At 40.9% G+C, this 140,698-nt stretch overlaps 1 protein-coding gene across 2 annotated transcripts; it reads left to right on the top strand.

The window, feature by feature from the left end:
* Positions 1–19,401: 19,401 nt before the first annotated feature.
* On the top strand, positions 19,402–117,913 carry LOC149213476 (uncharacterized). 2 transcript variants are annotated; one of them, XR_016250826.1, is made up of 9 exons: positions 19,402–20,428; positions 51,157–51,263; positions 51,382–51,526; positions 51,614–54,043; positions 54,194–54,275; positions 54,733–54,791; positions 116,901–116,952; positions 117,050–117,247; positions 117,354–117,913. XR_016250826.1 is itself a non-coding variant. In XM_089392024.1 (8 exons), exons 1-8 carry the CDS (start codon positions 20,141–20,143, stop codon positions 117,169–117,171), a joined length of 3,285 nt encoding a protein of 1,094 aa, XP_089248150.1. In that variant the 5' UTR covers positions 19,402–20,140; the 3' UTR covers positions 117,172–117,913. The 2 variants fall into 2 exon arrangements, 1 of the variants encoding a protein (XP_089248150.1); XM_089392024.1 differs by having other exon boundaries at positions 117,050–117,913.
* Positions 117,914–140,698: the final 22,785 nt, after the last annotated feature.

Raw genomic sequence — 140,698 nt, 5'->3', positions numbered from 1 at the left:
GCATGCCCAAGTGCCGATAATCCTCGATAGAGGCCAGCGCATTATAGGCTCAAGAGGGAGTCGTGCAGGGAAAATGAATAGTGATAATGGGGTACACACACACACACACACACAACACACACACAGATATATACTATATATTATATATATGTATGCAATGCGTAAGGGTTGGAGTGGAAATTTGATAAAGGACCCTTCCTTTTGACATCAATGAGAGAGAGGGGCTCCCTCATTTTAATTTTAACCATTGGATTGGCGTGGGTGTAGACAACCATTAGATGAGGCTCACAGAACAAGGACGCAAAATCGTGATAGAGGACCCCTCCCTAGGTTAACATCAACAAGGGGGGGGTCCTCATTTTTAATCTAGGTCGTTGGTGCCCTAACCATCATAGCCATCGAATGAAGGCCTTGGGATGGGGAGAATGCCAAACATATTTTGAAAGGAAAATTTTAATTTTGATAAGTGCTGGAAGGTCAGTGAAACCCAAGCCTAAGAGGACACATGGATGGATGATTGATGAGCCCCAATTTTGGTACAATTTGGGCTCATTTTGGCCTATTCTACTTGCTCAAACCATTCATTTTTTATTGCTTATGCATGCATTTCTTAGTTTATTCATGTTGTTTGTAGGAAGAAGGGTAGGCACTCTATCTACGTGACTAATGCATTATGATTCCAGGTTTTGGCATTAAAAGGGAGCAAAAGACAACGAAAAAGGAGACAAGGAGACAATGAGGTGGCACTGCTGGTTTTTAGGAGAGGATGTCCACGGTCTTAGGGACATTCCTCGTGATTCCCACCAAGAACTCCGAGCTCCAATCCATCTCCCCTCCGAGCTTAGAAGCAGCCAGTTGTTCTACAGGAACAACAGTTATAAACTGCTCTACAGGAACAACAGTTATGACTGTCCTACAGGATCAGCAGTTAAACTCTAGTTGGACAGCCGAGCTCCTAAAATCAAGGACACTTGTTGGATCATCGTTTTTGTATAAGTATAGAGGCCTTAGCCTTGGATAGGTTGTTGAAACTCTCGTATTGCTATTGTAATTTTGGAGCACAGCTCAGTTTTTGTTCCTTTTTGTAAGCCAATTTGGCATGATATCAGATTATGAATAAAGAAGGCAGATTCTGATCTAGTTCTGAGTTTTCTTAAGGAGACTATAGCTCTCAGGTTAGGGCCCAACCTGAGAGCCATAGATCCCCTCTGCTGTAGTGTTGTTTCCATTTCATTTCAGCACTTTGAGCTTTTCATTTGCACATGCAATTCGAATTACAGGTTGTTAAGTTGGTCTTTTTCATGAGCTAGATAGGAGTTGCTTATGGTGAATTCGTTTCCACTTACTTAGTGTAGCAGAGGATAGATATAATCGATTGGAGCTCCAACAAAAAGGTTGTTAAGGCTCACTGCCATCTCATCTGGGATTGGGGTGCAGTCCATGACTAACCACCAAAAATACGCATTTCTTTATTCCATGATTGCTGCAACCACAGTCACGTTATGTTAGATGCTTCCACATGATTCACACCTGCACCACACTCCTTTACCACAGCTTCATGCACATTCTCCTTCGCGTTTAGATTGCTGTTCATTGAATTTATAAGCACAGGTAGTCTAAGTTAATGCATTTTCGGTTTGGTGATAGTCACAAGCATTTGTTCCATTTACACTGCTTTCTCTCGTTCCATTACTTCGTCCTCCATCTTGATCACGCATGCAAACACATCTTTGACCTCTGCTCCGCTCTGTTATCTCCCAAAGTCTTTCACTCCTCACGTAGCTTCATCCTCTAGCCTTTTCGTTGACATAGCCCTCTATCTTCCAACCCACTCCCCATCCTATTCTTTCACTTCTACAGCCATCACCAGCCTCATTCCTACCTTACACATCTCCCCCTACCATTTCACCACCCCTCCATCACGCCAAACACTCACGGTAGGTCATCCTATAGCTGTTGGTAGACATCCTGTAGAAACCAGAGTATCCTGTAGGATCCCCTGCAGACTTCCTGTAGGAGACCACTCACTCGGTTGCCGAGCTTCTGAATGTGAGGAACCTCTGTGGATGGATGCTAAGGATCCCTAGGGACCTCTCCTAGCCTTCCCAACCTGTCCCACGCTTTCCTTCCTTCTCCATCCCATCTGCACAACCAAACCCTAGTTAGCACAAGATCACAATCATTCCACACACTTAAAGGAAAAATACAAAAACATATCTTTCATGATGCAAGTAGTTTAGATCCATGCATTTGCACTTATTAGAGGTAACAACAGCGTTGGTAGAAGTTTCATTCACATTTTTTTGCATTGTAGAGGTTAGACTAGTTAAATTAGGGTTTCCTAGGTTTACATGCTTTGATTTGCTTTCAGTCCATTTTGTCAAGTAGAGTAGCTTTCCTTTGAGAATAGCTTTCATCCATCAATTAGGAAGCTTCTTCTGAGAGCCTATAGAAGTTGGTTTGAGCCCTAGAGGACTTGTGCCAGTTGACCAAGTGACAGCTGCGACAAGAGCTAGTACTTGTGCATATAGCACCGTCGCTTCCAAGTTTGTACAAACTACCGGGTTGATAAAATGAGAGACAGGAAGCCCCAGGAGTTGTAGCATTATTGCTACAATACTGGAGCTCACCATCTTTTTGGCGCCGTTGCCGGGGAAGCGTCAGAGTATTAGTAATTGTTGCTTTTCTTCTACTTTCGTACTCTTACTTCTGCTCAGTAGTTTATTTCATTTCCATTCTGCAAAAGTAGCTTAGCATTTCCTGCTTTCCTAGATTAGCATTTCCTGCTTTCATAGATTAGCATTTCCTGCTTTCCTAGATTAATATTTCTTGCTTTCCTAGATTAATATTTCTTGCTTTCCTAGAGTAATTTTTCTTGCTTTCCTAGATTAGCTTTCCAATTCTGCAATTTCATTTGAGCAATATAGTTAGTTGTAGATCACTTTGTTTCAGTTTTGCAGGTACCAAAGAAAAAGCAAAAGCACTCAAAAAAGAAAAGTCCTTTCCATTTCATGCCTCGTAGGAACCGAGATAGATCAGGCAAATTCCTACCAAACACCCCCACCACATCACTGAGTCACCCTTCTCTCTTCTTTGGTGACAGTGACCCAGAGGAACCTATAGGTGAACATCCTGAGATATACCAAGACCCTATAGAAGAAGAAGAGTTAGAGACCACTCCATCTGAAGCCATGGCTGATAATAGGAGAGAAGATGAGAGAATAGAAGGAGCTTTCCCCATCCGAGAGACCAATGGAGATATGAAAATGAAAAACATTAGCCCCTCCGCCTTGCCTCACTTCCATGGACTGACCACTGAGGATCCTGATACCTTCTTGTTTGAGTTTGCTGTCCTTTGTAGAACCTATGACTATACTGAAGATGAGCAAAAGCTGAAGCTTTTCCCTTCCACTCTTAAGGATGCAGCACTACGCTGGTTCATGGGATTACCTGGGAATAGCATCGCTACTTGGGCTCAGATGCAGCAAGCCTTCAATACCAAGTATAGGGATTATTGTAGGTCCAAGGAAACCAAGGGAGAGATCTTTCGAATGACCATGGGGAATGATGAGTCTTTAGAGGATTATGAGGAGAGGTTCCAACTTAGCTATAAACGGGCCAGGTGCACACTTGACCCTGAATCCCTCAAGTTGGTTCTACTCCGAGGAGTCCCTGAAGATCTCTTAGACACCCTTCACATGTTAGCTGGGGGGACATTTACCAACTGCCTTATGAGGACATCAAGACTGTGTTTCGAAATCATTCCAGGGCAGCTAGAAAACGAGGTAGAGGAAATCTCCTCTCCACTGGTGTCCCTTTCTCCAAACATGAGTTTACAAACCAATTAGAAGATCTTAAGAGTGAGGTGAGACAGACCATTGCCATGCAGCTGGACACATTCAGGATCCAGCAGAAGAAAGAAGAAGCTGAGAGAGCCTTGGCTGTCTTCTGTCCTAGGTGCACCAGAAGACACCCTAAGAACGAATGTCCATTGCATTCGGTTGAAGTGTGTTTCGTTTGTGAGGAGGACCACCCAACAAATCAGTGTCCAACCTTACCTGGGTTTAAAGCCATGTACCAAGGAACCGAAGCCCCCACTGAACCTCTCTACTTCATCAACCAAAGGAGGCCTCAAGGATCTAGACCTTATCAGCAGGGGATGCAAGGGGCATCTCAAGCTTATTACAACCCCAACCACTCGACTCCCATGCCTTCCTGGGGTCCCCCTGCTCATCATTCTTGGTCCATGCCTCCTCCATGGTCTTATCCACCTCAGTACCCTACTCAACCTACTTCTCATCCATATCACTCACATACCCAGTCGCAGCCTCAATGGAGTGCTCCTCAGTCGGGGTGGAGGCCCCAATACAACACTCCTCCTGCCATTTTGCCTCCACCACCAGTTCAACCTCAGCCTTTACCTCCTGCTCCTCCAAGGCAACCTCAGATGCCTGCTCAACCGAACCTGAACCCCAACAATAGACAGGCTCAGCAGGTATATACTGGGGAAACCTCATGCCCTACCTATGCTGTGGAGATCCAGGAGATCAATCTTAGATCTGGAAAGACTCTTCCAGATCGCTAACCTCCTCCCCTAGAGGATGAGGAAAACCATCAGGAGAGTGAACCAAAGCCTATTCCACCCTTTCCTGAGAGACTAACAGCCACCACACAACCTAACCCAGAAGAAGATGAGCTTTTGGGTGAGCTCAAGCAGTTGTGTGTAAAAATCCCACTTCTCCAAGCCATCAAGGATGTGCCAATATATAACAAGCTGGTTAAGGAGAAGTGTTTCAAACACCCAGGCAGACGGAAGAAAGATGCCTCAACTATCAATGTCATAGGACAGCTGTCTGACCTTATGCTAGGACAAGTCATCTGCCCAAAGTACCTAGATCCTGGAAGTCCTGTAGTAGATGTCCACATCAATGGCACCATTATCCCCCACACCTTGATTGATCTGGGGGCGGCCATCAATGTGATGACCAGGGATACCATGCTTAAACTCAATCTTCAGGGTTCCTTGAGGAAGACCTCGACAGTACTGCAATTAGCAGATCGCTCCACCGTGACTCCCGAAGGGATTGTGGAGGATGTCTTGGTCTCTATTGATTCTTGGGAATACCCTGCAGACTTCCTGGTTCTGAAACCAAAGGCCAAGCTTACTGGATATCCTCTCATCTTGGGAAGGCCTTGGTTAGCTACTGCAGATGCTTACATAAGTTGTCGGGCACGAAACATGACCATCAAAAATGGTCCCATGTCCAAGCAGCTAGTCCTATACCCTCCTGCCCAACCTTCTTTAGAGCATGATTTACCACTCTGGTTGGAGGAAGGAGAGGAAGACGAGGTGTACTCTGCACCTCTGTGCACCCTAGATACCACTAGAAGAGACCCTCCTACCGAGGATGATTTGATTGAGACCCTGATCCAGAATCCACCTTCCAGTGCACTATCTTTAGAGAAGTTGGTGGAGGATGCCCAAGCTAGCACCTTAGTGGACCTTTGTACAACCAGCCCTGTCACTCCCAGAGTCAAAAGTGTGGAGTTCGGCCCTGAGAGAGCATTAAAGATCAGCTCCTCCCTATCTCCTTCCCAGGAGAAGGAGTTGTGTAGCCTATTGGCCAGCCACTTAGATGCTTTTGCTTGGAGCTATAAGGAGATGAAAGGAGTCCATCCCTCGGTCTGTACCCATCCTATATACATCAAAGAGGATTGTAAACCAGTTAGGCAACCCCAGAGGAGAATGAATCCAGCCCTTAAGGACATTGTCAAGGAAGAGTTGCAAAAACTGTTGGATGCCGGATTCATCTACCCCATCTCAGATAGTGAATGGGTGTCCCCTCTAGTGTTGGTTGCCAAGAAGAATGGGAAATGGAGGATCTGTGTAGATTACCATGAGCTGAACAAAGCTACCAAGAAAGACCATTTCCCTCTACCTTTCATAGATCAAGTTTTGGATGGACTGGCGGGAAAGAAGTTCTTCTCTTTCCTGGATGGGTTTAGCGGGTACAATCAAATCCAAATCAGCCTGGCAGACCAAGATAAGACCACCTTCACTTGTCCTTGGGGTACCTTTTCCTACCGAGTCCTTCCCTTTGGGCTATGCAATGCTCCTGCTACTTTTCAGAGAGCTGTCTTGAGCATCTTCTCGGAGTTGGTCCATGATGCAGTGGAAATATACATGGATGACTTTACTCCTTATGGGGCCAACTTCCAGGAAGCATTGTCCAACTTGGGAAAGGTCCTAACCAAGTGCATCGAGATGAACTTGTCCCTTAGCCCTGAGAAATGTGAATTCCTAATGACTGAAGGGACCGTGCTAGGCCATACCATTTCTTCCCAAGGATTGCAGGTGGATCCTAACAAAATTGCTCTCATCAAGAGGGTTCCACCTCCTCAAAAAGTAAGGGATGTCCGGAGTTTCTTGGGATTAGCAGGATACTACCGGAGATTCATTAAAGATTTCAGCAAGTTAGCCGCACCATTGTTTGGTCTGTTGGCAAAAGATGTGGAGTTTAATTGGACTGACGATTGTCGGAAGAGTTTGAATGAATTAAAAGACAAGTTAGTGTCAGCTCCAATCCTGAGAGGTCCAAACTGGGCCCTACCTTTCCACATCCACACTGATGCCTCGAACAAAGCCATAGGTGCAGCCTTAGGACAAGTTTAGCAAAAACTTCCATATGCCATTTACTTCGTTAGCAAAAACTTGTCCAAAGCAGAGCTGAATTACACTGTAACCGAGAAGGAATGCTTAGCTGTGGTCCATGCACTGAACAAGTTCCGACATTATATTACTGGTTACCATACTTTTGTACATACTGACCATGCTGCTATTAGATATTTGATGAATAAACCAGATGTGAATGCTCGTATTATTAGATGGTTACTTTTATTGCAGCAGTTTGATCTAACCATTGTTGATAAACCAGGGAGAGAAAATGTTGTTGCTGACTTCTTGTCTAGATTGGATTTGTCTGCAGATGAAGATGGGACGGTGGATGACCAGATGCCTGATGAGCATCTGTTTGCTATCTCAGTACTCTCTCCATGGTTTGCTGATATAGCAAACTACCTTGTTTCAGCTCAGTTCCCTCCGCACCTCTCTTCAAAAGAGAAGAGCAAAATCATCAGAAAGAGTGCCTCATTTACATGGATTGGGGGCAATCTGTTCAAGCTTGGCCCCGATCAGATCTTAAGGCATTGTGTAAGGGAAGAGGAAGTCTTTGACATCCTCCTCACCTGTCATGATGGGCCTTGTGGAGGACATTTTGCAGCAAAGAGAACTGCCTTCAAGATCCTGCAGGCAGGCTACTATTGGCCCACACTTCATCAAGATGTCAGAAGATATGTCAGCCAGTGTGACCAATGCCAAAGAATGGGGAAATCGACCCAAAGGGATGAGATGCATCTCCAACCTCAAGTGACTCTTGAGCCATTTGAGAAGTGGGGCATGGACTTTGTGGGTCCAATCAATCCCTCTTCGAGGCAAAGATCCTACATCATTGTGTGCACTGACTACCTGACGAAGTGGGCAGAGACCAAAGCAATCAAAGCAGCAACAGAAGAAAAAGTGGCTGAGTTCCTAAGAGAGAACATCTTCTATAAGTTTGGCTATCCAAGAGAGCTGGTCACCGATCAAGGGAGCCAGTTCACCTCCCACCTGGTTGAAGATCTCCTAGCTCATCACAAGATCAAGCATAGAACCTCCACTCCCTATCATCCTCAAGCAAATGGGCAGGTGGAAGTCACCAATAGAGCATTAGAAGGGATCTTGACTAAAGTGGTGAGCAGCAGCAGAAAGGACTGGGCAGATCGCCTGGTTGAAGCCACATGGGCTTACAACACCACTTGGAAGACCACCATCGGCTTCACACCTTATGAGCTGGTCTATGGGAAGAAAGCTTTGCTGTCCATTGAGTTTGAGTATAACACTTTGAGGATGGCAGCTCAGCTGGACCTAGATCTCAGCCATGCACAGCAAGAAAGGTTATTGCAGCTGAATGGACTGGATGAGCACCGCATGCAGGCCCTCCTTCACTCAGAAGTGGTTCAACTTCAGAGGAAGGTGTGGCATGACCAACATCTCCATGACAAGCAATTTCAGCCGGGAGATTGGGCTTTGTTGTATGATTCCAGATACAAAGATTTCAAGGGGAAGTTGAGAACCAGATGGCTGGGACCATATTCAGTGGAAAAGTGTCATGACAATGGATCCGTCCTCATTCGAACCATTGATGAGGAAGCCATTCCCATGCTTGTCAATGGGCATCGATTGAAGATCTACAGGAAGCCTCCCTCAAGACAGGAGTTCATCAAAACAATGGAGAAGGCAGTATTGGTCATAGAGAAGGGTCCTGCCCCTGCTTTGGGCACACCCTGAAGCATCTAAAAAAAAAAAAAAATAATAAAGATCCTTGGGTGAAAACCTCTCCGAGGCGCCCAAGGCAGGTGGTAGGGGTGAAAACCTCATTGAGGCGCCCTTGCTATCTTTCAAAAAAAAAGAAAAAAGAGATAAAGATCCTTGAGTGAAAACCTCTCTGAGGCGCTTAAGGCAGGTGGTAGGGGTGAAAACCTCATTGAGGCGCCCCTGCTATCTTTCAAAAAAAAAAAGAAAAAAAAAACAAAAAGAAAAAAAAACAAGATCAATAAGTCATTATGTGAAATTTGCATGCAGATTGCAGGTGTTCTATGGAGGAGAGGAAGCCTCTCAACTCAAAGCCAGAAGTCCTTATCATGCAGCCAGGACACCTCACCAGCACCTCCTCCAAGAATGCCTATGTTCTTCAAGGTATGTGCACTTTTATTATAAACTGAGTCTCCTACAGGAAGACACAGATTTTCTACAGGAAGGTGCGATTTTCTACAGGAAGGTGCAAATTTCTACAGGAAGAGCTGCCTGTCTACAGGAAGCTCTGTACTTCTACAGGAAACTTCCTGTAGAAGCTCAGAACGAGCCAGAATGCGTTTCATGAGCAGATCTGATGACTACGGGTTGGTGTGGACGCATGCAAGCCTCTTTTGGGCCCATGCACGACGCTGATACCTTGCTCCACCATCCTCGTCACCATGCAACTAAGATCCCTGCACCAGCAAACCAGATCAATGAGTTCTCGTGGAACAATCAGTTGTCAGAGAAAAATGAACACCGAGAGCTCATACCATGTCCATGTCGAGCATCAGAAGCTTCGGGAGTGCGATTAGCAGGTCATCTCCATTGTCAAGTAGCATGCACCCAAGGAGGTGAGACTGTTACAAGGCACCCCGCGGGAATCCTGTAGCAGCCAAACCTGCAGGAGCGGATACCATTCATCGCCCAGCCATCTGCAAGCAACACGCGGCCGCATGCAACCAGAGCGTTCACTACAGCGCCAACATCCTGTAACCACGAGCCTCCGGGACTGTGTAAGCCACATGCAGCAGGTAGATCCGTTGTCCAAAAAACTGAAAATCATGTGCAGGCGCGCGTAGGTAAGTGTTCTAATCCTTCCTTCCATCAAATTACATGAGTATTACTTTGATTTGTTTGCATGGCATAGAAATGAATGGTTGAGCGGCCGTAAGGCCAGTTGACTGGCCACGTTGGCTAGTGAAGGGATAGTCAGATGATGGGGTGGCAGCCACGACAAAGGGAACACGCAGCATGCACGTGAAGATCAGTCCCGTCAACCAAGAAACGAGTTTAACCGAAAAGGGCGGCGACAGATCTATGGGAATGAATGCGGCAGCAAGTGAATGTGCAGGCGGATGATGGGTGACGTCACCCAACGGTCCGGCGTGGACAGCTCACCCTCCGTGCCACGAGCTGCGCCGATTCAAAATCTAATCGGCTAGATTGTGCGCGTATATCCATCCACCTCCACTTCAAAACTTGAGTAACTCTTCTGAATACCTCTGCATGTTGATACGCCAAGCTTTCGGCCGACTGAACACCAGTGAAGCGCACCTCAACCGCAGTCCAATTGCAGTCCTCCCCGAAGTTTGCACACTGCTCCTACAGGAACAGTTTCTACAGGAACGCAGTCTTCTACAGGAACGCGGGTGTTCACGAAAAAAGGTGGTCGAGTAACGAGGTAACCCTGGAATTCTCATGCAATTGCTCATTTAAGGTGGTAGGATTGTCAGTTACTATCAGGGTAAATGAGAAAGTAGACAAATTGCTGTCTGTGTGCCCATACTACAATTCTACAGGATTGTTGCGTGGTTAGACTGTGTTGTAAAATTTTTGTGGGTTATACGCATTGTTCTACACTCTGTCACCGAAACTAAACTCTCTTCCACCATCACCACCTCCGGTTAAGAAAATTGTGCATCATGCCGGGTGGATTTATCAGGCGAGAACCCACAGATTCCACCAAATTAAGGAGAAATCCAGCAGTGGTAGATCTCTTTACCAGGGCACAATGGATGCCTTTTTGTGATAAGCTACAGGGCTACGATGATGAAGTAGCCGAGGAATTCTTGCAGGCATTGAAGCCTAAATCCCAGACACTGGCCACAGTAAGCTTCAGAGGTCTCAGCCTCCAACTCACCCCAGAGCATATAAGTCGAATCACAGAACTGCCCATGGGTCTGCCGTGGGATAAAGAAGAGCGGAAGCAGAGCCAACAAGCAAAGAAGGAGTTCTTCCCACCTGAAGAATCATTCACAGAGGACAAAAATGGGGTGAAAAGGACAAGCCTGTTGCCACCATGGAACGAAGTCAGTTTGCAAATTATGAAATATATCACCTGTGAGGGTCGTTACAGCATCGTATATGCGTATCACTTCAGGCTGCTCAATGAACTAAGACACCAGATTGACCTCCCTGTAGCACAGAGGCTGAGCATTCCTTACTTTTTACTGCAGTCCTTGATGGAGTGCTCTACAAAGCTCAAGGACGGAATTCCGGATCAGGTAGCCCACCATGGGTTAGTCAAGCTTCTTGTGGAGGATGCTGTCCACTCATATAAAGTCCCCCTCGCATGGGAATCATTTAGGAATTTAACAAGAGAAGGGGACATAAAAATGTTGCTTGAAGAAACGGAATCCTCTAGCGGTGAAGAAGAAGAGCCAGTAGCCGAGAGTAAGAAATGGAAAAGCCAAAAGGTCCCGACTCTAACACAGAAGAAAGAACGAAAGGAGAAGGAGGAACGAAAGGATGACAGAGCAAAAGAGGACACCCCCATCCTGTCAGCAAGGGAAAAGAGGTTGAAAAGTAGGACAGTCAAAACTGAGGTGATCCCTGTCAGCCCGAGCACCTCGTCAACTCCTGCAGTCAAAGCCAAAAGCAAAATCCATGCAGCCAAGCAAGAAAAGGTGGTGAGAGTTGCATCTGCAGGAACGCAAAAACAGGCTTCTACAGGAAGCCCGAAAACATAAACACAGGCTTCTACAGGAAGCCCGAAAACACAAACACAGGCTTCTACAGGAAGCCCGAAAACAAAGACAAAGGCTTCTACAGGAAGCCCGAAGATCAGTAAGGAGCAGGCTTCTACAGGAAGCCCAAGAGCAACGACCAAGGCTTCTACAGGAAGCCCGAAAATCGTTGGAGAACAGGCTTCTACAGGAGGCCCAAAAACGGAGACAAAGGCTTCTACAGGAAGCCCGAAAGTGCAACCACAGGCTTCTACAGGAAGCCCAAAGACAGAGACAGGGGCTTCTACAAGAAGCCCGAGATTGGAAAGAGGGGCTTCTACAAGAGGCCCGAAGGTCATTGAGAAAAAGCCTCCTATAGAAAGTCCGAAGACAAAGAAAGAATCTTCTACAGGAGGCCCGGAAGCGGGCAAAGCAGGGTCTTCCACAGGAAGCCCGAAATCTAAAAAGGAGGGGCCCTCTACAAGGAGCTCCGAGAGAGAAAAACGCAAGAAAGAGAAGGCTGGCATTCTCGAAAAGGAGGCAGCAGCGGCACTGGCTGCCCTCAGCACACCTCCAAAACCGAAAGAGAAAAGGGAGAGGGAGACCCCTCTACCACCTGAAGCCAGGAGAAGCAAGAGGATGACCACGGGCAAGCCACAGCCTCCACCCAGCAGCCAAACCACTTCAGGGGATGTCCCTACTTCACCCAGTGCAAGGACCCCCTCTAAAACATCAGCCACCCCCGAAAAGGGGAGCCCAAAAATAACTTCGTGGACACAAAAGATAGGCCAATTGCCTTCCGAAGCCCGACTCAAGGAAATAGGAAAGGGGAAGGAAGCATCACACTCGTCACCACCAGGGGCAGAGAAGGCAGGGCCATCAAAAGCAGAAAAGAAAGAGCCTGTTCCGGTCCCGAGTCCTCGGCCAAGGACAAGGAGCAGGAGCAAGGTTGCTCAAGGATGAGCAAATGGTTCAGCTGGGGGGTGATGATGAGCCCCAATTTTGGTACAATTTGGGCTCATTTTGGCCTATTCTACTTGTTCAAACCATTCATTTTTTATTTCTTATGCATGCATTTCTTAGTTTATTCATGTTGTTTGTAGGAAGAAGTGTAGGCACTCTATCTACGTGACTAATGCATTATGATTCCAGGTTTTGGCATTAAAAGGGAGCAAAAGACAACGAAAAAGGAGACAAGGAGACAATGAGGTGGCATTGCTGGTTTTTAGGAGAGGATGTCCACGGTCTTAGGGACATTCCTCGTGATTCCCACCAAGAACTCCGAGCTCCAATCCATCTCCCCTCCGAGCTTAGAAGCAGCCAGCTGTTCTACAGGAACAACAGTTATAAACTGCTCTACAGGAACAGTAGTTATGACCGTCCTACAGGATCAGCAATTAAACTCTAGTTGGACAGCCGAGCTCCTAAAATCAAGGACACTTGTTGGATCATCGTTTTTGTATAAGTATAGAGGTCTTAGCCTTGGATAGGTTGTTGAAACTCTCGTATTGCTATTGTAATTTTGGAGCACAACTCTGTTTTTGTTCCTTTTTGTAAGCCAATTTGGCATGATATCAGATTATGAATAAAGAAGGCAGATTCTGATCTAGTTCTGAGTTTTCTTAAGGAGACTATAGCTCTCAGGTTAGGGCCCAACCTGAGAGCCATAGATCCCCTCTGCTGTAGTGTTGTTTCCATTTCATTTCAGCACTTTGAGCTTTTCATTTGCACATGCAATTCGAATTACAGGTTGTTAAGTTGGTCTTTTTCATGAGTTAGATAGGAGTTGCTTATGGTGAATTTGTTTCCACTTGCTTAGTGTAGCAGAGGATAGATATAATCGATTGGAGCTCCAACAAAAAGGTTGTTAAGGCTCACTGCCATCTCATCTGGGATTGGGGTGCAGTCCATGACTAACCACCAAAAATACGCATTTCTTTATTCCATGATTGCTGCAAACACAGTCACGTTATGTTAGATGCTTCCACATGATTCACACCTGCACCACACTCCTTTACCACAGCTTCATGCACATTCTCCTTCGCGTTTAGATTGTTGTTCATTGAATTTATAAGCACAGGTAGTCTAAGTTAATGCATTTTCGGTTTGGTGATAGTCACAAGCATTTGTTCCATTTACACTGCTTTCTCTCGTTCCATTACTTCGTCCTCCATCTTGATCACACATGCAAACACATCTTTGACCTCTGCTCTGCTCTGTTATCTCCCAAAGTCTTTCACTCCTCACGTAGCTTCATCCTCTAGCCTTTTCGTTGACATAGCCCTCTATCTTCCAACCCACTCCCCATCCTATTCCTTCACTTCTACAGCCATCACCAGCCTCATTCCTACCTTAAACATCTCCCCCTACCATTTCACCACCCCTCCATCACGCCAAACACTCACGGTAGGTCATCCTGTAGCTGTTGGTAGACATCCTGTAGAAACCAGAGTATCCTGTAGGATCCCCTGCAGACTTCCTGTAGGAGACCACTCACTCGGTTGTCGAGCTTCTGAATGTGAGGAACCTCTGTGGATGGATGCTAAGGATCCCTAGGGACCTCTCCTAGCCTTCCCAACCTGTCCCACGCTTTCCTTCCTTCTCCATCCCATCTGCACAACCAAACCCTAGTTAGCACAAGATCACAATCATTCCACACACTTAAAGGAAAAATACAAAAACATATCTTTCATGATGCAAGTAGTTTAGGTCCATGCATTTGCACTTATTAACAGCAGCGTTGGTAGAAGTTTCATTCACATCTTTTTGCATTGTAGAGGTTAGACTAGTTAAATTAGGGTTTCCTAGGTTTACATGCTTTGATTTGCTTTCAATCCATTTTGTCAAGTAGAGTAGCTTTCCTTTGAGAATAGCTTTCGTCCATCAATTAGCAAGCTTCTTCTGAGAGCCTATAGAAGTTGGCTTGAGCCCTAGAGGACTTGTGCCAGCTGACCAAGTGACAGCTGCGACAAGAGCTAGTACTTGTGCATATAGCACCGTCGCTTCCAAGTTTGTACGAACTACCGGGTTGATAAAATGAGAGACAGGAAGCCCCAGGAGTTGTAGCATTATGCTACAATACTGGAGCTCACCAATGATGTCATCTCAAGCTGATGTCATTTCAAGCTGATACCATCTCAGGGTCTTAGACCTAGAGGTGGCATGAAATGTGCACAAGGAGAACAATTAAGGTTAACGACCAAGGAAGATGGAAATGTCCCTAGTAATGAAGCCTTCAGTACCCGGTCAAACAAGCCTATCTCTTTTGAACTTTTACTTGCACTCAGCACGACTTATATATATATATATATATATATATATATATATATATATATATATAATGAGCTAAGGATTGGAGTGGAATTGTGATGATGTGGAACTTTGATAGAGGAACCTCGCAATCTGTAACATCAACGAAGGGGAGGGGGCTCCCTTATTTTAATTTTAACCTTTGGATTGACGGGGGCATAGATAGCCGTTAGATGAGGCTCATGTAACCAGGAGGTAGAATCGTGATAGAGGACCCCTCCCTCGTGGTGATGTCAACAAGGAGCAGGGTCCTCATTTTAATTTGGGCCGTTGGTTTCCTTAACCATCACAACGGTTGGATAGAGACCTTGGGGCTGGGGAGAATTCCAAACTTATTTCTAAAGGAAAATTTAATTTTGCACAAGTGTCGGGAGGTCGGTGAGACCCAGGCCTAAGAGGACATGTGGATGGGATGATGTCATCTCCAGCTTATGTCAGCATGATGTCATCTCGAGCTAATGTCATCTTAGGGTCTTAGAACTCGAGGTGGCATGAAGTGTGCATAGGGAGGAAGGTTGAGGTTAACATCTATGGGGGATGGAAATGTCCCTAACAAACGATGGTAAAATTCCTATCTCAGGCTTATGTCATCTTGGGGTCTCAGACCTTGGTTGGTCACAATGCACATAGTTGGAGCAGGGTGAGACTGATGACCGAGGTTGACAGAAATTCATCCAGTAAATGACGACAAAATTAGCGCCTTGAGGTCATAAGAGTTATGTGTTAAATGGAAAGGGCTTGAAAGGTCAAGAGTGTTAGGGCCAAGAGATGGGAGGTATCCTCGATAATTAACAAAGATGTTACTGTCTCAGCCCTCTGGGCTATTTGATAGGTGATAGCAAGGTGTGCCATGGAATTTAGGCTAAGACTGAGATTTTGTATAATGTGAAAACAACAATTCGCAAGGCATGGGGTGGTTCGGCGGGGACCACGTTGCAGTGAGGTGGCGTATTCCATATAGGAATGCCATTGTGGATAAATGTGAATGACATGGACCTACCAGGTGTGACAAGGTTTTCACGTGGGTACCATGTGGGGTCCACATGGCAGTGCTTGCTGACATGGTAGGGTCAAGGAGGCTAAATTTTAAATGGCCATATCTTTTGATCCGGGAGTCAGATTTCAAAATATTTTATATTGTTGGAAATATCTCAACAAATCGAATGCGATGGTGATGTTTACTTTAAATTTCAAGGAGTTTGAATAATGGAAAAATTTTGAGACCCCATTTCCATGATAGGAACATCCCATCCAACAGTACCACCACCACATCGTAAGTAATGTGTTTTGCACCAAATAAACATGAATCGAATAAGATCCCACAATACTCGATGAACCGACCAACAAAACATATAATAATGTAAGTTTCTATAGCAGGAATTTATTGCTCGACCGTAAGGGAGAGGAAGGTAACTCATTCTTTAGCATGCCACTTTCCACCACCTTACCAGGTTGGCCCACAAGAATGTCCTAACCAAGTCACTCATTAATCCATGCTTCTATGCTTCCTTATCCTTATCCTTTTAGTCTACAAATAATAATTTTACAACTAAAAATAAGGTGTCGTAAGGCTTAAGGACCATAACGGAGAGGAATTTATTTCTTTAGTTACTTGGGGCCACAAAATAAGTAAATTAAGGGATTTATCGCTCATCCATCATATGGGTGAGGGAAGCACTTAAAATATTAGTGATTACTAATGAGATGGTGGTGGTAGATTGTTAAGGATAAAATATGATGCTAGGTAAGACAAAGAGAGCTAGATGTGACACGTAAACATGGATGATAGGGTATTGTTCTGCACGTGTATAGATCTTAATAATGTAATAACTAATGTTGGACCCAACAACTAAAGGTGAAAAAACACCCACCCTTTTTTCACAACTTATCATAAAATAACATCATCAACAATCTTATACTTTTTCTTCTATAGGCATTAGCGAAATTTCCATCTAGCCAACTAGTCCCTTGCATACTCAGTGAGCAATTCATTTTTCCAATAAAACATGAAAGTATAAATTTAGGTCTACTCTGTTATCCTTGATAGAGCATTGACAACCTGATTTTTTTGACCTTTAACATATTGAATATCAAAGTTGTATGCATGTATTTTACTCACCCATTTTTTCTGCTTGCCACATAAATCTTTCTTATATAGGAAGAACACAAGGCTATTATGATATATTTTTTACCACAAAATGTGGTATTGTTCAAACTTTTATAAATTAGGCATCACTGCCAACATTTCTTTGTCATATATGGATAATAATATCTCTACAACATTAAGCACACATGATGCTCCAACAATCATTATCGCTCAACTAATTATTCTAGCAACGCTCCCTATAATATTTGAATATGTTTCTAAGGATATTAACGTTGGTATGAGATCAAATTTATTAAGTGGTGTTCGATTAACATCTCCACAGAATGTATCACTTATCGAAGCTAAATTCAGTCTTCCATTGCTAATTAAACTACTACCTTTATTTGGTATTATATTTGGTGCAGGGCTAGCGCTGTTGAAGGATCATATTCAATTATTTACCTTGTTACTTCCTTACAACACTACCCCCTCTAGTCTCAAACACTCACACTTCTCTAAAACACTCACCCTTTTTACCCCCTTCTCATTACTTGTTGCGTTTGTCTCGTTGGGGATCAACTAGCCCCCGTTTAATCACTTCCATGTGGCCAACGATGTCTACTAGATTTTGTCCTTTATATGGCTAAATGTATTTTTATGCCTCCACCCCATGCCTCCCATAGGGAGGCAAGTGCTAACCTGCTAGTGGTGGTACTTTTGTATTTGCTTATCTCTCTGTTCCTTGTGTATCTTCGGTCACTATTATTTATGGTTGGTTTCATGTTGCTTACTTTCATGTGTGGGGGCTAGAGGGATTGCTTATGCTTTTATGTCCTTATGGAGGTTGGGTTGATGATAGTAATACCTTCTTGCACCTTTAATATGGGCTATGAGGTGGATGGAGGGTGTTACAAACTACCCTCAAGTATCTGGTTTTCTTGGAGCTAGGGCAACTAATATTAAGTACCCAAGACCCGACTTGATCCATTATGTCAGCAGTAGAAATGGAACAATGTCTAATTTATGCCTCTTCCTCAATCAAAGCAATGCAGTTTTTCATATTGGGAGGAGTGCACTCGTTGAGCCTCTGAGTGACTTCCTCTACTACCCTTTGAGCTCTTGAAATATCGGGTGGAGGCTCTGTGAGGTGTTGGCTATGATAAGCCTTTCCTTTGCTACTACTTACACCCATACTTCTACTTCGTCTACCATAAGGCATACTAGTAGACACAAGTGAGAACGTGGACATTGAGAAGTGCAGGCATATGTAAGATAGATCAAAAGTGGATGATAAATGAGATAAAATAGAAATTGACTCAAGGAGCACTATGATAGTGATTATGAGATGAGGAGAAAGGTAATGCCCTCAAAGCGAAGCAAAGTTGGAAGGGAAACATAGGACGAGAGACTTGGGCATCCTAGGAAGATAACTAAAGATGTGAAGGGGTAGAAAAACCAACCAACCAACGAGGAACCAATGGAGAATTTGTTTGATTAAGAGACTAGAGATCTTAGCTTTTAACCACTGATATAAAATGCCACAAACTAGTAACCTAAGGATGCTAGGCTTACTAGAGTGAGTTGAATCTAGACTAATCGACTCCCTGGAGAGAAAGTAAACAAATCTGATAGTAGAGGGTTTGAATTGTGAGTTGGTACAAAATGTTGGTCTTTTTTTCTTTCAACAAATTTGATAATAGAGTGTTTGAATCGTGTAATGGTAAAAAATGTTGGTTTATTTTTCTTTCAACGAATTTGATAGTAGAATGTTTGAGTTGTGTGATGGTAAAAAATGTGGTTTTTTTAAAAATGAAAATGGATTCAATACCATACAAGTGTAATATGTACCTTCCTTTTATGCAAAAAGTAGTGTATAGTTAAATTAAAGTAAAAACAATAAAGAGCTAAAATTACATATAGAGAAATGCTTTCAACCATAGAAAAATATAAATATTAAAAATGAAGTTGTCTGATTTATTTACATAGTTATTTGTTATTTGAATTGTTAATTATTATTATTATTTTTTCTTATTGATATTAAGTAAAATTATATAATTAATTATGCACATTTACATTTTTACTTTTACTTATTAAAATGTTGAAGAAAACATAAATAATGGGCAACTTCTCTAAATGTATTTGCATTCTTTATACAAATACTTGCTTAAATTACACTGGGTAACTATCCACATGACAAAATGTTGTTGCAATAACAATCATTATTATAACACTTAGTAGATAAAAACTTTTAAATATTTTTAATATAATTTTTATATCTCACAATTTTTAAAACCAAATAAAAAAACCAATTTACCTTTTTTTTAAATTCAAAATATTTATTTTTTCCAAAATAAATATTAAACTAAATCCAGACTTACCTTTACTTCAAAAAAGATTCTACCAAATTTTATAAAAATCATACCAATATTTTCTAAGCAAAAACTACACATACTTAAACTAAGGCCATCTCAAATATGTTACCTCTCTTTATCTAATGACTGCCAAAACTAACCGTCCATAATATAATGAAAGCATAGCACTAGCAATAATATAATGATAGCATAGCATTAGTAATGATTATATGTTCCCAGATGGTCTAAAATCAAGTCTCCATAATATAATGAGTAGCTAAGTTGGTTGAAACCCCGCCTATCCACCAAGGTTAATTGGGCCCTAAATTCAGTTATTCTTTACCATGCCGGTTTCGAACATTTCATCTTTTGAACGCTTTATTCACCGTGCAATGCCAAAAATGATAAGCCCGCTCGTTTCAAATTTTTTTTACGGGAAAGCTCAAAATCGTCTGTTTCCGCGCATGCAGCAGAAACCAGCGGTGAAGATTGTGCTTTCATACTGGACAAAATCACAAGATTTCAAGAAATTTGCTCGCAAAATAGGTCAAACTCATAAGATCTAAGCAAAATTGATCGAAAAACAGCTCCCTGCAGCGGACTTTGCTCAGGCAGGAACGATGGTTGTGCGCTTTGACGAATTTTACTTGAAACAGCGGTGAAATCGTCTGATCGTCAGGTTATTTATGATGATATTTTGATACGGAAAGTAATCGGCCAAAATTACTTAAAAAGAGGAACTCTAGCTGTCAATGCCAATGAGTGAGTTTCCAAGAATCCTGCTCTTTTGCTGTTCATGAATTCGGACGAAATGTAGTGAAGGGAAGAAATGCTCAAATGTTTATAACATAATTTAGGCCTTAATAAATAAGAAGATTCGACCAGAAATAGTAGAGCAGGTATAAGTGGAAGCTTAGCTGAACTGAGCTTTGTCCTGGTTCTGCTGGCTCTGAAAGAGCAAAAGAAAGAACAAGAATATCTTTTCAGGGCAGGTAGCCTGTGACTTCTTTTAACTCTGAAATTCAGCAGATTTGCCCATTCACCCTGGTGGAGAATGAATATCTCATCCCAGCGGAGTGAACAGGATTCGGATACAGAAAATCCATCTGAAATGGGAAATCCCTTCAGAGTATTTCAATCCTCCAATCCAGTGAACTCTGCAGGTGCCTACGGATGCTTGCGTCAAACAGAATGTTGTACACCAAAAGGCAGACAATTTCATAGCAATAGGTTTAATAGTCCAGCGCATAGCAGAAATCAGTTTTCCCTTGAAAGTACTCCCTGTTCAAAGCTGGTTACAGGCAGCGGCTATGGTATTCATTCAACTTCTTCACAAAAGCAGGTATGCAGTCTTAGATTCCCTTGTTAGAACTGCCGTTGTTGCTTGAACAATCATAAAATCTATTCTTGGATTAAAGAGCTATAGATGCGGGTGTATATTTTATCTTCCCGCATGCTCTGCCCTTCCGATAACTTTAAGTTCTTTGGATGGGGAACGGTTAGTTTGCTATTGACAGAGTACATTATGCTCTGAATGTACCTCTGGAAAAAGAATTGAATGATTACATATGCAGTTGTTGCTTTTGTGTTGGCATAATTATGTTGGTTAGGATAGGCAAAAACCTGGACATTTTGAGAATGCGCGTATCTTTTCATTTCCGTAAATCTATTTTGAAAAGCCGTTGATCACTAGATTTGAACTGTAGATCCATGTAATATTACAGGACAATAGAAGGGGAGTCACTGAGCAGAGATTCATGATCCTAAATTGGAAATGTAGATCCATGTAACATTTCAGGACGATAAAAGGGGAATCAGTGAACATAGGTTTGAACCGATGATTACTAGATTTGAAATTTGAACTGTAGATCCATGTGCAGGATGATAAAATGTTGGTATTTAGAGCTTGTAAATATTAAAATAGAGTAGAGATATAATGATAAGATTCAGAATCATATATACAAAATACGAAATTTACGTGGTAAAGCCTTAACAGTTTATCAGGAAAACATTCATGGGCAAGGGTAAGGTATTTTATTAATCAAAAAGAATTTTACAATCAGGATTACAGCCGCTTCAACTCTCGGGCTTCATTGATATGTGATTACAGCCCCTTCAACTCTCGGGCTTCATTGATATATTGAAGTAGGCAGCGTTACATTTGTTATGAAAACTATCACTTGTAAACCAACACCATTAAGTAACCACAAAATTAACTTGAGTAAATTTAGGTTCTTACATTTTCTTTTAACGAATTGTTGTCACATTCTAACAATCTCCACCTTGACAACAATTTACCTGATACCTTGCCCAAGCTCATTCATCAACTTTTATGTAAGCCAAGAGAAGCTGAACACCACCACAACTTTTCTAACAACAATGGTTTTGTAAACATGTTTGCATAGTTTTCTTTTGCGGTCATTTCTAAAATCTACTTCATCGCCATTAATGACCTGTTTTACAAAATGATACTTAACATCAATATGCTTAGTCTTACTATGAAAATCTATATTTGCAGCTAAATGGATAACCCTTTGACTATCACAGAATACAATTAAGCTATTTTGTGCTCTTCCAAGCTCACCCAGAAGACCCTTCAACCAAATTGCCTCTTTGCAATCATGTGAGACAACGATATATTCTACCTCTGTAGTGGATAAAGCAACTGTTTCTTAAAGCTTTGACATCAAACTAATAGATCCTCCTACAATAGTAAAGACACAACCTAAAGTAGACCTCCTCTTGTTCAAATCACTTGCAAAATTTGAATCAACATAACCACATACAAAATCACTACTATCGTTAAAGGTGATGCAATAATCACTTGTGCCTCTAAGATACTGAAGCACCCATTTCATTGCATTCCAATGTTCTCTTCCTAGATTTGCCATGTACCTGTTGACAACACCCACTGCATGTGAAATATCTGGTTTGGTACATACCATTGCATACATCAGACTTCCTATTGCATTAACATGTGGTACACAAAATATATAGTTTTTTTCTTCCTCACTACTAGGACATAAACCCGAAGAAAGCTTATAACATGAAGTGAAAGGAATATTTACAGGTTTCACATTATTCATCCCGAATTTTACAAGTATTTTTTCAACATACTTCTATTGTGAAAACCTGAGCTTACCATTTTTTTGTCTCTGTGTATTTCAATGCCCAAGATTTGTTTTGCTGCTCCTAGATCCTTCATATCAAAGGTCCTAGCCATTTGAGCCTTCAACCTATTGATCTCGTCCATGCTTTTGCTTGCAACAAACATATCGTCAACATATAACACCAAGATAATGAATATACCATTCAAACTTTTGAAGTACATACAATGGTCATACTCACTTCTAGTATAATTTTGGCTCATCATGAAGGAATCAAACTTCTTGTACCATTGTGTAGGAGATTGCTTCAGGATTTACAATGATTTCTTGGGCTTGCAAATTAACCTCCTGTTGCGATGTCGCACAAAATCTTTTGGCTATTCCATGTATCATTCAAATCTCTATGTAAAAATGTTGTTTTAACATCTAATTGCTCGAACTCCAAATCAAGCAAGGGAATAAGTGCCAACACAATACGAGTTGATACAAGCTTAACGACTGGCGAAAATATTTTCATGGAAATCTATACCTTCCATCTAAGATTAACCTTTTGCGACTAGTCTGGCTTTATACCTTTCAACATTTTTTTTGTATGTTAGGCATTGATGAGGCTACATCATGGTCATGTCCAATAATAACACCCGTATAGGGCGGGGAATTGAACCAGTGACTTAGCATCTAGGAGTGCCTTAACAACACATCTGATCATCATCTATCCAAAACCCCGTGGACTTATACCTTTCAATATTGCGATCAACGCTTTTATTCAATTTGTAGACCCACTTACACCTAACGACCTTTCTATCTTTAGGAAGTTCTACTAGGTCTCAAGTTTTTTTCTCCACGACATCCATCTCTTCTTTCATTGTCACCTTCCATTTGGCATTGTTGATATCATCTATTGCTTCTTGACAACAAGAACATTCACCGTTGTTTTTTTTTTAACAATGTCGTCTACTCATATATTATAAAACCAACAGTCCAGTATTCTGGTACAAAAGAGGGTGATTTCGGGAGCTGAGGTTCAAAATTGGGTTCGCAGACCCATAGTCCTCGTAGCTTCTATTGATTAAAGACAAAACTAGAAATAAACGGCTATATTGCCTGACAAATGATCCTCCTAACCAACGAAATTTACAATGCATAAGATTCAGGGGGAGTGCTGGGTAACCGAGTCATCCGGGAGAGGCCCTCTCCTGCTTACTCTAGTTGAGGCTTCGGCCTGCTGGCTTTCGGTGAGGGAGCGGAGATGATCTATGGCAGCTTCCATGTGTATGCAGCGGTCCTTTAAATCTTCGATTTCTCTCTTCCTTTTCTCCAATTTTTTTCGCTTGGAATTTCTGTCAGCATGGTAATCCTCGGTCAGCTCCTTTACCTGTTTGTTCAGTGCATTTATCATGATGACATGCGCTTTGCACATGTTACAATCCTTATTGTTGAAGATGTTTCCCATTGAGTTCCTGGCCTGAGCCTGATTAGCAGGTTGGTTGTGCTGGTCCGCCATTCTGAAGTGGAGTTCTAAATCAGCTGTGCCCCGAGGAATTTCTGAAGTGGCAGTGGGCGTGAGGGCTATCCCACTGGTCTGCTTGCTCGCTGAGTTATTTGCCAAGGACCTCGGAACAGAACTGAGGACAAAAACCAGACTGTTAGCATAAATAATAGCACTATAATGGGGAAAAACGGTTACCCAGGATTGAGCAGCTGCGATCCGAGTCGAGTTGAGCGTCTTCAAACTTTGCCTGAGGTTTAGGAGAGCGCTGGAGTCTCTAAGAAACTGGAAATCTTGGTTGCTAACCGAGAGGAGCTCGGTGTTGTCTGTGAGCAAGAAACTGCCCTTTTGATCCTGTGATGGTCCTTCTAACTGAATCTCCCTCCTGTAGAGAACCCTTCGCCTCTGTCTCTGAATCCCATGAGTTGTGATAGTCCTGAAGGAGTCGCTGTCTTTTATAAGAACAAAGAGGGCTCGCTCATGCTTGTGACGAGCGTTGGTGAATCTATTTTTGAAGTCCGAGAGATCGCTGTGGCTGCTTTTTACATGTCCTTGAGGCCTGACTCCAGCATGGGCGTGATCGCTTCCTGAGATCTTGTCTGGATTGATATTTGTGAGGATCCCCATCGTGCCTGGCTTCCTCGAATCCGATGGCCGGTGCACTGTCCCAAGTCGCCCGTTTTGACAGTCGAGGAGGATATGGAATGATGTAGCTAGGGTGATTTCAAAACAGCAGCTTTGATACAAATGCCTGAGGTGACCCATTGTCCTGTGCGAAGGCAGGGCTTCTTTACTAAGGAATATCCCTGTCATATATTTCATTATTTTCCTTAACCTGACCCGTGATTCTTCCCGTGGCTTTGTTTGCCTGCTCGTCGGCTTCCACATTGTTGTTTCTTAATACGTGTTTGTAAGTCACTTTGCTGATGCCCTTGATCTGATCCATTATTCTGCCTCTGATTCTGTTTAAGGCGATTTGTCTGAAGTCTTTTCCAGAGTTCATTGCTGCAATGATGATCGCTGAGTCTCCCACGACTAAAAGGTTTTGAATGCCTTTCTTCTGGGCGATGGAGGTCCCCAACAGAAGGCTATAGGCCTCAGCCTTATTATTCGTCATGCTGCCTAGACCCCACTCGTAAGTAACTATTATTTTCCCTTGGGGGTCTTTTATTATTCCCCCAGCTCCAGCTCTGCCTGGGTTATTTTTTGAAGCCCCGTCAAAGAAGAGCGTGAACCTCTGTTGGTTTTGAATCCATCTGTGGATTTCCTCCTTTGACCCTCTGAGTTTCCAATCATTCTGCCCTGCTCCTATTCTTGTTATGTTTTTTGTTCTTGTTTTGCAATTGAATCTCCCTATCCATTCCTTTACCCTATCCTCTTTGTAATCCGGGTCTGCCTGAGAAATCCCATTAGCTTCAATAGTTTCAGCGATAAGAGCAGTTGTTTTAGCCAGAATGCTATTAATCTTTGGTTTCTTGTTTTTGAATATACATTCGTTCCTGGCTAACCATAACTGCCAGCAGAGGTTTGAAGGGATGCTGGTCCATATCCTCTTAGCTAAATTCATGTTCTTGCTGGCGTAAGGGAAGGTTTTCCCCCAACCTTTCTGAAGGAGGTAGGTCTGATTGGGAAGATCTCCAATAGTTATGGGGCTGGTTATGAGTTTCCAGCAGGACCTTGCAACTGGGCAATCAATGAATAGGTGGTTGATGGTTTCTTCCGCCTCCCTGCACATGTAACAAAGAGATGGACCCTGAATTCCTTTCTTCCTAAGGTTTTCTGCTGTCAAGATTTTGCCATGAAGCAAGGTCCAATTGAAAAATTTTATCTTAGGAAGGCTTTCAATTCTCCATGCTGCTTTGTGTAGATGCCAATTATTGTTTGCCATTGAGTTTTGGAGTGCCTTGTAACCTTCTTTCACTGTGTAATTGCCTCCGGTTGGATCCCAAACATAGTTATCCTCTTTCTCTTTGGATGTGGGAGCTAAACCTGTGAGAGAGAGCTTGAGGTCTTTCCATAGGTTCTCCAAACCTGTAGGTAGTTGCAAAGTTTTCCATCCTTTCCAACTGTTTTGATCCCAGAGTGATATGTCGGAAAGAGTTTCAAGGTTGGCTTCTGACATCCACTGCTGCAGAGGTCTGAGATTGGTGGAGTTTTCCTTTGCTTCGGTACCCATAATTCTATCCTTCCACACATTGATATGCTTGCCATTACCTGGGACTGTGGAGATGTGAGACTTGAGGAGGGGAAGAGTTTTTTTGATTAATTTCCAAACAGGGGTACATTGTCTATCAGTGATTGTTTCTGAGAGGATGTTGCTGTTGGTCCCATTCAGATATTTCCTTTTGATGATCTCTGTCCACCATGTCCCTTTCTCTTTTAAGATTCTCCATATTAACTTGAATCCCATTGCCATATTTGCCAGCCTAGGTACTCTAATTCCTAGCCCTCCTTTTTCAGCTTCTGAGAATCAGTTCCATATGTTTGTGTATGCTTGAAGGGGCGAGGGTGATGGCAAATTGATAGATAGGGAGGGCTGATAGAATGGCTTTAATGAGAATTGATCTACCCGCCAAGTTAAGCCAGTACATCCCCCAGCTTTGCAGTTTCCCTCTGAGCTTCTCAATAAGCTTGATCCAAACTTCGTTCTTGAGAGCCTCTTTAGCAAGAGGTAGACCTAAGTACATGAAGTGAGACCAATTAGATTGGGCTGGAATTTCCATTATTGTGGAGATTCGTTGAGTTATGTATCTTGGTACATTCCAGGTGTATATCATACACTTATTGTTGTTTAATTTGCCCCCCGAGGCTTGAAGGAAAAGGTCTAGGATGGTCTTGAATCTCCTGGCCATGAGGCTTGATGCACCCCCAATTAATAAAGTGTCGTCTGCAAATAGGGAGTGATTGATCCCTTTTGCTCCTCGGATGATGTCCACTCCTGTTATTTCCTTCAGCTTTCGCTTGTTTTCCAAATGCAAACTCAAAGTTTCTGCCATGATGATGTAGAGGAAAGGAGAAAGAGGGCATCCTTGCCTCAAGCCTCTTGTGCTCTTGAAGGCGCTGCAAGGCCTACCATTGATTAACGGGGCTGTCCAATTTTGTGAGATGCTTTCCATTACCCTGTTAATAAATAGCTCTGAGACACCGAACTTCCCAAGGACATTCCTCAGAAATGTGTGGTTTACCCTGTCAAAGGCATTCGCCATGTCCAGCTTGATTATCATGCCCTTCTCGTTTCTAGCCACGCTACTATGAATCGCCTCCTGTACCAGGATTACATTATCAGTTATATGTCTCTTGGGGAGGAATCCTCCTTGGTTATCCGAGATAAGAGAGGGAAGAATTTTCTTGAGCCTGTTTGCCAGAATCTTGGTGATAATTTTGTAAGAGACATTGCATAATGAAATCGGTCTGAACCTGTCAAAGGATTTGGGATTGGGCTCTTTTGGGATTAACGCTAAATGCGAAGACTTGATACTGCTGCCCATCTTGCATTTTGAGTGGAAATTTTTCACCATTCTTATGTAATCTTTCTTGATGATGTCCCAGTGGGTTTTGTAGAAGCTCACAGTAAAACCATCAGGCCCTGGGGCTTTGTCAAGAGGCATACTATTGACTGACCATTCGATCTCCTCTATAGATATTTCTTTGTCCAGCTCACGATTTTGATCTTCTGAGACCTTTCTCTCTATGATATTGGCGAAATCTGGATTGTCTTGATATAGAGGATCAGCTGTGAGAAGGGATTGGAAGTGCTTAGAAGCAGCCCCCTTGATTTCCTCTTGGTTCGTAAGTTCTTTGCCTTCGAACATTACCCTTTCTATGTTATTTCCTGCCCTCCTCATTTTGAGACTGTTGTGGAAAAACTTAGTGTTTTTATCCCCCGAATTGAGCCATAAACATCTCGACTTCTGCCTAATTTCTTCCTCTTCTTTGCGATGCTGATTGTAAAGTGCTTTGTACAGCTCGCTTTCTTTCTTCTGATCTTCCTCCGTTTCTTGGACAGCTTCCTTTTCCTGATTCCACTGCTCTAAGTTCCTTTGCAATTCATTTTTTTCCTTCTTTTCCTCGATCACGTGGTTTCTTGCCCACTTTTTTATGGCAATCCGCAGTAGCTTGATCTTTGATTCCCAGACAAAGTGGGGGGAGCCTGTTACTTCTGTTGTCCATGCTTCTTTTATCATGGTTTTGAAGTCTTCCCTGGAATCCCAAGCTCTGTTATATTTGAAAGGCAGCGGACCCATGTCTTCACCTTTGTCTAAGTACAACGCCACTGGTTTGTGATCTGAGATGAAGCCCTGTATTATTGTGCTGCGGATCCTCGGGAAGCTGGTGACTGTTCTCTCCTGAACTAAAATTCTGTCAAGTCTCTCTTTGATGTTATTTCTACCTGTTCTTTTGTTTGACCAAGTGTAACGGCCATTTTGAGGGGGTATGTCAATGAGGTTGTGGGTTTGAATAATTTCCTCCAATTTTTCTCTGTAGGGGTCCATCATAAATTTCCCTCCTAGTTTCTCCTCTGCATTTCTTATTAAGTTGAGATCCCCGCCTAGGAAAATGTTCCTCCCCCGGGCAGTCTCAAGATCTTCAGTTAGGGAGTCCCAACATGAAGCTTTGTCCCTGAAGTGTGTGGGAGCATATACGTTGTATATTGTGTATTCCTCCTTCTTGTCGGTGCTTTGCATATCCATTCTGATCCACCATCTGCTTTGCCTGTTGTCCATGAGTCTCCAATTACTTTTGTTCCATATTGCCCCTATGCCTCCTGATGCTCCTATTGCACTCGTGGCTATTCCTTCATATTTTCTAATTCTTATCAGGCTGTTTTGGAATTCTTGTTCACTGATTTTGGTCTCCTGGAGTAGGAGGAAGTCTGGATGTTCTGCTTTGATAAGGTCTCGGACTGCGTTTTCTTTTAGGGAGGAGCCCATCCCCCTACAGTTCCAAGAGACCAAAATCATCATTTACCTGTTTTGATGTGGATCCCACTCTTCTCCTTTGATTTCTCCCCGCTTCCTTTGGTCTTGTCAAGATAGGTGTCCATTGGTTGCTGGGTCCCAGTGGCCATTTCTTTTGCCGCGTTCTCATCTCTTATTTCTTTGTTTGATTTCCTTCCTACTTTTCTCGGAGGGTCTGTGGCTGAGTTGTTTTCCTTTGTTTTATTTCTAGTTAGAATTCGCTCCACTGTTGGAGGGGGAGAGGCCGGGCGGGGAGAAGAGGGGGAGGTTCTGGGGCCCTTGGGGGACGGAGGAGGGGATGGAGGATCCTCTGGAGCCAGGGATTCAAAGGGATTAGAAGAGGAGGGGATGGGAGGCACAGAACTGGATGGGTGCATGGAGGGGAAAGGTGTTTCCGATGAGGGCTCAGCTGATTCCGGGGGAGGGTTTGTCTTTTTTTTTTTTCCTGACTATTTCCCATGCTTCCTCAGGGGCTTCATTATTGCTATTATCTTCTGTTCTAGATTTACTGCATCTATTAGCAAAGTGACCGTATTCATGACATACCTTACATTTGAAGGGGAGCTGCTCGTAGTCCACTTGCTGAATGTGCGTCCACTGGTCTACTTTGAGTTTGATTGCCTCTGGTAAGCCTTTGCCCAGATCTACTTCTACGCATATCCTCGCACAAGCATACATATTCTCCTTTGGCTCCGATCTGTCTACATATTTCCCTACTGCGTTCCCGATAGCACGTACAGATTCGTCTCCCCAGCAGTGGAGTGGTAGGTGCGGCAGACGAACCCATACAGGGACCGCATTGGGGACGTCCATTTCTGGATCGAAGTCAGGAGTCCAGCGATTGAGATAAAGTCCTCTGGTGTCCATGAAATAGGGTCCGTTTCTGAAGATGAGATTGCGATCCTCCACTGATTCAAAGAGGAAGGTAAAGAATCCCCTTCCGCAAAACCTTATAGCGATTTTCCCTTGGACCATCGCGTTCCAGTTTCTTTCCACCCAGCGTTGGACCGTGCGGGGGGAAGGCCATAACCCCGTGAACTGTCCAACTAAGCCACGATCTGCAAGAGCCACAGCAGCTCTTCTTGGAAGTGCTGAGGGAAGGGGGACCTCCGGGATTTCGTCCAACTTTTTGACAAACTTTGAGGCTGAAGGACGGATCCTTTCCTTGTTGTTCTCTGGAATGAGAGAGGCGAAGGCTTTCTCCATTTCTGCTTGCTCATGAGAAGGCGGTGCCATAGTTCCACGCAGGGGCTCGCAGATAGATTGCTAGGAGGCCAAGAGGCCCGAAGGAGAAGAAGGCAGGAGGCCTTGAAAAGGAGGAAAAACAGCAGGAGGCCGCAGCCAGCCTCAGGGCTGTCGCGGAAAGGGCAGGAGGCCCGATAGCGGAGAGGGCAGGAGGCCCGATCAAGCAAGAAAAGGCCAGAGGCCCGGGAGCAGAGAGGGCAGGAGGCCCTGGACGAGAGGATCAGGAGCAGAGAGCTGCGGCCCAGCAGCAGGGCTGCCAGGCACAGGCGTGCTCAGGAGGTCAGGGACGCGCCAGGGGGCGGGAGCTCGCTATCCATCTCCGGTCTCTCTTCAAGAACATTCACCGTTGTTAGTAGCCAAAGCAATAGATGAAATAAAATTTGTGTACCTTTTAGGAGAAGTTCTCTCCCTTGTAGATCTTCTTGGTGTTGGTTGTGGAATTTCCACATTTTCCTAAATATCTTCAACATCTATAACTCCTTTATCATCGGAAGCTTCCTCTATTGAAAAGTGTAATTAGGTTCAATTTTCATAATGACATGTGTAAATGTGATTTAATGTTATTGATGTAAAGATGAAAAATAAATTTATCTTTGTAATGTTTGTCTCATGGGTTTCATGAGAAAGCAATTTTATTTTTAGTAATGGCTCCCATTGTGAGCCTATAGGTTTTGTCATCTAGTCAATGTCATGTATGAAGGACCCTTCTTGGGCATGTTACACTTTTGTATGAGTCATTAAATGTGTAGGAAGGCCCTCCAAGACCAAGCAAAGTCTCTTCCTCAAGTCAGCTTCAAGAAGGATAATTATATCTTCACCAAAGGACACGTCAGTTCACCTACATGTCATGTTGGCTAATTAACATGGCAAACAACTACAAATAGGTCACTTGGCCTCATTTTAGAGGAAGGAAATTTGGTGCAGGTTTGAAGTTCGTAAGGGGTGCGAAGGTCATCAAAAGGAGCCTAATCACCAAGCGAGGAAGAAGGGAAGCCTTCCGAAATATTTTTGATCTATTTCAAGGCTGATCTATCCAACAGGTGCTAGATTGTAGGTCTATTCATTGTAGGATTCTCATAGAATTTATCAAGGATCCCCTCATCCCATATGTATCCAAACTTGAAACTTCAAAAGAAATTAATGACAAACTGGTAGATTTGTATTCCGTAAAGACTGCCGGAGAAGTCATCTCATTAAGGCAAGAACTCTACAAGTTGAAGATGTCAAGGGAAGATGGAATAACTTCGCACTTTATGAAGATATTTGAAATCCGGGATCAACTACAAGATATGGGAGAAGTCATGTCTGATAGAGAAATGACTACAGTTGTATTAAATCCACAACCAGAGGAGTGGGGTAACTTTACTTCAAGTATTTATGGGAAGAAAGAAGCTACTCCATTCCAGGATCTATGGCCACTGTGCAAGATTGAAGAATCTAGACTAAAGGCCAAATCTGATGTGGGGGCAAGTGAGCAAAATCAAGAATATGCTGTTATGACAAAAAGAAAGGGAAAATTTGGAAAGTTTGATCCTCAAAAAAAGAAGAAGAACATGGCTAAAATACAATGTTATGAGTGTCAAGAATATGGGCACCATAGGAGAGATTATCATAAGCTCAAGCAGGACAATAACAAAGGAGGAAGAGAAGAAGCCCACATCACCAAGGAAGTGGAGGAAGTTGAAAAGAAGAAATCCAAGGGGGAAGTAATAGATCTCCACTATTCAGATAGTCTTCCTTACCTAAGTTCTTTTCAAGTTCCTAAGTCTTCTGTTGTAAGATATGGCTATCATGATTCACTAAATGGGATGCATCAAGGCATCATAGAAGCATTGAAAGCAAGAGCTTGGGACATCATCATAGAGAAGCATGAAAGATGGTTAGAATCTATGGAAGTCAAGGGTGTAGCTCTTAGGAATCTCATTGGAAGCATACGTGGCAAGGTCATCTAGTTCAAGGTTCATCATACATATGTTAAAAGGAAAACATCTGCTGATGGGGATACTTTAGATCCTCAAGATTCTCTGATGGAATCTTCATTGAAAGGTTCACCGATCATGAGGGGAAGCAAGTGTTTCATCAATAATTCCAAACTTGTGGAATTCATGGGATGATGGTATGATGGATGTAGGTCCCTTATTAAGAGGCAACCTGGAAACAAGTTTCTTACTTGGAATAAACTGTTGAAGAATCTAGGGCAATCAGGTATAGTAGGATTCTTCTAGACTTGATAACAACTCTTTTACAATTTATCTTGTTAGCGTTATCTTCTTCTCTTCTTATTAATGCATGTGCGTTTACTTCATCAAATTGCTACAAAAAACATAAGAACAACAATAGAAGATGTTGGCTCTCTGCCGGGGCAAAACCTCTCTCTCTTAAAGAGGAAAACCAATTCATAATTTTCTCTTATTGAAGCTTCTTATTGATCAATGCCAAACTCTAGACCCTTGACAAGAATATCCTCCAAGCACAAGTCAAGCACTTTCTTCTTCCTGCACTTTGTTTCCCGACACTTCGTCCTCTTTCTTCCGGCACTTTGTCCTCCTTCTTCGTTTTTCGACTAGAGATAGACCTTGTTTATGTGAGCTCTAGAAGAAATACTTATCTTTTATACTTAGTGAGATCCTTCACCTATGGATGCACCTTCCTTCTCTTGACCAACCGAGTTTCTTCTTGATGTGTAGTTGTAGGCTTGATGTGACAACATAGCAGCCCTAGTTTCTCGCATGTGTGGGTGGTTTCCTTGAATATTAGGCTCCTTTGACCTGTGCTTGGGAGAGCCTCTCCTTCGCTTGAGTAGGAGGCCTTATAGGCCTAACTTTCTAGCCAAAACGATAATATATATATGACTGTGATCTTGCTGCTGATGTAACCACAAATTGTCCTCTATTTCTTGCGTGTGTGATTGCTTTTCACCCTAAAAACAATCCCTTCAACTTTGGTTTATACTTCTCCTTCTTCGTTGCACTAGAGGCTCCTTAAACTTGACTTTTCTTCACCTTTTCTCGGCTATCTTTCTTCGCTGATTTCAGAGGTGTGTTAGCTTCTCATTGGATGAGTCGACAACCTTTATATATAGAGGACTGTCCCTCCTTTAGGCCGACTTCATTTTTCTTCTTCGTTTTTGCTCCTTTGAAGATGTCGTTGCATGGAGAGGACTTGTCTTTGCTTGGCGGGATATTCTTTTGACTCTTATACAAATATATACATGGTGTAACATGCCCTTAAGGGTCTTCAACATTTTCTTTTGACTCTCTAACTCACCTATAACACTTTGACATGTGCTAGACCTATTTCAATGAGCAAGGAACTCATTGACAAATATAACAAAAATAATATTTATTTTCTTGAATAAATACAAATATCAAAAGTACATTTATGAAGACCAAACCTAGTTACTTTCTTCAACACTCCCTCTTAACTAGGGAGGTATTCATAAATCATTACAAGGTGTTTGGCTATTTTTCAATCTTGAAGAATTCACATAAGAGAAACCGGATTGGCAATCCATCTGTTATAGCATCATAGTAACCAACATTGTTCATAGCAAGGCCTTGACTAACAACTCTATCTCTCATAAGATCAGAGCACAATGTTGGCGAGACCAATGACTTATAGACACCTTAGTCATTGTCTCTCAAGGTACATACCCACCCGGGTGTTCACTGAGTATGACCTTCTAGGACTATTCTTGTCTTGGGTTCCCAACCCTCAAAGAATATCGATCCTCTTGCCTACTCTTGTCTTGGATGCCCTACACATCCTCAAAGAGTATTAGATGCCAAATGATTACCCAATCCTCCCATTCTTTCTTCCCAAGTGAAGACAAGAATGTTGTGTCTATCTCTTCCTCTTAATTGAGGAAGACATGCCCAAGTTTCCTTTGACAAGGAACTTGCCCAAGCTCCTTTGTAGTTGGGAACTTGTTAGAACTCCCTCTTAATTAGGGACTTGTCCATTCATCAACAACTTCTTTTTCATGGGTCCTTCAGCTGCTTGATCTCCTTCTTTCCTTCGATGTCATGAAGTCTTTGTTTGAACTTCTTCTTGGTAGGGCACTGACCATCGATCACTTTCCTTCCTGGTTTGTCATGTCATTGCTCCCTTCGTGGAAAGTGGCCTTCTTGATATATATATTAGGTCCTTTTGTCATCTGGCTACTCCTTTGTCATCTTGTCTATGCTTCAGAATACTTATCACATGGATGCTTAGTTGTACTTGCTTGTTCCCATACTTTGATTTAGTAGCCCTTCATGACTTCATCCTAATATTGCTTCAACATCAAATGGTGCTTTTGCTGGATGGCTTCTTCATCATGACATCTTTGTAGAGTTGAATTAGTTATCTGCACCTTACTATCTCCAAGGCCTTCATAGGTGTCAAGGGTCCTTTGATCTTTTTCTTCCTTTGTCAGAGTTGTCATGCCTTCTTTCGGGAGATGTCTTTAATGAATCTTGTCAGATAGTGATTCTTTGTGACCATGGTGTTCTTCACATGCTTGATCTCTTTCTTCATTTGCTTCTTCTTGGATGATAAATCAACCACCTTATATTCCTTATGGGAGCACTTCTTTATGTTGACCTTCATTGCATTGTAGTACATGCCTTCAAGCATGTCATTGGTGAAAGAGATGCTTTTATACTTGATCATGTTTTAGAACTATTCTCATGACCCAATAATATATATGATGACATGACTTAAACTTTGATGTATACATACCTCATCTTGATTCTTCTTTGATCATATTGGCTTCATTTGATGGATCTTCTTGATTGGTGTATCCTTTCTTGCTTCATCTTTTCTTGTCTGTATATCATCCTTTCTTGAATCCCATGAATGGGACTCCCAATGAGACATCTGCTTTTATTTATGAACCTTCTTTGAAGATTCTATCAGAGGATCTTGAAGACCCTTATCCTGCAAATGTTTCTTCCTTTTGATGATGGAGGCCTTCTAAGATTTTAATCATGATCAATTATTCTTTCATCATGGATGAGGTCCTATAATAGGTATGCTCCTTCTACATGAATATCTTGAGCTATATCTACACCATGCTCCTATATTCTAGAAGATATCTTTAACCATGCATTCTATTCTATTTCTACATGCTCCTATACTACTCAAAACTTTGAAAGAATACTTAAGTAAAGAGGTTGACTTAGTCATAGTAGAGATCTGGAGGATCTTCCTTCTTTTGCTTCTTGTCTTCTTCTTTCACTTCTTGAGTTCCTTTTTCTCTTGTTGTTGTTGTCCTTCTTAAGTTTGAGACAATCCCTCTTGTAGTGTCCATATTTTGGACATCCAAAGCATTGGACTTTGGACATATCTCTATTGCTTGTTCTTCGTGGACCAAATTTGCCAAATTTTCCCTTTCTCTTGGCCATGGTAGCAAACTCTTGCTCCTTTGATGCCACATCATCTTTTGCTTTGAGTCTAGTTTCCTCTATCTTGCATAGAGACCATAGTTCACTTAGTGGGGTAGCTTCCTTCTTGGCATATATGCTTGATGTGAAGTTTCCCCAATCCTCAGGTAGAGCATTGAGTACTACAGTTGTCATTTCTTTGTCAGACATGACTTCTCCTAGTTCTTGAAGTTGATCCCTCATCTCAGAGATCTTCATGAAGTAGGGAGATATTCCTTCCTTTGATATCTTCATCTTGTACAAATCATTTCATAGAGATATCACTTCTCCAACTGTGCTTACCGAGAATAGCTCTATTAGTTTATCATAGATTTCTTTTGATGTTTCAAATTTGGAGACATAAGGAATGAGAGAGTCTTTGATAGATTCTATTAGAATCCTTTGAGCTCTTGTCTCATCCTTATTGTACTTGGCTAAGGCTTGAGTTTGTTCCTTAGCAGGGATAGTGGTATTCCCTTTGATGAGGTCTAGAAGTTCATTCTCTTTGAGAAGTAAATCAGTCCTCTTCTTCCATGCAAGGAAGTTAGTGGTCCCAACCAATTTGTTGCTTTCCTTGCAAAAAGACATTGATGTATGTTCAGGAGGGGACATATACACTTACTTGATAGAGTTTGAGATGTAGTGGACTTGCTTTCTTCTTGAAGACTTGATGGCTTGTCTTCTTAATGCTCTTCAAGTTGCTTTCTCCAAATGGACTTGCTTGATGACTTGACTTGTAGTGCTTTTCCCTTTGAAGATGGTGTAGCTTGATGTAGGTCCCTCTTTGATTTGCTCTTCTTGTAGGTGCCTTTATACAAGGCTTTTCTTCTTGCTTTGTAGTTCTCTTTGATGGATAATAGATGGTAGACTTTCTTATCCTTAAAGTGATTGAGACTTCTTGGCTTGATGCTTCAACCTTGTAGATGTTCTTGAGATGTCCTTCCTTGATGAGTCACCTTATGAGTGTTTTTGAGATGCCCTTTCCTTGATGTGTCACCTTAGCTCTGATACCATGTTGAAGAATCTAGGGCAATGAGGTATAGTAGGATTCTTCTAGACTTGATAACAATTTGTGAAGCTCTTTTACAATTTATCTTGTTAGTCACCTGAATCGAGTGAGTACTGACATCTACACACCAGGCATTGACTCTTGGATGACTCTTGTCATCGAGTGATCGCCATCTATTTGTATCGCTTAATCTTCTTCTCTTCTTATTAATGCATGTGTGTTTACTTCATCAAACTGCTACCAAAAACATAAGAACAAGAACACAAGATGTTGGCTCTCTGCTAGGGCAAAACCTCTCTCTCTTAGAGAGGAAAACCCTTTCATAAATTTCTCTTATTGAAGCTTCTTATTGATCAATGCCAAACCCTAGACCCTTGACAAGAATATCCTCCAAGCACAAGTCAAGTCCTTCCTTCTTCCTGCACTTTGTTTCCCGGCACTTCGTCCTCCTTCTTCCAACACTTCGTTCCCTGACACTTCGTCCTCCTTCTTCCTTCTTCGACTAGAGATAGACCTTGTTTATGTGAGCTCTAAAAGAGATACTTATCTTTTATACTTAGTGAGATCCTTCACCTATGGATACACCTTCCTTCTCTTGACCAACTGAGTTTCTTCTTGATGTGTAGTTGTAGGCTTGATGTGACAACACAACAACCCTAGTTTCTTGCACGTGTGGGTGGTTTCCTTGAATATTAGGCTCCTTTGACCTTTGCTTGGGAGAGCCTCTCCTTCGCTTGAGTAGGAGGCCTTATAGGCCTAACTTTCTAGCCCAAATGATAATATATATATATTGCTGTGAACTTGCTGTTGATGTAACCAAAAACTGTCCTCTATTTCTCGCATGTGTAACTGTTTTTCACCCTAAAAACAATCCCTTCAACTTCGGTTTAGACTTCTCCTTCTTCGCTGCACTAGAGGTTCCTTAAACTCTACTTTTATTCACCTTTTCTCGACTATCTTTCTTCGCTGATTTTAGAGGTGTGTTAGCTTGTCGTTGTGGAAGACCTCTATATATAGAGGATTGCCCCTCCTTTAGGCTGACTTCATTTTTCTTCTTTGTTTTTGCTCCTTTGAAGATGTCGTTGCATGGAGAGGACTTGTCTTTGCTTGGTGGGATATTCTTTTGACTCTTATACAAATATATACATGGTGTAACATGCCCTTAAGGGTCTTCAACATTTTCTTTTGACTCTTTGACTCACCTATAGCACTTTGATATGTGCTAGACCTATTTCAATGAGCAAGAAACTCATTGATAAATATAACAAAAATAATATTTCTTTTCTTGAATAAATACAAATATCAAAAGTACATTTATGAAGGCCGAACCTAGTTACACTTTCTTCAACAGAAAATTGGAAATTCCTAAGCCAAGAGGGAGCTTAGGTACATTTCTTTTGTAGGAAATGGAGGATTGGGTAAACATCTGGCATCCGATACTCTTTGCGGATGAGTTAGGGCATCCAAGATAAGAGTAGTCGTAGAGGACCAATATTCTTTGAGGACTGGGAATCCAAGATAAGAATAGTCTTGGTAGAACACACCTTGAGAATCCGGGTGGGGTATGTTTCGAGAGAGACAATGATGAGGGTGTCTAGACATCATTGGTCTCGCCAACATTGTGCTCAGATCTCGAGGAGAGATAGAGCTGTTAGTCAAGGCCTTGCTATGTGACAATGCTGGTTGATATGATGCTAAACATATGGGTTACCAATCCGACTCTTCTTATGAGAAATTCTTTAGATTGAGAATGATCAAGTACCATTATGAATACCTCCCTAGTTAAGAGGGAGTGTTGAAAAGTGTAACTAGGTTCGGTCTTCATAATGACGTGTAAATGTGATTTTATGTAATTGATGTAAAGATGAAAAATAAAATTATCTTTGTAATGCTTGTCTCATGGGTTTCATGAGAAAGGAATTTTATTTTTAGTAATGGCTCCCATTGTGAGCCTATAGGTTTTGTCATCTAGTCATAAAAGTCAAAGAGAGTCAATGTCGTGTATGAAGGACCCTTCTTGGGCATGTTACACTTTTGTATGAGTCATTAAATGTATAGGAAGGCCCTCCAAGACCAAGCAAAGTCTCCTCCTCAAGTCAGCTTCAAGAAGGATAATTATATCTTCACCAAAGGACACGTTAGCTCACCTACATGTCATGTCGGCTAATTAGCATGACAAACAACTATAAATAGGCCACTTTGCCTCATTTCAGAGGAAGGAAATTTGGTGTAGGTTTGAAGTTTGTAAGGAGTGCGAAGGTCATCAAAAGCAGCCTAATCACCAAGCGAGGAAGAAGGGAAGTCTTCCAAAATATTTTGATCTATTTCAGGGCTGATCTATCCCACACGTGCTAGATTGTAGGCCTATTCATTGTAGAAAGAACCAAAGTATTTCAGTTTTCATGAGAAGGAAGATTTGGGAAACGATCTAGTAAAATCCTCAAGCCGAGTTGAGGAAGGATAGTCTCCACCTTAAGCGAAGAAGATTGAAAGTCTTTATCTCTTAAGTATCGAATCTAAGGCTTCCAAAGGAGGACTAAAAAGTGCAAATCTGATTCAAGGTCCAAAATTTGAAGGTTAGCTGAAGCAGTGGAAGAAACAAGGAATTTGTCTATCGGAGGAAGAAGAAGCTTTGTGCCTTGGTCTTGTAGGTTTTAACACTGTACAGAAATTACTTGCATACGAATTCTGAAACAAAGAAAATAAACAATGCGAGAGCATAACCCATAAAACACATATGCACAGAGATTTTTCCCTGGATCCCAAAACCGGGACTACCAGCTTGATTTTTTCATTATGTTCCTTTCAATGTTACAATACATATTTATACATGCCGAAGCATCCAATACCATGGACCGAAAAACCATCGCGTCCAATACCATGTGCGAAAATCATGCACAAAACCATAGGTAGGTTCGCCCAACCTAATATAGGGTCCAAATTTTTTTTTTTCCCGGGGCGCTGCCCTGGACCCCGTAGAGGGAGGCTACCCGCCCCCCTCAAACCCCCCGGACAGGGGGGGCTACCGCCCCCCTCAAACCCCCGGACAGGGGGGGCTACCGCCCCCCTCTAACCCCCCATTTAACTACGTAGGTTAGTCGTGGAAAGAATATAACACAACCCAATAGGTCTTGGAGTGGCAAATAGGTCAAGGGTCTTGGTCTTCCTATTCATCAATTGGAATCTCTATAACAAGAAGAATTTGTTCGAGATTTCATCTCAAGAGTAAGAGGTTTTGGCCATGGCTAATAACCTACGTTCTGTGTCCCTTGTCTCTTCATGGTTTATGCATTGGTAACTGTTTGATGAAGAAGCACACTAATAATCTAAGTAAAAGAAGATCCTAATCTAAGAAGTAAAAAGCTCTCACAAGCAGCTAGTAATAGAAGACAAATCACTTAATTGCTATGCCCTAGATTTCTCAACATCCTCTTGCTTCCTTGTGTTTGTAGATGTTTAGGTCTCCAACTGAATTTGCTTCAAATTAGCTTCTACATTGTTTGATTCAATTAGAGAAGATTCATCAAATATTACCTCTTTGCTAATGATTATTTTGTGGGCAGTAGGATCCCAAATCTATATCCCTTAACTACATCACTGTAGCCAACAAAGATATATTTCTTTGGTTTGGTTTCTAATTTAGAACGCTGATTCTTAGGAGTAAGGGCATAAGCTTCACAACCAAATTTTTTTAAATTTGAATAATTGCAAGGATTACCTTGATTTTTGTGTAGCATGAGGAGGTATTCTTGCTTTGTTAAAAGGTCTCCAAGTCGACCTAGATGAATTAGGTAAATTTCTATATTAAAAGGACAACTCGGCCTAGGAAGAATTCAAATCGCCCATCCTATGAAGAGGTGTGTTTCTTGGGTTGTCACAACCCCATTCGATTTGTATAAATAGAAATTATGATGCTTCATTTCAACAACAACGAAGAGTAGGTTTCTTCCATCATCTTTATCCCTCTTGGACAACTGTGTTGAAAAATGTAACTAGGTTCGGTCTTCATAATTGTATTTGACTCATAATGAAATGTATTTATCAAAAGAATGAAAAATAAAATTATTATTATTATTATGACTTGTTAAAGCATGGGTTTCATGCTTGGGTCATCATGTTTTAGGTCAAAGTCCCCATTGAGGACTTCTATGTTGAAGAAAGTGTAACTAGGTTCGGTCTTCATGATGACACATTCCAATGTAAATGATGTAAATTGTATCTAGCAAAATATTTTGTAAATTTGAGTCATGGGTTTCATGCTCAAAATTTGTTTGTAGTAGCTCCCATTGAAGAGCTCTAGGCTAGGTGATAGGTTTGTGTCATTGATGTAAACAATTACACTTGTAAATTATATAGTTTGTGTCTCCAAGATCAAGGGCAGAACCATGTGGAATATCTCCTCCAAGTTCAAGTACAAATGGCTAGTAAAAGTCTCCTCCAAGCGAAGATAAAAAGGCATTGTAATTTCGGCAAAAATATATTATATTCATGTCGGCTAAATCAATTATGTAAGTCAGCCTAAAGACAAGTCATGTCGGCCTAATGAGCAACCTTGAGAGGACTATAAATAAGGGCCTCTCCTCCCTCATTCGAACACACTCTCATCACATCAATTCGGTCTCTCTCCTATGCGAAGAAGTCTGTCTAAGGGTGCGAAGAAAGGGTCAAGTCAAGGAGCCGCAGGTCAACAAGAAGGAAGTCTATTCTACCATCTATAACCGCAGGAAATCTGTCCACACGTGCGAGGTTAGGGCATCATCTTATGTGCTCTCATTAGCAAGGAAAGAGTTCGATCTTGGGGCTATTTGAAGGGCAAATTTACTTGAAGAGAAGTGACAAGGAGAGCGAAGGTTTAGGAGGGCTAGAAGAGCCCTAAACCTCTCACACGTGCAAAGGAACATGTCATAATTAGGGTTGCATTACAATCTTAGGTTATCTTCATGAAAAGGGTTGATTTGAGGCCTAAAAGGTTTGGTTGTTCATCTAGAAGGAAGCTCCAAGTATAGCGAGGCAAGGAGGAGGCTACAAGAACAAGTAGCTCACTCACACATGTGAAAACAATGACATATTCAGGTTTGCTGCTAGGGTTGCTGAACAGTTCACATCAAGGAAGCAGATCATCTTGTCTAAAGGCAAGCGTTGAGGACAACATCTTGACAAGTGAACTATTTTGGACAAGTGAAGCTTGGAGGAAGAAAGAAGGGAGAGGGAAGCTAATCCTTCCATCCATAGTTGCAGATCTGATCTATGGTACAACAGGTCAGAGGACAGCAGTAGCAGAAGGTACTAGCCTTGATCTTGGAGACACATTGGTCAAAGGGTCTTTGTATAGGTCTTGGAAATTTTGTCAAGTGAAGATTCTATAAGAAGAATTATTGTGGGTTTTCCTCTCAGGTTGGAGAGGTTTTGCCCTAGCTGCTGCCTATATCTTGTGTTATTGTTCTTTTGTTTATTATGCATGATAGTTGGTTGATGAAGTTAATAAACATACACATATGAAAAGATCTTGTTTGAATAAGTAAAAGGATAAAATTCTTCACAAGCAATTATCTAAGATAGAGAAATCATTAACATATCAAGCCCATAGATTTCTTAACACTCTAGGATTTATACTGAGTCATTAGAGTCATTGTACATTTAATAAGACCCTTCTTGGGCTTTCCAATCATGTAAAAAGAAATATTTTTGAGTCAAAAATGATTTTTGTCACCTCCACACCAAGTCGGTCCTTACTAGTTCATGTCGGCCTACAAGAAGGGAATTTGAACTCCAGAAAAGGGTATATATAAAAGTAGTTCGATTCATTTGAGAGACTATCACTCACACAAGTTCGATCTCCAAGAAGAAGCAATGAAAAAGTGCAAAGTTGGAGAAGAAGTCAGGGAGTTGCAGGATCGAAGTTTCTAGGGCACTTATCTCTCCCACGTGTGGTATTCCTGGGTCACTGCAGCTAGATTGAAGTACTGCATCAAGGCCGAAATTCTATTGCTACTTCCAGCTCGAGATACTGCTTCGGGATCGAAGCGCTGCTTCAAGTAATGATTGAAGTACTGCTTCCATGTCAAAGTGTTGCACACGGTCGAAGATTAGTTGCTGTTGCCAGTTGCTGTTGGGTTGAAGTTACTGCTGCTACTAGGTCGAAGTTTTTGCTGCATCGAAGTGCTGCTACTGCTGCTATTCTAGGTTAAAGATAGTGCTGGAAGGTTGTTATTTGCAAAAAAAGAAAAGGGTTGACCTGGTGATTGGAGGAAGTTTGTTTCTAGGTCAAGATGTCTTGGATTGTCTCATGAAACTATTGAAGGAAGAGTTGTTGACTGGGTTTTCCCCTAGCTGTTCACCTACTTCTCGTGTCCTTGATCTTTATATGGTTTTGATAATTGCTTGATGAAGTAAAAGAAGAATACAACAGATAATAAGCAAATAAGAATTACACAAGTAATTATCAAGTATAAGAAAATCTTTCTGCCTTTCTGATTTTCTAACATGGTTTTAGAGCTAAGGTGAAGAAGGAAGAAAAAGGCAGTTTGAAGATCTATTGAAAGGAATCTAAGGAATCTCAAGAAGTTGAATAAGGGATTATATAAGGAAAGAAGCTTACTATCTCCAAGGACAATGTCTAACACAATAAAGGGAGAGAACAAACTAGAAGGAGTATCAAACTACAGGGCTTGGAAGGAAAGGATTGACCTCATCCTTGAAAAGAATAAAGTCCTGGATCTAGTCAAAGGAAAAGTGAAGAAACCTATCGAAGGATCCAGTGATGCAGATAAAGCAAAGTTTAGAGAGTCTGAGATATTGGCTATGAGCCTAATGGTAGATGGCATAAACGATAGTCTTGTCCTAGACATTTCCAACATAGACTCTGCTCAAGAAATATATGAAGCCTTATCAAAATTGTTCACCTTCAAGAACATTGGTCAAGTGGCAAGCCTTAACAATGAACTAAGGACTACAAAAATGACAAAGGATGACATTGTGGCTTCCTTCTTTGTAAGGATAGCTAGAATTAGATATGACCTTCAAGCCATAGATGAGGTAGTACCGGAAAAATAGCTAGTGATTGCTGCATTATTGGGATTGCCACCCACTTGGAGTGCTTTTGCTTCAGGGATCAACAACTGGAGAGAAACTCCCTCATTCGACCAATTATGGAATGCTTGCAACCAAAAAGAGATGAGAATTTGATTAGTAACCAACAATGAAGAAGATAAAGTCTCAAATGCTTACTCCGCTCATCACGAGAAAGGAAACTTCAAGAAATCTAAAGGACCAAGAATGAAGGTAGATATGTCCAAGATAGAATGCTACCAATGTCATAAAATGGGTCATTATAAAAGTGACTATCCCGACAATCTGAAGAATAAGAAGAGGAACAGGGATCAAGCTACTGTTGCCGAAGAAGGATCTCCAAAGAAGAATAAAATCGAAGAATCAGAAATAAGGGACTTACACTACTAAATCCTTTGCTTTGAACATTTAGTTGTTTTTATTTTGTAATTTTGATTTCTAGTATTTGTAGGTTTAACATGATTTGGAAAACATTTTTGAATTGTTTTTAAAGTTATGGGTATCCCTCGAGTTTGGATTAAGAGGGAGCCCTCACCAATTTCCAAAGATAAGTATCTTACTCCTTATATTACTTTTTCATATTTGGTTTCCCTTATATTTTTCCTTGTTTAGGAAAGCTTGTTGATCTGGTCTAGAATTATGAAGAAAGCCTCACAAGACAAAGCATTGGAATTACAAGGTTGGTTAAAAAAACAAAGGTATGCCTTAGACTATAAGCTTTGTTCTCTTCATGATAAAGGTATATTCATTCTTTTTAGTAATCTATTCTACATTACTGACATTGTTGTGTCTAGCTCTCTTGAATCATAAAGATTCTTGATCAGGTGATTAATCTTTAGATAAATCTACCCTCCTCATATCTTTGATCATTCTTGTAGAACCCTCAAAGGTTCTTTGTAAAACCCTAACTTAAGGATATGTTGATGATAATGTGTGAAACCCTAGCCTACTTAGGGTTATTGGTGAAGTCTAAGAAAATGCTATTTTTGATGTTTGATGGTAATGCCATGTTTGGGGTTTTGGTATGGTTATGGAAACCCTAATCTAATAGGGTTGGATGGTAATGTCTGAAATCCCAAATCTGTGAAGTTTTGATACATTTGGTTTTTGCTATGTTATGTATTGAAACCCAAGATATTTAGTGTTTGGTAGGGCTTATAACCAAGACCCTTATTTTAGATGATGTCCTAGGAATGAAACCCTCGGTATATGTTTGTCTATTTGATCAAGTTTCTTATATGTCTAACCTTAATGTGTTTGTGTCATTGGGTTTGCCTATTATATGTTGTTATGATATGCTTGTGCATAATTATGAAGTCCTAGATATGTATATGTGTTGACCTAATTGTTGATGGTCATGAGTCCTAGGGTTTGTAGCTAAGCCCTAGTTGAAGTTTGATATTCTTGGATGATATTGTTTTGATGATGAATCTAGGGTTTACAACAAACCCTAGTAGAAGTTGGTCATATTGCTGAAATCTTAAATTGTGCTATGATTGATTTTGATTGTTAAAGCTTAATATGGAATCTAGGGTTTGCATTAAATCCTTGTAGAAATCTAACATATGAATTCTGAAAGTTGCATTGTTGAATTGTACTTGTTTGAATAGCTTCTAGGGCTTGCAATATGTTATAGAAAAGTTTGTCATATTTCTAAAGGAAATATTGAAGCCTTGACATAATGAGATTGATATCTTAGTTGAGTTGCTTTAAGTTTTGATGACGGGATCTAGGATTTGTAACAAATCCCAAGCAAAGGAAGTTAAACTATATAAAATATAGTCTCTTGCTGATTATGAACCTAAGTTTAGGTATTTGATGTCTAAAGCCTAAAGCTTCCGTTGTTGTATGATTCTGATATAGTTAACTTCATGCTTCTATATATGTATTTGGTTGTGCTTTGTTTAAATTGTGCAGGTACATAATCTTCAAGATGTCGAAGATTGTCGTAAGTAAAGTTGACTTGATTGGTAAGCATGATGAAGGAAGTTATATGATGATGATCAAGATAACTTTGATAAGAAGGATGGAAGCCATGAAAGATTCTCCAATGTCATAGAAAGAAGTTGATCTCCTCAAATTAAGAGGGAGCTTGGATAAAAGAAATGGTATATCTCCCAAGTTGAGAGGGAGGGCATATTGGATACCTTGAAGAAGGAATTGGAGAATGCATTTTTAGGTACTGTTGAAAGAAGAAGGAAAGCAGGATATGATTGTAGAATATGCTGCTACATGTGAAGTAGGAAAGGGAGCTGTATAGTTATAAGGAATCTTCTGTCAAGATTCATTTGGAAGTCTCTAAGTGCTACTATGATAAATTGAGAAGCAACATCAAGATGCCTGAAAGACCCCGAAGGTTTGTGTTGCTTATGTATATTTGAAAGTTTGTTACTGATTGGGGTTGTGTTTGTATAGGTAAATCTCTCAGAGGTTTGATAACATGTTTTACATGCTTGTTGTTATCAATCAGTTTGATTGGGAGAGATTTGTTGTTACCGATTTGTTTCGGAGAGGATTTGTTGCCGATTGGACTAGTTGGGAGTGTTGAGGCTTTGCATGTGATACACATTGCCTGGGAGGACATCTATGTGTTGATGTTTGGATCTCGAAGTAGGGAGGGTGGCGTTGGTCATAGAGCTCTGACCTTGTATTACGCACCTGGATCCCTGGGTTGATGGTACCTAGAGAGGATGAAAGCTTTAGTCCATCTTTGTCCCACCCAGATAGATTGCCCTAGTCAGGAATCTAGTTTGTGGCATCGTGAGTGCCTAAACTGATGGAGGACCTTGGATAGATTGCCCTGGTCAGGAATCTAGTCCATGGCATTGCAGTGCCTAAACTCTTCATGGTTCATGTGTTTTGAGATCTTCCTTGTACTTGTATATGTCATTATGAATACCTCCCTAGTTAGAGGGAGTGTTGAAGAATGTAACTAGGTTCGGTCTTCATAATTGTATTTGAGTCATAATGAAATGTATTTATCAAAAGAATGAAAAATTAATTTATTATTATTATTATGACTTGTTAAAGCATGGGTTTCATGCTTGGGTCATCATGTTTTAGGTCAAAATCCCCATTGATGACTTCTTGGATTTATACTGAGTCATCAAAGTCATTGTACATTTAATAAAACCCTTCTTGGGCTTTTAAATCATGTAAAAAGAACTATTTTTGAGTCAAAAATGAATTTTGTCACCTCCACACCAGGTAGCCCCTCACTAGTTCAAGTCGACCTACAAGAAGGGAATTCGAACTCCAGGATAGGTTATATATAAAAGTAGTTCGATTCATTTGAGAGACCATCACTCACACAAGTTTGATCTCCAAGAAGAAGCAGTGAAAAACCGCGAAGTTAGAGAAGAAGTCAAGGAGTTGCAGGATCGAAGTTTCTAGGGCACTTATCTCTCCCACTTGTGGAATTTCTGGGTTACTGCAGCTAGATCTAAGTATTGCATTAAGGCCGAAATTCTGCTGCTACTTCCAGGTCGAAATATTGCTTCAAGATCGAAGTGTTGCTTCAAGTAAGGATCGAAGTACTGCTTCCAAGTCAAAGTGATGCACCCAAGTCGAAGATCAGTTGCTGTTGGGTCGAAGTTACTGCTGCTACTAGGTCGAAGTTTCTGCTACATTGAAGTGCTGCTGTTGCTATTTTAGGTCGATAATAGTGGTTAAGGTTGTTATTTGCAGAAGAAGAAAAGGGTTGACTTCGTGATTGGAGGAAATCTGTGTCTAGGTCAATAATTCTTGGATTGTCTTGTGAAACTATTGAAGGAAGAATTGTTGACTGGGTTTTCCCCTAGAGTGGGGTTTTTCCTTGGCTGTCAGCCTACTTCTGGTGTCCCTGATCTTTATATGGTTTTGATAATTGCTTGATGAACTAAAGGAAGAACACAAAAGATAACAAGCAAATAAGAATTACACAAGTAATTATCAAGTATAAGAAAATCTTTCTGCCTTTTTGATTTTCTAACAAACCGCATGTGTGGAGAAGGAAGATAAGTTTGACCATCTTGATTGAGTTGATTTGACCTCTGTTTTGACTAAGTTTGACTTTTGTTGACCAAGCTGTTTTTATCTCTGATTTGATTGTAGGAAGGCCATAGTTTGACCGCAGGAAAACTGCAGTTTGACTGCAAGAAGGCTGCAATTTGACCATAGGAAGGTCGTAGTTTGACTGCATGAAGGCTGCAATTTGATCTCACGAAGGCCGTAATTCGACCACAGGAAAGCCACAGTTGACCACAAGCCCAAATTTGATTGTGGGGCCAAAGTTGACTGCAGTCCTATTTTGACCAGGTCGTTGACCAACATTGAAATTTTGATATTTTAGCTGGTTGGACCAATGTTGACTTGTTGAATATTGATGAGGTTTGACTAGTATTTTGACTTGGATATTGGCATAGATTTCTAGACAAATTGCTGATTTGTAGACCTTGTTGAAGAATAATTTCTCCTAAGAAAAGTTGTTGGGTTTCTCCCAAGGTTGGGTTTCCTAGGGTAAAATTTGTTGTCTCTACTATGCATGGCTGCCTTTCTGTGATCTTTACTATTTCTGCTACATTTGTTGTTGATATTTTTCTAAAGTGTAATTATTCGATGATAATAGTGGCATAAATACTCGTTGGAAATCATTAGGAAGTAATTATTTGGCAGAAAAGTCATATTCAATTGTACATCTTGTAGAAAAATTCAACATGGTATCAGAGCTTTGTTGAAAGAGCAACCATTGAAGTCAACCTTAGAGACCAAGTATTCAACAACTTGATTGGTTTTTGTATCTTTTGTAAAAATGACAACATGTCTTAGAGTTGAAGATAACTTGAATGGTGCCACCAATTCCAGATCCGAGAAGACTAGAATACTTCTTATCTTGGAAGAAAATGAGCTTGAGGATCATGTGGAGAAAGTCATTCCAGAACCAGAGTGGCATATCTTGGTGATTGGATATATTCTTCTTACATGTAAGAAATGTTTTAATGCCATTCTTGTTAATTTTGTTGCTAAAATCATGATCCTGGGATTTTCACTGTTCTAGGGTTAATTTACTTCTTTTCTTGGAACAAAATTGTGGAAATTAAATCTCTTAATAACGTTGTATCATGTATGGGCCATGTCAGAATGAATGAATGTTCCTAGAGACAATCTTGTTGAATTGGTCTTGATAAGTCTCCAAATATTGCCAAACGAAGTATAAATGACCTTGAAGTTGCTTTCTTTAAGCCTAAAGCCTAGCGAAGTTTCTTTCTAGGCCTCCTTGACAAGTGGAAATCAATCCGAACCCTAAAACTTCCATGAATCCATCTATCCCAAAGGACAAAGGACTGTTCCTCCTCTGGTGATCACTTTAAAGTTCATATTTTCCCTTCACCTTCCTCTTTTTCTAGGTCTAGCCCTATTGGGTCTCCTAGGGCATCAAATTTATTGCAAACCTCCCATCATAAAAATTCGATCTCTTGGCCTCATTTGCGCTGGTGAGTCTCCTAGATGTCCTCCAATTTTGAAGCCATTATGACGGTTGGACCTTGAGATATCTCGAGCCCTAGCCCCGAGACTAAATTTTGCCCTCAGCCTCCCATGACTAGTTACCTCATAGGGATCATTGCATCAAATTAAAGAATTTTTTTCCTTTAATCCCTTTCTTACTCTTAATTAGGTCAAGCACACCCTTGGTTGATCAATTCCATCCCCTTGACCTAATTCTAGGTCCACTTGGTCCCATGTGGTCCCACAACTTAGTGAAGCCAATTTCACAAAAACCACTTGAAATCCAAGTTTCCACAAGGATTTTAGGAGCTAAGAACCTTCTTAACAAGTCATATACTCAAACCCTAGCTCTTAGAATTCCTTAAGCCCTTCCTAGAGAGCCTTTCATCTTGCTTTCCAAACAAGCAAGCCATACATCTGAGCCTCTCTTGTGAATAGGCTTCTAGGATCACCTCTGATCCTATCATTGATGAATTCATTTTTGTGATCCTTATTATATTGGGTCTCCGCCCATCGGTGAAAGTCCGCAAAGAGTAGGGAGCCTTTGCTAAGATGACAATGGGTTATTGCTACATAGTTGCCCTTCAAGGATCCCCTTCTAAGACCCCTGCTATTTTGAGCGGTAACAACTCCTTATTCAATTCGATTTGTATCTCTCACCAAATATTCTCTCGTGTCTAAGTGTAACTCTCTCTCTCTCTAATTCGAATTGTAATTCCTCAAGACAAGTGTACCTCTTTCTCTATTCTTGGGATGGGTTACACTTCTCCTCAAGTAACTCCTCCCTCATTAAATTCGATTCTCCTATTATTGCCTCAAGGCATAAATTCATTTTGTAACTCCTCTCCTTTCTCATCTATTTAAGCAAGAGCAAGTGAGAGTTGACAGTAGCATGTTCATTGTGAAGAAAGAAAACAAGTGTTGAGTGTGTGCAAGAGAAGTGTGAGAACGAGTGAAAAGCAAGAGCAAGTGTGAAGGACATGATCTGATCAAGAGGAGGAGGAGATCTTCAAGCAAAAACAAGTGCACTTCAGCTGCAAGTTGATCAGACATTGGTGACTTTATTCATTCTCATTCTCTCTCTCCTTCTTTGTACTCTGATGAACGATTGAAGAAATCTAATAGAAGAAAAATCATTTGGGTTTTCCCCCTTGAGGGGTTTTGCTTTGGTCATTGAACCCAAATTTCAGTGTCTCATATTTGTGCTTGACTGTCTTCATATGATCCTTAAGTTTATGTTTTATCTACAATTGTTGATTTAAAAAGTTTTCAGGAAGAAATTTGCATTCTAAGTAATTGTAACAACTTAGAACATTTGGTTTTCTGCAAAGTACATTCAATTTTTTACAAAAGTACATTCAACTTTCTGCAAAGTACATTAAATTCCATTCAGTTTTCTGCAAAGTACATTCAATTTGCTGCAGAGTACATTTAGTTTTCTGCATAAAACTTTTAAGTTTCTGCAAAGAATATTTAATTTCTGCATATAATTTTCAGATTCTAACAAATAAGGCACCTTTCCAATGAGCAAAATACAATGAAACAACCCCTATACTATTGGTTAGGGTTGCTTCTGCATTCCAAGTTTGACTACAGAAATATCAGCATGAATAGCCAAGAAAAAACCTTCAGAGGAAACAACGAAGTGATTAGACAAGTTCACGCCTGCATTGATACCATGTTTAGATTGACAAAACGAGGGGATTGAAGTCATTGAACCCAGAGGCCTGCAATAAAAGAAGAAAAAACCAGCACTAAAGGAGTGCGCTGGGTTTGAACTGAGTGCGTTATACGTGGATGCACAAATACACATAATGGAGAAAATATTCCAACCATAAGTGAATGTCAAAGGAGCAGTGCCCGTAGGTCTCAAAAGTTAAAACACTTGTATTAGTGAACCTTTTCTTAATGATCTAAAATGTTGATTTACAAATGAGGTTTGAGTTTGTGGATTTATAGAGAGATCAAATAGGGCATCCTCCCAAAAGGGGGTATATGGGCCCACATATATATGGCAGACTCCCCAAAAGGGTCATATCAAAGTTGACTAGGTCAGCCTTAGTCACATCTAGTAATACAATAAAAGAATGAAGTATGGCGTTAACCACGAATTCCGATATCTGGTACCTAGGAAAAATAAATGTGCAAAATATCTTGTTAGAAAGCTATCTTAGTGCAAAGCTGTCCTTGCAGCAAGCAGCAATTTCTGAGTATTTTGGATCTTTCAAATCAAAATACTGTGAAGGAAACCTAATATTCATATTTACTTTTGACTGAGTTTTTTTCTTTTTCTTTTCTAATTCAGGTTTATTTATACAAGTGGTTTTTAATTAGAGTGGTTAAAGACTGTCCTGAGAATGGCACCATTGGTGACGGAGAACAGGTAGCAGTTGGAGGCTATACAGCATCAGAGTAAGGGTTCATAGGAAACCTTTTTGGGTTTTAACTTTTCAGTATACATGTTGGTGTGACTTTTCCTTCTTTGATATCATATTCCATATTCAGTTTTATGTCGTTTCCATTGTTACAGTTTACTGGACGTTGACAGATATATAACATCACCTATAGAATCTCGGATAGAAAGATGCAAGCTGAGGACAGTTGACGGACTTGATATTCTTCTGATGGGTACAATAGATGATCAGTGCACTTATGAAAATGGTTTTCCTTTCCAAGTATGGGAAACGATTTAGGCTTCCTCTTTTATTTTGCAGCATTTTGTTCCGATTAGAGAACCTTTGTTCTAACTCATGTTTCATCAGGTAATCCATTTATTCATGCATGGTTTCCCATTTAACTGGAACCATATTGTCAACATATGCAAAGGGCAGCCGAATTCAAACATAGCTCCATTGCTGGCTAGAAAAACGGAAGAATCTGTAAGTAAGGAGTGCCCGGTGGTACAGGTTGATGACACAGGAGCTGGCAAATTAGGTTCACTGGAACCAGAAGAATACTTTTCCAGAGTTGTTTCTCCAAGAGAATCCTCAGTAAGATCTACCAAGAGAGTAAGACATGATTCCCAGCTTTATAGATCATCGAAAGAATCTAAATGTGGCAAGTTAAGCACAGAAAGCAAGCCTAAAATGCATTTTACAGGTGTGGGATCACAGGAGAATTCTAATATTTTGAAAGAATCAGAAGCTAACTTGTGTTTGGGTGCTTCCAGTAAGTCTATAGAAAAAGAAGGTTTAATGCCACATCTCAGGTCATCAGATATGGACATTCATGGACAAATAAACCATAAAGATAAATTGACTGATTTGAGGAGTGAATTAGGGAAGACAAAACCTCTGAACTTCTCTGTATCTCATATAGTAAAAGAACCTGTTCAAAATGACAATAAAATTATGAAAGGTTATTATTTACGAAGAACTAGGGGTACTGAAGAGTTGAAGAAGCAGATGGACAGTGGGACTTCCCTTGATGAAGCCAAATTCATAATAGAAAAAATGAAGTTCAAGGACACCAATGAAAACACTTCTGCCAGGTTCACCAATTCAGAGGATTATGCTGATTGCAGACTTCACAACCAGGAAGTTGAGCAATCACCTCTGACCAATGAGCATTTGGAGCAATCAAGTAATATTTGTAGTCGACTAGGAGAACAAACACAGGAAATTCAGACTCCCATTTCAGAATGTGCCAAGTTAAATACAAAGAAAACCAGTAGCAAGAATGTGTTTTCTCAGGCATCAAGAAACTTATTATGTGATGATGGTACAGTGAAGGATGGTATAGAAAGTAATTCTGATGGTAAAGATACGACTTACAGTAAAAAGTCCCATCAGAAAATTATCCCCACAAGGCCGTTGCATGAAGTATCTAAAATCTACTCTCAGTTTCCATTGGATCCAGATTTTCTAGAATTTGGTAGTAAAAAAACCAGAACTGGGACAGATGGGAAGGCGCAGGCTGAAGAAGACAGTTTGGCAGATGTGGGTTTTGTACAGTTGCAAAAAAATGTTTCATTTCATTCAGCAGAAAGTAAACCCCTTCTGCCTGAAAGCAGTCACAACAACAAAATCATTGGATCTGAGAAAGATGTGAACAAGTCAAAAACAAAGAGAAAAGGAAGAGGTAAAAGAAGAACAACCATAAGGCACACAAATCCATTTCCTGCGGTTTTAGAGGGGCTTGTGTGTGGTGAGAAAATGAAGGATGATGTAAACCTGAAATTTGATGATATTGACACAACTTCAAATGGTGATCCTAACTTGGTAGCTTGTGAAATTGATAATGACATGTTGGCTGAGCATGATACTGAAATTGGTGACAACTGTCTAAAGGAAAATGTTGATGGGGATAAAGGCAGGCTGCAAACTCGAAAACATGGTACATTAGAAAACACTGGCACAGATGGGAAGGCACAGGCTGAAGAAGATGTGAACAAGTCAAAAACAAAGAGAAAAGGAAGAGGTAAAAGAAGAACAACCATAAGGCACACAAATCCATTTCCTGCGGTTTTAGAGGGGCTTGTGTGTGGTGAGAAAATGAAGGATGATGTAAACCTGAAATTTGATGATATTGACACAACTTCAAATGGTGATCCTAACTTGGTAGCTTGTGAAATTGATAATGACACGTTGGCTGAGCATGATACTGAAATTGGTGACAACTGTCTAAAGGAAAATGTTGATGGGGATAAAGGCAGGCTGCAAACTCGAAAACATGGTACATTAGAAAACACTGGCACAGATGGGAAGGCACAGGCTGAAGAAGACAATTTAACAGATTTGGGTTTTGTACAATTGCAGAAGAATGTTTCATTTCATTCTGGACAAACTAAACCCTTACTGCCCGGAAACAGTCACATAAATAACAATGTCATGGGATCTGAGAAAGATGTGAACACGTCAAAAACGAAGAGACGAGGAAGAGGTAAAAGAAGAGCAACTATGAGGCATGCAAAAGCATTTCCTGCAGTGTTGGAGGGGTTTTCATGGGGTGAGAAAATGAGGGATGATGTAAACCTGAAATTTGATGATATTGATGCAACTTCTAATGGTGATCCTAACTTGGTAGCTTGTGAAATTGATCATGACATGCTGGGTGAGCATGATACTGTAACTGGTGACAACTGTCTAAAGAAAAATGTTGATAGGGATAAAGGCAGTCTGCAAACTCAAAAACATGGTACATTAAGAACAGTTGGCTCTCCAACTGGTAAAAAGCAGTATTCACATGCACGGGTAAGTTCTGTATGTTATATAAAGTATGGTTGGTTGAAGTGAGGAATCATTGAATGTTGATCTATATTTTTTTCTTAATAATCTTAATTTCATTGATTGGTTGTGACGTCTGAAGACATTTTCGTGTATACTGTTTTAATTCTTATGCAGATTCCACCCCCGCTGCCTCGTCGAGTACAGACAACACCTGAAGAGGTCTCTAAAGCTTTTGGTTTGAAGACTTCAAGATCTGGTAAAATTTCTGAAAGTTTTCCCTGGAAATTTTAAGGATCTATAAATGCTGTAACACCTTCACAACAAGTATAGGCAAGCATAAGAAACTTGTATTTTATTTCAACAATTTGAAGGAGGGCATGCATTACTATGATAATAAACGTTGATTACATACAGCACATGCAATGATTGTTAAATTTTATATGATGCAAAAGAGCTCTGGCATAAATTTATGCCTTTGACATACCATGAATCTTTACACCGTCCTTTCTAATATTTTTATTAACTATGCAATGTAACACTCAGTTTTTGTTGGGATTGTAGTCCTTTGAAAGTTTGACAACAATGTACGATTAGTATCAAATATATTCATGTCCTGGGAATCTTTCCTAAACTCTTCTAACATGACTTTGCGATATCTCTTGGTCCATAAATGAAGTTTGGTTAGACTGCTTACATTAGTAAGTTGTATGCAGGACGATTGCTTGTACCACCACTAGCTCACTGGTGCAACCAAACGGCCGCCTATGATTTGGTTAGTAGCTTGCTTTCTAATAACATCAAATAACTGATTTAATCCCAATCAGGTTCTGCATATCCCTTTATTCCTCGAGTCTCTATTTTCTGAGTAAAAAAATGTTTTTTTTGAATCATCTTGATAATAGTTGTTTTCAGTGTTTTAATGTTTGGAGATGCTGTTTTTACAATGCTTTTTCGATGTTGTCCACAACTTGCTATTTGAAACAGTGTTGTATATATGTATGAGTAATAAAAGCCAGGTCGGTTGTTTTACAAGTTGATTTTTTTGGCAATCTAGTTTCTATTTGAATTTGTATTAAGTTTTCAAAATGTTTGCATATAATTATGTCAAGAGCCCAATATCATAAATGTTTAGTTTTCTAATGATTTTGTGGCCTTGGTTTTCAATTTGGTAGGTTGAGTAGCTGACTATGGTTTTATTAAATGGTATTTGACATCATCGATTAATGTCTCATTAACATAAAAAATTCAAGAATAATTAGCACATCATGGAAATAAGGATAACCCAATACACTAGCACATCACATAGTAAGATCAACAAAAGTGTTTGGTGGGGGCATCATCCCCAAATATTCACTAGCAGTTGCCTTATAAGGTGCAAAGACATGCCAATAGAAGAGCTGCTATGCAGAATTAACACTTGGAACATGAGATTTAACATTTGTTCAATTTTCACATTCATGTTGTCGAAAGCAAGCATATGGTTTGCAAGACAAGACATGGCACTGGAGAAAGTGTTCAAGCCAATGTTTTGTAACATAATCCTATGTTAATGATAAAATGTTCTTGACACAACCTCTGACAATTGAAAATATAAATAAGTCACATATGCAAAGCACATGACTACAACTTCTTTACTCAGCCCATCACTGACCAACTTGAGAAGAATGTACAATGCCAACCGTAAGATCAACTATAAGGCCATAGCTCAATATGAAGGTCATATTGATAGAGAAATGTTCAAATGCACTGTGTTGTGCAACAATCCATTGAGCTATAAAAAATTAACCTTAGCTCAAAATAAGGTTATTTTAAAACACATTATCATTAACTTTCAAAATGACTATATATCCACCTATTATTTCCTCTACTACACTTTGATCGTTTGAAAGACATAGACTTACAATAAGCTGTACAACAAATGGATGGATTAACACACCAATGAGCTAAGACAATAAAACAAACATAAATGCTATTGATTGTTACTTGTAATAACCCATAGTACTTAGTGATTTCAACTCGTACCTTTTCCCACAATACTGGTGTCTAGGATAGAATCATAAATCATTGATGCTACCAAACCAAGTATCAACGAATCTACTTTTGCACAGCAGAATATAAACAATAGTGAAATCTATTAGTGCACAAAATATACACAACTATGTACTATAACCCAATATTCAGTATATTAATCCAACTGATATAATACAACAATCTAGGGCTCCCATAGCAGGGATAATGGCCCTCAAATATCCACTAGTACAAGAATACAAAATAGAAGATAATCTGATGATCTAGCTGATGTAGTGCACGATCGCAACATATCTTGTACACTTGCAGGTCCTTCGCTTCCATTCTGCAGCACCCTGCCTCTATCAATGCTCTAAGTCCATTTGGCCACTGAATCTCGACTATCCAATCTACTCTCTCGTTGATCGTTCATCCATCAACGTATCAACACATCGAGATTCCCATCGATTTGTTCACAACTCCATTTGTGAACAACTCACAACTGTCCACTGTTGCTCCTCAGCTACTTAGGGACTTCTTCCCACTTTAGTCTTCATGTGCTGCTCCAATGAAAACTAACATAGGGCAGGAGGGCTGCCATCTATCACCATCAAATGTCGCTTCTCCAATAATGAACATGGGCTACAACAATCTGCTATGGCTGGCCAAACATTGAGCTCCAACTACTGCTACTCCTAGTAGCCAAGTGTCCTTCCCTTCACTACACTTAGGGCTTCACACTTGGGCACTTTCATGCTGCCTTCCAACAGACCTCAAATGCCCTATCCAACACAAAACAACATGTCCTTCAGATCTGCTCAACCATCATCAATCTAGAGCTCTAGAGATCTGCCCTTTGTTCTGCAATAGAGGAGCTATTGAAAAAATCTAGGCTCCAATAGACTGTTGTAGCAACTGCCCACTGGTTAGGGCATCCAACTCCTCAAGTTACCCTTCCTCTAGGCTACCAACAAACATAACAAACAACCACCCGATCTGATCCAAATCTAAGATCCAACACCTAGCAACAAATCAACCATAAACATACCTTGCTCACTGTTTTAAGTCTGCTCCTCTATTGTTGACTTCATTCTGGTTAGTGTTGATTTGGGGTAGCATCGGATGTGCTCTAGCCATGAAAATTGGTGGAGAGGCTAAAGCACATGAGATCTCCAGTACCCAGAAATGGTTTGCGCAGATTCTAAATAGTTTTGGAGATATTAAAATAATTAATATTTTCAATGGAGTCCCTAAGTCTAAACTTAGGGAAAATAAAATATTAATGTGAATTAATATAGAACTGTGTTAGAAGGGTCCAAAAGTCATGGATCAAGCCAGAGTTAATCTTAGCCGTTGATTAAGGACTTAATCTCGGCCGTTGAATTGTCAACGAGAAAAGTATAAGAGGAGGCTTGAGGGTCACTTGGAGAACACACCGAGTTGATTAAGATTTCGATTTTCTAGGGCAGGGTTTGATGAGGAAGTCGAAAGAGTGATCAGAGTTGCAGCCGAGGGGCAGTGAATACAGAAGTAGAGTGGCAGAGATAGTACAGGGAGGATCAGCGTAGTAGCTGGGAGAGAGGGACGCAAAGCTAGTTAGAGGTTCACGCAAAGCCAGCCAGGGCTCATGCAGAGGCAGCCAGGGCTCATCGCAGTGCCTCCGAGAGCCAGCGTGGGTGACGCAGAGGCTCTAAGGGCTGACGCAGGGCGAGTTAGGGTGACGCTGGGCCAGAAAGGGCTGACACAGTCCCTAGAGGCTGGCGCTGGGGTTTTCATGGGGCAGATTGGAGCTGGGAGCTGTCGAAGTGTTTATCCGGGGTTTTAGCCGGAATATCTGTCTCCGAAGGAGAAGTACTATTGCTGAGATTATTCTTTGTTGGGTGAGCCGGTTTTGGCACCCAGATTGTATTCTGAAACTGCTTAATAATTAAAACCCTTAGATAGCTCCACCGGTTTTGCCGCATTGGGTTTTTCCAGGGACATTGGTCCAAAAACAATGGTGTCACTTGTGTGCTTGTTTTGTTTCCTTTAGTGTTGAGCACGTACTTGTATTTTTTTTTTTTTTCCAGTATTTACATGGTAAATAACTTGTTAATTAATCAGAACAAGCAGGCAAAAATAAATCAGAAAGTACATGAAGGGTTTTTAATGGGTTAGACTTAGAAATTCCAACAGGGAATCAGAGAGTGGTTGCAGATCACAGGAGGACTGAGGACATCAACCGAGCAAAGCAGCAGCAGCAGAAAACAACTGTCCCGAGAGACAGAAGCTGTTCCTAGTTGAGAAGCAGCAAGGAGGGGGTGACGTAGTGACTGCGTCATCAAGCTTGAGCTGGGAAGAGGATCAGCGTAGTGGCAGAGGGGAGAAGACTCAACCTACACAGTGCCTGGTCATCTTTCTCAGTCAGGAAGGATTGACGCCCATGGCCAAGAGGCGCGAATTTTGTTGGTGCCGGGATTGCGTAGAGCCTAGAAGCTCTAACCTTCAGTTTGCTGTGGCTTAGGAGGTTGTGGGTAAGTTGCAAAGTGAAGCTGGTGGGGTATTGTAGTCAGAACAATACCTAACAGGGCAAGACCAAGGAGGAGGGGGTTGCTACCGAGGATTTCTAGCCAAGAAATCTGGATCAGTGGTGTAGCTGCACTAAGGATCGGAGGGGACATCTCAACATTGGCAGAGGGGTTTCCAGGAGGGAAATCGAGGCTCAGAGGGAGTCACACCGAGAACTTCCATAAGGGAAGTAGAGGAGCAGCGAGATGGCAGTGAACGGGGTAAGAGACTAGGACAGACTGGACGAAGCCTCAAACTTCGTAGTCTCGAAGGCCAGAATCTTATCTGTTCTAGAAAGGAACCGTCTCAAGCAATTCGCCTTAAGGACAATAGTGGTCCCAGTTGACCCGGCTGACAACGATAAGTATGAGGATGCAATGGCGAGGGCCAAGAGCATCATCCTTGATGGGGTCAAGGACCATGTAGTACCACACATTGCCAAGAAGAATACGACAAATGAGATGTGGGAGGCTCTAAAGAAGTTATATCAACATACTTTCGTGCAGAGGAAGATGCCACTAGAAAATCAACTGTGGCCATACCAGATGCAGAAGGGAGAACAGATCGACCCCTTCCTCGATCGATTGAAGGAGATCCGGGATCAACTGACTTCCATAGGAGCCACGCCGGATCAAGAATTGATGGTGAGAACAACCCTAAACGCAGTCTCAGAAGACTAGGAGGTGTTTGTCCAGAGCATACTGGGCAGGGCAACCCTTCCAAATTGGGAGGAAATGTGGGCGGCTCTTCGCCAAGAAGAGATCAGAAGGCTAAGCAAGGCGGGAAGCAGTGACAAGGGGATCAGAATCAAGAAGGAAGAGGAGGATGCTGCCCTAGCATCTGAGGGAAAGCAGGAGAAACGAAAGAAGAAGGACCTCTCCAAGGTCAAATGCTTCAACTGTGGGGAACTAGGTCACTATGTGAGCCAGTGTCCAAGGAAGAAGAGCAAGGGAGAGGCTTCCGAGACCAAGGCTGCGCCAGCAAGGGTGGAGAAGGAATTGGAGACAAATGATGACTGTGCCATGAGTGCTCACACGCCACTTGAGCGGAAGTGGGGAGACATCGAGTTGTAGTCAGACAGACTACAAGTGATGAGGGATAGGATCCTTGAGGTACCCAACCTCTTGGATTATACCTTGCTATGGGAGCCCTGAAGAGGAGTAGTAGTACTGGCAGATGTCAGTAGAGATGGATGCGGATGGAGCGACAGAGGGAGATACAGTGCAGGATTCCCAGGACAACATGAGGCAACAATGCAAGATGCATGGAGTTGTTGGAGCAGTGCAGAGGTCAGAGAAGGGGCACTTGTCAGCGATAGAGGGAGTTTCAGCATCGAGGGTGTCTCTAGCCTGACAGAGATATCAGAGTTGGGAGATCAGTTACTTACTTCTCAGTAATTGAGTTGCAGTGGCAGTGCTATGGGCATCATGATGTAGCATGATGAGAGGGGTTGCCGTATGGATGCAACAGTGGTAGTGGCAGGGCCATGGGTAGCAGTACATGATGCAACAGTGCAGAGGATGTTGGGCAGCAGGCCTAGCATCAGCACAAGGACCGATGCCGGATGATCAAGGTGATGCTCAGTGAGGAGTATTACTAGAGCACAGTCCTCGCTAAGAGGGAGTGTTGATTTGGGGTAGCATCGGATGTGCTCTAGCCACGAAAATTGGTGGAGAGACTAAAGCACATGAGATCTCCAATACCCAGAAATGGTTTGGGCAGATTCTAATCAGTTTGGGAGATATTAAAATAATTAATGTTTTTAATGGAGTCCCTAAGTCTAAACTTAGGGAAAATAAAATATTAGTGTGAATTAATATAAAACTATGTTAGAAGGGTCCAAAAGTCACGGATCAAGCCAAAGTTAATCTTAGCCGTTGATTAAGGATTTAATCTCGGCTGTTGAATTGTCAATGAGAAAAGTACAAGAGGAGGCTTAAGGGTCACTTGGAGAACACACCGAGTTGATCAAGATTTCGATTTTTTGGGGCAGAGTTTGCTGAGGAAGTCGAAAGAGTGATCAGAGTTGCAGCTGAGGGGCAGTTGATACAGAAGCAAAGTGGTAGAGATAGTATCGGGAGGATTAGCGTAGTAGCCGGGAGAGAGGGACGTAGAGCCAGGCAGAGGTTCACGCAGAGCCATCCAGGGCTCACGCAGAGGTTGCCAGGAGCTGCACAGTGCCTCAGAGAGCCAGCGTGGGTGATGCAGAGGCTCTAAGAGCTGTTGCAGTGCCTCCGGAGGTTGACGCAGGGTGATCTAGGGTGACGCTGGGCCAGAAAGGGCTGACACAGTACCTAGAGGCTGACGCTAGGGTTTTTGTGGGGCAGATTGGAGCTGGGAGCTGTCAGAGTGCTTATCCGGAGTTTTAGCCAGAATATCTATCTCCGAAGGAGAGGTACTACTGCCGGGATTATTCTCTGTTGGGTGAGTCGGTTTTGGCACCTAGATTGTATTCTGAAACTGCTTAATAATTAAAATCCTCAGTTAGTTGCAACGATTTTCCCGCATTGGGTTTTTTCGGGGACGTTGGTCCAAAAACAACGGTGTCACTTGTGTGCTTGTTTTGTTTCCTTCAGTTGATGATCTGTAATGTGTTGAGCATGTACTTGTATTTATTTTCAGTATTTACATGGTAAATAACTTGTTAATCAATCAAAACAAGTAGGCAGAAGTAAATCAGAAAGTACATGAAGGGTTTCTAACGGGTTAGACTTAAAAATTCCAACAATTAGGGCAAGACACTAGTCATCCTCAACCCATTCCACTACTCAAATTTCTCGCTAATAGATGCGGTTGCCTTTGTTTGAGGCTCTCCTCTAATTCGCTGGCTGTTAAGGCTCCTTCCAGTCCACTATATGACCTTACGACCCTCCAAGCAGAGATCTAGGACTCGGCCTCCCTACTGGCTACTGTATTGGTTTGCAGCCTTGTTACCTAAGATCTACCCACACAAAACACTTCAAAATAGACCCAAACGCACCTTATCTCGCTCGTCCCTGCTACTATATCAATTCGACTCCCAAACAATCACAAAGATGCTTCATCTTGTTGGAAAATCATAAAGGCAAAAGATTTCCTCAAGTTGATAATTACTTGTGATATTCTTATGTTCTTATTAACTTTCTGTGTTCTTCTTTTATCTTTGTTTCATCAAGCAATTATCAAAGTCAAAACATGAATATCAGGGACATCAGATGTAGGCAGACAACCAGGGAAAAACCCCTATATAGGGGAAAACCCAGTCAACAACTCTTCCTTTAGTAATTCATATGACAGTGAGACAACGAAGACCCTAGGCCGACATACCTTCCTCTTCCACCAAGTCAACCCTTCCTCTTTGTAAGTGTCAGCTCTTCAAAGTGCAACTACAATTCAGAACTTCGATCCAATAGTAGAATTTTCAGCCCAACTACTCCATAATTTCGGCCTTCCCAACAATTGTGAAATTTCAGCCTTCTCAGCAATTGCAAAATTTCGGCCTTCCAGTAGAATTCCAGTACTTTGCACATGTGAGATAATAGAGAGAGAAATCGATTTCCCTAGCAAGATGATGACCTTCTTCTCCTTCGTTAGCCCTTGTCTTCTTCTTCCTTGGAATTCAAACCCTTTACTGCAACCAACTATTGCAATTTATTGCAAATTGAACTTGATGAGAGTGTGTGTCAAATGAGGTCGAGTTGCTCCAAGATATAGGCTTTTGGTGAGGTCGAATTACCTTGTTTGAGGTCGACCTGGTGGAGGAGGCCTAAATGACCTATTTTACAATAAAATAATTTTCTTTCTTGACAAATAATTCCCAAGAAGGGTTATTTACAATATGACATGGACAAGGACACTCGCCACAAACCCTAGAGGTCTTCAATGGAGAGTTTGACCTAAAAAAAATTGACCCAAGCATGAAACCCATGTTTTAATAAGTTAATTTATATAATAATAAAATTTCTTTTTTTCTTTCTTTTGATAAATACATTTCATTATGACTCAAGTACAATTATGAAGACTAAACATAGTTACATTCTTCAACACTCCCTCTTAACTAGGGTGGTATTCATAATTTACATATATATACAAGTACATGGAAAATCTCAAAAGCCACAGACTAGATTCCTGACCAGTGTGAAAAATCAGGTTACCCAATTCCTACTGCAGCAAACTGATAATATTTCACCTACTTGTTAAATTACTTGAACAAGTTACTTGTAGTTTTCTACGAAAAATACTGAAATACACACACTCAGCCTACACAAAATAAAATACTGCGGAAACTAAATACTGCAATGGAGAGAAATAAACACACACATCAACATAGTTGCTTTTGGACAATTGCATTGGGAAAACCCAACTTAGGAAAACCGACGCAACAGCTGAGGGTTTTAATTATTATGTAGTAGTAAATCTTAGTACAAATCGTTGGATGCCCATACTGGCTATCCGATACAGAGAAACACTGAAAAAAAGTTAGTGAGAAGAATCTCACATTGATCTGGGAGATCCGACTTGGACCAAAGGCTTGCTGACTGGCCTTACGCTGCCTCTGTGTAGGTTCTGTGTCAACCCTACGCAGATCTGCATCACATTGGTTGGGCTCTGCGTCAATCCCTCTGCTGACCTCCTGCTGTTTGGAAATTCGACCTCTTGGCCCTTCGGTCTCACACCCCGGCTTCTGGCACTGAATCTCGTCTCTCCTAGCTGGAATTCGAACTCCCTCTGAAGCTCTGCGCTGCCTCTCTGAACTGCTCTAAGCCTTCTTTGCTTTGCACTCTCCAGATCTGGAAAACTCTCCTCCGGACTATTATTCCTGCCCCTCACTGCATGTCAATCACTCGATATCACTCCGGCAACACAACGCTGCTATTCTTGAGAAATTTGGTCTCTGATATCTCACTTGATGTGTCCTCCAAGTGCCCATCGAACTCCTTATAATCTCTCGTTGGAGCTCCAACGACTAAGATCAAAACATAATCAAGGGATAAGATTAGCTGGGAGTTGATCCTGATCTTCTTCTACAAAATTCACACTTGATTTAGTTACTACCCTTTAATTAACCAGAATTCCTAAGTTTAGATTTAGGGAACCATTTAAAAAAGTTAATTATTTTAATTAAACCATCTCTAGGTGGAATTTTCCCAAACGATTTCTGGGAATTGGAGAATGCATGTGTCTTAGCCTTTTTGCCAAATCTCGAGGCAAGAGCACATTCGATGCTACAGAATTAAACACTCCCTCTTAGTGAGGAGTGTGCTCTAGTGCTCCAACCCACTGAAAAATCACTCTATCTCTACACCATCTCCTGTTGCGCTGTTGATGTCTGGCTCTACTGCCCACCAATTGTTGCACAAATATGATATGAGCTGCATCTGTGCTGCTGTGGACCTTGCTGAACTGTTGTCAACTACTGCATCTACACTGCAACTCTCTCTCCATCTGCTGCTACTGCAATTGCAACATATGCAATGGAAAAACATCCAAAATATTGAACTGGCTGTGTTCAATATGATGCATTTGTCGTCCGAGATTTAACTGCTTCTAGCCTCTGCATTGTCACTGAAGCCTCTACGCTGTTGCTGACTCTGCACTGTGCCATTTGCATTGCTACCAACTCTTCTCTGGCTGCTCAGTATCTGAACACTACTAGCCACTACATCTGTCACTCTGGCACCTGATGGCACCAACTGTCACCTGTCCATCTTGCTACTGCTGACTATGGGCTCCTGCAGCAAAGTCTTGATCCAAGTGGTGGACTCCTTAAGGATCCTGCCCATCCTGTAGCTCTCTGAGGCTACAACTCTAGATCACCCCACCTCACCCTTGGAGGCATCTCGACAATCATGGCAAACTCTTCCTCCAGCCTAGAGGAAAGCCTGTCAATATTAGCGGATGCAACTTGCTGATCCTGCTTCTCCTCCTTGTCCCTTTTTCTGAGAGGACACTGAGTGCTGTAGTGGCCCATCTCACCACACCTGAAGCACTTAATATTGGAAATGTCCTTCTTCCTCCCGTGTTGCTCCTGCTGCCCCTTAAATGCGAGGGCCATGTCCTCCTCTTCCTTCACGACCTTCGTCCCACTGTTGCTACTACCACTGATTGTGGCCTTAACCAGATCACACCTCATCTCATCCTAATGTAGATCAACCCATACACGTTCCCAATCTGGCAGGTGTTCTTTGCCTAGGATGCTTTGGACAAACACTTGCCAATCTTCAGAAACGCTATTCAACGCTAATTGAACAAACTCTGTAGGTTGGGGCCCTGACCCTACTGAAGCTAGTTGATCCCGGACTTCCTGAAGCCTCTTAAGGAAGGGGTCTATTCGCTCCCCTTTCTGCGTCTTCGGGTGTCTCAACTTCTCTTCTAAGTACATCTTCCGCTGCTTGGAAGATCCTTCATATAACGTGGCTAAGTCTTCCCACATCTGCGGGCAGTATCCTAGCTGGCTATATGGGATCTACATGATCTCGAACCCCGTCAAGAATGATCCTCTTAGTCGTCGCCATTTCAGCCTTGTACTTCTTAAGTAGATTAGCATTGGCGGGCACAACTACCACACTATTTACATACATCTTGAGGTCGTGCTCATCTAGAAGGCAAGAAATCCTAGCCTTCCAGATCGCATAGTTGGAGGCTTTGTCTAGCCGATCTTGATCTCTCAATCCTGCTAATGCTATCTCTCTAGAAAAAGTTGAATTGCTCCCTCTTCTTGTATGTGCAACTACTGCCTAGCTATTTGCACTCCCTTCTGAAGTGAGAAATCTTGCACACAACTACTATTGCTCTCCTAGAAAAATTCAGACTTCTTGGCTGGAAGTCCTCTGAGAAAGAAACAACGCTGCGTCCTAGCTGAAGATCTGCTATGCAAGGAAACAACGTTGCTCCTTTCTACCTCTAGAAAGCTTCGATCTGGAGAATCGAATTTCTTTGTCGACTTACTCAGAGAAATCGATCTCACTGAAAACTTCGACCTCTTTGGCCCAAGGACTGCGTTGCCTTCTGGGGTTTCAAATTGCTGCTCTATAGTAAATTTGAACTCCCTCTTCCTTTCTGCTCTGAGCTCTCTTGCTCACGACCTGTGCTCTGATACCATGTGAAAAATCGGGTTACCCGATTCCTACCGCAACAAACTGATAATATTTCACCTACTTGTTAAATTACTTGAACAAGTTACTTGCAGTTTTCTACGGAAAATACTGAAATACATACACTGCAGCATACATAAAATAAAATATTGCGGAAACTAAATACTGCACTTGAGTGAAATAAACGCACACATCAACACAATTGTTTTTGTACAATGTCCCATGAAAAACCCGACTTGGGAAAACCAGTGCAACAACTGAGGGTTTTAATTATTATGCAGTAGTAAATCTGAGTACAAATTGTTGGATGCTCAAACTGGCTATTTGGTACAGAGAAATACTGGCAAAAAGTTAGTGAGAAGAATCTCACACTGATCTGGGAGATCTGACTCTGATTAGGTGCTTGCTGACTGGCCCCATGCTACCTCTATGCAACTTTTGCATCAACCCTATGCAGATTTGTGTCACACTGGCTGGAGTTTGCATCAATCCCTTTGCTGACCTTTTGCTGTCTGGAAATTCGACCTCCTGGTCCTCCGGTCTCACACCCCGGTTCTAGCAATGAATCTCGTCTCTCCCAGTTGGATTTCGAACTCCCTCTGAAGCTCTGTGCTGCCTCTGTGTGGCACTGTGCTGCCTCTCTGAACTACTCTAAGCCTTCTCTGCTTTGCACTCTATGGATCTGGAAGCCTCTCCTCCAGACTACTATGCTTGCCCCTCACTGCATGAAGATCACTTGATCTCTCTCCGGCAACACAACACTGCTACTCTTGAGAAATTCGATCTCTGACCTCTCACTCGATGTCTTCCAAGTGGCCATCGAACTCCTTATAATCTCTTGTTGGAGTTCCAATGGCCAAGATTAAAACATAATCAAGGGCTAAGATTAATTAGGAGTTGATCCTCGTCTTCTTCTAGAAGATTCACACTTGATTGAATTAATACCCTTTAACTAACCGGATTTCCTAAGGTTAGACTTAGGTAACCATTTAAAAAAGTTAATTATTTTAATTAATTTATCTCTAGGTGGAATTTTCCCAAACGATTTCTGGGTATTGGAGAATGCATGTGTCTTAGCATCTCTGCAAAATCTCGAGGCAAGAGCACATCCAATGCTACAGAAATCAACAACTAGGGAAATCTATCCGGGTGGGACTAAGATGGACTAAAGCTTTCAACCACTATAGGTACTATCAGGCTTACTTACTAACCATCAACCCAGGGATCTAGGTGTGTAATGCAAGGTTAGAGCTCTATGACCAACGCCACCCTCCCTACTTCAGAATCTAGACATTAGACACATTGATGTACTCCCAAGCATTTTGTATTACACACGATGCCTCAACATTCTCGATTATTCAAATCGGTAACATCACATCTCTCTCGATCAAACAGATCGATAACATCAAATAAATCAAGCATGCTTATAGACTAAATTACAAGTCCAAACATGCTTCCAAAACTTCAACCTTTTAAGGAGAGATTTACCTGTACAGACACAACCCCAATCAGTAACAAACTTTCAAATACACATAAGTAAACACAAACCTTCGGGGTCTTCAATCATCTTGATGCCACTTATATCAAGTTATTCATATGCAACTAGTCAAAAGCTTTTCTTCTTTAATTTCTTCAGCAACACCAAGACATCCTCAATATACATTCTCCAATTTCTTCTTCAAGGTATCCACCATGACTATCATAATATGCCCTCCCTCTCAACTTGGGAGATATATCCTTTCTTTTATCCAGGCTCCCTCTTAACTTAGGGAGATCAACTACTTTCTATAACATCAAAAAGTCTTTCATGGCTTCATTTCTTCTTATCAAAGCTTTCTTTATCGTGCTTATACAAACATCTTCATTATCTTGAAGATTGTGTACTTGCAAAACTTTAATAGCAAGTACAACCAAATATATATAGAAGCATGAAGTTAACTATATCAGAATCATGTTAATACAATAATGGAAGCATTAATGTTTAGACATCAAATACCTAAACTATGTTAGATTCATAATCAGCAAGAGACATATTTACATGCTTCAACTTCTTGCTAGGGCTTTGTTATAAACCTTAGATCACATCATTAAACTTAATGTAACTCAATCAAGATATCAGTCTCAATATTACTATTAGAGATGTGACAAACTCTACTATGATATATTGCAAATCCTAGAATCCATCTTTAAGACATTAAGCCTTAGATATCAACAATCAAAACCAATCATAGCTTAATCTAAGGTTTCATATGACCAACTTCTACTAGGGCTTTGTTACAAACCCTAGAATTTACAAATTATCATCAACAATTTGGTTTGCATATATACATATCTAGGATTTCATAATCATGTAAAAGCATATCAATATTTATTAGGTAAACCTCAGACACAAATATCAATACATTAAAGTTAGGCAATCTTGATCAGGCTAGGGTTTTGATTAGATAGACAAACATACACCTAGGGTTTCATTCCTAGGAGCTTCCTTTAGATATTGTAAGGGTTTTGCTCACCCTAATTTGCCAAAAACCTAAAGGTCTATGAATACACAACAAACCCTAAAGGACTAGGGTTTCTATAATAGTACTTAAACATCAAAAGAATAGTATTTTCTAGATTTCATCAATAACCCTAATTAGAATAGGGTTTCATAACTAGTTTAGGGTTTTATAGTGAACCTTTTAGGGTTCCACAATGATGATTTAATGAGGGTAGATTTAATCTAATGATTAATCACCCTAACAAGAATCTTTGTGATTCAAAGGTCCTAGACATAACGATGTTAGTAATGTAAAGCAAATTTTAAAAAAGAATGAATATACCTTTATTATGAAGAGAACAAAGCTTATGGTCTAAGACATACCTTTGAGTTGTTTCTTTAACAAACCTTGTAGGACATCAATTCTTGAAGAGCTTTCTTGGCAACGAAACTTTTATCATGCTTCAAGCTTGTCCTTTGAGGTCTCCTTCATAACCATTGAGTATTTCAGAGGGCTTTCCTAAACAAGGAAAATATGAAAAGAAATGTTATTAGCATATAACACAAACATATCTTGATAAGAGAGGGAAACCAAACATAAAAGAAAATACAAGGAGTAAGATACTTATATTTGGTAAAATGGTGAGGGCTCCCTCTTAATCCAATCTTGAGGGATACCTATAACTTTATCAAAACAATTCAAAAATGTTCTACCAAAGCATGTTAGACCTACAAGTACTAGAAATCAAAACATAAAGGAAAACAATTCAAAATTTAGAATAGAAGACTAAGAGAGATGAGAGAGAGAGGACTTAGTAGTGTAAGTCCTTGATTTCCGATTCTTCAGTCTTGTTCTTCTTTGGTGAACCTTCCTTGGCAATATTTGCTTGATCCCTATCTCTTCTTTTATTCCTTGGATTCTCAGGACAATTGTTTCTATAATGACCCATTTTGTGACAATTGTAACATTCAATCTTGGATAGGTCTATATGCTTCCTTGGTCCTTTGAACTTCTTGAAGCTTCCCTTATTCTTGTGATGATCGAAATAGGCTTTTGAGATGTTCTCCTATTCATTTGCTTTTTTGCTTACTAATGATATTTTGATTTCTTCTTGACTACATGGATTCCATAATTGTTCGAATGTAGGAGTATCCTTCCAACTATTGATCCCTGATGCAAAAGCACTCCAAGATGTTGGTAATCCTAGAAGGGTAGTAATCACGAGCTCCTTTTCAGGTACTCTTTGATCTATAGCCTGGAGTTAATCTATGATTCTAGCTATTATTACAAAGAAGGATGCCACAATATCATCTTTTGTCATCTTTATAGTTCTTAGTTCATTCTTGAGGCTTGCAATTTGACCAATGTTCTTGATTGTGAATAATTTTGATAGGGTTGTTGAAGAAAGTGTAACTAGGTTCGGTCTTCATCATGACATGATCTTTGTAAATGATGAAATAAAGGAAATAAAATTATCTTTATATGCCTTGTTACATGGGTTTCATGAGCAAGAGGTTTATTTGTTACTGGCTCCCATTGAGATCCTTAGGATTTGTTATTGAGTCAAAGAGTCATTGTCATGTATGAAGAGCTCTTTTTGAGCATATGTAAAATATATATGAGTCAACCTAGTGTCTAGAAAAGCCCTGCAAAAAGACAAGCACAGTCCTCTTGATGTCAGCTTGTAAAAAGAATTAAATACATTCATGTCGGTTCACTTGAAATTACACATCTCTTCATGAATACAAGTCGGCTTATTATGGAGACGAAACTACTATATATACCCTGCTGATCTTCGCATAAGAACAAGACAGTAACTCAGATTCCTCTGTAATTCTCGGATGGGTATAGTGGAGTGCAGGAAACTCGGATGCCTCTGAAATCTCGTGGGTACAATGAGGTGCATAATTCGGGTTTGTTGTATAATTCAGATGGGTATAATGAGGTACAAAATTCGGATGGAAAGCATCTCTGTGCTTTTCGGATGTGCACCACAAGGATGAAGTCTCGGGATCCTCATAACCATGATGATCACAAGCTCGGTGTAGTTGTGATGATGAAGATCCCAGTGCAGGAGGAGGACACAGTCACAATCTTGGCACAATTGAGATGAGAAGGATTACAATGATCCCACAATAATACACTCTCGGCATACTAGACATAGTCATGATCTCGTCATTGTGGTAATCATGGTCTCGGTCAATAGTCATGATGAAGATCTCGATGCAACTATATATGCATATCTCAGTATAAAGATCTCATTATTATGATGAAGATCTCAGTGGTGTAGCGATGATGCAACAATGATCTCAGTGCAGCAATGGTGCGACTGTAAATGATCTCGGTGGTACAATAGAGACGACCTCAGTGTTGTAGCAAAGATGATGATCTCAGCAGTGACAAAGAAGAGGATTGGCGTCTTGGTCTTGGAGTGGCCTAATATGTCAAGGGTCATAGTCTTGGTATTCGTCAATTGGAGTCTCTATAAGAAGAATTTTGTGTGGGTTTTCCTCTCAAAGAGTGAGAGGTTTTGGCCCTGGCAGAAAGCCAACATCTTGTGTTCTTGTCTCTTTGTTTTGGTAACTATTTGATGAACTAAGAAGACACACTCTAATATTTAAGATTGTGCTAATAAGAAAAAATAAAAACACCTTACAAATAGTTATCATGACTAGAAGAATCTTATTAACCTACATTGGGCTAGATTCTTAAAAATGGTATCAGAGCTAAGGTTTTGAAGTCAAAGGAAGGGCAACAAAGAGACAAATTTCAAGGATCAAGCTTCAAGAAAGACATCAAAGCAGGTTGAAGGATAACAAAGAAAAGGGATCAAGGTCTACATTGAAGGATCAAGCCCTAGATCAAGGAAGTAGTCTACAACAGCAAGAGCTTTTGTTTCCGAAGTCATCATCAAAAGACCACCAAGATCCTCATCAAGTTGTCTACAAAGCAAGGTAGCTCAAAGGACCTCAAAATGAAGATCACATCATCTTGGAAAAGGTTGAAACCCTAGAAGTTGTCCTGATCTACAAAATAAGGCAAAGCATATTGAAGGCGGGGAGGCATTGTCATCTTCAAGGTTATAATCAAGCAAGGATCATTTCCTTGCCCTAGAAGAAGATCATTTGAAGAAGTAGCAAATCATCCTCATCAAGAGAAGCAACCTTTTCTATTGAAGAAAGGATTTTTCATCTGAAAGAAGATCATTCAAGAGGAGGCTCTAATACATCTTCTTCACCCATCATCAAAGTGATCAAGTAGAAGAGTTCATCTTCACTTGTCAAGTAAGTATATTTCATTTTATAATAAAGTTTGGTTAAATGACTTAGTGTTTGCAAGGAGATCTATAAATCGGTTGGGTCATCAAGATTCCTTGTATAAGAAAGGAGGATAGATATAGTCCCTGGAAGAGAAGTCATTGATATTTATGGAAAAGTCTCTGAAGGTCAAACATTGTTTGAATGCATCAAGGGACTTGTAGGATTCTTATGAAATCATTCAAAGGTCCTCTCATTCCTATGTAGCTTAAAAGGAGACATAAAAGAGATATATGAAATGTTAGAAGACATACTCTCTGAAATGCTGTGAAGAAGTTCATATCACTTAAATCCGATTGAAGGTATCAAAGGATGAAGGAATATCTTCATAAGATCTCAATTGGGAGACTTGAGAGAGATGATAAGAAGATGATTGTCATTGATACATTAACCGATAAGCAAGGTAACAAATGTCCATAGACAAGGAAGTTACATCATTCAACTTGTGGTGTCTATGCTAGATAGAAAAAGTCAAGTTGAAGGTAAAAGTGTTGAAGCTAAAGGACTCAAACATTTGCAGAAAAGGGAAGTTTGGTCCTCAAACAAAGACAAAACAATGTTATGGAAAGATTATGAAAAGAAAGCTCATATTACTGGAAAGATGGAGGGAGCTGAAGAAAAGGGCCTAGGAAAGAAGGAGTAACAAATCTCTACTATGAGTGAGATGGTATCCCTCACAAAAGGTTCCTACCATAATCTTCTAAATCTTGTGTTATAGATATGACCATGATAATAAGACGCATCGTGGCATCATGGAAGCATTAGAAAAAAAGAGCTCATGACATCACCATGGGAATCATGAAGGACATAATCTATGGTAGTCAAATATGAAGGATAGAGCTCTTGGGAACCTCATTGGACAATGAAGAAAAAAGAAGAAGTCATCTAGGACAAGACTCGTCATACATCAAGTCAAAAAGAAAACATCTGCTAGATGGGGATATGCAAGATCCTCCAGATTCTCTGATGAAATCCTCATCGAAGGGATCACTAATCTAGAGAGGAAGCAAGTGTTTCATCAAGAACTCCAACTTATGGAATTCAGGGGATGATGATATGATGAAGTAGATCAAGGGATTGAAGATCTTTTCAATAAAGGAAACTACTGGAAGAAGCCTAGATGACCTAAAGGTAAAGTGAGGTATGTATGCTTGTGTTTAATATTATAATGTCATGTCGTATGGTTGTAGGTAACATGGATCATTACTTCTCTCTTGAGAAGCATGATCAAAAGAAAAAGGATCTCCTCCTCTGAAAGGATGCAGGAAGGCATAAGTCACACTATATGAAATGACTACAATTAAGAAATTTGAGTGAAAGCTCCTGGAAATGGAATGTGTGAGGAAAGAATCGATTGTGAGATATGAAACCCTGATAAAGGTGATCAACATCCAAAAGACCAAGAAGACTTGACTAGAAGATCTCCCCGAAAGATATGAAGACTCTGATGGAAGTCTGAAAAAGATGGATACCCTTGACAATGGATAACTTTGGAAGTTGTGTCAACATGTATGCGGGATGCTGATACCTATAGGAAGATGTCATAATGAAGAGCCATCTCGTAAGGTACTATTTGAATTAATGTTATGTTTTGATTTCTTGAATAAATCTGGATGAGTTCATGCAGGGCTACTGGAACAAATGTTGTAAGTACAAGTACAACTAGCATCTATGCGATGGATGGAAATTCTTGACAAAAAGCATGATGAGGAAGAAGTAGCCATACGACGAAGGTTCCAGATATGTATCAAGAAGGCTACTTTCCATGAAGAAAGGAATGACATGACAAACCAAGAAGGAAAGTGATCGATGGCTAATGCCCTATAAGGAAGAAGCTTGATTGAATTTCATGACATCAAGGAAGGAAATTGATCAAGTAGCTGAAGGACCCACGAAGAAGAAGCTGTTGATGAAAAGGAGAGTCCCTAGTTAAGAGGGAGCTCTGATAAGTCCCTCGAAGCTGTTGATGAAAAGGAGAGTCCCTAGTTAAGAGGGAGCTCTGATAAGTCCCTAATTGAGAGGGAGCTTGGGCAAGTTCTTGGTCAGAGGGAATTTGGGTACATTCCTTTATTGGAATGGGCATATCTTCCCTAGTTGAGAGGGAGAGATAGACACAACATTCTTGTCTTCAATTGGGAAGAAAGAATGGAAGGATTGGGTAATCATCTGGCATCTGATGCTCTTTGAGGATGTGTAGGGCATCGAAGATAAGAGTAGGCAAGAGACCGATATTCTTTGAGGGTTGGGAACCCAAGATAAGAATAGTCCTAGAAGGTCATACTCAGTGAACACTCGGGTGGGTTTGTACCTTGAGAGACAATGATGAAGGTGTCTATAGTCATTGGTCTCGCCAACATTGTGCTTTGATATGATGAGAGATAGAGCTGTCAGTCAAGGCCTTGGAAACAATGTTGGTTACTATGATGCTATACAAATGGGTTACCAATTCGATTCTTCTTATGAGAAATTCTTCAGATTTAGAATGACCAAGTACCATTATGAATACCTCCCTAGTTAAGAGGGAGTGTTGAAGAAAGTGTAACTAGGTTCGGTCTTCCTAATGACATGATCTTTGTAAATGACGAAATAAAAGAAATAAAATTATTTTTATATGCCTTGCTACATGGGTTTCATGAGCAAGAGGTTTATTTGTTAGTGGCTCCCATTGAGAGCCTTAGGATTTATTATTGAGTCAAAGAGTCAATGTCATGTATGAAGAGCTCTTCTTGAGCATATGTAAAATATATATGAGTCAACCTAGTTTTGTTATTGAGTCAAAGAGTCAATGTCATGTATGAAGAGCTCTTTTTGAGCATATGTAAAATATATATGAGTCAACCTAGTGTCTAGAAAATTCCTCCAAAAAGGCAAGCACATTCCTCTTGATGTCGGCCTAACAAAAATTTTAAATACACTCATGTTGGCTCACTTGAAATAACACATCTCTTCATGAATACAAGTCGGTTTATTATGGAGACGAAACTACTATATATACCCTACTGATCTTTGCATAAGAATAGGACAATAACTCAGATTCCTCTATAATTTTTGGATGGGTATATTGGAGTGCAGGAAACTCGGATGCCTCTGAAATCTCGTGGGTAATTACAATGGGTACAATGAGGTACAAAATTTGGATTCCCTATATAATTCGAATTGGTACAATGAGGTACAAAATTTGGATGGAAAGCATCTTTGTGCTTTTGGGATGGGCACCACAGGGATGAAGTCTTGACATCCTTACAACCATGATGATCACAGTCTCGGTGTAGTTGTGATGATGAAGATCCTAGAGCAGGAGGAGGACACAATTACAATCTCGACACAGTTGAGATGTGAAGGATTACAATGATCCCACAGTAGTACTCTCTTGGCATACTAGATATAGTCATGATCTCGTCATTGTGGTAATCATGGTCTCGGTCATAGTCATGATGAAGATCTCGGTGAAGCTATATATATATATATATATCTCAGTATAAAGAACTCATTATTATGATGAAGATCTCGGTGGTGCAACAATGATCTCAGTACAGCAAGGTGCAACAATGATGCACTAGTAGATGATCTTGGTGGTACAATAGAGATGGCCTCAGTGTTGCAACAATGATGATGATCTCCGCAGTGACAAAGAAGAGAATTGGTGTCTTGGTCTTGGAGTGGCCTAATAGGTCAAGGGTCATGGTTTTGGTATTCGTCAATTGGAATCTCTATAAGAGGAATTTTGTGCGGGCTTTCCTCTCAAAGAGTGAGAGGCTTTGGCCCTGGAAGAAAGCCAACATCTTTTGTTCTTGTCTCTTTGCGTTGGTAACTATTTGATGAACTAAAAAAAAACTCTAATATTTAAGATTGTGCTAATAAGAAAAATTAAAAACATCTCACAAATAGTTATCATGACTAGAAGAATCTTATTAACCTACATTGCCCTAGATTGTTCAACAAGGGTCTCATACATTTCTTGAGCGGAATCTATGTTGGATATATATGGAATGAGGTTATCCTTTATTCTAGAATCCATCCACTATTAGGCTCATTGCCAATATATCTGTTTCTCTAAACTTTGCTTTCTCTACTTTACTTAATTCATCTGTAGGATTTTTGACTTTTCCTTTGACTAGATCCAAAAATTTATTATTTTCGAGGATGAGATCTATCCTCTTTTTCCATGCCCCTAGTAGTTGGAGGTTCCTTCTAGTTTGTTTTCTCCCTTCAATGAGGTAGACATGGTTCTTGAAGATAGTAGGCTTATCCCCTTATATGATCTTTTCTTGATGACTTTTATTTAACTTCTTAAGACTCCTTACTCTCCTTTCACTAGATCTTCAGGCTACCTTTTTTTCCTTCTTCACCTTAGCTCTGATACCATGTTGGAGAATCAAAAAGGCAGAAAAATTTCCTTAAGTTGATAATTACTTGTGATTTTCTTATGTTCTTATTAACTTTCTTGTGTTCTTCTTTTATCTTTGTTTCATCAAGCAATTATCAAAGTCAAAACATGAAGATCATGGACACCAGATGCAGGCGGATAACCAGGGCAAATCCCCTATATAGGGGAAAACCGAGTCGACAACTCTTCCTTCAGTAATTCATATGACAGTGAAACAACCAAGACCCTAGACCAACAGACCTTCCTCCTCCACCAAGTCAGCCCTTCCTCTTTGTAAGTGTCAACCCTTCAAAGTGCAACTACAATTCAGAACTTCGATTTAGCAGCATAATTTTTGGCTCAACTACAAAATTTTGGCCTTCCCAACAATTGCAGAATTTCGACCTTTCAGCAGAACTCCAGTACTTCGCATGTGTGAGATAATAGAGAGAGAAATCGACTTCCCTAGCTAGATGATGACCTTCTTCTCCTTCGTTAGCCCTTGCCTTCTTCTTCCTTGGAATTCAAACCCTTCACTGCAACCAACTATTGCAATTTACTGCAAATCTGTTAATTTTAGATAACAATGGTATGTTCTATGCCTTAGTACAATTTACTTCAATGTTCCTTATCAGCCCAATGACAATTTCCAATTATTTCCAGTAGCAATCACATTAACTTAAACACATTGACAGTAAATGCAAATACAAGCCAAGACAAGAGGGCACAAGATGTGGCGATGCCAGTGAAAAACCCCAATGTGGGGAAACCCTTTGTGTAAATCTTCTTATTATTCTTCAATAGTTCAGCAGAGAGAGAGAGTACAAATATAAAAAAAACTTGCCCAAAATAGTCTTGTCAAATCAGCTGTCAACAACAGTGAACTACAACTCTAACTAGAAAGTCATCGTTGGTCAAAGTAGCTCCAAAATGTCCTCCAAGCAGCTCGGTCAACAACAGATAAATTCGGCCTTCCAAGAGGGTCAAATTCATCCCAAAACAGTTCGGTCAAACTAGTCAAAGGAGAGAAAGCACTGCTGTAAATTCTGCGGTCAAACCTGAAGTCAAACCGCTCAAACTGTCCTAATCACCTCAGTTTTTGTGCCAAAGAATGCGACCTCCGAAAATTGAAAATTTGCCCAAGAAAACACAGTCAACGCTGGTCAAAGGAGCTTGGTCAATGCTGTTCTGTTTTCCTGAAATTCGGCCAACAAACAAACCCAAAAATTCGTCCTCCTTTCACATGTGCGAAGTAGAGAAGGCTGCCTCCAAGTTGTACAAACTAATCAAGAGAGGAGAGAGAGAGATATGTGATGAGATAAGTGATGTCCAAATGAAGAGAGAGGTCACTCCTATTTATACACTTTGTTGAGGGTGAGGAGACACATCTGTTGGGCTTATGACCTTACATTTGATTGAGGCCGACCTTGACAATTAGTGCATGAGGGAGAATAAATTCAAAACTCCATTTCTGCTTGTTAGAATGAGATGATCTTCATATCAAAATTGGACCTCTCGAAAAAGGAATCCAATGCAATAATCATCTCCATCATATGAGCTGTCCTAAGGTGGAATTTGGTCCTAGTTTCCAATTTTAACACTCCCTCTCCACTAGGGAGAATTCCACCTGCCAATCCATCTGTCATCATGTCGTCCGATCATCCTGTACCATCCCTGTCATCACTGCCCTGCTCAACTCTGCTGAACCATGAAGTAATAATGAAGAATAAGTGATCGAGAGTGAGTCATAAGATCATACCACTCTCCACTGACAAAAGTCAATCTTGATTATAGATCAAGTTGTTGAACACCATGCATCCTAGTCATAGGGAGTACGACAGTACATGATGCGTCCATCGGTAGTGCTATGGTCCCAATCATCTTTTCCCAATTCTTTGGCTAGATGAGAGGTACTTCCCATGAGTCCCAGACTCCATTGGTAGGATGTGTGCTGTGGCATCGACAGGACAAGGTGAACCACTCATCCTGTTCATATGCCATACGAGAAGGTGAACCACTCACCCTACATGCATGTGTCCGGGTAGGGGAAGGTGAACCACTCACCCTACACAGATGCCAACCATAATGGGGTATCACAGGGGAAGGTGATCCACTCACCCTACACACATGCCAACCATAATGGGGTATCACAGGGGAAGGTGAACCACTCACTCTACACACATGTCAAACATAATGGGGTATCACAGGGGAAGGTGAACCACTCACCCTATGGACGCTCATAGCTCCAAGAAGTACCCCAAGCACCCAGGAGCTCCCAAAGCCCTATGTCCAACTCATGCGGGATCCTCATAGGGAGGGTCGTTCCAAGATTGCAAGTCTCTCTCAGAAGGTTAAGAATTTGACCTTCCCCAAAGGTTTTGTGAGAATGTTTGTGACTTGGTCATCTGTTCTAATGTGTTGGAGCCTTATTGCTCCTCATTGTACCATAACCCAGATAAAGTGGTGCCTGATATTAGTGTGCTTGGAGTGGTTGTGGAACACAGGATTCTCTGATAGGCAAATCCCACTCTGGTTGTCGCACAAGATCACGGTGGTATCCAACATGTGTTGAAATTTCTAAGTCTATTCGTTAGAAATTTAATCTGTATTCTTCTAGTTTATTTCTTCTACTTGTTAAATTTGAACGAGCTATTTAAAACATATAAATAACGAAATAAACACAATACAATCTCAACATCTACAAATTATCAGTTGAAAGAAAACAAACACACAAGTGACACTGTTATTTTTGGACAAATGTCCCCGGAAAAACCCAATGCGGGAAAAACGGTGCAGCTATTCTAAGGGTTTATTATTATGCAGTATTTCCTTGAGTACAAATGGGTGCCAAACTGGCTCACTCGATAGAGAATAATAATTGGCAGCAATACCTCTCTATTCAGAAACAATTATTTAGAAAAGCTGTCCCACGCAACCCTCTCCAGCGACTATGAAGCACTGCGTTGGCCCTTCTGGCCTCTGTGTCAGCGCCAAACCCCTCTGCATCAGCCCTCTGAGGCACTGCGCAACCTCTGGAACCCTCTGCGTCACTCTAGCTGCCCTCTGTGTGGATGACGCAGTCCCTCCGGCCTCTGCGTTGTCTCTGCTGAGCTTTGTGTGGCCTGCTCTGGTTGCTACTTCTGGCTCTTTGCCTCTGCGCTGGTCTCTTGGCACTGTCTTTGCCTCTCTGTCCAGTACTCACTGCCTCTCGCTGCTGATCACTAATTCGACTTTGCTTCGCAACCTTGCTCTAGCAAAACGAATGATTGATCACTCTGGTGTGTTCTCCAACTGACCCTCAAGCCTCCTCTTATACTTTTCTCGTTGGTCCATCAACGACTGAGATTAAATCTCTAATCAATGACTAATATTAGATTTGGCTTGATCCATGACTTTTGGACCCTTCTAACATAGTTTTATATTAATACCCATTAATATTTAATTTTTCCTAAGTTTAGACTTAGGAACTCCATTAAAAGTATTAATTATTTTAATATCTCCCAAACTGTTTAGAATCTGCCCAAACCATTTCTGGGTCTTGGAGATCTCATGTGCTATAGCCTCTCCACCAATTTTCATGGCTAGAGCACATTCGATGCTACCCCAAATCAACAACATGTGCTCAAATAGCTCATTGAAGAGCTTCCTCAACCAAACATTTTCACAATAGGTCATACTCGCAACAATATATTCGGCCTTGGCGATGATTAAAGCAACCAATTTCTACTTCCTGCTCATCCATGATATTGAAGCAGATCCCAAAGAGAAGCAACACCCAGACGTGCTCTTACGATCCACCACACTGACATCCCAGTCAACATCTGAATATCCATGCAGCCTCAAGTTCCCGACAGTGTATCTCAGTCCATGGTGGATTGTGCCTTAGAGATATCTCAAGAGATTCTTAGCAGCAATCTAATGAATGCGATGAGGATCGACCATAAATTGACTCAACATGTTCACAATGAAGCATATGTCAGGACGAGAGTTGACCAAGAACATTAGGGCCCCTACAAGTTGACAATACTCAGAAGGGTTTGCTAATTCGGGCCCTATTACCCACCACTTCGTGGGTGATATCCCCTGGAGAATTTTTTCTCCATGATGAACCTCAGCCGGCAGCCAACAGCCCCTTGCGGCCTTCTACTAGCTTGTTGTGCCATTTCTCTGGCACCTGAGCCAACGATGTGGTCCCTTACCCACCTGTATTGATCGTATGTTTGAAGGTGGGCCTCCCGAATCTAAAGGTATATCTTGTCATTTGGCAATTGAGTATTGGGTTTACTTATCATGGATACTTTTGGGTATGGATTAATGGGGAGATTTGGTGAAAAAAGTGGGCTTAGTTTGTGCTCTTGTCCCCTTGATCTCTTTTGGATGTTACCTTTGGATCTTAGTCCCGTGGGATCTCCTTATTTACCATTTGGTTCTAGGGTGGTACTACTTGGGAAGCCCTGACTTTGGGTGCGTGGTCCTGCTCCTTTATCCGCACATATTACTCCCTTTCCATTCACTATACTCCATTCATCATTTCTCCCCCTTGGGTCTACATTTCCATTCTGGGTCTACATAGGGCCAGCCTCCCTACCCCTTGCCCCCACCTTGGGTCAGGCCTAGAATGATACAACAAAAGTTGAAGCAGTAAAAGAAAAAGAAAAAAGCATAATTGGCCACATTTAACAGGAAATTGTACCACATACTGCAAAAGATGGTCGAGATAGAAATAATTAGCACATGGACAAAAGCTAATACGTGAGCTCTACCCAAATCCATGGTCATCACCCTGGTTCCAGAGGCCCTAGATGAGCCTCCTTTATCATTCAGGAACCTATGATTATCCCAACCCTTGGAAGGAAATGAACAACCCTACCTAGAAGGGGGTAATTGCTGCTATATCTTACACATCATGCTCTTTTCCTTTGAGCCCCGAGTAATTAATCAAAGAAAATTTATAAAAGGCAAAAGGAATATAAAGAAGGGTGGAAAAATCAAGTCCGGGGCACCTCGTGTACCACGATTGCTCCCTCCTACACATTACATACCCAGGTATGGGCTTCCCCTTATCTAGCTACCCCTATGCCCCATTATGTGGTCTAGGGTTGCCCCTCTCATTATCTACTCCATTCCACCTATTTATCACGTGCCACCCTCATTAGAGGAATGTACCTTAGACATACTATCCCCTTTAAGGGAGGAAACCACCTAATAAGGTACTTGGTTAACCCCCTTTGGAGCTCGGAGACACTGGCACATGCCAAAACCCACTACGGAAAGGAATGCCATTATGAAGTGCCCACTTTGTTATCCATGATTTGTAAATTCTTTTACCGAATTATTTTAATGACTGGTTGTACTAGAAGACTAGGTGATGCATTGGATCTTATGCAGAATTACAGGTGGTTTCCATTTGGGTTTGGTCTCCCTATACAGGATCCTAACCCCCAGAGGTCTACATTGGCACATATAGGGTGTTCATAGAGAGCCATTGGTCTCCATAGTAGCAGACAACACTCCATGGATTTTCATCAATGCTCAGAGACTACCAACGATCTACTTTTGGGCTAAGTCACCTGACACGGGGATTCGTAGGATTCAGGCTTCGTAGTGTCAGATTCAGACACGTTGATTCCCCGGAACAGGACACGTAGGATTCGTTATATATTATTTTATTATATATATATATATTAAAAATTAGATATTTCTTACACAAGTTTTAACTAATGATACAAATTTATTGATTTCAAACATAGATCTTCATCTATAGCATGCATAGTACATAAAAAATTCAAATACATGTCAGTGGTCACATAAATCATTATTCATAATATATATATATATTAAAAATTAGATATTTCTTACACAAATTTTAATTAATGATACAAATTTATTGATTTCAAACATAGATCTTCATCTATAGCATGCATAGTACATAAAAAATTCAAATACATGTCAGTGGTCACATAAATCATGATTCATAATTCATAAACGAAAGACAACTTACAACTACAATCTAGTGAATCTCCTTGCCAAACATTCTATCCTTCAATTAGTCTCCACTAGCTGGTAGTGCAAAGTGGTCCTTAATCTATTAACAATGCCCTGCCCCAAAAATCTTCAAAATACAGAAGGTGAGCCTCACTGAATTCCAGTTTGATTGGAAACATTAATCAACACACAATGCACAAAATAGAATTGTTTGGATAAAGGGCAACCCAAACTGAAGATATACTTCCATTAATCTTTACTGTCTAGTAATGCAATCTAGCTCTTAATGTGAATTAACAATGCCCTGACAAAAATTCAAAAGACAAAAAGCAAGCCCAACAGAATTCCAATGTGACTGGAAACATTAACGAACACAAAGTGCACAATATCTAGAAATGTTTGGATGAGAAACAAACCCAAACCAGGCGATTAATTTCTAGTATCCATCTCATTTTGTTTATGCATAAAAAGATTGATGCACATAATATACCAGAGCTTTTACTCTAGACAAGATGATGGCATCCAAACAGTGTTTCGCTGATAGGTCTAGTTTATTTATGTATTAGTTCATGTGTATAGTAACTCATTACAAACAGTATCCCGCATCATTAATCAGAGGCTTAGAACGAGCTTTACTAGGAAACCAGACAAGAAAAATACTTGCAAACAACTCAAACAATGCAAATACAAATGACAAACAGCGTGAAAGAATAGAAGAAATGCGTGCTTTTTAACCCGCGGGAGGCACTTTTCTGGGATACGAATCCTAAAATCGGGATTCGCTGAGCATGTATGGGATTCGTATAGGATTCGTACGAATCCTAGTCGGACTCGTCGAATCCGGTTTTGGGATACGATTTTCCAGCGAATCGTATCGGATACGCGGGATTCAGATTCGCCGGGGTATATCAACGAATCTGGTTACTTAGCTTTTGGGATGGTGGTGATATGCTTGGTACATTATGCCCAACAACCCCCCACTAGGGCCCCACACATTTGGCAGGTGCCCCATGACTTGTACGATGTGATGGCTGCACTCATTCTACCACTCAGATCCTTGCGGAGGATCTACAAGCATTTCTGATTTATATGGAGATCCATGGGGTCATTTATGTGCCTTCAGACCCACTGGGAGCACCACAAATCTACTACTTGGAGAACAATGGGCCACCCCCTTGCCCATCATATTCTGAGGAATTTATTCCTCAGTATGGCACTTTAGGATATTATTAGGCCTTTGGAAGGCCCCATGACATGTACATATTATTATTTGGCCCCTTGTGAGGCTTATTTTTACACTTGAGCTAGTTTGGTGGGCTTGTCACCAATAGGGGTTTTATTTGCACAATATTTTATCATTAGGGGCTAATGCAGACCCATAGGATAGTTCAAACTCCTTAGGAGGCTATATATTGATGTTAGATACATTCATTGGATCATCCCTTGATTTGGGATCTCTCTAATCATAGAGAATTTCACATTTTTTTCTTGGAGGGTATTTTTTTGGAGATGGATGAATTTTGATGCATGGATTTGGGCCATTTCTCTTGTCTTGGAGCTTTGTTTTGCAAATGAAATGTTGGTTGGATATACTCTATAACGTTGTAAGTAAATTTAAACGTTGTTACTCTTGTTGCCGCATACTCCTAAAATTAGGGCTTGTTGCCGCATAATTGAAATGTGGAATTGAGCATGTTTTAGCTAATTTAATGTATGGGCTAATGTTATATGAATGAAATGTCCTAGAGATTATTTATCTTGATAACCTTGCATCATTTGCTTTGAAGTATAAATGCTTGCAGGTCACTTTTCTTTTCTTTCTCTTAACATTGGATGAAGCTGACTTTCCGGGCCTCCTTGATCAAGAAACCAGGTTCTTACTCATCATCGTCCTTGACTCCATATCCCCAAGTGAATTAGGCACTAATCCCTAAAAAGGGTGATGACCCTCTTCACCTTTTTCACCTTTTATCACTTTTTCCTAGGTCTAGCCTTCAAAGGTCACCTAGGGCATCAATTTCCCGGGAATTAACCTAAGGAAAAACTTCGATATCCTACAAGCTATTGCTTTGGTGGGTCCCCTCCATCTCCTCCAAATTTGAGGTAATTTTAACGGTGGAATCTCCGAGAATCCCAAGCCCTAGCTCTAGGATTGAATTTTGCCTAGGCATCCCCAAGGCTAGACCTTGACAGGATCAATTCAACCTTTTGAAGTAAATGTTCTTGTTTGGCCCTTTCCTTTCACCTTGTCCAAGATAGAAACATCATTGGTTACCACATTCCATCCCCGAACCTGAACTGGGTCCACTTGGCCTCGTGTGGTCCCACTTCTCAATAAAGATTATTTGTTAAGGACCATTTGGGAATCCAACTTTCCCAAGGATTATAGGGTTGATAACCTCGTCTATAAGCCTATTCCTTCTCCCTTAACCCTCCAATCCTCACCCCTTACCCTTGGAGAACCAAGTCCCTTGCTTAAAGAGCAAGCAAGTTCCATTCTTCACTTCATCCTTGGGAAAGGGTTTCTAGGGTCATTTCTCACCTGTCCATTTACATGTAGTCTACAAGTGATCCCTACACTACCGGGACTCCTCCCATTGATGAAAGTCCGAAAAGAGCAGGGAGACTTAATTGTGGTGACAGTGGGCTAAGCTTCCACCGTTGCCCTTGACCTAGCAGGTCCCCTCTTAGGAACCCCTTTTAGGTCCGTGCTAGTTTGTGCAGTAACAGGTCCAACAACACTTCCACATAGCTTCTTAAAGTTGAGTTCCATTAGAGCAATCACAGACTTGCAGTCCACCATCCCACATCTCCCAAGTAGCTTCACAATGAATTTTCCTTGAGAAAAGAAAATCTCACCTGGCTTTTTCTAGACCTCCAGCCCTAGGAAGTAATGCATCAGTCCTAGGTCTTGCATCTCGAATTCGGAAGATAACTTCCTCTTGCATTGATGAATGAGAGGGTCATCACCTGTCAGAAAGAGATCATCCACATAAAGGACCAGAATGAGAGGCTCGTCCTTTTCAACTTTCAAGTATAAGTTCGGGTTAGCATCACTCCTTGTAAATCCAAGCTTCATAAGGTAGCTATCAATCCTTTCATACCAAGCCCTAGGGGCTTGTTTCAACCCATAGAGGGATTTCTTCAACCTACATACAAGTGTCTCATGATCTTGAACTTCGAACCCCTCGGGTTGTTCCATATAGACTTTCTCTTTAAGCGAGCCATGTCAAAAGGCAGTTTTGACATCCACCTGGTGAAGGCTCCATCCTTGCGAGGCGACAAGGGCTATGATCGAACGAATGATGGTATATCAGGAAACTGGTGCAAATATCTCATGATAGTCTACTCCTTCCTTTTGAGAGATGCCTCGAGCAACAAATTTGGCCTTAAACTTTCAGCACTCCCATCATCTCCATGCTTGATCTTGTAGAGCCATTTTGAAGTGACCACTGACTTGTCCTTGGGTCTAGGAACCACATCCCAGACATCATTCTTCATGATCGACTCATACTCCTCATTCATCGCATCCTTCCAAACTTGGTGTTTCACGGCTTCTTCGAATGTGCAAGGCTCTGATTGTACAATGGTACTCATGGCAGCTAAATACCGTTGCTACCTATTTGGCTTCTTGCTTTCACAAAATGTCCCTCTCGGTGCAATGAGTTCTCAACATCTTCAAGAGTATCTTTGAGCCAAAAAGGTCTTTTTCTAAAAGTAGTGGGCTTAGTAGGAGGTGGACCAATGGGATCCATTGGACCTTCAACATCGGGCATCCGTTCATCAAACGGAGGTTCGTCTTGCTTTTCTGCATCAACATCATCATTGTCCTTCCTAGGGGTAGGAATATCTCAGATCTTTCTAAGAGCAGAATCTTCATCGAAAGTGACATCATGACTTAATTCCACTTCCCTTTGACCAGACACATAGATTTTATATACCTTTGAAGTTTCACTGTAGCCCACAAACATTCCTTTCTTCCTAGATGCATCTAGTTTGTTTCTTTTCTCTTTCGCCACATGAAAATATATGGAACAACCAAAAATTCTAAAATGAGAAACATCAGGTTTCTTACCGGTAAAAACTTCTTCTGGTGTCTTGAAGTACAATGCTTGACGTGGGCATCGGTTTTGAACACACACAAAGGTGTTGGCAACTTTGCCCCATAAGAACTTCGGTAGACCTTGGTCATGAAGCATGGCATTGGTGGCTTCTATGATATTAGAATTCTTCCTTTTGGCAACACCATTTTGTTCAGGAGTATATGCAATAGTGGTCTCCCCCTTAATGCCAAATTCTCTACAATAGTCTTTGAGTTCATTTGACTCATTTGGTACCATTATCGGTTCTCAATATTTTGATCTTCTTCCCTGTTTGATTCTCGACGAAGGCTTTGAAAGAGTGGAACCATTTGAACACTTCATCCTTCTTCTTTAAGAAATAGATCCATGTTTTGCGAGAGAAGTCATCCACAAAAATGGCATAGTACAAATATCCACCCAAAGATGTCACGAGCAACATACCTGATAGATCATAATGGACCAATTGAAGAATATCAGTGGTTTGAGATTACTTGAGGGGAATGGTCCCCTTGTATGTTTTCTAGCTTCACATCCCTGACAAACACCTTCATGATCTAAGTTGAATTCGGGCATACCTGTAACCATCTTCCTTGCATTAGGGAAGGCTTTGAAATGAAGGTGAGCAAATCTCCGGTGCCATAATTCGGATTGAAGAGAAGTATCACAAGTCATTTCTCCCAACAGACTTCCTCCAACTTGATAGAGACCTTCAACCCTGAATCTAAGAGTGAATGCATCTTTTGGGTTCCTTTGCCAAACACAAACCTTCCCATCAATGAATTGTACCTTGAAGTTGAAACTTTTATCTTCCACTGCAAAAATAGAGACCAATTTGTTTTTCAGATTAGGTAAATATAGTACTTCATGTTGAAATTTGGTACTGGAGGATAGGTGGTTCCCTAAGGCTTTGATCTTTGGCCTAGGGAAAAGTGTCCAAAAGAATTTAATTTTTTTCTTAAAGTGACTATAATTTTTATAAAGTCAAATCTAATTTAAAAGTGACTTTAAGTGATAAAGTTACTAAAGTCTAATTTTGAAGTGACTTTAATAAAGTCAATGTAAAATTAGAAAGGAAAGGAAAAGTGACTTTGGAAATAAATGACTAAGTGGGTCTTTATTAAAGTGGGGTGAATTAAAAAATAGAAAGTGAGATTTAAATGAGCATTTAATCTCAGTTCTAGATCTCAATCTATTTTAGCCATTGGGTTTAGGGATCACCCAAAAGTCACCTAGGGTTAGATTAAAGGAGGAAAATGAGGAAAAGGTCATTCATTCTTTCATGAGCAGATTGAGAGAGAGAGAGCAAGAGAGCAAGGGAGATTTCTGGACAGGGAGGAGAAGGAGGCAGCAGCATGGCACACATTCCAAGGCAGCGTTTTAGCAAATCCATACAGCTGAGTGAGCACACAGTGAAAGATAGATATTGGGCATGATTTTCTAGAAATCCGTACAGCAAGTGCGCAGAAATCGAGGAGCAGAAATCTGTACAACAAGTGGCTGTACCTTGGCACGCAAATCGAGGCAAATTCGTACAACTGGATTGCTGGTTTTTTCTGCACGCAAATCGAGGAAATCCGTACAACGTATTTAATGGCAGCTTGCACGCTTTTCTAGGAGGCTGTACAACATTTATTGCTATTCTGTTTTGCTGTTGGCAAGTTTTCCAGTTGGCTGTGAGGCACGGAAAACGAGATAAGTTGTAAAATTTGCTTGCTGATTTTTTTGTTGAATATTTCTCACTGTAAAAAGCATTTTCTAGAAATAAGAAAGAGCTCTCGAACTGGTTTTCCCAAGAGTTGTAGGGGGTTTTTCCAAGGTCACCTTGACCAAAAATCACTGTGTTTAAATGAGTTAAATCGCTGTTTGTATGTGCTGATTTTTATATTTCTGCATTTTCCAGCATTCTGTAAAATTTCCAGAATTTGTGTTTTCAACAAAATTTATTTTCCAGTTGTTGAATGTATGGATATGGGAAAAGGCATTTAACTATTTTGGAGAAATAAGGTGAAACTAAAAACCGGGGTGGGAAATGAGAAATTTTTACATGGTATTGGAGCTTGAGTGCTAAAGTGCAGTTTGGGACAGCAAGGAGGAAAATTACAGTCTGCTGATTTTTCACTCAGAAAATTCCAGCAAGCTTATTTTTCACAAACAACAGTTTTATCTTTACTACAACAGTGCTATTTTTTAGTTTTAGGACAACAGGATGTCATTGGGATTGAGGGTGCAGGATAGGCTGGATGGGCATACAAATTACAACGTTTGGAAGGAGAGAATGCAGAGTATCTTTGAGGGGGCAGAAGTCTGGGACATCATGGTGCATACCACAAAAAACCCTGTTGTTGTGCCTACTGATGCTATTCAGTTCGCTGAGTATAATAAAAAGAACAACAAGGGTAAGAGACTGATTCTAGACGGAGTCAAAGACTATTGCATTCCTCATGTGAGAGGAAAGAGAAATGCCCATGAGATGTGTACAACATTGTCCAATCTCTACCAGAGTACCTATGAGAACCGGAAAATGGTCCTGAAGGAGAAGCTGAAGACCATTAAGATGGGCAATGATAGTGCAGCTGTATATCTCACAAAGATTACTAATGTGAGAGATGAGTTGGCAGCAGTTGGAGAGGACATTCCACCCACTGAGTTGGTGCGGATTGCAGTGAATGGCCTCCCCCGTTCATGGATGAACTTTGCTAATGGGGTTTGTGCACGTGAGACCCTTCCCACATGGGAGAGGTTTTGGGATGATTGCATTCAGACAGAGATCAGGAAAGGTCAGCTTGGGTCAACCAAGCCAGTTGAGTAGGATGAGGATGTAGCACTGTTGGCAGGAGGCAAGAAAGGCAGAGGGAAGAAGCAGGCTTCCACAAGCAATGGTGGGGGCAAAGGCAAAGGTAAAGGTAAACAGGGTAACGCACAAAAGGACTATTCCAAGGTGAAGTGTTGGAATTGTCAAAAAATGGGACACTATGCAGTTGTGTGTCCAGAGAAGAAGAAGAAGAAGGGGAAGAACCAGAGCGTGGTAGCTTCAGCAGAGGTTGAGGACTTTGCAGTTCGTTTTGACCGAGAGTTTGGGTTCACTGTGTATGAGTCCTCTAGTGCAGGATCACCTGCCACACAGGTTCAGAGGGAGCATGCTTTTCCCTCGATTAGCGGAGCATCTTCGGGTATCTAGTATGTGGAAAGTGGGGCTTGACGTCACATGGCAGGACTCCGTGAGTATTTCTCAGAGCTTTCAGAGAGTGGCACTGATATAGAGGTAGTACTCGGTGATGACAGAGTTGTTAGAGCAGTCGCTGTGGGGACACTGACATTTTAGAGGGAGTCCAAACCTCACTTGAAGGTGTTAGATGTTCTTTATGTGCCAGGGATGAGGAAGAACCTCATATCCGTCTCAACTTTGGAGGACAGAGGATATGAGGTACTGTTAGGGGAGGACAGGTGTTGATGTATCCCAGGGGCACTCCAGTTGATTAAGTTAGAGTGATAGGTGTACGCCATGCAAAGGTGTACAAGTTTGCATTCCAGTCCCTTTTGGCATTGAGCAGTAGTACCGACAGCAGAGCTAGCAGTTCTGAGCTGTGTGAGATTTGGCACCGCAGGATGGGACATATGTATCATGGACCCTTGAGGACCTTGCGGGAGATCACTACAGGTGTGCTAGATTTCAGTACTGATCACTTTGATACTTGCAGAGGATGTGCGATGGGCAAGTTTGCCAAATCCCCTTTCCCAGCAGTGACAACAGAGTGATTGTGATACTTGATTTGATTCATTCCGATGTGAACGGTGGGATGTCTCATGTTTCCTTGAGTGGATATGAGTACTATGTTTTATTCATTGATGATCACTCCAGGAGGACCTGGATTTATTTCTTGAAGACCAAGAGTGAGGTCTTCAAGCGGTTTCAGGAGTTTAGAGCTCTTGTGGAGACACAGACAGGTCGGAAGATCAAGTCCCTGAGGTCGGACAATGGGGGAGAGTACACCCTTGGAGAGTTTGTTGAATATTGTGCGGAGGCAGGCATTAAGAGGGAGTTCACTGTTCCTTACAACCCCCAGCAGAACGGGGTTGCGGAGAGGAAGAACAGATCCATCGTAGGGGCTACCAAAGCCATGTTACATGATCAGGGGTTGCCATTGTTCTTGTGGGCAGAGGCCTGCAACACAACTATTTGTTTGCAGAATAGGAGTCCGCATTGTGCCTTGGGGCACATGACTCCGGAGGAGGCTTTTTCTGGGAAGAAGCCTGATATTGGTCATTTTCGTATTTTTGGATGCATTACATACTCCTACATACCCAAGGAGAAGAGGACCAAACTAAAGCCCACCGCAGAGAAGGGTATCTTTGTGGGCTACAGTGAGACCTCAAAGGCCTTTCAGATTTACATTCCTGCACAAAGGAAAGTTGTTGTCAGGCGGGATGTGAAGTTCGAGGAGGACAGGGCCTTTAGGAGGTCACGAGAGTTAGAGTATCTGGATCAGCCAGACCCTTAGCAGCAATTGAGTCAGTCGCAGGGATCTAGTGGGCAGGAATCAGGAGGATCAGGAGGTACATCTATGAGGATGTCAGGTCCGTCAGTGAGCAGTGGCTCCCCGAGCCAAAGGGGTGGTGCTCTGGGCAGCATGCAGAGCAGTTCACAGAGTAGTTCACTAGGGAGTCCACTGATGGACAGTTCACACGGTACCTCAACTTCTACAGGTTCAGGTGCAGGCAGGAGGACAACAGACAGACAGTCAGGAGTTCAGGCTCCTGATGATGATGATGAGGAGGAGTTTCATTCTCCAATGGGAGAAGTGCGCTCAGGGAAGAGGAAGCCCAAGTGGCTTCAAGACACCTTGAGAGATGCCACATCTGTTGCTGAGCCTAAGAGGCCGGTCAGAGAGAGTAGACCACCTGAGAGGTTTTGTAGCTATATGGCAATGGCTACCAACATCCTTGACTCTGAGCCTTCTAGCTATGAGGAGGCAGCTAGCCAGCAGGTCTGGAGAGAGGCCATGCAGGAGGAGTATTCTTCTATCACGAAGAATGATGTTTGGGAGGTGGTGCCGAGGCCTGAGGGAAAATCCGTGGTTACTTCCAAATGGCTTTACAAGGTAAAGCATGCTGCAGATGGCATCATTAAGAAATTCAAAGCGAGGTTTGTGGCTAGAGGGTTCTCCCAGGTAGAGGGAGTTGATTATGAGGAGACCTTCGCTTCCGTGGCTCGATATACTTTGATCCGCTCCACTATATCGATAGCAGCAGAGATGGGTTGGAAGATCCGCCAGATGGATGTGAAGACTGCATTTCTCAATGGCTTCATACAGGAGGAGGTGTACATTGAGCAGCCACAGGGCTTTGAGGTGCATGGGAAGGAGTCCCATCTGTGCAGACTGAAGAAGGCCCTTTATGGCCTGAAGCAAGCTCACAGAGCTTGGTACTCCAGGATAGATACATACTTGCAGGGGATGGGTTTCACAAAGAGTGAGGCAGATCCGAAGCTTTACTTTATTGTGATTGGTGAGGAGCCTCTCATTCTGGTGCTGTATGTGGATGACTTGGTCATTACAGGTGCAGAGAGACTCATAGAGCACTGCAAGAGAGATCTTGCGGCGGAGTTTGAGATGAAGGACATCGGCTTGATGCATTACTTTTTGGGTTTGGAGGTGTGGCAGGAGGAGGGGCATTCCTTCCTGGGGCAAAGGAAGTATATTGTGGACATCCTTGGCAGATTCCACATGGAGGATTGTAAACCCATGTTGACACCGATGATTACCAACTGGAAGAAGCTTCATGCTTCGGATTCCGAGTTGGTGGATCCCACATTGTACAGGCAGCTGATTGGTTCCTTGATGTATTTGGTCAACACTAGACCAGATATTTGTTTTGCAGTCAACACGATGAGTCAGTTTATGTGTGAGCCTAGGAAGGTTCACTGGGTGGCTACAAAACACATTTTGCAGTACTTGCAGGGGACAATGGATTATGGTTTGGACTACAGGCAGGGGGATGGAGTGAGATTGGCAGGTTATACTGATTCTGATTGGGCAGGTTGTGCTTCTGATAGGAAGAGCACTTCAGGGTGCTGTTTTGGGTTGGGTTCAGCAGTAGTGTCATGGTTCAGCCGGAAGCAGCAGTCAATAGCATTGAGTTCAGCGGAAGCAGAGTATATGGCAACCAGTCTAGCTAGTTGTGAGGCCATCTGGCTTCGCAAGATGTTGTTTGGCTTATTTGGTCAGCCGTTGAGACCTTTAGTGATTTACTGTGATAATCAGAGTTGCATTAAACTCACGGAGAATCCAGTATTTCATGACGGGTCAAAGCATATCGGGATCAAATATCATTTCATCAGAGACTGTGTTCAGAAGGGCGCTGTGAAGCTTGAGTATATTCCCACTGATGAGCAGGTTGCAGATATTTTTACCAAAGCCTTACCACGGGGCAAGCATGACTACTTCAGAGACAAGATGGGTGTGGTGAGGAACACCTTCCTCGGTAAGAGGGAGTGTTGAAATTTGGTACCGAGGACAGGTGGTTCCCTAAGGCTTTGATCTTTGGCCTAGGGAAAAGTGTCCAAAAGAATTTAATTTTTCTCTTAAAGTGACTTTATAATTTTTATAAAGTCAAATCTAATTTAAAAGTGACTTTAAGTGATAAAGTTACTAAAGTCTAATTTTAAAGTGACTTTAATAAAGTGAATGTAAAATTGGAAAGGAAAAGTGACTTTGGAAATAAATGACTAAGTGGGTCTTTATTAAAGTGGGGTGAATTAAAAAATAGAAAGTGAGATTTAAATGAGCATTTAATCTCAGCCCTAGATCTCAATCTCTTTCAGCCATTGGATTTAGGGATCACTCAAAAGTCACCTAGGGTTAGATTAAAAGAGGAAAATGAGGAAAAGGTCATTCATTTTTTCATGAGTAGATTGAGAGAAAGAGCAAGAGAGCAAGGGAGATTTCTGGACAGGGAGGAGAAGGAGGCCGCAGCTTGGCACACATTCCAAGGCAGCATTTTAGCAAATCCGTACAGCTGAGTGATCACACAGTGAAAAACAGATATTGGGCACGATTTTCTAGAAATCCGTACAACAAGTGCACAGAAATCGAGGAGCAGAAATCAGTACAGCAAGTGGCTGTACCTTGGCACACAAATCGAGGTAAATTCGTACAGTTGGATTGTTGGTTTTTTCTGCACGCAAATCGAGGAAATCCATACAACGTATTTGATGGCAGCTTTCACGCTTTTCTAGGAGGCCGTACAACATTTACTGCTGTTCTGTTTTGCTGTTGGCAAGTTTTCCTGTTGGCTGTGAGGCACGGAAAACGAGATAAGTTGTAAAATTTGCTCTTTGATTTTATTGCTGAATATTTCTCACTGTAAAAAGCATTTTCCAGAAATAAGAAAGAGCTCTCGAACTGGTTTTCCCCAAGAGTTGTAGGGGGTTTTTCCAGGGTCACCTTGACCAAAAATCATTGTGTTTAAATGAGTTAAATGACTGTTTGTATGTGCTGATTTTTATATTTCTGCATTTTCCAGCATTCTGTAAAATTTCCAGAATTTGTGTTTTCAGCAAAATTTATTTTCCAGTTGTTGAATGTATGGATATGGGAAAGGGCATTTAACTATTTTGGAGAAATAAGGTGAAACTGAAAACCGGGGTGGGAAATGAGAAATTTTTACACTTCTTGTAAATGAAGAGTTTGACATTGATTTAAGTGGAGAGTAACAGTCCTAATTCCTTTCATGGGATAAGTGGCATTATCCCCAAGTATAATCTCCATATTCGTTTTCTTTTCAATCAAGTTTGAGAGAGCCTCTTTGTACCCAGTGAAGTGCCTTGAGGCACCACTATCAATGAACCAATGATCCAATGTATCCGGAGGAGAGGCAGTGGTGAGGGCAGAAATAAGATAAAATTCTTTTGCTTTACAACATTAACTTCTTCATACCTGAAATTTCTCGACCGCTTGGGAGGACGACCATTTCCATTTCGAGCAGCGGGAGCATTCCTCTTTCCTTTGTTGTTGAACCTATTGTTCCATTGTTTTCCATTGCCTTTGTAGTTGTTATTATTGTTGTCATCATCTCTTGGAGTATCCTTCTTGTGAGGACACTCTCTAGCGAAGTGGCCAAACTTGTTACAATTGAAGCATCTTCCTTTTCTTCCTTCTTTGAATCTTGGCTTGAACCCTTGACCTTGATTTCTTGAACCAACATTGTTCTTCCTCTTAGAATGAACGAAGAAAGTGACATGATTGCTTCCATTTGAAGGTTTGTCTCTTTCCATCATACTTATTTATTCTTGAGTGCATTTAGGCAATAATTCATCAAATCCGAGAATCCTGCCATTGTTGACGATGGTAGTGTTGAACACATCCCATTCTCTTGTAAGGCCTCCATGTGCAATAAGAGTAAGCTCCCTATCACCAATGACTTCTCCAATAGATAGGAGATCATTCTTAATCTCGGTAATCCTCATGAAGTAGGATTGGATGGATTATCCTCTATCCATCTTGATGTCTTTCAACTTGTTCTTGAGAAAGAGAACTTAATTTGCATTATTTACTTTGAACATCCCATCCAACTTGTCATACATATCCTTAGATGTTTCCAAATCAAAAGTGTAGGCAACCAAAGGCTTGTGAATAGAATGAACAATAATTTTCTTAGCTTTAACCTCACCTTTTTTGTACTTTGTTTCTGCACTAGCGGATGCATTTGAAGGAGGCTCCACTACTCTTCCTTTGACCAACATCAAATCTAGAGACATTTGCCATGCATGATATTTGGATTTGTCCTTAAACTTGTCCTCGGATTTGAAGTAAGATGTAGTCATCATTGGGACTAGTTCCAAGTGCTTGTCCAACAACTTCCCTTAGTGATTGCTTTTCCTCACTCTTGCTTGGGCTTTGTCTTCACCTGAGCTTTGATACCATGTTAATTTTAGATAACAATGGTATGTTCTATGCTTCAGTACAATTTACTTCAATGTTCCTTATCAACCCAATGACAATTTCCAATTATTTCCAGTAGCAATCACATTAAGTTAAACACATTGACAGTAAATGCAGTAGAACATAAAACATGTGCATAAGATAAGCCAAGACCAGAGGACACAAGATGTGGCGGATGCCAGGGAAAAACCCCAATGTGAAGATCCCCTTTGATCAAATCTTCTTATTATTCTTCAATAGTTCAACAGAGAGAGAGTACAAATATCAAATTAACCTGCCCAAAACAGTCCTGTCAAATTAGTAGTAACAACAGTCAACTGTGGCCATAACCAGAAAATCAACAATGGTCAAAGCAGCTCCAAAATGTCCTCCAAGCAGCTCGGTCAACAACAGACAAATTCAGCCTTGCAACAGGGTCAAAGTCAACCCAAAACAGTTCAGTCAAACCAGTGAAAGGAGAGAGAAAACACTGCTATAAATTATGCAGTCAAATTTGAATTCAACGCTGAAGTCAAACCTGTCAAACTGTCCTAATCGCCTCGGTTTCTATGCCAAAGAGTGCGGCCTACAAAAAAATTGAAATTCTGCCCAAGAAAACGTAGTGAATGCTGGTCAAAGGAGCCTTGGTCAACGCTTTTCCATTTTCCTGAAATTCGGCCAGCAAGCAAACCCAGAAATTCGTCCTCCTTTCACACGTGCGAAGTAGAGAAGGCTGCCTCCAAGTTGTACGAACCAATCAAGAGAGGGGAGAGAGAGATATGTGATGAGATGAGGGTGAGGAGACACATCTGTTGGGCTTATGAGCCTACATTTGATTGAGGCCAACCTTGACAATTAGTGCATGAGGGAGAATAAATTCAAAATTCCATTTTTGCTTATCAGAATGAGATGATCTTTATATCAAAAGTGGACCTCTCGGAAAGAGGAATCCAATGCAATAATCATCTCCATCATATGAGCTGTCTTAAGGTGGAATTTGGCCCTAGTTGCCAATTTTAACAAAATCAAACTTGATGAGAGTGTGTGTCAAATGAGGTTGAGTTGCTCCAATATATAGGCTTTTGGTGAGGTCGAATTACCCTGTTTGAGGCCGACGTGGTGGAGGAGGCCTAAATGACTTATTTTACAATAAAATATTTTTCTTTCTTGACAAATAATTCCCTGGAAGGGTTCATTACAATATAAAATGGACAAAGACGCTTGACACAAACCCTAGAGGTCTTCAATGGAGATCTTGACTTAAGAATAATTGACCCAAGCATGAAACCCATGCTTTAATAAGTCAATTTATATAAATTAAAATTTCTTTTTCTTTCTTTTGATAAATACATTTCATTATGACTCAAGTACAATTATGAAGACCGAACCTAGTTACATTCTTCAACACATCTAGCCCTCTTATCTTCGCTGGAATCTGCCTCTTAGATTTGCGGCCCAAACAAAGATTTCCTGAGTGCGAGTTGCTCTTGTGTTGCTCACTTGGATGGTGTAAAATGAGCTCTCAATCACCTTGTATCTATACTAAACAGAAGGGCTCCATCAAACCACACATGTGGGTTTGACAACTTGTCACAAGGCCTCTAATCACCTAGTTGACCTTTAACCAAACTCACTCATTAACTTCAAAAATTCATATCTCATGATAGACAACTCAAGTTTGAGTGATTTTAGTTGCTCCTGGTTGCTTTCAGGGTCCTCTGTCAACTCAAATCATCACATGTTCAAACCTTCTCACTGATTCACACCCACACACTTGGGTGCAAAACCCACACCTTGGGTTCCAAGCCAAAAAAGCACTTTTGTGGTGCTCTTACCTCCAAACCCTAGACCCTAGGGCTTGGAGTACCTTCGAAGCTACCCAAAATCAACATCCAACGCTACATGATCAATGTTTATTCATGAGTTAAGATAAATAGTGGGGCAATATGTAGGTTCAATTATAGCAAATAATACAGAGAAACAATTTAGTGCCTCTTATGCTTTCGACTAATTGTCATTAAGGTGGCATGATGAGCTTTGTATGTCGATCTAGATGTTAAGCTAGTGCTAATCAAATCAGGTTTAAAATTAAAAGACCTTAAACAATGGCATGTCATCAATGTGGACTGTTACCACTCAAACTAGCAGGGGGTCCTAAAGGGACTCCTAGAGGGACAACTGCTAGATCAAGGGCAACGATGGAGACTTAGCCCACCGTCACCTCAGCTAAGACTCCCTACTCTTTACAAACTTTCACTGATGGGAGGAGACTCGGTATATAGGAAGTCACTTATCAAGGATAGATCAACAAATGAATGTGAAGTGACCTCAGTTGATCGTTTCCCTAAAAGGAGATGAAGAATGGATCTTGCTTGCTCTTTAAGCAAGGTACAAGGCTTTCGAGGAGAAGGAGGTGAGGATTTAAGGTCTAGGTCAAGGGAATATGACTTGTAGAGGAGTTTCCCAATCCCTGAAATCCTTGGAAAACTTGGATCCCTGAGTCCTGGGTTAAGGGGAGGGAGTTTAGCAACCGATGATGGTCTTAACCTAAACAAGGAAGGGGAAAGGATCAAAACAAGAATTTCCACTTAAAGGTGCCAAATTGATCCTATAAGGTACTATCCTAGGGAACACCAGGGCAAAGTTTGATCTCAGAGCCAGGGCTTGGGATATCTCGCAATCCCACTGTCGGAATTGTTGAAGAAAGTGTAATTAGGTTTGGTCTTCATGACATTGTAATTATGATTTTTGTAAACAAGAAAATGAATTTATTATTATTCCTTGCTGCATGGGTTTCATGAGCAAGAGGTTTATTTATTAGTAGCTCCCATTGAGAGCCTTAGGATGTCAAAGAGTCAATGTCATGTTCTTCTTGAGCATATATGTAATGTATATAAGTCTACCTAGTGTCTAGAATAGCCCTCCAAGACAAGCACAATCCTCTTGAAGAAGGCAACACCCTAAACGATGTAAAAGACAGTCATGTCGGCCTCAAAGCATATATAAATGTCATGTCGGCTCAAAAATGAAGTCACAATGGTTCATGTCAGCTTGCATACATGGACACACAACTATATATACGTAGCTAGAGTCACCACAGAGAGGCAGAAAAATCGGAATTCTCTGCAACTTTGGATGAGGATATAGGTACAGGACTTCGGATGGGTACAGGATCTCAGACACCTCTGTGATCTCAATGATATTGACATCAAGTAACTGCAGGTTCTTTGTGAAAATTCTTTCACTGCAGCAACTGATTTACTTTTCCTACTTATTCCACAATAAGTTATTTATGAAATTACTTCAATAAACATTAAATTAAATATTGTTGCAGATATCACACCGTAATACAGAAATGAACATATGCACAAGAATCAACACATTGACACAATTATTTTGGACGACAGTCCTCGCAAAAACCCAATGTGGGAAAACCAGTTCAACAAGGGAGGTTTTTAATATTCAGCTATTCTTCAGTACAATTGGGTGCCAAACTGGCTTACCCACAAAGAGAAAAATTCTCCAGCACTTCTCCCAATCCCAGTGTCAGCCCGACTGACCTCTGCGTGGCTCTCAAACGCTCTGCGTCAGCCCCTAGTTGACTGCGTCAGCCCTGGGCCTCTCTGCATCACCCACGCAGGCCCAATTAGTGACTGCGCAGTTTCTTGCTGTCTTTGCGTCTGCCTGAAATGCCCTGCGTCTGCCTCTCCTGCCTTAGCGCTGATCTCTAGTGGCTGATCCCGTCTCTCTGTTCTGTACTTGCTACATCCTGACTGCTCACCAGACCACTGGTTCAATTTCTCAGCTAACCTCGCTCCAGAAATTGAACTCACTGGTCTCCCTTAGTGTGTTCTCCAAGAGACCCTCAACTCTCCTCTTATACTTTTCTCGTTGACAAATCAACGCTCGAGATTAAGTCCCTAATCAACGACTAAGATTAGATCTGGCTTGATCCATGACTTTTGGACCATCCTAACACAGTTTTATATTAATTCACATTAATATTTATTTTCTCTAAGTTTAGACTTAGGGATTTCATTAAAAATATTAATTATTTTAATATCTCCCAAACTGTTTAAAATCTGCCCAAACCCTTTCTAGGTATTGGAGATCTCATGTGCCTTAGCCTCTCCACCAATTTTCGTGGCTAGAGCACATGTGATGCTACCTCAAATCAACACTCCCTCTTAGCGAGGACTGTTCTCTTGCAATACTCCTCACTGAGCATCACCTTGATCATCTGGCATCGGTCCCTGTGCTGATGCTAGACCTGTTGCCCATCATCCTCTGCACTGCTACCCATGGCTCTGCCACTGCCATTGTTGCATCTATACAACTCCCTCTGCATCTGTGTTGCTGCTGGTCTTTTCTCCCAATACTGCATCCGCATTGCAGCTCCCTCTGCATCTGTGCTGCTATCACTCCCATTTCTGCTTCTGAAACGGGTTCTTCACCATCCCCATCTTTTCCCTGAAGTAGTCAAACTTTGTCCTTCCAAGGGCCTTGGTGAGGATGTCCGCCACCTGTTCTCCTGTAGGAGTGTAGCTCAACTGTACAGCTCCTCGTTGGACAGAGTCTCTGACAAAGTGACACCGGATATCAATATGCTTCGACCTATCATGAAACACTGGATTCATAGAGAGCTTGATGCAACTCTGATTGTTGCACATGATCTTGGTTGCCTCCATATTCTTTCTAAATAGGTTCACCAACAATTTTCTAAGCCATATGGCCTCACACGAAGCCGTGCTTGCTGCCATATATTCTGCCTCAGATGAGCTCAGAGCCACGAAGTTCTATTTCCTACTGCACCAGGAGGTCATTCCTGATCCCATGTTGAAACAGTACCCATAGGTACTTTTCCGATCCACTGAACTTCTTGTTTAATTTGCATCAGTAAATCCACTCAAAATGATATCCTTACCTTTAGTGTACAAGAGCCCATAATCGATTGTTCCTTGTAAATACCTGAGAATGTGTTTGGCTGCTGCCCAGTGTGCCCTCTTTGGTTCCACCATGAACTGACTGAGGGTGTTTACAGCGTAGCAAATGTCTGGCCTGGTATTGACCAGATACATTAGGGACCCTATGAGCTGCCTGTATAGGGTGGGATCGACATCCTTGTCTTCTGATGCATCAATCTTCTTCCAGTTGGTGATCATTGGCGTAGCCATAGGTCTACAGTCCTCCATCCTAAATCTTTTCAAGATTTCTGTAGCATACCTCCCTTGCCTAAGGAAGATTTCTCCCTTCTGCTGCCAAAATTCCAACCCTAGGAAGTAGTGCATTCGTCCCAAATCCTTCATATCGAATTCTATGGCTAGATTCTTCTTGCAGTCCCCAATGAGTCTGGATGACCCTGTCAGAAAGAGATCATCCACATACAATACTAAGATTAGCGGCTTGTTCTCTACAACTAGATAGTAGAGATTCAGATCCACGTCACTCTTGACAAATCCTATCTTCTGCAAGTAGCCATCTATTCGACGATACCATGCTCTCGGTGCCTGTTTCAGCCCACACAAGGCTATCTTCAATCTGCATACATGAGACTTCTTCTCATGAGTTTCAAAGCCCTTTGGTTGTTCAATAAATACCTCCTCTTCTATTACCCCATTTAGAATTATCGTTTTGACATCCATCTGATGGATCTCCCATCCCATCTGGGCTGCAAGAGATATCACGGTCCTAACATATGTATACCTGGCTACCGGGGCGAAGGTATCCTCATAGTCAATCCCTTCTTTTTGAGCATACCCCTTAGCCACAAACCTGGCCTTGTATTTCTCAACATTGCCGTCTGCAACGTATTTGATCATGTAGATCCATCTTGAACCTATCACTGATTTGTCTTGAGGCCTTGGCACCACCTCGCAGACATTGTTTACCGTTATGGAGTTGTATTCTTCTATCATCGCATCTAGCCAAAACTGATGTTGAGCTACGTCCTTGAAACTGGCAGGCTCTCCATCTGAGCTACTAATGCCTGATATCTATTTGGTTGTTTTCGCTACCTCTTATTGTTTCTTGGCGCATTGATGAAGTCCTATGCATCTCGCAGAATCCGACAAACTTCCTTGCCTTTGCTAGCTTCTGTTCGCTACTCCTCCTCATCCTGAGAATCTTCCTATCGTGAGGAAGAATTCTTTACTTCTGTTGGTTGAAGAGGCTTAACCAACGGCTCCGCTTTCGACTGCTCCTCGGAAGGCATCTCGCGAGATCTTCTGAAAGCCCTGTCCTCCATGAAATTTACTTCTCGTCGTACTACTACCTTCCTACTCCCTGGAAGATAGATTCTGTATGCCATAGCATTCTCGCTATACCCCACCAGATATCCCTTTTCTGCAGTCTGATCCAGCTTCTTCCTCTTTTCTTTGGGTATGCGGAAATATGTTAAACTCCCAAATATCCTGAAATGACTGACTTCAAGTGTCTTCCCTGTGAAGACTCTCTCTGGAGTAATCTTGCCCAATGCCTGATGAGGAGTACTGTTTTGAACATAGACCGCTGTCTTGCATGCTTCCGCCCACAGGAATTTTGGCATATCTTGATCATACATCATGGCCCTAGCTGCTTCTACAATAGTCCTGTTCTTTCTTTCTGCTACCCCATTTTGCTCCGGATTGTAGGGAGTTGTCCACTTTCTTTTGATGCCCTCCTTAGCGCAAAAATTAGTGAAGTTCTTATCGACATATTCTCCACAATTGTTTGAGCGCAAAACTTTTATTTTCTTCCCAGTCAGATTCTCCACCAGAGCCTTGAACTCCTTGAATCGATAGAAAACCTCATCCTTGGTTTTCAGAAAATAAATCCAAGTTTTCTTTGAGTGGTCATCAATGAAGGTAAGGAAATACTCGGCACCACTGAGAGCTTTGACGAACATAGGTTCGTAGATATCTGAGTGTATCAATCCTAGTGCACTCTTTGGCCCTATGTTTGCTCCTAGGAAATGCTGCCTTGGCATATTTTCCTAGAGCACATCCCCTACATACATCATCTTATTCTGTACTCAGATCCAGAACTCCTGTTATAGTGCTCCTGAGAATTCTCAAAGCTCCATGGTGCAAGTGACCCATTTTTCTATGCCATAGTTCTTTCAAGTCCTTGTCTCCTTGACTGCCTATTAGTGCCATTGGTGATTTTAGTTGTAATCTATACAACCAGTTAATTTTGATCCCGATCTGCACTTTCTTTTTCCAGCTCAGGTGTTTGACATATACTTTCTCCTTGATGAAGTAGACGTCATAGCCCTTTCCTTGTAGTTGCGACACGGAAAGTAAGTTCATCCCCAATGCTGGTACATGCAACACATTTATAGCACGGAACCGTTCTCCCGATTCTGTTTGAAAGACTATGATACCCTTCCCTACTGGAGTACACTTTGCCTTGTTCCCCATGGTGATCTGAAAGTTCATCTTCTCTTCTTGATATATTGAGAAACACTCCCTGATTCCCGTCATATGCCACGAGGCTCCACTCTCTATATACCATATTTCTGATGATGCAGCACTAGTCATACACGCCACTTCTTCTTCCAGCCTGGAAGCTAACATAGAGAAATCGAAATCTCTTTCTCTTGTGCAATCTTTTGAAAATTTGTGAGTCCCCTGATGTGGATGCCTCTGCATTGTTGTCTCGACCCATAACTTATTTTCCCTTCCTATCTCTGATTACTCCCTTTGATACCATGTGAAAATTCTATCGCTGCAGCAACTGATTTACTTTTCCTACTTATTCCACAATAAGTTATTTATGAAATTACTTCAATAAACATTAAAATAAATACTTCTGCAGATTTCACACCATAATACAAAAACAAACATGTGCACAAGAATCAACACATTGACACAGTTATTTTGGACAACATGGTGCCAAACTTGCTTACCCAAGGAAAAACCCAATGTGGGAAAACTGGTGCAGCAAGGGAGGCTTTTATCATTCAGCAATTCTTCAGTACAACAGGGTGCCAAACTTGCTTACCCACAGAGAAAAATTCTCCAGCACTTCTCCTAATCCCAACGTCAACCTGGTTGACCACTGCATGGCTCTCAGACTCTCTGCGTCAGCCCCTACTTGACTGTGTCAACGTTGGGCCTCTTTGCGTCACCCATGCAAGCCCAGTTGGTGACTGTGCAGTCTCTGGCTGTGTCTGCATGAAATGCCTTGCGTCTGCCTCTCCTGCCTTAGTGCTGATCTGTAATGGTTGATCCCGTCTCTCTGTTTCGTACTTGCTGCCTCCTGACTGCTCACCAGACCACTGGTTCAATTTCTCAGCTAACCTTGCTCCAAAAATTGAACTCACTGGTCTCCCTCAGTGTGTTTTCCAGGTGACCCTCAAGCCTCCTCTTATACTTTTCTCGTTGACAAATCAACGACCGAGATTAAGTCCCTAATCAACGACTAAGATTAGATCTGGCTTGATCCATGACTTTTGGACCATTCTAACACAGTTCTATATTAATTCACATTAATATTTTATTTTCCCTAAGTTTAGACTTAGGGACTTCATTAAAAATATTAATTATTTTAATATCTCCCAACTGTGTAGAATCTGCCAAAACACTTTTTGGGTATTGGAGATCTCATGTGCCTTAACCTCTCCACCAATTTTCGTGGCTAGAGCACATTCGATGCTACCTCAAATCAACATTCTCCTCCTCAGCACAAATCTCAGTGCGAGGCAATTACAGTCTCCAAAAATCACAATCTCCTCCTCGGGGGTAGATTGATGATACTGATCTCGATGAAGGATGAAATCACTGTCATAGTTTCAGTAATGAAGGTGAACTTAGATCCCACTGTAGCACATACATTCTCAACATTCTAGACAATCACAATCTCGACATGATGGTGACTTCACAGTTATACATTCTCGGCATTCTAGACACAGTTAAGATCTCAGTGAGGTAGCAATCATGGTCTCGTTCTTAATGAAGACAGGGTCATGATCAAGTTCTTGGTGCAGCTAACATCCAAGTAGAAATACCTTGTTGACATGATGATGAAGTAGGCAATGGTGCAACAAAGGACTTCTATGGTACTATTAGGATGATCTCGGTGAAGCAGTAATGATGATGATGATCTCAACAGTAAGAAGAGGATTGGTGTCTTGGTCTTGGAGTGGCCTAGTAGGTCAAGGGTCATGGTCTTGGTATTTGTTAATTGGAATCTCTATAAGAAGAATTTTGTACGGGTTTTCCTCTCCAAGAGGGAGAGGTTTTGGCCCTAGCAGAAAGCCAACATCGTGTGTTCTTGTCTCTTTGTTTTGATAGCTATTTGATGAAGTAAGAAATATACACACTAATGATATCAAGAAAAGATTGTGCTAATAAGTTAAAGATAAAATACCTCACAAATAGTTATCATGCTAAGAAGAATCTCATTAACTACGTTACCCCTAGATTCTTCAAGAGGAATTCCTTCAAATTTGGAGGAGACCTTGAGGACACACCAACACAATATGGGCTAGGAGATCAAACTTTTTCTATGGCTACCTTGTTGGGAAAATGATGCCCCAGGTGTCCTAGTGTGGCTAGACCTAGAAAAGAGGGGGAAAAGGTAAAGAAACAAGTTTTCAAAGTGATCACCTTATGGCAAATAAGTGCCTAATTCCTTTGGGGATATGGAGTCAAGAAGAATTATGAGGAAGGATCTCATTTCTAGCTGAAGGAGGCTCTAAGGGCAACTTTGTCCAACGTTAGGGCAAAAAAAAGAAAAGTGACTTTAAAGCATTTATACTTCGCTTGCTAATGAAGATGGCTTATCAAGATAACTTTGATCTCTAGGATAATTCGTTTAACAAACATGGCCCATACATAGAGATATGCTATTTAGAAACATAATTCCACAATGAAGCAGTAAATGCATGCAACAATTAGCCCTAAAATAGTGAAAATCCCATGATCAATGTATGTGACAAAGTAAAAGAAAATAACATGAATATCGTACTCACATGCAAGAGAATATATCCAACCATCAATACATTTGCCAATAAAGAAGCTCCAAGATAAGAAAATGCAATCCAAACATCGAAATTCATCCATGCCCCAATTCATCCACCATGAAGGAAATGCGAAGTTCTCAAGAGAGAGAATGATCCAATCCAAGTGATGATACAAAATGAATTCATGTCAGTCCTATATATACACTTATTAGGAGTCGAATTACCTAATTGGGCCTACATTAGCCCCTAAAATAAAATAATGTGCAAATTAACTAGTTTTTGTTGACAAGCCCACCAAACTAGCTCATGAATAAAATAATAAGCCTCTCAAGAGGTCAAATGATGAACAATGTATGTCGCAGGGCCCTCCAACAGGCCTGATGAGCTCCGTAAGTGCCATAATGATGAATAGGACCCTCAAAAGTGATGGACAAGGGGGTGGCCCCTTGTTCTCCAACCAATAAACCTGTGGTGCTCCCCGTGGGTGTGGGGGTACACCACTAACCTCATGGGTCTCCAAGTGAGTCGAAGATGCCTGTAGACCATCTGTAAGGGCTCGGATGATAAATTAATGATGCCACGTCAATGTACAAGTCCTGGGTCACCTACCAAGTGTGTGGTGCAACTGTGGGGCCGACTGGCCATGGTGTACCAGGCTCATCTTCCTCGTCCAAAAGGTGGATCTCGAGCAATCTTTAAACATCTCTGGGGATCCATGGAATACAGTCTATTGTTGTGGAGGCCCATGGCTCTCTACACACACCTCACATACGCCAATGTAGCCCCTTGGAGAGTTAGGACCCCGTATAGGGAGACCAAACTCAGAATGGACATTATCTGCAATCTTGCATAAGATCCAATGCGTCCCCTAGCCCTCTAGCACAATTGGTCATTAAAGTAATTAGGTAAAAGAGCTTATAAACTATGGACAACAGGTGGACACTTCATATTGGCATGCCCTTCCATAGTGGACTTTGGCATGTGCTAATGTCTCCAAGCTCTAAAGGGGGTTAGCCAAATATGTTACTAGGTGGTTTCTGCCTTTAGAGGGGATAGTATGTTCGAGGTATATCTATCAAATGGTGGTGGCATGTGATAAAGAGGTGAATGGAATAGGGAATGAAAGGGGTAATCCTAGGCCACATATTGGGGCACAAGGGTAACTAGAAGAAAGAAAGCTCACACTTGGGTATATAATGTAAAGGAGGGAGCAATCGTGGCACATTAGGTGCCCCGACCTTGATTTTTCCACCCTTATTTATATGCCTTTTTCCATTTATGAATTTTCTTTTATTAACTGCTCGTGGCTCAAAGGATAAGAGCATGATGTGTAAGATATAGCTGGATACCCCCTTTTTTGAAGGGCAGTTCATTGCCCTCCAGGGGTTGGGACAATCATGGGTTCCTGAATCATAAAGGAGGCTCAACTAGGGCCTATGGAACTAGGGTGATGGCCATGGGTATGGGGTAGAGCTCATTATTTGGATTTTGCCCACGTGCTAAATATGTTTGTCCCGACCATCTTTTGCATCTTGTGGTACATTTTCCTGTTGAATGTGGCCATTTATGCTTTTACTTTTTCTTTTCAGTTGCTTCAACATCCGGGGCATAATTCCAAGCCTTACCCAAGGTGGGGGCATGGGAAAGGGGAGGCTAACCCTATGTGTATCCAGTGAGGAAATGTGGACCTAGGTGGGAGAGATGATGAATGGGGTTATAATAAGTAGAAGGGGAGTGATGTATGTGGACAAGGAAGTGGGATCTCACAACCAAAATTGGGGTTTCCTAAGTAGTACCACCCTAAAACCCTATGGGCAATAAAGGAGATCCCATGGGACTAAGATCTAAGGGTAACACCCAAAAGAGGCCAAGGAGTCAGAACCGCAAACTAAGCCCACTCTTTCCGCTGAATCCCCCCATTAATCCATGCCCAAAAGTGTCCATGATAAGTAAACCCAATACTTACCAAATGACAAGACATACCTTTGGGTTTGGGAGGCCCACCTTCAAACATACGATCAATATAGATGGGTGAGGGACCACATGGCTAGCTCAGGTGGCGGAGAAATGGCACAACGAGCTAGTTGATGGCTGCAAGGGGTTGCTGGCTACCGGTTGAGGACCATCTTGGATTTTTTTTTCTTCTAGGGATATTACCCATGAAGTGGTGGGTAACATGGATCATAGAAGTGGGATGTAGTTCCAATGAAAAATTGAACGTTGATGTTGAAAGATCAATACATTAGAAGTAATGGATTGGTCATGCTCAAGGTGTTGAGCACCGCAAAAAGTGAATCATGGGCATTTAGGAAAACAATAAAATGAGCTTTGAAATTTCATTACAATGCTATTCTTTTATGCTATAGCCTGATCTAGTAGCAATAACAACTTTGACCTTGATGCTGTAAGTAAGCTTGATGGTACCTATAGTGGTTGAAAGCTTTAGCCCATCTTAGTCCCACCTGGATAGATTGTCCTAGACAAGAATCTAGTTCGTGGCACCATGAGTGCCTAAACTCTTGAAGGACTTCGACAGATTGCCCTGGTCAGGAATCTAGTCCATGGCATCGCGTTGCCTAAACTCTTCATGGTTCATGTATTTTGAGATCTTCCTTGTACTTGAATATGTATGTGTCATTATGAATACCTCCCTAGTTGAGAGGGAGTGTTGAAGAATATAACTAGGTTCAATCTTCAAAAGTGTATTTGAGTCACAATGAAATGTATTTATCAAAAGAAAGGAAAATAAAATTTTATTATTATTATTATGACTTATTAAAGCATTGGTTTCTTGCGTAGGTCATCATGTTTTAGGTCAAAGTCCCCATTGAGGACTTCTAAGTTTTATACTGAGTCATTAGAGTCATTGTCCACTTAAAGAGACCCTTCTTGGGCTTTTGAATTATGTAAAAAGAATTATTTTTGAGTTAAATAAGTCATTTGTCACCTCCACACCAAGTCGATCCTTACCTGATCAAGTTGGCCTGCATCAAAGTAATTCGAACTCCAGAAGAGGCTATATATACAATGCAATTTGATTCATTTGGAGCACTCACTCACAAGTTCAATATACAAGCAGAAGTAGCTGCAGTGTACGAAATTGCAGAAGGAGAAGGAGGATTATAAGATCGAAGTTTTGGGATATCTCTCTCTCACGTGTGAATTTACTGGGCTATCACTGGAAGGTCAAAATTTTTGCTGCTAGGTCAAATCTGCTGCATCAAGGTTGAGGTTGCTGCTGCATCGAAGTTGCTGCTAGGTTGAAGTTGCTACTGTGTCAAGGTCGAAGTTGTTAATACTACTAGATCAAAGTTTCTGTTAGATCAAAGTACTGCTATCGCTGCTACTGCTCTAGGTCGAAGATATTGTTGGAAGAATATCATCTGTAGAAGAAGGGAAGTGCTGACTTGGTGATTGGAGGAAGTCTGTGTCTACAATATTGGAGTATCTCGTGAAACTATTGAAGGAAGAGTTGACTGGGTTTTCCTCTAGATAGGGGTTTTTCCCTGGCTGTCCACCTACATTTGGTGTCCTTGATATTCTTGTTATGGTTTTGGTAATTGCTTGATGAACTAAAGTAAAAGAACAAAAGAAAGTTGATAAGAACATAATAAATATCACAAGTAATTATCAACATAAGAAAATCTTTCTGCCTTTCTGATTTTCTAACAAACTCTTCATAGTTCATATGTTTTGAGATTTTCCTTGTACTTATATTATGAATATCTCCCTAGTTAAGAGGGAGTGTTGAAGAATGTAACTAGGTTCGGTTTTCATAAACATATTTGAGTCATTATGTAATGTACGTATCAAAAGAATGAAAAATAATTTTTTTTATTATTATTACAATGAATTATTAAAGCATGGGTTTCATGCTTGGGTCATCTTTTATTAGTCAAAGTCCCCATTGTGGACTCCTAGGATTTATATTGAGTCATTAGAGTCATTGTACATTTTATGAGACCCTTCTTGGGCTTTTGAATCATGTAAAAATAATTATTTTTGAGTCAAAAATGAATTTTGTCACCTCCACACCAAGTTGGCCCTTGCCTCATGAAGTCGGCCTACAAGGGAGCAATTCGACCCACAAGAAGCCTATATATACAATTGCAGTTCTATCTATTTGTTTACCAACTCAACAAGTTCAATATATAAGAAGCAGTGCAGGAAAATGTGCGAAGTGCAGGAAAGTGAAGAAGAAGTGCAGGATCAAACTTCTTGGGCTAGCTTATCTCTCTCTCTACGAAATTGCTGGACGAATTTGCTAGAGTTGCAGGGTTAAAATAGTGCAGTTGCAGTAGGTTGAAGTTGCAAGAGGTCGAAGTTGCAGGAGGGTCGAAGTTGTTGGGGTCGAAGTGCTACTGCTACATAGGTCGAAGTGCTGCTGCTGCATAGGTCGAAATGTGAAAATTCTGAAGGCGAAATTCGAGAATCCTCACTCGAATCTACTTACTGCAACAACTGATTATACTTCTACTTGTTAAACCATGCAAGTTATTAACTATGTTCTACAGTGAATATCGAAGCAAATACATCTGCAGCCTTCACTTAATTATAAATGCGGAAACAAAATACTGAGCAAGAAAGAAAAATACAACACGTAAGACACAATTATTTTTGGACAAAAATTCCTTGGAAAAACCCAACGCGGGAAAACCGGTGAAACAACTATGAGGGTTTTATTATTATGCAGGAGAAATTCTGAGTACAATTCTAGGTTGCTCAACTAGCAATTCGATATAGAGAGAATACTGAACAAAAGACTGGTGAAATGATCTCACCATGTCACTGGAGAATCAATGACTGATCTTGCTGCTCTGGAGGCTCTGCGTCACCCTCTGCGTGGCCTCTGTGCAGAACTGTGTCACCCTAGGCAGTTTCTGCGTCACCCCTCCTGGGTATTATGCTACCTCTCCTCTGGATCCTCTGCTGGCTGAGAAATCGACTTTTTGCCTCCCAGACTCACACCTTGGCTTCCGATGACTGAATTTCGACTTCCCTCAGCAGGAATTCAACTTCCCCTCAAGAACTGCGCTGCCTCTGCATCAGCATTGCGTGGGCCAGCGTAGCCTTCCTCTGGACGTCTTTCTATTCTCCCTCTGCCTCGTACTCTTCAGAAATTCCTTCTCCCGTATTCTCACTATCCCTGTGCTGCAAGATCTCCTCAATCGATTTTCCTCCTGAGAACTTCTCACTTTAGAAAATCGATTTTCTCAATCTCTCTATGTGTTTTCAAATGACACTCAAGCCCCTTCTTATATCTTCGTGTTGGACAACCAACAGCGTAGATTAAACATAATCAGAGGCTCATATAGTTTTGGCTCGATCCATGGATTTTTCTAGAAGTTTCACCCATGATTAGATTAATACCCATTAATATTTTAATTTTCCTAAGTTTAGACTTAGGAACCCCATTAAAAATATTAATTATTTTAATAAAATCACTTATTGGTGGAATTTCCCAAAACGCTTTCTGGGTTCTTTGGAATACCTGTGCCCAAGCCTCCCTGCAAAATTTGAGGCTTATAGCACATCTGATGATACCCCAAATCAACACTACCTCTTAGCGAGGAATGTGCTCTAGCAATACACTGCCTCTCTGCATACTGCTCTGACTTTGGAGCATCGTCTCTGCGCTGCTGATGTCTGACCCGCTGTCCACGGACTACTGTGTTGCTGCTGCTACTACTGTACTACTGCCTTTGAGACTACCACTGCCAATGCTACATCTGTACTGTAACTCCCTCTCAAATGCTGCATCTGCTATGCTGCTAGCACTGCCACTACTAACACTGCATCCGTACTGCAACTCAGTTGAAGCAACTGAAAACACCCAAAATTGTAGAAGTATTCAGTAGATACACCTTGGTGCTGAAGTCCTGACTCCTGCTAGTCCCATTATGCCTTTGAAGCCACTGCGCTGCAAAAGCTCTACACTGTGCCTCCTCGCATTGCTGCCTCTCTGCTTTGCGCTGCTCAGTCTCTAGCTCTCCTAGCCACTGCATCTGTCGAATCAACATTCCATGGCACCAACTGAAACTCCACCATCTTGCTACTACTGATCATGAGCTCCTGTAGCAAGGTGGTGATCTAAGAGGTGGGGTCCTCAAGGATCCTGCCCATCTGTAGCTCTACCGAATTACAGTTCTATATCAACCCACCTCCCTCTTGGAGGTATCTTGGTTGTCATGGCGAAATCCTCTTCTTGTTTGATCTTTGCAGTTGCAACCTTGGGATCATGCTTCTCCACCTTGCCCTTTTTCTTCAAAGGACACTGGGATGCATAGTGGCCCATCTCGCCACATCTGAAGCACTTCATCTTGGAGTCGTCTTTCTTTTGTCTCTGTTGCCCCTGCTGTCCCTTCAATGCAAGGGCTGCATTATCCTCTTCCTCCGCTTTGGGCTTCAACCCATTGTTGTTGCGACTCCTGTCAAGTTTGACCTTGACCAGGTCTCTCCTCAACTCCTCTTGTTTTAGAGCTGCCCACATCTCATCCCAATTAAGCAATGTTGCACTGCCTAGGATACTTTGGACAAAGACTTGCCACTCATCTGAGACATAATTGAGGGTCAGTCTAACTAACTCTGAATCCTGAGGTGTATGCCCCACAGAAGACAACTCATCACGGGTTTCCTTTAGCTTTGTGAGGAATGGATCCACACGCTCTCGAGCAGATCTCAGCTTCTGCTCCAAGTACATCTTCCGCTGCTCGGAAGATCCCTGATATAACATGGCCAAGGTGTCCCACACCTCCTTAGCAGTTTCTCTGCTAGCAATGTGACACACCACGTGATCCTTGACTCCATCCAGGATCATCCTCTTGGCCTTTGCCATCTTAGCCTTGTACTTTTTCAATAGATCTGCATCCGCATGTTCAACCACCACATTGTTGACGTACGTCTTGAGGGCATGCTCATCTAGAAGGAAAGCCATTCTAACCTTCCAAATGACGTAGTTGGATGCTCCATCCAACCTGTCCTGATCCCTCAAGCCACTGGTTGCCATATCCTCTGAACACTGTTGAACAGCTCCCTCTTTCTCCCTACTGCGTAGATTCTAGGTTGACTTACGTACTCCCTGATGGAGCTGGTAAATCTGCTACTCCTCTGTTGCCTAGCAAATGAGAAATACCGATTTCCTCGGCAAGAAATCACTGAGGAAGTATTCCCTCACTATGCGATCTGCTTCCTTCTTCTGACGACTTTTCTGCCTAACACTCAGCATGCAAAAAAATACATCTTCCTAGCTCTGTGCCGAGGCTCTGCATGGCTCCCTTTGCCTTTGCAAATTCTCGATCTGACGATCTTACCTCTCTGTCGACTCACTTAGAGAGAGACAACCTCGAAAATATAGCCCTCCTAGCTAGAACTGCGCAATCCCTCTAGGGATTCAAATTGCTGCTTGCTGCAGTAAGTTGGCCCTTACTTCAGTGCTAGATCTGCTCTTCTTGTTTCACACCAAACGCTTTGATACCATGTCAAAATTCCTAGATCTAACAATCTCAGGAATCCTACTAAAACTAGCTGAATCTATCGTTGGAAATCCTGGCTGATCCAGCCCCAAATTGATTACCCCCGGCTTTTTTGGCTGCCTCTGCGTCAGCCCAGCGTCAAGCTCTCTAGGGACAATGTCAATCCTCTAGCTGGTCGATTTTCTGCCTAGGAGATTCGATTTCTGCCTCTCGGTCTCACACCCTGGCTCTCGGATTCTAAAACTCGAATTCCCTTTGCAAATTTCAGACTCCTCACTGGCTTTTGTGCTGCCTTTGCATGGCTCTGCTTCAACCCCTCTGGCGCAGCGCTGCCATTGTTGGATTACTCTCCGCCTCTCCCTACTGATGATTCTCCGGCTGAGAAAATCACTCTCTCCGGATGCTATCCCTGCCCCTCAACTGCAAAAGATTTCCTCAATTGAATTTTCCTCCTGAGAACTTCTCACTTCAGAAAATCAATTTCTTGATCTCTCTTGGTGTTTTCCAAATGACCCTTAAACTCCTTCTTATATCTTCCTATTGGACAACCAACAACTTATATTACAACGTAATCAAAGGCTCAGACCGTTCTGGCTTGATCCATGGCTTTTTCTAGAAGTTTCAACCTTGATTAGATTAATACCCATTAATATTTTAATTTTCCTAAGTTTAGACTTAGGGATCCCATTAAAAATGTTAATTATTTTAATAAAATCACTTTCGGGTGGAATTTCCCAAAACACTTTCTAGGTTCTTTGGAATACCTGTGCCCAATCCTCCCTGCAAAATTTGAGGCTTAGAGCACATCCGATGCTACCCCAAATCAACACGAAGTTCTAGATTAAAGCTGCTGGAAGGAAGGGCTGACTTGGTGGTTGGAGGAAGTCTGTGTCTAGGTTGAAGAGTCTTGGATTATCTCAGGAAAACTATTGAAGGAAGAGATTTTGACTGGGTTTTCCCCTAGATAGGGGTTTTTCCCTGACAAAGTGCCTACATCTTGCGTCTCTTGTTTTGTGATCTTCATACACATAATTTGGTAATTGCTTGATGAAAGATAATATAACAAAGAAGTAAAATAAGCCAACATAACTCACAAGTAATTATCAAGAAAGATGAATCAAAGCCTAAGTCTATTTGCATTGATTTCTCAACACATGGTACATCCATCAAATGGCGGGTGTGATAAGAAATGATGGTGGAACAGAGTAGGGCAACAGTGAAGGCTTCAAGCCACATACCATGGTACACGGGTAGCTATAATTAAGGAAGTCCACACATTGGGTGTATAGATGTAGAGGGAACAATCATGGTACATGAGTTACCTTGGCCTTTGTTTTTCCACCCTTCTTCATATGCCTTTTTCCTTTTATTGATTTTTCTTTCTTTTAACTGCTCGGGGTTCTAGGGGATGAAAGCATGTTGTGTATGACAAAACAGTGATTACCCCCTTAACGTTGGGCAATTCATTGCCCACCAAGCGTTGGGACAATCATGGGTTCCTTAATTATGCAGGGGGCACACATAGGGGCCCTAGGAACCATGGTGATGGCCATAATGATAGGGGGTAGAGCTCATGTTTGGCTTTTGCCCACGTGCTAAATTCTTATGTCCTGGCCATCTTTTGCATTTTGTGGTACATTTCCTGTTGTAAATGGCCAAATTATGCTTTCAACCTTTTTTTTTCACTGCATCAACCTCTGGGGCATCGTTCCAGGCCCGACCCAAAGTGTGGACAAGGGGAGGGGGAGGCTAACTCCTCGTGGACCCAATGAAAAAATGTGGACCTGGGTGGGAAAAGTGTGAAAGGGGGTTATAATGAGCAGAGGGGAGTGATATATATGGTGTCGGGAAGTAGGATTACGCAACCAAGATCAGGGTTTCCCATGTAGTGCCACTCCTAAAGCTAGTAGCCAATAGAGGAGATCCCACGGGACTAGGATACAATATCTACCACCCAGTTGGGACAAGGGAACAAGAGTACAGACCAAGCCCATTCTTTCCGCCAAATCCCCCCAATAATCCATTTCCAAATGTGTCCTAGAAAAGCAAGTATAAACACCTAATTACATAATGAAAAGTCATACCTTTGGGGTTGGGAGGCCCACCTTCAAACATACGATCATAATAGATAGGCGAGGGCACATAATGGCTGGTTCAGGTGGCGGAGAATGCTGGGACATTGAGATATTTGGTGGCACCTGGCTGCCAGATGAAGACAAATTTAGTAGAAAAACTCTCCTGTAGGGGTCACCCACTGGTGGTGGGTAACAGATCCTACTGTATTTATTATTTATTGTTGAGATTTTCTATGTGCAATTGCTTAATGATGAATGTAATACAAGACAAACTAGTGAAGTATTCATTGGAAGTAATTATCAGTCTAGAAAATCTTGAAAAATCAACACATGCTTGGAGTGGAACGCTCCTCATTATATGACCCCTTTTTGATCGCATAAGTGCTTTCAGCTCCTTGTATGTTTCAAAGAAGGTCATTCCTCCTTTGGGCTTCTTTCTATGCATCATGTTGTGGATCTTTGAAAAGGTAGGGTGTTTTCTCCTTTGCGTTATGTTTGACCTCCTATGTTGCCATAATTTAAGTCATGCGTTGTACATCTTGCATGGTAAGGCATTCATCTTCCAAGTCTCCCCTGTAGCTCACATCATAGTATCGTAGATTTATGTGGTCTTAGAACTTGGTTCAAGCTATGATTAGGGCGTTTCATCAATGATACAGCATATGTTTTATAGGTCATGCAGCCATCACTCCAAATACACGTCCAATGTGCCTAAATGAAACTTCATGGTGAAATATGCATTTAGATGAGCTTCCATCAAACCAACGACACCCCTCTACACATTTCTTCTTGCCCTGGATGATGAATGGTGCTCAGGTAAAATTGATCAAGGTGCATGGCCTCCAAATATATCCCCACAACCTGTAACTGCCAACTCTGATTATCCTCTGCTGTGTGTGGGTAGAGAATAAAACCAATGAAAATGCAAAATAAGATACATTTTCAGGCAGTGAGAGGTACCATAGTGTTTTAGTGATTTGCATGCATTTAGAGTCAAAGGATCATTTAGTTGCATTTTCATTTGTATTTTCTGTCAAATAATAAGTTTCATTTGCTGTTTTTAAACTTTTTATGCAGTATTAAGTGGATTCTATAGCATTTTCCCTGTTGTGTGTTTAGGATCCATATTAGGTTAATATTTTTCATTCATAGTGTTTTATTATCAAATTCAACAAGGTCAACTGATTTATTTGCATTATTTTATGCAGAAATAGGATGACATTATAGTCAATTTTCATAGTTTATAGTGTGTACTTATATACAATTTAAATTTCATCTTTTAAAGAGTTTTCTTGCTTTTTTGAGTGGTATTTGTTTGTTGATCTGCAATTTTTAAGCATAGAACACAAGGGGTTTTTCACTTTGCTTAATTTCATGTTTTTGGCATCTGGAGTCACTTTTTAGGTTTGTGTGCTTGTGCTGACTTATCGTATTTGCTGATTTGCATCTGATTTTGTTTCTGACAGCAACATACTTGTCAGTTTAATGTCGTATTTATGCCTTAGGAGCATCAGTGCATATTTTAGGCTCTTTAGGGAAGCCCTGTGGAGAAGCATTAGCCAATGACAGAGGTTCACAATGTGGTGACATTGGCTATATTCCTAAGAGATATCTGGACTCTTTCTAGTTTTACAGGGAAGAATTTCTGGGTGATTAGAACCTCCTTCCAAATGTCACTGTAGGGTGATAAGTTCTCTCTTCCTTTTTTAAACATGTATAGCTCTCAAGAACCAAAATCCTCTCAATTGGCTAAAGTACGGTAGACAGGATTAGATTTTGCTAACTTGGTTGACAGGAGCCTTTGTAAAATGCTACAGAAAGTTACTCACTCCACCAACTAAGCAATTGGGAGAAAGACTCAAACTATAAACAGAAACAAAAATGGATTACTAATTATTTAAAATCTACATTTGAAATAAGCTTGGTGCAACATCAAGCTCACAATTTTACCATGCTAGACTGCCGATTAACTTTTAGTCAAACTGATAGTTATAGCCTCTCTAATTCTTGAAGCGATAGTTGCAGAAGAGTTATTTGTTTCGTTGTAAAGGACAAAGATCTGAGAAGCCTATCGTGTTCTAAATGTTGAAAGATTAATCGAGCATTATTGTACCTTCTAAGTTTCCCTTGGTAACCTTCTATTTAGATAGCATGTCACTGTCTTCAATCAATGTTTAACGTAAGTTACATAATAAGATAGTTCGGAATAAAAGTTCAACGAACCTGCTGGCTTTGTGAAGTGGTTGTAATCTCTGTATAGATACAAATTCTTATCTAATATAGAGTTTGGATCTTTTGAAAATACTCGCTATTTATGATTTCAGATATCTGTTGCAGTTATTTTAAAATACACACACCACCAAAACCAAAATTCCATCGTTTGACTGGCATATTTGCATAGAGTAATCACATGAAAACTTTTTTTTGTGAGGCCGCTTTACTGTTTGGCAATTTTCTAGTTCAAATCAGAGATAGTTGTCTAAAGCATTCATACCCTGTTTCTGTCGTCACGTTTACTATTGATGTTTAATTATTTTGCATATGCATGATCTGAAGCTGAGTTCTAGCTTTTAGAAAGTGTCTTAAATAGTATTGATTTTATACCTCACTTTGCAGGATGGAGGCATTATTGCTATTTTTGATGGAATATCTGAAGAAAAGGATAGTGGTGCGGCTGAATTCCCTTGCTTTTTTAGAGGTTTCAAACTGTTATCCCTTCTTTTTATAGTCAAAATTACAAGGAATGGTATGCCTTTCTTTTGTAGGTTGTTACAATTTTAAGCCCCCGACGGAAGCTGAAGCTGTAAAAATGCAAAAAAAGTTATGTAAGGTAGCAAATGAAGTTATCAAAACCCGTAAATCTGGGAAGAAGATAAGCAAGAATTGAATCTTTGGAGTATGCTGTTATTAAAGGATGAGAAGATACTTCACAGCCGAGACTTTTCAAGAAAACCGATATTGTGGTTAGCTTTCTGTTTGTTTTTATCATTATAAATTTTGATTACGCCGAAGGCATCTTTCAGGGCATGGAAGACCTGCTGACATTCTCATGAAATATGTTGTTCAAAGCTGACAGTCTCGCATCGCAAAATTTTGTCCGGCACACGTCCTTTTCCACCTGCCCCGTGCGTTGATCCTCAATCCACTTCCCCTTTGTCTGATCTGATCTGATAGGGTTTTGGCTTCACAATGCACTCAGCTTTTTCAGATCCGATCTGATTGGATTTGGGCTTCACAATATGCTCAACTTGTTATAAATAATGGATAGTCGGTTCGGAGTTTGGAAATACTTTCCTGTGGAATTTTCTCGTCTGTGGGAGTATAGAGGCGCTGTATAAATCATAGGCACTTTATACCTTGCAAAGTGTACTTCTTTCGCAGGAAAACCGGCAGCTTCTTCAGTTTCAATGGTAAGATGCTTGAAGGTTGGAATCGTACCATCATTTGGTCCATTTGCGTGAGAATTTCTTCATTGGATCATATAAGTCGTTGTACACTTCAATGGATTTCTTTTTAAATATATGTAGCTCTACTGAACAGCACAAATTTCTGTGAAGTATTGACTTATTTAAGTAGCATAAACTTTAATCACTTTTCTCTAAGAAAGTCACCCAGGTGAGATTCACATATCAGTGCAACTCTTGTTTGTTTGTGCTATTTGTTTGTATTTTAGTTTCCTGTCTGGTCAGTAGTCTGCCCGATTCTGTTTTTTTCTGGATTGAATTAGAGTTCTGAATGTCCTGGAATAGCTAGGCTTTAGGTGTATGCTGTGCAGCTGTAATATGATAAACTGCTTTATTACTGGCCAATGATTTTTCTTTTTTTCCTTTAATTTTCTGGATTTGTATTTAATATTCAAATGTTTATATATTTATTTATTAAATTTCTAAATTTTTTCCTTGAGTTGAATTTGTATTTAATGTTCAAATGTTTATCCAATTCCCAATTGCCAAACAGTGAATTCAGGAAATTCCCAGCTCTGTGGTCCATCCACATGGAATTTCCTTTAATTGAGTGCCGGAAAAAGACAGTCAGAGCTCCCTGTTACCTCCCAAACTAGCAGGGGTCCTAAAATGGGATCCTTGGAGGGCTACTACTAGGTCAAGGGCAACAATGGAGCAATATCTCACTGTCACCTCGGCTATATCTCCCTACTCTTTACGGACTTTCATTGATGGAGGAGACCCACTATAATAAGGATCACGAAATGAATGTATCAATGATAGGGTGAAGGGGTGATCTAGGGGGCCTACTTATTCACAAGAGAGGCTCAAATGCATAGCTTGCTTGCTTTGGAAGGCAAGGTTGAAGGCTCTCAAGGAAGGGCTCAAGGAGAATTTCAAGGTTTAGGTTTAGGGTATGTATCTTATAATGGAGGCCCCTAAACCCTAAAATTCTTGTGAAGGCTCGGATTCCAAGTGATCTTTGAAGAATTATCCTTAATAGTGTGTGGGACCACACGGGACCAAGTGGGCCTGGGGTTAGGTCAAGGGGATAGGGTTTATCAACTAACGATATACTTGACCTAATTAGGGAGGAGAAGGGGATCAAGGAAGGAATTTTCAATGAAAAGTAATGCAATGATCTCAATGATTTCATGAAATTTGGAGGGCTTCTTGAGGACACACCAGCGTAGTTTTGGACCAAAAATTGAAGTGTTTGGATGGCTAGATTGTGAGATAATTGATTCCCTAGGTGACCTATGTAGGCTAGGCCTAGAAAAGAGGGGAAGGTGAAAGAAATAAGCTTTGAGGTGATCACCTATGGAGGACCAATGCCTAATCCTTTTGGGGAGATTGGAGTTAAGTAGAATTATGATTATGGACTTTGGATTTTCTATGTCAAGGAGGCCTCAAAGTCAGCTTCGATTAGCATTTGTGCAGTAGCAAAAGCAGCTTCAAGAGCTTTATACTTTGTTTTGCAAAATAAATGGCTTATCAAGACTAATTTCAATGATGAGGCATCTCTAGGAACATTCACTCATAATACATGGCCCATAAATGAAGCATAACTATCTAGAAACAAAATTTCCACAACTTCGCATAAATGGATGGAGTAAATTAGCCCTAGTATAGCGAAATCCCAACAACAATATATGTGACAAAATAAACAAAAAGAATAGCATTAAATTTCACTTACATGTATTAAGAGTATATCCAACCATCAAAACTTTGTCAATCAAGAAGCTCCCAGGTAAGAGAAAATGATCCAAACATCAAAATTCATTTCATGCTCCAAAAATTCGTCCTCCAAGAAGAATAGTGAAGTTCTTTAAAGAGATACAAGTCCAATCCAAGTTGTGATGCTAAAATGAATTCACATCACTTGTATTATACACTTCTAATGAGTTCAATTTTGCTAATTAGGCCTACATTAGCCCCTAGAATAAAATAATATGCAAATTAACTAACTTTTGGTGACAAGCCCACCAAACTAGCTCATAAACAAAAGAATAAGCCTCTCAAGAAGTTGAATGATCAATAATACATGTCGCTGGGCCTTCTAAGAGGCATAATGAAGTCCATAGGTGCGATAATGAGAAATAGGACTCCCAAAAGTAGTGGACAAGGGGTTGGCCCCTTGTTCTCCAAATAGTAAACCTGTGGTTTGGAAGAAAGCGATGCAGAAAGAATATCAATCCATCATGAAGAATGGGGGTTGGGAAATCGTTTCTAAACCTAGTGAGAAATTGGTTGTCACCTCCAAATGGATCTTTAAGATCAAACACGCTGTTGATGGAAGTATAGACAAGTACAAAGCAAGATTCGTTGCAAGAGGTTTCTCTCTGAAGGAAGGCATTGATTATGAAGAAACGTTTGCACCCACAACAAGGTACACTACCATTAGATCTTTGGTTTGATTCGCCGCTACAATGGGTTGGAATATCCATCAAATGGATGTGAAGATCGCATTTCTGAATGGGACCATTGATGAGGAAGTGTACATCGAACAACCCGAAGGCTTTGAACTTAATAACAGGGAATCTCATGTTTGCAGACTTAAGAAGGCCCTATATGGTTTGAAGCAAGCACCTAGGGCATGGTATGCAAGGATGGATACATATCTACTTGGAATTGGGTTCGTGAAGACTTTTGCTAATCCGAATCTCTATATCAAGGTCGTGAATAATGAGCCGTCATTCTTCTACTATATGTGGATGATCTATTCATCACAAGTGTGGAGCGAAGAATTCAAGAATGCAAGAAGATTTTAGCAGCTGAATTTGAAATTAAGGATCTAGGACTTATGCACTATTACCTGGGCCTAGAAGTATGGTAGAGACCTGGGGAGATATATTTGAGGCAAGGAAAGTACATCATCAAGTTATTGCAGAAATTTAGGATGATGGATTCCAAGTCGATGACTACTCCTATCCTCACCAATCTCAAGAAATTGAGGGACTCTGACTCTAGTCTCGTGGATCCTACCTCCTATCGATAGTTGGTGGGTTCCCTAGTGTATCCGATAAATACTGGGCTAGATTAATGTTTTGCAGTAAACATTCATTGTTAGTTTCAGTTGGAGCCTCGTCATGATCACTGGATAGTTGCCAAACATATATTGAGGTATCTTCATGGCACTATACATCACTGCCTAAAATATGATAGTAAGGAAGTCAAGCTAATTGGCTTCACAGACTTTGATTGGGGTGGGTGCGATCGATGGAAGGAGCACTACCAGAGTATGTTTTAGTCTAGGAGTTGCTATGATCCCATGGATGTGTAAGAAGCAATATCTTGTCATTGTAAGTAGTGCTGAAGCAGAATATGTGGCTGCATGTGAAGTAGGAAAGGAGGCTGTATGGTTAAGGAAGCTTCTGACAGATTTGTTTGAGAACTCTCTGGGTCCTACTATGATTAATTGTGGCAATCAAAGTTGTATGAAGATGTTTGGAGATCCCGTGTTTCATGCTAGAACGAAATATATCAATAATAAGTTCCACTTTATTAGGAACTTAGTGCAGGATGGGATCGTAAAGTTGGAGTATGTCTCGACCGATGAGAAACCAAGGGCATATTATTTCCATTACGACCCTTATCATTTATGTCATATTTTATGACCTCTATAGGATTATGATTAGTAGGAAAGGGAGACTAATGAGATGGAAAAACACAAGTAGGTTGACTATGATGATCACCTTGGAAAGGGGAGATTATAGATTGATCATGATCCCGAGAGGGTGCCCAAGGAGATAAAGAATATTCAATGAGGGGTTCTTCCTCGACACTATACTCAGAAGGGGAGGAGGGATTAAGGTCACTTGAGGTCATATGAAAACAGGTGCATGAATCACTCTCAAAATGGTGAACAAGAGAAGAAGGAAAAGGGGAGGGTGGAGTGATATATCCAATTGGTTTCTCTTCCCCAAACTCGTAATCTAAGGGCTCAGGTGATTTAAATATATATTCATGAAGAATACATGTAGGAACCTTAGCGATTTCCTTAGTATCACCGATTGAATCTCTTGAAAGGAGAATCATTCACTTTCTAAGTTGCACGAAACGGGGAAACAGGTACGAGTTTCCGAAACGGGAAGCGATACGAAACGCGACCTCCCCAAATTTTGGAAACGGGGAAACGCGAATATATATATATATATATATATATAGAAAATATTTAAATATATATATATATGTGTGTGTGTGTGTGTGTGTGTGCAATCATAAAGCATAAATGATACATTATAATTTATTACACTTAAACATTAAGATTTAATTTACATCACATTTACTCATGAATGATCACATAATGAAAATAAAAATATCGGAATATCCAAAAGCAACCTTTATTAGATATCCAAATCTCAAAATCAACCTTTATTTATATTAATATATGAGGCTGCAACTTGCAAGTACAATAAAGACTATAAGGCTGCAAGAGAGAGATCCAAATCAGGGTTTTCTGCATCCACATCCCATTCTTTAGAAGGACCACTGTTGTATTGGGAGTCTCCTCCTACATAGTCGAACGACCTTAGTGCTCTTGATTAAATACACGTTTCATACCCTAGTACCCTACATGATTTTGATTATTGGGAGTTTCCCCTGCATAGAGGGCTTGGTTCTCTTGATTAAATAGAAGTTCCATACCCTAGTACATGATAAAATCCAATGGAAACATTGCAACCCCCTCAACCCTGAAATCTTGAAAAACAAATAAGTCTGCTGGATTTTGAGCGAGATCTAAAATTCTACTTTCTCCATATGAAATCCAATGAGGGCGAAACCACTCTCAAACATCCTGAGTCATTTCATGGTAATGTTAAAAATTTAAGTAAAAGGATGAAAATGAAAAATAAAGGAGAATATCACTTTTACTTTAAGAATTTAACATTACCATGAATTGCATGTCAACATTAGGGCAAAAATTCACTTTTCTAACTTTAGACACACATCTAGAAAATTAAAAAACAAATTTGAAAAAAACAAAAAATTAAAAAAACACACAATTCAATTGGGAAACGCGGGCTGTACGGCCTGGAAACGCGTTTCCGGTCGTACGGCCACGTTTCCGTTTCGGGAAACGTGGCCGTACAGCCGAAAACGCGTTTCGGGAAATGTGGCCGTACAGCCGAAAACGCGTTTCCAGGCCGTACGGTACGCGGAAACGCGTTTCGTTTCGTTTCCCGGGAGGAAACGACCCCTAGGGCCACGTTTCCTGCAACTTAGTTCACTTCCAACTGCCCCTCTTCATGCGGGGGGAAATAATAATTCTTCTTCCCAAGGGTGTCAATGGATGTCATCATAAATAATACCTGAGAGAAAGGGGAGACCAATCTCATCCTCTTTGTCAGTGTTGTAAATGGGAGCACAATCAAATTGAGGACCAATAATTTCCCATTTCTCCTTTTCAATGTGGAAGTAATCTCCAATATCATCTTCCAAGGGGAAAATGGGTTCACCTTCCTCAAGGTTCTAAAAGGAAATTCATCCTGAGTAATATCCTTGAGAAAAGTAAGGTTAGTCTCAACTTCCCCTTCAATAGACTTATCTTTCCCAACACATGCGTTCTCGAAATCATCCTTTTCGTTATGCAGACCCAAGGAAGACTCGTCTTCCTGCCCATCAACTAGATCCTCAATGTCTTGCTCGATGAAGGCTTCCTCTTGAATGCTTAATGTCGAGTGTACTTGAAAATGTCTAAGAAAGGCATCAACGAATTCTTCAATAGATGAGATGCTCTTAGGTTCGTGATTATGCAACCATGAGTTATGACCACAGAGAGATCTCATGAGCAACAACATAAGGACATCTTGGTGACCCACTTTCTCTTTTGAAGTATGTGCATTAAATCTTTGTACATGGTCAATTGCGGAGAGTGGATCACCATCAAACTCGGGCACCCCACGCACCATCCTTCCTGTGACATGATTAGGGTGCCCAAGGACGCTAATGATTTCCATAGTGGGAAAATTATCAAAGAAAGACAACCTACTTCTGGTACACATATAAATTCTTTAGGAGTTGCCAAGGTGAATTTAAAGATGCCTAGAAAAATGCTTGCTTCATCCTACAAGCATCGACCTTAAAATTCAATGAAGAACTAGGGCTTCATTCTTCTAATGGAGTCGCCAATAAGGATATGTAATATGTCGTATGGGGAACAAAACGCACGTCTCGTGTCCCCAACAACGACGCTAGAAATGTTATCGCTCAACTAGCATGGGTCCTAAAAGGGGATCCTTGGAGGGCTACTACGAGGTCAACGACAACAATGGAGCAATAGCCCACTACCACCTCGACTATGGCTCCCTACTCTTTACAAACTTTCACTGATGGGAGGAGACCTGCTATAATAAGGATCATGAAATGAATGGATCAATGATAGGGTGAGGGGGTGATCTTGGGGGTCATTCACAAGAGAGGCTCAAATGCATAGCTTGCTTGCTTTGGAAGGAAAGGTTGAAGGCTCTCAAGGAGGCGCTCAAGGAGAATTTCAAGGTTTAGGTTTAGGCCAAGTCACTTGACACGGGGACACGGGACACGAAGAACACGGGGATTCGAGTGTCAGACACAGAGATGTTGACCCCCTCGAACAAGACACTTTGGATATATATATATATATATATTAAAAATTAGACATTTCTTACACAAATTCTCATTCATGAAACAAATTCATTGGTTCAAACATAGATCTTCATCTAGATGTAAGTTTTGCAAAGTAACATTATACATACAAATACAATTGTGACATAAATGATAAATCATAATACATATTCAATTCATCAATGATCCAATAGGAGAAAGAGAAGATAGTAAGATACTATAGTTTTCTCATTAAGTCATCAAAATCAAAATGTGTTACATAGGTAGTGCAAATGCCAATGGCAAATAGAAATAGCGAATACAAAACAACTACAATTCTACAAGCCTCGAGGCAGTCGATAGCTCATGAGTCATCAATCTTCATCATCAAAATCAACATCATTGTACTCATCATCATGGTCACCACTGCTCTCCTCTGCTGCATCCTTCGCCCTTGTATCCAAAGTCATCTCTGCATCTGCTAGTGTGGAGGATGACCCCTCTATAGTATCACCATAATAAAATGTGACAGGCTCTAGCACTGGATCATTTTGATCCAAGTTGGCCAATGCCAACTCAACACTGCTGTCTAGACCCATATCATCAGGAAAGACATCCCACATCTTTGTCTTTCCCTTCAACCACTCATCCCTCTGCCTATAAATAAGACGAAGGTTGGTGTGCACATACACCATTGTCATTGCCCTAGACTGCTCAAGCCTGCTCTTCTTGGCACTATACATTCCCATATGTGCTCTAATTCCTCTCGCAACAAGAGGATGAAGTCACCTCATGGATAACAATTGTAGAGGAGGGCTTGTTGCCCCATGAGTTTCCCACCAAGAATAGGGCTTCTTAGCCCCCCCGTTTCTAATCACATCATATCTTGCAAATCGACCAATACTAGTGGAAAACTTCAAGGGCATCCTCCACCTCATCAAGGGATGCTCTATTCTCAAAAATCCGCCTCAATTCATCTTTCCTCCCTTGTGAGATTTCACCATCCATGTGAGGAGGGAATTTGCAAGAAGGTCCACCATTCAGCCACTCATGGCTGTAGTTTTTTGGGTTCAATGAGTGAGCCAAACAATGTAAAGGTGTGCAATTCTTGTCCCATCTGTTGACAAGAATATCCTGTATGGTGGTGAAGAAGGCCATTGATGATGTCTCATACTTGGGGCACTCACTCTATAAAATAATGCCCCTCATAGACTCAATCATGGAATCCAATCCCTCATAAACCTCTCCTAGTATGGGTTGGTTTGTATTTGCAAATCGAAGCGAAGAAATGATAGGGTCCATGATTTGAATAAGTAGATCTACACTTTCCCACCAAGCATCATCTAACACTGTGTCCTTCACTCTATTAGAGGCTGGTTGATCTGTCTTTCTCCAAAAAGACCAAAAATTTGAAATAACCATGGCCCCAAGAGCAGTCTTGACCTCCCTCAAATTGTGTATCGACAATCTTCAACAATGGTAAATTGGTGTACTCCTTGTAAATAGTGAGGGCATTTGTATGATTTTATACAAAGTTGCGGATATGCCGTACATCCTCAATAATGCTTCCAATCCAAAGCACATCAGAAGCAATAGATTTAAGTGCTAAGTTCAATGAATGGACAATGCAAGGTGTCCAAAACACTTGTGGATATTTAGCTTCCACAATCATGCCACCAGCGTCGCAAACATGTGCATTATCTGTAATGATTTGTACACAAGAATCAACACCTACATCTTCAATAACTTTAATAAACAACTTGCCCATATATTGTGCATCCTTGTATTGTCCAAGTTCATCCACTGATTTCAAGAAAACTGGACCGTGGGTGCCATGCTGGATCTGTCCATCCATCAGAAACAATGCTAATCCTAGATGTTGGCCATGTTGATTTAATAGGCTCAAGCATTTTTTCCACCTCTTTTTTTGCCTTCGTCAGCAATGTGGTTCTAGGCTTCTTTGACCCAGGAGGCACATACCCTGATGGAGCCCCTTGAGTTAGAGCTCGACACATCTCAATAAAAAGGGGTGAGCATGCAACATTAAAGAATATGAAGTTTTGATAGAAAATAAAGGCAATGGTGAGATCAAACTCTTCCCGTTTCTCTTTCTGAAAAATTTTGCCCATTGGATCAGGTGCAATTGCCTTTCTTTTTGCTTCTTGTCCCCCACCAGAACTCTCAAATGGAAATTTGTTGCTGCTTTCCCTCAAGAATGGAAGGGGGTCATCATTCTTGTTTTTTTTAAGATTTTGCAGCCACATTTGCCATACCAACATTGGCCTCTCTTTCCATTTCTTTCTTGTTTGGTAAAGGGACGTTTGTATAAGCTGCAATTCCACAACTTGGGAACGTCAACAAATGAGCTTTCACACGGTAATATTTGTTCGTGAAATTAGTGTTGCAATAGCTGCATTTCCAACTCACATTGCCTCCTCCCTTCACCAAATGAGCTTTCACATGGTAATATGTGCTCGTGAAATTAGTGTTGCAATAATTACATTTCCAACTCACATTGCCTCCTCCCTTCACCTTGCTTCTTGGTCCTTTCTCTCTTGCGACATATTTCCACAAGGGATATTTGTTACCTCCAGGAGGATGTCTTCCCTCAACATTTGAAGCTGCTTTTGCAGCCCCACTTGCAATAGAGGGAACACTTGCAACAGACCCTGATGAAATTGGGATAGGAGGGGCATCTCTAATGGGGACATTCTTCCCCTTCCTTTGCCCCTTCCCTGCTGCCCTTGATTGAGCCATGAATGCTGTAAAAAAATAAATAAAAAATGCACAAATTTGCTAAAGAAATGCACATGCAAACTGTTGTAATAAAATGCAAACAAAATAGAGAGAAAATGCACTTACTTGTTGCTTGAATCTGCTTGAAAATGCTCCCACACTCTTTTCTCTTTGCTCTCACACACCCATAGCAAACCCACAACCAAGAAGAAAGGTGAATGTGAAATTAGAATGGCCAAATCAACTTTTTAACGTCGCGCGAAGGTTTGATTTCCGGGATTCGTGTCCCATAATCGGGACACGATTGTGTCCGATCGGTCAGGAGACGATCGTGTCCGATCGGTCAGGACACGATCCAGACACGATCGTGTCCCAATCAGACACAACCAAATACAATTGAAAGGACACGAATACGACCAAATCATGTCCTATTTGCCCGATTCGGGACACGATGGGCCAGGGGGACGAATTTGGTTTCATAGGGTTTAGGGTATGTATCTTTTAATGGAGGTCCCTAAACCCTAAAATTTTTGTGAAGGCTCGAATTCCAGGTGATCTTTGAAGAATTATCCTTAATAGTGTGTGGGACCACATGGGACCAAGTGGGCCCGGGGTTAGGTCAAGGGGGTAGGGTTTACCAACCAATGATATACTTGACCTAATCAGGGAGGAGAAGGGGATCAAGGAAGGAATTTTCAATGAAAGGTAATGCGATGACCCCAGTGAGTTTTCTAGCCTAATGAAACCAGGGGCAAGAATTGGTGTTCAAGCTGGGGCTTGCGAGATCTCAAGATCCCACTATTGGAATTTCATGAAATTTGGAGGACTTCTTGAGGACATACCAACGCAGTTGTGGACCAAACATCAAAGTGTTTGGATGGCTGGATAGTAAGATAATTGATGCCCTAGGTGACTTATGTAGGTTAGGCTTATAAAAGAGGGGAAGGTGAAAGAAATAGGCTTTGATTTAAGAGTATATCCAACCATCAAAACTTTGCCTATCGAGAAGCTCCAAGACAAGAGAAAATGATCCAAACATCAAAATTCATTCCATGCTCCAAAAATTTGTCCTCCAGGAAGGATAACAAATTTCTTTAAAGGGATACAAGTCCAATCCAAGTGATGATGCTAAAATGAATTCACATCACTTGTATTTATACACTTCTAATGAATTCGATTTAGCTAATTAGGCCCACATTAGCCCCTTGATTAAAATAATGTGCAAAATAACTAACTTTTGGTGTCAAGCCAACCAACTAGCTCATAAACATAAGAATAAGCCTCTCAAGAGGTTGAATGATCAATAGTACATGTCGTTGGGCCTTCCAAGAGGCGTAATGAAGTCCATAGGTGCCATAATGAGAAATAAGACTCCAAAAGTAGTGGACAGGGGGTTGGCCCCTTGTTCTCCAAATAATAAAACTGTGGTGCTCCCAATGGGTGTGGGGGCACATAAGTAACTTCATGGGTCTCCAAATAGATCGAAGATGCCTGTAGACCATTTGCAAGGGCTTGGATGATGGTGTAAGTGATGCCACATCATCATGTAGGTATTGGGTCATCTACCAAGTTCATGGTACAACTATGGGGCAGATTGGGCATGGTGAACCAGGTACATCTTCCTCATCCAATAAGTGAGTCTCTAGCAATCTTTGAGCATCTCTAAGGGTCCATGGAGTGTTGTCTACTGCTGTGGAGGCCCATGGCTCTCTACACACGCCCTACATGCGTCAATGTATTTCTTTGGAGGGTTAGGACCCCATATGAGGAGACCAAACCCAAAATGGAGACCATCTGCAATCTTGCGTAAGATCCAATGCGTCCCCTAGCCTTGTAGTACAACAAGGCATTTAAATAAATCGAGTTAAAGAGCTTACAAACCATGAACAACAGGTGGACACTTAATAATGGCATGCCCTTCCCTGGTGGGATTTCGTATGTGCTAATGTCTTCAGCCTCCAGGGGATAATATGTCCAATGTACATCCTTCAAATGGTGGTGGCATGTGATAAAGAGATGAATGGAATAGGGAATGAAATGGGCAATCTGTGAGGGCGTACTGGATTATATTTGTGTCACAGAAATGGGTAATCTGTGAGGGTTTATTATAAATGGGTTTTTCCCCTTATGATGTAAAAAATATGAAAATCTTGATGTAAAGTGTCTTGACGGTTAGAAAAATAATTTATCCCCTCATAGGTTAATTACTTAAATTTTCTGGCAAAAAATTAATTAAAAATCCTAAGGCAGAAATTTAATTAATTCTAGGTCTTAGGTAAATTTAAATTCTCCAAAGGCAGAATTCATCGGTCCTTAAAAATTAAATTTTAAGAGGCCCAGGGACTAAGGTAAATTAATGATTTTGATAAATTTTAAATCTTTAATCCCTAAGGTTAAGTCAAAGTCAAAATTTTGGGGAAATTATTTCAAAAATTTAATTTTTGAGTTAATTAAAATGCATTTAATTGATAAATTCGAATTTCCTCAAGAATTAAATATTTTGACGGATGAGATTAAAAGAAATTTTAATCTTCATCAACTGTCGAGATTGCTTTGACGAGGATTACTCTAACTAGCCGTTGGAGGATTTATCATTAAATAGGAGGTCATTTGTCAGTTGATCCATCCGATATCTGAGTCGTAAGCAAAAAAGCTTGTGTAAGCAAAAAGCTTGTGTAAATTTTTCCTGGATAATAAAGAAAGACTTTGGGGTTAAATTTTGCTGGTGTTACTCTTTATGGATATACTCGAAGATGTTTTGTTTTCATGCATAAATTTGTTTTTTACCCATTGATGATAGCTTCTGAAGAGTGATTTGAGTACATATATCTTATTCAGTTGCTGGGTTTTAAGTGATAATTTCAATTTTGAATGTAATAGTGTAGGAATTTACAAGACACCAAAGGACACCGCTCACAAACAGATCACAGATCAATACACCAGTATTTTGACGTGGTTACAGTCCACGGCCTGAGCCAATGCGGCCACTTTAGGCAATTTATTAATAAAAGAATGAAAATTTACATAAGCTTCTCTCATGAACGGTTAACCTACAAATGACCCTCCATGCTCTTTAAATAGAGATCATGGACCAATCGGGTGTTAAGCCACGGATCAAGTGTCAGTAATAACGAGGAGAGAATGAACCGTTGGATCACTACATATCGTGACCGTCGGATTGTAAGTTACAAAATGTACATAGTAAAGAAACACACTTTACCTAACTCTATACTAGACCAAGTTATACTTAACTATTTCCTATGTGTCGGAATATCCTAACATCCCCCCTTAAGAACAACTTGGGATAGGATTGAAGGATTTACAAATATGACACAATAGGAGAAGGAAGGAGGCACTAGAGCCTATCCCCCCTTAGTGACAACTTCCTGAACTCCAACCATAAATTGAAGTTTAGTGAACTTCGCCTCTGTGAGAGCCTTTGTAAAGATGTCTGCAACTTGATCATCTGTTGAACAATATTGCACTTCAAGAACATGTTCATGAATGAGCTTTCTGATGAAGTGCATGTGTAGTTCAATGTGTTTGCTGCGCTGATGTTGGACTGGATCTTTGCATAGTTGAATGGCACTTTGATTATCACACCAAAGTGTAGTCGGATGTTTCTACTGAAAGCCAAACTCTGACAGGATCTGACGAAGCCACAAGGCTTCCTTACTAGCTTCTACGGCACCACGATACTCTGCTTCTGCTGAAGAAAGAGAAATGGCACCTTGTTTCTTGCAAGCCCATGTAATAGGTCCTGAACCAAGAGTGAACACATAACCTGCAGTAGACTTCCGATCATCAGGGTCACCAACCCAATCGGAATCAATGAAACCAACCAATAGAGGAGATGCTTCGGCACTGTAATGAATCCCAAACTGAACTGTACCTCGAACATAACGAAGTATTCTTTTAGCTGCTTTCCAATGACTTTCACGTGGGTTTTGCATAAACCGAGCAACAAGGCCAACAACAAAGGAAAGGTCAGGACGAGTATGGGTTAGATACAAAAGTTTTACTACAAGTTGATGGTATAAGGTAGCATCAACTTTAGGAGAAGTACAAGTGACTGAAAGTTTGACTCCAGACTGAAAGGGAGAAGGGGCTGGCTTACAGTCTTCCATGTGAAAATGGCGTAGAATATTACAAGCATACTTGGACTGGGAAAGGGAAATACCTTCCTTGGATTGCAAGACTTGAAGACCAAGAAAATAATGTAAGTGTCCTAAGTCTGTCATTTCAAACTTCCTTTTAAGGCTAGACTTCACATGGTTTATAAGGTTGGGATCACTACCAGTCAGGATAAGATCATCAACATAAAGAACAAGAATGATAAGAGACTTGCCCACTTTCTTGGTGTAGACAGTATTGTCAGAATGAGACCTAGAAAAGCCATTTTCTAAAAGAAAGTTATCCATTTTGGCATACCAAGCTCGAGGAGCTTGCTTGAGACCATAAAGGGATTTCTTAAGCCGACATACAAGGCTGGAGTCTGTTTGTATAAAGCCAATAGGTTGTTCCATATAGATTTCTTCATGCAAGTCCCCATGCAAGAAGGCAGATTTAACATCCATCTGATGGACTTCCCATTTGAAAGAGGCAGCAAGGGAAAGAACAAGGCGGATAGAGTTCATTTTGGCAACAGGGGAGAAGGTTTCAGTGTAGTCAATTCCTTCAACTTGTGAAAAACCCTTAGCAACAAGACGAGCTTTATGTTTATCAACTTTCCCATCTGGTCCATACTTCGTTCCGTAAACTCATTTGCATCTAACAAGTTTTCGTCCCTTTGGTAGAGGAACAAGATCCCATGTATCATTTGCCAATAATGAATGATATTCTTCATTCATAGCTGCTTCCCAATCTGGATGGCCTGAAGTTTCTGCAAAGGTGTCAGGATCATAATTCACTGAAGCTTGAGCCAGTAAAGAAGAGGCTCTATCAAACTGAGAACGTGTACGTCGTTGATCTGTAGGATCACCGGAAAGATCACCTGTTGCATCCCGAGTAACACGAACCCATTTTGGAAGCTGAGGAGCTAAAGGAGGATCCTGAGAAGGTGGGGGAGGATTTTCATCCTCGCTTTCATCATCTGAAGAAGAAATATTTTCAAAAGTAGAAGAGATAGGGAGAGGTGGCACATCCGCCAAACTAAGCTCGTAGGCTGATATATTTTCAGCAAACTTTACATCTCTTCTAATGATACCATTTTTGGACTTAAGTGGAATAAGTCTATATCCTTTGACATCTTCAGAATATCCAACAAAAATACATTTTTCACTCTTAGGTTCTAAAGCTTTATGTTTCTCATCGGGAATATGGGCCCATGCTTCACTTCCAAAAACACGAAAGTGACTCACATTTGGTTTAATTGAGCTCCATGCTTCTTCTGGAGTGATATTCTTTAAAACCTTAGTAGGAGTGCGATTTATTATGTAATTTGCACAGTTAATTGCTTCTGCCCAATAATTAAGACTAAGTCCTTTAGATTGAAGCATACAATTAGCCATTTCCTTTAAGGTGCGATTCTTCCTTTCAGCTACACCATTTTGTTGTGGAGTATATGGAACAGTATGTTGCATTTGAATTCCATGCTCAGTGCAAAAGTTGATGAAGTTGTTTTTAAAATATTCTCCGCCATTATCAGATCTTAGCTTAAGAATTTGATGTCCAGATTGTTTTTCAACAAAGGCCTTAAAGGCCAAGAACATGTTAAATACTTCACTCTTGAGTTTTAAGAAGTATGCCCAAGTGCGTCTGGAGAAATCATCATTGAAAGTTAAGAAATACTTGTAGCCAGAGAAGGAAACAACTGGAAGTGGACCACATAAATCACTATGCACAAGCTGTAAAGGGGCTGAGGCGTGCCAAGAGGCACGTTTTTCAAAACTGTCCCGATGATGTTTTTCGAGTACACATTCGGAACAAACACCATCTCTGCAAGATACCATTGGAAGACCTGTCACCATATTTTCTTTACATAGATTCTGAAGAGAGCGATAGTTTAAGTGACCAAATCGCTCATGCCAAAGTTTGCTCACTTCATCATTATGGGCAACAAATACTGAGGGAAGATTTGATGACCCAAAGTTGTGAAACTTATACAACCTTGTAGAATCATCAGCAATGCCAGTAGCTAAAATCTGTCTAGGATCTCTTAGGTCCTTAATTACAACATCGTGAGGTGAAAATTCAACGATTTTACCTTCACTTGAATGAGTTATCTGATATACAGATAAAAGGTTGCTACTCATGAGAATGAGAAGAAGAAGATACATTTAGTGCATAGCCAGACCGAGATGCTTGACAACCACATGCAGAAAGTGCCATTCCTGAAGATGAAGTTGAAGTTGAAGAGTGCTCCAAATGGATGTTATGCTTCTTCATTGCTGCTTCCAAGTCTTCCATCTTCTTAAAGCATTTGGATTCTAAGTGGCCATCTCGATTACAAAAGTTGCAATGTTTATCAGTCTTCTTCCCTTTGTTTTTATTTGTCTTATCATTTTGTTGAAATGATTTTTCATTTTGAGGCTGAAATTGCTTAGGACCCTTGTTTGGTTTAGGACCATTCTTTTTAGGATACAACTTCTTAGGATTCTTTGGATTTGGTTGCTGCTGGGCGGCTAACGCTTTCTTAGAAGAGTTTCCAAGATTAAGAAGACCAAGGTGTAAGAGTTTTTCTTGTTCTCTTATTAAATAATCACAAAAAGAATCAAAGGAAGGGGACTTGTAGTCTTGTCCTTGAGAAATGAAGGCTTCTCTTGTAGAATGGAAGGTGGAAACAAACGCAGAGTAGGCTGGTCCCAACTTAGTAAGAATGGAATAGATAAGGTTACTATCTTCTTTCTTAACCTTAACACCTTACAAGAGAAGTCTAAGGGTCTTGAACTTGGACAAAAAATCTTCAATGCAAGAAAAATTATTGGGGTCCAATGTAAGCAACTCATTTTCAAGTTGATGGGCTCTAAGTTCATTTTTAATTCCAAAGACTTTAGTAATCTGTTTCATTGCTTCATCAGGAGCATCAAGTTCTGCAATATGGAATCTAAGATCTGGAGAAATAGACATCCCTATCAACCCACATGCTTGATCTTGCCTATTTTCCCATTTAGCTGCCTTATCTTCATCTTTCGGTTTGGTTTCTTGGCCTGTGGCTATTCTGTAGAGACCTTTACTTCTAAGTAAATCCACAATGTAGGACCACCATTGGAAGTAGTTGGTGCTGTCAAGAATAACTTGGCATGGACTTTCCATTTTAACAAAAACTGAAGCTATAGATGCTGAAACTAAGTGTTGCAATGGAAAGATCTCGAAAAATTAGGCTGTTTAAAAAAAAACGGTTCTGAAAACGGCTTTTGGATGAAGAAGTTATGGCTTTTTGAAGAAAATTTGATGAAGTCGCCGACGAAGTGTGGGAATGTGCGGAAATGAAAAATCCGCCCCCACAAAAAGGAGTCTTGAACTCAAGACCTCTACTCTCATAAATTAGCTTTGGACCAAGTGAGCTATACAAAAAGTTTGAGAGAGAGAGAGGGAGGGGGTTGAAGCTTTGGTTTGCGTGCTTGCTTTGAGAAAGCTCTTTTTCCCTACAAAGCAAAAAACACAAAACCCAATATGAACATACAAAAAAAAACGAACCTTACGGCTCGAAGTTAGCTTTAGCCGGAAACTAAATATTTTCCTCAATGTTTCTGATTTTCCGAGATCACACTAAGGCGCAGCGGAAAAGAGCATACGCATGAGAAAAATCCTTCCTTTTTGTTTCTGATTTGCCCAGATCGCACAGAGTCGCGGGGCAAAGAGCATACGCAGAAATGAAAGGTATAGATCCGGTAATAAAAAAAGCTAAATAAACCGAAACCGAAATAAACAGAGAGAAAATAACTGTAAACTGCAAATAAACACTGTATACCTCCAAATCTTAAAAAAGACGCAGCTAGGGATACCAGAAACCTTTTCGCGTGAAACGAAAGAGGTTCCTCACTGGAACAGATGCTCCCAACACAACAGAGCAGTCCTCTTGGCCCGAAAGCAGTTAGAAACAGTAGATCTAGGAAACGGTAGTCGGATGCAGTTCTACCAGCTTCAGATTTGGATCACCAACGGACGCGGCCCTCAAATAGCTCCGATACCATGTAGGAATTTACAGGGAAAGTTTTGCAGACAGAACACCAAAGGACACCGCTCACAAATAGATCACAGATCAATACACCAATATTTTGATGTGGTTAAAACCCTCAAAGAGGGAAACAGTCCACGGCCTGAGCCAACGCGGCCACTTCAGGCAATTTATTAATAAAAGAATGAAAATTTACATACGCTTCTCTCATGAATGGTTAACCTACAAATGACCCTCCATGCTCTTTAAATAGAGATTATGGACCAATCGGGTGTTAAGCCACGGATCAAGTGTTGGTAATATCAAGGAGAGAATGAACCGTCAGATCACTACATATCGTGACCGTCGGATTGTAAGTTCCAAAATGTACATAGTAAAGAAACACACTTTACCTAACTCTATACTAGACCAAGTTATACTTAACTATTTCCTATGTGTCGGAATATCTTAACAAATAGAAGGTATTTCTATTTATCTGAATTTTATTATCATTTTCTCGCTCTATTTTAATGGCTGGATTGAGTTTTGCAGGAGAATCTTGATTTTTAGATCCTCAGGCATTAGGGGAATTTTTCAGTTAGACTAGCCAACTCTCGATTTATGTTTTTTGAAGAGCCTAGCCAAATTAGCTCTGGGCTTATCATAAAATTTTATGTGTATGTGATACACGAAGGGTTTTGAGTTAAACACTTCCCTTAAAATTTAAAAATTTATTTTTCTGTGTACGAAATTGATATATCTGGCTGTTGAGAGCCTTAGATTATTAGATCCGGGAGCTGAGTTGGACTCATACTCCTCAGATTTGATAGATCTACCATTCTTGTGCATAGATCTGTAATTTATTTATCTATTTTCTTTCGACTTGGGTTTTTGGGGTCTTTTAATTTTTTTTGTATATCTAGGTTCTGGGTGTTTTTGTTTTCAGGTACAAGTTGCAGATTTGAAAGAGAATTTTGATTTGAAGCCATATCTAGGCCCTGGAGGGTAAGACCTGGCCTCAAAATCATTTTTGCAGGGATATTATCCAACTTTTTTGCAGTCCAAAGGTCTTTAAAATTTTAATCTGGAAATTTTACAAGGGTTTCACTGCAAAATCTGAAGCAGAAAAAATGTATCGATATAATATTCGAAAATTTTTGGGAAATTCTCTGTTTTTTGGCTACCATTTTTTTGTCTTCTGCCGTATTGAGTCTCCATTTTGTTGCGTTTTCCCCTTCAAAAATTTCCTTTTACTATTTGCGTTTTGGGGTTTTTGGGAAAATTTCAGATTTCTTTTTCCATCACTTTCTTGCCTTTCGCGCTACCCCATCAACCTGCAAGTTAATTCTTTAATTTCCGCCTTCGAAATCTGCCTTCGCTGCTCCTCAAACCCCAGCTATAACCGCCCATCTGTAGCCACGTCAACCCTCAATGTCCATTTCCCTGTCCGTCCTCCTTTTCCCTGCTAAACCCTTGCTCCCTTTTTTCCTGCGATTTTCTTGTTCCCTCTGCACTAAACCCTCTCTCTCTTCGACATCCTCCATTCCTCGATCTAGGCCGCATTTTTCATTTACTACAGATCCTCCCACCATTGCACCATCGCGCTGCTCCTCTGCTCTACGTCCCTTTCTTCTGCTCTTCGTGGCCCTCTTTTCCCGTTGTCTGCTTGCAAAAAACCTTTCATGCAACATTCTCCATTGCCCATCGTTGAGCTGCCCCTCTGCTCCGCGTCTCTTAACCTACAACTTTTCCGTTGTCCTCAGATCTTCTTCCTCGAGCTCCATACCTTGCTGCCTGCTCCTTCGTCCCCTCCTCGAAGCTGCGTTCTCTCCTCTCCATACGCTATCGGCCGTCAAACCTGCGTAAACCCAAAATGCTTCGACCCTTTTTTTATTTCTTTTTTACCTCACTTGTATATGCATGAGGTAGGTTAGGTTTTAGATTTGATTTTTTTAATGTTTCATTAGGTTTAGGTTTCTAACAATTTCGATTTCTTTTAGGTTTCATTCATTGTTTCAAATTTTATTTTATGTTTGATTTTCTTAGAAAAATTAGAAAAAATAAAAAAAGCCTTTTTAATCTTTGTGACATTTGATTTTTTTTTTAGAAATTTAATTGTTCTTAGTTTAGATTTCAATTTTTTGTTTTGTTTTGGTGATTAGATTTCCTTTTTTTTAATTCCATTTTCATTTGATTTTTTTTTTTAGTTTTACATTTTTTTCATTTTTAACTTATGATTTTGATTTTTTTTATCATTTAAAAAACATTCAAAAACATAAAAAATCTAAAATAAAAAAAATAAAAAATAAAAAATCTAAAAACAAAAATTTAGTGACTTTAAAATTGAGAATGAAATAAATTAAAGGTGGATTTGCGCTTTCACATTAAATATTTTTAATGTGGCTTATGGTTCATTAAAAATTAAATTTATTAACCCTTTGGTTTAGTTTAATTTCTTCATTTACCACATTAAAGGTATTGCCTGCGGAATAATTAAATCGTTAAATTAAGGTTCCTTGGTGTTCTTTCGTGGTAGTGATTTCTCTATTGTCAAGTGCAGTAAATGTTTTAAAAAATGATATTGACTGTTGGAGAAAGATAATTTTGCTAGATTACTTTTTGAGCATTTTACATTTAATTGTTCATAATTGTCGCTTTGCCACATTTATAATTTTGCTTTTGATAACTTGTTTTTATTCAGTCCATGGTTAATTTAAATTAAAGGCACTAGTCTATAATCAATTCCATCTTATGGTTGTGTCTTAGTTTAATCTATCTACCTCAATTGACCAAGACTTATTCTATATTCATCAAGTTGTTCATATTTAAAATCTCTTAGAGTTTGTGTTCCACAGACTATTTTCATCCATTCACCTTAGGGACTATCCCCCCTGACTTGTCTACGAGAGAGTCTAAACGGAGTGAGTAAGGATTAGCGTGATAATCCTTACTCTGAGCGTTGTCACGGTGCGTAGACACTTTGTGCGACAACACCACCCTTTTCTATATGTCTTTTGCTTTTTATGGTTTTTGTTTGATTAACTATGTTGAACAAGTTGTCATTGATGTCAAAGCAAGAGTAGTTGTAAGATGATTGAGCAGGTGTGCAGCAGGTCATTGATGTCAAAGCAAGAGTAGGTGCATGTATCAGGTAGATAAGAGGTTGCAAGAACAAAACCCTAGCCCTAGGGTTTGAGTTCCTTGGATGATGAAGATACGATGTCTTTGTTGATGCTTTTGGAGCAACAGATTAATATGCTTGCCTCAAAAATCCTTGTCATCATATTCTACTCATCAAACTGATTCTAGTGGTATGTGGAGCATCTCGTGGGCCTTCCAAAGTTGTGAGATGTGCTTCGTCAAACTTTGTAATCCAACTTTTGGACCAAAACCCCAAAGGGGTGCTACGGTGGCACCATATGGTTGGCTAATAATGCGGCACCTATTAGTGATGATGTGGCGTTGAATTAAACCAACTAGTGAATGATCTGGCAGCTTCATGAGGTGGTATTCAAGATAAGTGTTCAAATAGATGTCGCAGTGAATTATATTAAAAAGGGGTGAAGTGAAAAAGTTTATTTTATTATGATGGGGCCAAAGAAATATATTTTAATTTATTTAAAAAAGAGGGGATTTTATTGATATTTCGAAAGTAAAAGGAGAAGGAGGATTGTTCTATAATAATCCAAAATTGGAAACGTGGAAGAAAATTAATGTTCATAAGATTTATTTGGGCTCAATATATATATATATATATATATATATATATATATATATTGATTGTATTTGGATGCTGCCCAACGCCGCACGTCGGCCTCAGCCTCAAATATTTGAACATGAAACCATATAAACACATCAAATATCTCTCGAAATGTAAGGCTAAGAGGCTAAGTATTTTTCCTTGCGGCAAGGCTTGGGTAAGTATAGAAGATCAAAGGGTTTGTTCTAGGGGTTTCACTATTTCTTCTGATTGCATATGGACATCGATTTTTCATGTGAAGACTTTTTCTTGTATATGTGTCCTATGCACAAACATCTTTTGGTAGAAAAAGCATCAGGGTTTCTGACTTGTTTTATTGAACCAAAGGTTTAGTTTACAGAACCGATGGCATCATTCTGCGGCTAGCAGCTCATTTTTCTTTGGATGATTCAACATATAGTGACCTGTGCGTAGTCCTGAATGCTACTTTAAAGTCACAGCTCTTGAAGACTATAACTGAAATTGTATACTACATCTGAATTTTTAATCGAAAGCTGGAGCATTATCACTTCTCTTCAGGGATCCAATTTCTTCGGTTTTGTGAAATAGAAGCTGAAGCAGCGAAAGTTTTGTGGAAAGTTCGATTTGTTGTTGTCGATCTATCTCATTACCTCTGAAGAAAGATCAAGGGAATGAAGATGATCTGATTTCCTCTAATGTGAATTATTTCCAATGAATCGTAAAGTCCGAGAAGAGGTCGAAGTCTCTTGGGGTTTGTTTATTCTTGAGAAGGGTTTCGCTGAGTTGCACCTAGACTGAGTGCATGAACATACACACAGACCTGTAGCATGTCAACTGATTTTTGCAAATAGCAAAATTGTGATATTTTGGACGCAGATTCATACAAATGATCTGTGGCATAATGTAATATTCCAGGTTATTGTGCACTAAATCTACTCGTGAAGCAACCTGTCTAGATCTCCAAAGGGGGTTGTTTCATTCTGTGTACCTTGACCAGTGACTCTGAAACAAGTTTTCATGCTCATTATGTGAAATAATCCTGAAGAGTGCTGTTAGAAGAATTGAAGACTATAAAGATGTTACCCTGTCAGTCATCTTGAGAAAGGTTTTGACATGGAAACACTCAAGTTGTGAAGAAAGGCATTGACAACGAAATATGATAGGAGCATCACAAGCAGCTTGCTGATGTGTGTTAAATCAGTGCATTAGTACTATAACCTAACAGTAGTAGGAAGATATTTGTATGACAGTACATCAAGCAATCTGTGTGATATCTTCAATACGAAAGGTCCATCTTGGTAGACTACAATCTTTGTAAAGCAAAGTCTCAGTGATGCATTCTCCATCAGTCAGGACTCAGGAAGCTCAACCATAAACTTGATATATGACAGTACAACATAATGAAAAGCCTCCATGTTCTCTAGTACAAACTTGATTTACACGATGAAAAAAGTATTTGACTGGAGCAGTGAATTGAAATTGGACAGTGGGTAGTGATGAAAGGAGTGACAAGTAGTAAGGACTATTATTGCTACATCAAGGTGTGATCTATGCAAGATCATCTGAAGGTCACTCTATTGTTGGTTTTATGGTGTGATATCATCTGAGGGTCACCCAACAGAGGTCAGGCAAGCTGACGCTGAGGCTGGGAGAAGTGTTGGAGAATTTTTCTCTCTGTTGGGTAAGCCAGTTTGGCATCCTGTTGTATTGAAGAATTGCTGAATAATAAAACCCTCCCTCCCTGCACCAGTTTTCCCACATTGGGGTTTTCCGGGGACTATTGTCCAAATATCCGTGTCGATGTGTTGATTCTTGTGCATGTGTTTGTTTCTGT

This window comes from Pinus tabuliformis, chromosome 1_1 (assembly GCF_031772625.1).
Source record: "Pinus tabuliformis cultivar Carrire ecotype Pingquan chromosome 1_1, CPIR1, whole genome shotgun sequence".
Lineage (NCBI taxonomy): Eukaryota > Viridiplantae > Streptophyta > Pinopsida > Pinales > Pinaceae > Pinus > Pinus tabuliformis.
The sequence above is the reverse complement of the archived record's forward strand: the minus strand, read 5'-3'. Positions and strand labels throughout refer to the sequence as shown.

Bases quoted from the DNA above. Each gene is read 5' to 3' on its own strand.
- LOC149213476 (XM_089392024.1), top strand. From the start codon at position 20,141: ATGAATATCTCATCCCAGCGGAGTGAACAGGATTCGGATACAGAAAAT. The intron at 20,429-51,156 runs GTATGCAGTCTT...TTTCTAATTCAG, and splicing joins CAACTTCTTCACAAAAGCAG to GTTTATTTATACAAGTGGTT. The intron at 54,792-116,900 runs GTTAGTAGCTTG...CTCACTTTGCAG, and splicing joins AAACGGCCGCCTATGATTTG to GATGGAGGCATTATTGCTAT.